The following is a 142,187-nucleotide window of genomic DNA, read 5'->3' on the forward strand; positions in this document are numbered from 1 at the left end:
TAAGGTGACAAAGAGCTTGGTGTGTGCAAGCAACCAGGGGAGGGAATGGGAGTGGAGTGAGTGAGAGGATGAGGCAGAGAAATGATGATAGCAACTGAGCTCAGGGAGGAGAGCAGGGGCTTGTTAGGTTAGGTAGAGTGTGGTATAAAGTTTAGATTTTAAGCTAAGGGCAATGAGAACTCACCGGTGTCAGTAAAAATAATTGCCAAACTTTATTCAATATTTCTCAATGTAATTTTGCAAGGGGAAAATGAGAGAAGAGGCTGTTCCAAACCCATGTATAGTCAGGAAATGAAAGGATCTGGGGGAAAAAAGATTATCATCATGTCTTACTCATGACCCAAACCCTGACATGTTCCATCAAGTCAGCTCACCCACGAATAGAAGCCCAAGCCGTCAAACTTGGCTTGTTCCCACCCCACCCAACCTCACCCCCCTCAGGCATCCTAAGATACCATCTCCTTGAAGCCTCCCTCACCAGCCCGCCCAGCACCTGGACCCAGAACCCCCACCCATATTTCAGACACAGCCCTGCCATTACTTCAACAGAGAGATCACAGCCTACATGGGGACCACCAGCCTCAGATGACACCCCGATTTCTCAACTTGATCCATCTCAGCCAAACCACCGGAGACTGTGGCTGATATCAAAAATTCAAGTCTAGAAAAACTGTCTTGTCATGGAATATGGGTTCGATGTGGTGAGATGGGTCGTTGTTCTGAGTGAATGTGATGTCTTGATGCCTACCCATCCATACAACAAAATTTTTAAGTGCCTGCTGTGGGACGGAATCCCCAGCTCTCCACAGTCCCCACCACTCTCAGAGAGCCTCTGAATCTCCTCTTTCCTCTTTGAAAATAATACGTAGTTCATGGAGAGGTATTTTGAGACTACTATCCCATCTCTCATCAGACTTTCCATTTATTTATTTTCATCAGTACAGACTTCTGATTCCATGGGTTACAATCCATTGCTGTTATTATTTATTTGGGCGCCCAATGTATCCCAGACTCAGCCTGTGATGGTCCTTTTCAGCTGGCTTCTGTCTCCCTACCATTCTTTAAACATTTCCTTACTTTCTGACACAAGATATTCCAGGCTCTTCTTGTACTTTTTGACTGCTTTGATTCTTAATTGCAGCATGTGATATCTGTGTTGCAGTGTTTGGGGTTCTCACTAGTTGGGGTGTGTGGGCTAAGACTCCCTGCAGCATGTAGGATCTTAGTTCCCCAATCAGGGGTCGAACCCAAGTTCCCTGCATTGCAAGGTGGATTCTTAACCATTGGACCACCAGGGATGTCCACACACACACACACACACACACTTATATCTATATTTGTTTCCATGGTTTTCTATTGATGTTGAAAAGCATGAGTTCACCCTAATAGATCCAAGTCCAACCTAACTCCACAGGGTTAATGCTAGTCTTTCCATGTTGGTAACCTCCTCTCTGACAGTGAGAAACCTAGTATTTTCAGTGTGTTCACTTAATTGACCAACCCCCACCCCATAGATCATGATTTCTTATTGTTGATGCTGCCCTCTACCCAACAAGGATACCCTCTACACCCTACTCAATCTCTGACACCCCATGTGTGCGTGCTAAGTAGCCTTAGTCATGTCCAATTCTTTGTGACTCTATGGACTGTAGCCTGCCAGACTCCTCTGTCCATGAGGTTTTCCAGGCAAGAATACTGGAGTGGGTTGCCATGCCCTCCTCAGGGAGATTTCCTGGCCCAGGGATCAAATCAAATTTGCATCTCCTGCATTGACAGCTGGGCTCCTTACCACTAGTGTCACCTGGGAGGCTGCCTGACCCCCCATGCCAAGCTGCTTTTCCATTAGGATGCCCTCCTCACTCACACAAGCTCTGGCCCCTATCATGGGGCCACTCTCACACCATATGGACACTCTTCTTATCCCACTGGGCTATGACACCCCTCTGTGGACCAGCATGTATCTTATCCCCCTCCCTCTACAGCTCACATTGATGTTGCTGGGACCCCCTTGTTTAGACTACCCTGGATTCTCTATTATGGCACATGCATGGGCTTAGTTGCCCAGCATGTGGCATCTTAGTTCCCAGACCAGAGATCAAACCCATCTCCCCTGCATTACAAAATGGATTCTTAACCACAGGTCCAGCAGGGAAGTTCCTGATCAAACTGTTATCAAATATAATGGAAGTGGGAGGAGGGGGCTTCCCAGGGGGTTCAGTGGTAAGGAATCCACCTGCCATGGACAGAGGAGCCTGGCGGCTACAGTTGATGGGGTCACAATGAGTCTGACACAACTTAGCATGATGGAAGGGAAGGGCATGGGCGGGAAGGGGAGGGAGAAGAGGGGATGGGAAGCGCGGGGAGGAGCCACATGAACGTTAGCAGCTGGGGCCATCAGCTATGGACCATCAACCCCCACTGTAGCTTACTATAGTGGGGCAAACGTCACACATTCAGTACATATGTATTGGGTATTACTCTGAAACAAAGAGGACAGAGGATGGAGTCAACAATAAATAAGGTTTTGTGTGGGAGATACTTCCAGACACAGAGGAGCCACCTCATCTTTTTGAACTGTTGGGCCATCACACTTGCTCCATCAGCTACGAACCTGCTCTCAAATTGATTTGCAGGACCAGCTTGGCCAGTGGAGTTAATTCTAGTGCTAGGCATTGACTCAGTGGGAGTGAGGTGTTCATCCTACCAAGTTTCATCGTTTTCCTGAACCGACTCCACCTGTGTTAATAGCTTCTTTCCAAACCAAATTGTCAAATCTGGGTGACTCAGACGGTCCCTTCTCAACAGTGTTTGTTGGGATGGATAAAGAAGACCAAGGTCATGTTCTTTTGGACATTTCACCCTGGAAATCAGCTTCCCAAGGCTGATTTGGTCATAATATGGTCATAATAATAGTAACAGATGACATTTATTGAGGGCTTCCCTGGTGGCTCAGCAGTAAAGAATCTGCTTGTCAATGCAGGAGATGTGGCTTTGATCCTCAGGTCAGGAAGATCCCCTGGAGAAGGGAGTGGAAATCCCGGAAAGAGGAGCCTGGCAGTTTATAGTCCATGAGGTCGCAAAAGAGTCGGACACGACGTAGTGACCAAACAACCACACCAACGTTTATTGAGCACTTACTATGTTTTGAGCCACTTCATAGCTGTATGGCCATGGGCCATACTTCTGTATAAGTTTCCAGTGGCTGCTGTAACAAATGACCACAAACTTGCCAGTTTCAAACAACTGAAATTTATTCTCCCAGTCTGGAGGCCAGAAGTCTGAAATCTGTATCTCCGGGCCAAAGTCAAGGTGTCAGCAGTGCTGCACATGCTGGGAGGGCCCTAGAGGAGAATTTGTCCCTTGTCTCTTCTGGCTTCTGATGGCTCCAGATGTCCCAGACTGCGGCTGCATAACCCTGGCCTCTGCCTCCGTCTTCACATGGTCTTCTCCTCTGTGTACATGAAGTCTCTCTCCGTCTCTTCTTCCTTTTCTTTTTTTTGGCTGCACGATGCAGTTTGTGGGCTCTTCCCAGACCAGGGATCGAACCTGTGCCCCCTGCAGTGGAAACACAAGAGTCCTAACCACTGCACCCCTAGGGAAGTCCCCTGTTTCTCTCTTATAAGGAGGGCACTTGTGATGGCATTTAGGGTTCATCAGATAATCCAAGATGATTTCTCCATCTCAACCCTTAATCACATCCGCAAAGACCCCTTTTCCAAATCAGGTCACACTGACAGGCTCCGGGGATAGCACCTGATCTTTCTGAGGGCCGTTCCTCAGCTGGCCACACTTCCCCTCTCTAAGCCTCAGTTTATCGCACCTGTAAAATGAGGATAGTAATCATGGTAATGGCCTCTCAGGGCTGATGTGGGGTTTAACAGGTTAATGGAAACCTGGCGGCAGGGGTGAGGGGTGGGGGGTGCCCTGGCAGGCAGGCAGCCCTCGATGAATGGTGTGGTTATTACGAATCGATTTCTTGAGTTATTTCTACCCAGGACTGGCAATTCTGGGGGTAATTGATTCCAGTGATGTCACTTCCCCAACTGCCAGGTTTTCAGCAGGATTAAACGTGCCAAATTGGCTTTGTTGAGCCAACTCCTCTGGGTGTGAAGAGCCGCCATGCCAACCCGCCTTGCAGTTTCGCGGAGCCCGTCTGCCGCTTCTCCCTAATTAACGCAAAGGCAACGCTCGCCAGCAGGCCCGCTTGCTGCCATCCCAGGAAAACAGTGCCACAGACAACAGCTAAATATTTGAACATTTTTTGTTTCAGTTGCTGCATGAAAATAGTATTTTGGGCATTTAAACAGCACAGAGTAAAGGGAGAAATTCTGCTTCATTTTCTACCCATGGGGCAGCCTTGGGGAAAAAATGCTGTGAGGGAACCCAATCAGGTCACTGACCTAAAACAGTGTCACAACAAACTACCATTGCTACTGGTAGCTCTACCACTTCTAGCTGTGTGACCCTGGGCAAAGAACCTCTCTGAGTCTCAGTTTCCACATCTGTAACATGGGTATCCTAAGAGCCCCTCCTTCAACATAGTGGGAAGATTCAAGGAGATGGCACCTAAGGATTTAAGGAATCACCTGGGACACAGGCTGGCGCTTAGCCTAAGTCACTTGGGGGTGCTGCAGGTGAGACTGTTGATGATTCTAGAAATGCCTTGCCCAGCTCTCAGTACTTCTGGGTGGGAGCAGAGTGAAAGCAGCCAGGTCCACCTCTCGGGGGTCTCCTGGATCCGGTCCTGACTCTGTTGTTGACAGGTTTCTAGACTCTATTTCCCTCTGTGTGTCTCAGTTTCCCCACAGAGCAGATGGGTCTGGAACAAGTATTTCAAAAGCCCTTTCTAGGGGGAGAGGGACAAGTCAGAAGGCTGGGATTGACATGTGCACACTCCTACACACAGAAAACAGATAACTATTAAGAACCTATTGAGACTTCCCTGGTGGTCTCGTGGTTGAGAATCTGCCTTGCAATGCAGGGGATGTGAGTTCAATCCCTGGTCAGGGAACTAAGATCCCACGTGCCTTGGAACAACTAAGCCCACACGCCACAACTACAGAGCCCATGAGCCACAACTTAGAGTCCATGTGCGGCAATGAAAGGTCCCACGTGAGGCAACGAAGATGTGACTAAGACCTGATGCTGCCAAATAAATAAATAAAACAAAGAACCTACTGTATAGCACAGGGAACTCTCTTCCATACTCTGTAATGGCCTATGTGGGAATAGAATCTAAAAGAAGAGTGAGTATATGTATACATATAACTGGTTCGCTCTGCTGTACACTTGGAACTAACATGACACTGTAAATCAACAACACTCCAATAAAACTTTAAACAATAAAATAAATGAACTAACCTGAAGCCATTAAAAAAAAAAAGCCCCTTCTGCCTTCTGGTCCCACTAGTGGCTCCGGGGGTGTGCCCCTCACTCTTGCTGCCCCAGGTAGCTGGCTTGGCTGCAGGACCCAGGCCAGTAATGTGAGTTCCTCACTGTGCCAAAAAGGGTGGAGTGGAGGTGCAGCTCAGGGGACAGGAAGAAGGCTCCTGAAACTCATCCGAAGAATCTGGGAACATCCCAGGTGCTTGCTCAACATAGATCGCACTGATTTTTTAGAAACCGGTCCTGCACACTGCCCAGGTTGTGTGGCAAACCTCTCCGGCAGAGGTGTGGCCCTCCAGCCCATGTCCCCACACTCCTGACTATGAGGATGTAGCACCCCACGGGCCACAGTTTCATTCACCCACTCTCAAGGTATTTATTAAGTACCCACTGTATACCAAGCAACACAGCAGAGGCTGGGACACACACCAGCATCCAGACAGCCAGGTCCCTGGCTCTCATGAACTTTGCAGTCCACTGCAGGCAGGATGTTACTCTTTAAAATCATTTATTGAGCACTGGAATGTATGGAGGAAAAATCCAATGTGTTCTGAGGCTAGGTGACCTGACCGGGTTAGAGGGGTTGTGGGGAGGACCTCTCACAGGAAGGGGCGTTTACACCAAGACCTGAAGGATGAGAGAGTCAGAATGGGAAAGAGCCTTCTAGGCAGGGGGAGCAGCACAGCAGAAATAGTGCCGTGAGACTCAAACAAAAAGATGGCTAGCGTGCCGGGCAACGTCGGCCAGGGCCCAGACCGTGCCAGGCTCAGTGGCTTGCTCACAGTGTGGCTTCACGTGGAGGGACATGGGGAGCCAGGGAGGGCTCAAGTTCAAGCAGAAAAGGGAGCTGCCCCGACACCAGCCACCAGTCACCTTGTAGTTAGGAACGGGAGGCTCTCTGCCATCCGGGGATGGCTAGTGGGTGCCCATGTCTGGGAAAGGCATGGAAAACACAGGGCTGGCTCCATGCCCCATCTCTGTGGACTGTGCCCAGATCTGATGATGGCTCAGCAGGATGGAACCAGTGTAAGCTTTGGGGTGGGGACCTGGCACACATCATACGGCCAGCCATGCTGTATGTTTCCCCATCTGAAAAATGGAGTTGTGATAACCCATAATTCCTAGAGACACTAAGTGTCAAGCAGGTGCCAACCGAGTCTCCTCTTCTTTGCTGCCTCCATGCACTAACGCCGCCAGCGGCTCTCACTAGAGACACTGGCTCTGCCGCTGATCTCATCTGGGTACGACCTCCCCATCTCTGGGCCTTGGTTCCCCTAGAGAGGAAGGGATTTGGATGGGTGAGCCCCGCCTCGCAGGGCCAGGTGGTTCTCCAGCTCTGGTGACGTCAGATCCAGCAGGGGGACTTGTCAAGAGACAAGTCTTCTTGGGCTTCACCTCCCCCAAGGGAGCAGGGGGAGAACCCCTGACATCCCTTCCCCAGTGGTTCGCATGGTCCAAGAATTACACTTTGATTCTAAAAGCAAGAGATGCACACATCACCTGTTTTCCAGAAAGGGCGCTGTGTGCTCGTGGTGGCGCCTGTCTTTAGAAATTCCGCCGTGGGAAGGGAACCAGCCCGAGTGATGAAACAGCAGAGTTCAAGCAACCACACTAATCCAGGCCCCTGCCTCACTGCCACCGAGCGGCATTCTTTCGGAATTCTCTCTGTGCACGTGGGATGCAGCTGACTGCCAACCTGCCCGGGGAAAGGAGTGTTTGAATAGTTATTTTGTTTTCTCGCGCTTTCTCTTGCCAGTGACACCCTGGCTATGGAAACATACCCACAGTGTGATGTCTGAGCTGCAGAGTGATAATGATAATGATGATTTGTATTCCCATGACCTGATTTTTTACATTAAATAGTTGAAACAGAAAAAAAAAAATTGAAAAAAATTCAAAGTAAATTTAAAAATCCTACTTTGAGATGGTTGTACATTGTGAATATACTTAATATCACTGGACACTTAAAAATGGTTAAAGTGGTCATTTTTGTCTCTTTTATGTGTATTTTACCCCCAAACCCATGTCATATGTCTGTCCTTTGGGTGTATGAAATGTTCATAAGATGTTATTAATAATTACAGGGGAAATTGGTGTGAAATATAAGGAAACTCTCTGTTCTTGCTTTGGAAACTTTCTGTAAATCTAAATCTATTCTGAAATTAAAAGTTTAAAAAAATATCAGATGTCCAGGCCCCGGTCCTGACCAATGCAATCAGAATCTCTGTCTCGGGGATCAAGCATCTGGATTTATCAGAAAGCTCTCCTAGCAATTCAGAATGTCAGGGTTGGACGACTCATGCATGGAAAGCACCTCTTAAGTGTAAAGCATGGGGGAAGTGCAATATGTTATGATCAACCAACCAAAGTTTTGATTTTTTAAGATTTTTTTTTTTCTGAGGTGGACCATTTTTAAAGTCTTTATTGAATGTGTTACAATATTGCTTCTATTGTTTTGGTTCTGGATTTTTGGCTGAGAGGCATGTGAAATCTTAGCTTCCCTACCAGGGATCAAACTAGTATCCTCTGCGCTGGTAGGCGAAGTCTTCACCACCAGACTTCCAGGCAAGTCGCCCAATGCTTTATTTTTAATAAAATTACACAAATAACAGTGACCAATGTAAAATTAAAAACCCAGAGAGAAAAATTAAAATCACCCCTAATCCTGGCCCCTATTGACAACCACTGTTTCGGATGAAAAAGTCCTTTTACACCTTTTTCTCATGGATAATACCTACCTCTATTATTATTCCTGTTGTTATTGTTATTAAAACACAAAACCGGACTTCCGAGAGGCAGCCTTGTAGCCCCAGAGTCTTTGAGCTTCCCTATCTACAAGACATCCTTGTCTTCAGGGAGGGCGGGGAGGCCAGCTTAGGTATGAAGAGAGAACCCAGGGTGGTTGGTGAAACGCTGTGAAAACCCAGCCTAGATAAATGTGCCTCGGCAGCGCCACCTGCTGTTTATGTAAGGGCATTGCATGGCCTCCAGCATGGTCCCCAGCATGGTCCCCGTTCAGCTAATAGGGAAGCCGCTCCGGTGTTACCATGCCACTCCCATTCCTGTTTTCTCATCTCTTGCCAGAATACCTCCAAACAAGCCCAAGAACAGCACCAAGAAACAGTGCACTGGCCCAGGGCCTGTGCATGCGGTGTCCATCTTGATGGCTACCTGCCAGGGTTACCCCTCTGTGGGCCATAGTCATCAACCTGTCACAAAATATTTAATATTCCTGAGCACTTTATATGGCTAAACTGGTCCACATCTACTGGCCTCTTTTAAGAGTTATATCTGTAAACCACACAGTTCTGGAAAAGCAGACTGAAAAGAGGTTCACAAGCTCTGGAAGTTGGATGTAAATCCTGGCTCTCATGGTGCCGGCAAGAGATTTGCTTGACCTCTCAGAGTCTCAGTTTCCTTATCTGCAGAACGAGGGCAGGAACCTCACCTGCTGGAGGGAAGCTTACACAAGAAAATACATCTGAAAGCATTTGGCACATGGTAGGTATTCAAACAATGTTAGTTCCTTTTTGTTTTTCTTTTTGCTTTCTTTCAACACCATCTTTCCCTTTTTCTCTTGGAGGAAAATTAGGGGCTCAAAGTTGGGGGGAATCTACTCATTCATTCTCGATGAATATTTGTTAAATGACTACGCTGTGCTGGGCGCTAGAACCATAGCAGGGAAGGTAATGATCCCTAACCTTGTGGAGCGGCAGAGCAAGTCCAGGCCCTGGAATCAGACAGAGCTGGGTTCAAGGCTGGGCTTACCACCTACAAGCTGTGGTTCCTCAGACAAATTCCACAACCTACAAGCTTCTCCTGTCCCAGAAGAAAGGCCAGAGGCTATGGCCTGGGGCCTCAGGCTTCCAGGACAAGGTCAGTTAAGCCCTAGGCCCTTGATCCCAGTAGTTGAGCTTGTTTGGTCCTTTAAGGCCATTATACAGATGAGGCAACTAAAGCCCAGAGAGTGGAAGGCCCTTGCCAAGAGGTGCAAAACCAGGACCTGAAGGCTCATCTCCCACAGCACAATTCACACATTTCTGAAGTTCCTATCACACTCAAAGAGGCCCATCAACAACTATTTATTAATCAGGCTCTTTTGCTGTGTGGGCGGCTCTGGCCTAGGTTTAGGGTGACTTGCATAGGCTACGGAGGTGTCACAGCCTTCCCGGTAATAATAGGCTCCTTTTTCAATTACTTGAACATTCTTATTTCACGGATGAGGACACGGAGGCTCAGAGTGATGAAGTGACCTGTCCAAGACCACACGACTGTTGTGGTGGACGCTGCAACAGGGGTCACTCTGCTCAACCAGACATTATACTTCATCCAGGAAAAACAGAGAAGTGAATAAAAGAAGGAAGTGGAGCAGGGGTGGGGGGGCTTCCCTGGTGGTCTGGTGGTTAAGTGTCCATCTTGCAATGCAGAGGACCCAAGTTTGATCCCTGGTTGGGGAACTAGGTTCCTACATGTGGCAGAGCAACTAAGCCTACAAGCTACAACTAGAAAATGGGAGTGCCGGCGACTAAGACACCAGGCAGCCAAATAAATAAAATAAAAAATAAAAAGGAGGAAAGGGTGAAGGGAAGAATAAATGAAGACAAAAGTGGGAAAATGAAAAGAGCATGAGTAAAAGAGTTAATACTTTTGTTCTTCATTTATTTTTTCATTTATTTTTGTCACACTGCAGAGCTTGTGGGATCTTAGTTCCCCAACCAGGGATTGGGGAACTGGGATTGAACCCAGTTCCTGGGTTGAATCCCCAGCTGGGATTGAACCCAGGCTCTCGGCAGTGACAGGGATTGGGGAACTGGGATTGAACCCAGTTCCTGGTTGAATCCCCAGCCTGGGATTGAACCCAGGCTCTCGGCAGTGACAGCGGGGAGTCTTAACCACTGGACTGCCGGGGAATTTCCAATCTTTTAATTTTATTTTTTAAGAGAATAGTTGGTACATAAAATGATACACGTAGCATGTGAGTTACAAAACATACTAACAGAAGGAACACCCTTGAACCCACCACCATCCTAAGACAATAGAAAGTTGCCAATAGCTCGAACCTACTTACACCAGCGGTTCTTCGAGCTGGCGGCACGTTGAACACACCTGGGGGGCTTAGACAGCCACTGATTCCCTCGGAGTGCTCCATGGGGTTTGTCTGGAGTCCGGTTTGGGCATCTGGATTTTTCAGAACTCTCCAGATGATTCTCTTGGGAACCCAAGTTTGAGGGCGACTGGCTTATAATTCTCTTCCCTATTATACCCCTCTGATTTTCCCCGACGCTTACCTGCCTCCCTCAGGTAGCCACCATCCTGAATTTGGTGTAGTGAATGGATTCTTTTCCTTAGACGAGCGATGTCCGCGATTGAGCTCCCGCCCACCACGAGGGGGCACCACAGAAAAACACAGACTTCTTTTCTCTCTATGCACGCCGAGTAATCGCGATGCAGGAGGCTTGGCCCTCGCGGCGCTCCATCGCCGGCCCGTTGCCTCGGCAACGAGCGGGGAAAAGGCCGGCGTAAGTGCAGCGCTGTCCGAGAGGGTCGCCGTGGGCCGGCAGGGAATAGTTGGGGCTTGCGGGACCTTGGGCCGGGGCAGTCTTGGGAAACTCCGGCGCGCAGAGAAACGTGAGTCGGGGGTTTAGGCTCGGTCGGGGGCCGGCGTTGGGGTCGGAACCCTCAGAGCTCTGCGGCAGTTGGCTCCGCGCGGCGGGAAGCGCGCCCGCCGTTCCGGGACGCGATCGCGGGCGCCCGGGGCTTCGGCTTCCAGTCCTCACTCGGCTCCCCGCGCGGCCTCGGTCCGACCCTTTCTTCTATAACCGTTTTTGTTGTATGTGGCTGAGAGAGGGATGCGACTTGTTCAGAGAGCCTCCCAGCTTGTTGATGGTTCATCTGGGGCCGGAATCTTCACTTTCCTCAATCCTCGTGCAAAGATTTATCCGCAGGCGGCCTATGGGGCAAAGAAAAATGTTTGTCAGGCCTGCCACAGTCTGAAGACAGATCTTGACCTGGCAGCCTCAGGCTAAGCTTGATTCATAAACGCAGATGATTTTCCTCCCGGTTCGGAGGACTCTGAGTTTGTTTATTTGCCAGAAGCTCCTTGAGCACTGTCACAGCCAGGCACTGTGTAGACCCTGCACCTGGGGCAGCTTTTGGACCGGGAGTGGTTGAGGGGAGGTGTCGGAGAGACTGGTTCTGCTTTCGAGTCTCCGGCCGTGTCCCCAGATCGCCCCCTTGACCCGTGCAAATTGATTCTTCCCTCTGGGTAGTAGTTTCCCCATCTGTAGGAGGAGGGATCTCCCTCCATGCTCATCCAGAACATTACCAGGTGTGACACCTGGAGATGGCAACCCACTCCAGTATCCTTGCCTGGAGAATACCATGGACAGAGGAGCCTGGTGGGCTACATCCATGGGGTTGCAAAGAGTGGGACACGAGTTTCATTTCAGCAAGCGACTTTGATTTCACCTCACAGCCAGGGCATGTTGGTCCCAACAGGTACTGTCTTGCAGTTTACAGAGCTTGGGCCTCATCCCAGCCTAACATGAATTAGACTCCCAGCTCTTGTTTAAATTTCCTCTGCTTCCTTGCTTTGTGATCTTCAGCAAGTCATTTTACCTCTTTGAACTTGTTTCCTCAGCTGCCAAAAAAACAGGGCGATAGTAACAATGAAAAAGGTCATATAAGTCAAGGGCTTGGCCCACATCCATATGCCTTCAGTTATCCTCTCTGTTACCTTAGGCAGAGCACAGAAACCCCCCGTGTGCTAGTCCAGTGTCTAGTCCAGTGTCGTCAGGACTGGCTCCCTGCCTCTGCACTGCCCTTAATGATGTCAGGCTCACAGCTGGGTGCAGTCCAGGCTTCTTCAGCTAGATGATTTGCGGTCCTGGTAGCAAGTCATTTTTAAAATGCTGATGCCTGGGAGCCTGCACTGAGATTTTTTTTTACTTAATTGGTCTGCCTTAGGGCCCAGGCGATTCCAGTGTGCAGCCCAGGGGTGAGGACCGGGCCTCAAAGGGATGAGGGGCTGCAGCAGGCTCCTGTTCTTAGTGCCGCTAAGAACATGTTCTCCTCAGATGGCACTCCCCACGCTGCCCTCCTCCTGGTGCAGCCGGCGACTCCCAGATCAGCAGGCTGCCCGACAGCGCCGCCGGGAGCAGGAGGCACATCTTCGGCAGCAGTGGGACCAGAACAGCCGCTACTTCCAGGTGTCCGACATCTGCAGCTCCAAACAGGCAGAGTGGAGCTCCAGGGCCTCCTACCAGCGGAGGTAACTGTGCGGTGAGCACCTTCCCTTAGGGCTGGAGGGCCTCCTGCTGCCAGGAGATGTGACTGACTCAAGGACCTGGGGGAGGGTGGCTGGCCGGCATGGATACTCTCATGGAAATGTGATGATTTCCATGGATACTCGCATGGTGATGTCTTTCCAACTGGAAACGGAAAAAAAGGTTATCAGTGAAGTAACACATTTGACTGAAGAAGATAAGATGATGAGACATGTATGTAGAATCCGGAAGTCCCCTGGTAGCCCCATTTCCCCAGGAGAGAACCACCGTGAACTGTCTGGTCCATAGCCTCCTGTACATTTCTTCATCTGTGTTTGTGTGTAAATATAGATACAAGCATACAACCATTTTTATAGAGAGAGATACATACGAAACGACGGAAGTTAAAAGCATGGGCTTTGGAGTCAGACAGACCTAGATAGCAATTCTGACTATGGGCTTTGGAGTCGGACAGATCTAGATAGCAATTCTGACTGTGTCACTTGCTGTATGAATGAGCCTCAGTTTCCTCATCAGTGAAGTAGGGCTCAAACAGAACCTACTTTATAGGATTTATGTCATGACTACTATAAAAACCATCCAGGTTATGTAGTACATGGTAACTACTCAGATAATATTAGCATGTGCATATATATGCCTCTCATACATTTTCTTTCAAGAACAAGATTCTGTTGTGCATAGTGGTTCTATTACCTGGTCTGTTCACTTTGGCTGGAGGACACCTTCCCAGGTCACCACGTTCTGTGTGCCTTAGCCTCTGTCACCCACACAGCCAGCCATGCAGCCCCCGTGCAGCTGGAAGCACTCCTGGCTGATGGTGGCCCCTCTCGCCCAGCATGCATGCCTACCAGCGGGAGAAGATGAAGGAGGAGGGCAGGAAACGTCTGGAGGCCCGACGGCAGAGACTCAGGCAGCTTCTGGTGGAGGAGCAGGACTTGCTGGCCAGGCAACTGGAGGAGCTGAGGCTGAGCATGAACTTGAGGGAAGGGAGAATCCGGGAGCAGCACGGGAACCTGAAGGCAGCCCGAGAGGAGCAAAGGAAGCTGGTAACTTTGCGTAGCTCTTTAGGAGGCTGTGAAGCCCAAGTCCCCAGCCTGTCAGTGAGGCCATGAGGTGTCCCCCTCAGGGGCTATGAGATGGCAGTTCACTGCAGAGCCAGCTGGGAAAAGTGCTGACTCTGAGTCGTTCTTCGTGTGTATTTTCCAGGAGTCATCTTTAGTCTCTTGGGCTCCTTAAATCATTATATCTGAGTCCTTTTTCTTTATTCTAGTTCTCTGGTCCCATGAAAGGCTGGGACTGGTGTATTTTAACTTAACTTCCAAAGTAGTCATGTGTAGTGGTGGTCTCCAAGCTCTGTTTTTAAGCCTGCTGTATATTTTGAAGTAGATCTTTAGCATCTAGGACCCATCTGTAGCATCAGATTTTGGCCCCCTTTTATCACCATTATAAGAGTCACTTGTGGGAACTCCCTGGTGGTCCAGTGGTTTAGGGCTCCACACTCACTGCTGAGTGCCCAGGTTCAATCCCTGATCGCGAACTAAGATTGGCGTAGCCAAAAAAATGAATCATTCGTCAGCACCTGATTGTGTCTGTTGAGAGCCAGACAGTTCCTGAGGCCCGAGGGAGGTCTGAAGGGCAGGAGTGGTGCTGGCTGCCTGTGGAAGAGCTCTTAGGCTCAGCTGACTTCACTGTGGGTTACCTGAAACGTGGATGGATTGCAAAAGCGACGTCAGTCTCCCCTCTTTGTGTTTTCTTGGCAGATTGCTGAACGACTTTTGTATGAACACTGGAAAAAGAACAACCCCAAACTTCGAGAGGTGAACACCAAAGAGATCCTCCCATTGGTTTGCCTAAGTAGATGAAATCACGTTGCTCGCCTTGTTTTTAAATTTGCATCTTGTGCTGGGATGAAAAAGACATCACTCCAGCTGCTTTGGAAAGAGGCTCCACACAGAAGATCTGGTTCATTTGGTTATTTAACATCTACAAGAGGCTGCAAGAGGTTGGGACATCTGATAGGAAGGGGGAAACCCAACAGTGGAGGCTGGGTAGGCAGATGGGGCCACCTGGGACAGCCTTGGGTGGCCTTCCCCTGGAGTCACCTGGGAGCTCCTGCGAGATTCTCAGCAGAGGTGCACTGGGTCCCTGGCTGCATTTTGGGGAGCAGCAGCAGTGTCGAGGGGGTGGGAAGGGGTGATGTCAATTGAGGGGTTGCGGCTGCAGCCCAGGTGAATGATGGTCAGAACTGGAGTGGCAGGAGAAAGGGGACAGATCCACAAGACTTTGGGGCAAGGAGAGAAGGGTGCACTGTGGCTGGGGTGACATCATTCAGCAGAGATTGGTCTACAGGGAGAGAATCCCGTGACAGAAATCATTAATTTAGTTCAGTTTACAATTTGTGTATACATTTGTATTTAGTCTCTAAGTCGTGTCCGACTCTTTGCGACCCCGTGGACTGTAGCCCATCAGGTTCCTCTGTCTGTGGGATTTCCCAGCAAGAATACTGAAGTGGGTTGCCATTCCCTTCTCCAGGAGGGTCTTCCTGATCCAAGGATCATACCTGGGTGTCCTGCATTGGCAGGCAGATTCTTTACCCTCTGAGCAACTTATTTGGTGGTGTTAATTTATGTGCACGTAACTATATTTAGAAGTTGCCAGTCATAATAGAGTATCTGGCTGCTCTGGTATGCCATGTGGTTACCACTAAACCTCTCCTCGGCCACTTGTAGATTTCAGTGGATCCTCCAAAGTCAGGTACTCAGTTGTTTATTCAGAACATTCAAGTTAGTTGCAAATGTTTATGTTTGTAAGTTGAGAAAAATTTAAAATTTGTATAAACAATTTTCCAAACAAAAGCCTTTGGACATTGTTACGATTCATTTTCTGATCCAAAAGATTCTTTAAACCCAGATCTCTTATTAATAATCCCAAATTTGTTGCATCCATCGATACAGGTGGTGTGTGTTTTCACAGCTGCTCCTTTGCAGAGGGAGGTTTGGGGAGCCAGGCAAAAAGTTGAGTCTGCTCCTCACCCAGGTCTTGCTGCCCTGGGGCCTCACAGGGTTTAGACCCACCACAGTAGCCTTTGAGATTGGATTTCCATTTCAGTGTCAGCTCAGCTCCAAGGGGACTGGGAGAAAAGTTTTTGATACTTTGTTCCAGTTCTTGAGATGGCTTAGAATTGCCTGGTCCTTTGGTTTTCTTACTGACTTGCATTTAGACTATGTATGTTGGGGTCACCATGCACTTCCTTGTAAGACACCTGGTCACATTCCAGGCCACGGTACAGGGCTCAGCAGTGAACATCCATCCTGTGAACCACTGAGGAAGTTTATATTTTTTGCCTTCTCATCCTCAGATCGAATCGGACCTTCACAAGAGGCATGTGATAAATGCTTGGGAAACGCAGAAAGAGGAAAAAAAACAGGTGTGCTATGTGTTGGGAGACTCTCTCCAAGTCTTTGAATTTGTTTCTTTTCCATCTCAATGACTCCAGGCCAGGAATAGACCTTTGCTCAGTTTACTTAACACCTGTTAAAACGGAGTGTTTGTTGCTCTTGCACAGAAAAGAATCCCAGGTGATCACTCTCGGGGCAGAATAAGACCAGGTGTCCAGGGCTGGGCGATGGTAGATGCAGTACGCATCCTTAAAGGTTGTTCTGTTGCCAGTACCCTCTTTGGACATAATTTACATCATAAACTCTCAACCTGGGTTGACAGCAGCACCTCTGGTGATGGAAGTCCACACTTCGTGGCCCCATCGCTTTGCCTCTGGGTTCATTTTGGAAAGTGCTTTGTGGACTTGTGAAAGGGAAGGAACCCGGTGTCCTGAGCCCCTCCTCTGTGCTGGGCACTGTGCTCCCAGCCTCGTCTCTGAGAGCAGCACCACGCCCATGGTTCCCACCGTGAGAGCTGAGCCCAGGCCTCACGGCCGATAAGTGCATAGCCTGCTCAGGTGTAGATGTGTCAGAGTGAAGAACGGGCCCTGTGGCCTGATGACCAGTGGTGAGGTCTTCGCTGGCTCCGTGTTACAGACACTGACCCCCACGTTCCTTTGGCTCCATGCAGCAAGAAGCCGCTGAAGAGGAAAAGGAAAAACGATTTGAAAATGAGTATGAAACGGCCCGCCGGGAAGCGCTGGAACGGATGAAAGCGGAAGAGGAGAGGAGGCAGCTGGAGAGTAAGCTGCAGGCAGAGGTGCTGCGCCAGCAGATGGAGGAGCTGAAGGCGAAGGAGATGGAGGTGAGGGCGTGCCCCGGCCACCAGGGCCTCCTCACTCGCAGCCTCTCATTGTGAGGAAACAGGCATTTTAGAAGCTGCTCCATACGGAGATGGCATCCGGGAGGTGGTTCTAAGAAGGGGAGCCAAGCTGGTTTCTCCTGACGTGCGGTCTCACCAGTGGTTCTTCCACACTCACGCTGTGTGCTGGATTCTTGAACGCTAACCCTCAGGGGATCACACCTGTCCCCGCAGATGTGGCTAGAGGCCTGCTGTCTGAGGGCCTCTGAGAACCCGGAGTTCAGTGTGTGCTTGGTAGACCTGACTTAGTCTGATGAGCCAGCCCACAGTTCTCCCTGGCTAGTAGTTTTGGGGTCTTGGGACAAACCATGAGGATCTTTGGTCCAGGAGGCTGTTCCAAGAATCCTGTGCCCAGCAACTCTGAGGGGAGCAGCCCTCCTCCCCCAGGCCTCAGTGATTCGAGAACTGGGTCCTTTGTGCCTGAGCACTAGACTGGCTGCTGGGAATACAGCTAGGGGCTGTGTCAGGTTGGGGAGACAGAGGTTAAGTTGCAGTAAGCGTGGGCAGTGCAGGGTCATGTGGGGCAGGGTTTCATTCTTGTCGGCGGGGTTGGGAAAGACCCAGCCGGGATGACTGAGTAAGCTGGGCCAAAGGACTTAGTGCCTTGGAAGTGGGAGGGGATCCCGGGTACCAGGTGGCCAGGCCGCCCTTGTTGCATCGTGTCTGTTAGAAAGGGAGATGAGGGATGACGAGCCTAACTGGGTTTGCTGTCCGGTAACCACAGGCCACCAAACTGAAGAAGGAGCAGGAGAATCTGTTGAAGCAGCGCTGGGAGCTGGAGAGGCTGGAGGAGGAGAGGAGGCAGATGGCAGCCTTGCGGCAGAAGGCGGAACTGGGGTACGTGTGGGAAGGCCCCCACCCCTCGCCTGCCCATCCCAGGCCAGCGAGCCTCTCACTTTCTCAGGCTTGCCCTGGTAACCCTGAAAGCAGAAGGGATACAATCTGTAGAAAGTAACAGTCTAACCTCTGCAGAATTCTTTATGATCATAAGCACTAAAGGCAACCCATATCTTGTCATTTCTAGACGCTTCCTGAGACATCAGTATAATGTGAAGCTCAATAGACGCACACAGCAGATCCAAGAGGAACTGGTAAGTCTGAAGTGGCAGTCTGGTGTTGCTTGTACTTTATTTTGAAAAACATGTTTTTTGTTGCTTAGTAACAGGTGCGTTCTCATGAGAAAACACCAAGGGTCATCCCCTCTTGACCAGCAGCCCTCGCAATCCCTGCCCCTCCCCAGAGGTGTCTGGGTATACATCTTTCTGGATATACAGTTGACCCCTGAACCACATGGGGTTAGGGGCACTGACCCCCATGGAAATGAAAACCTGTGTACTGTTATTTCTGCCTCAAAAACAAAGGAACTGATAGGAACTGATAAATGACTCACTGAAGGGCAGGAAGCTAAGACAGTTTGGATAGAATCAGGACTCAAACCCCAGTTCTTTTGAGTCTGCATACTGTAATCTCTAGTCAGACACTTCTCCCCCACTTAGTTAATATAAAGATCTGTAAAGGGAACTCCACTCAGTACTCTGTAATTACCTATATGGGAAAAGATTTTAAAAAGGAATGGATATATTCCATTATAACTGAATCACCTGGCTGTATACATGAAACTAACACAATATGGTAAATCAACTATATTCCAAGATAAAATTAAAATATTAAAGATCTATAAAATAAAAATATGATTACTATCCTTATTGACAAAAAACTGTGGTTAGTGGACTCGCCCAGTTCAAACCCATGTTGTTCAGGGGTGAGCCATACACATTCAGGGAAGTGGTGGGTTTGAGGCTTCTTGGTTTCGTTTTTGAATGTACTTGATGTGGCATTGCTCAACCCAGTACCTAACAGTACACCTCAGACCTCAAGACCAGTGTTCTTAAACTGAGCTTGCCCTTTCTGGCTAGCTGTTCAGTGTTTCTGGCAAGTATTTAGACGGGCTCCCTCGCTGAGATGGGACAGGAGAGATCGCTCATCCTGGTGGCTGTCCTCTTATGGAACAGCTGCAGGAAGCATTTTGAGCATTTCTGTAGCTTATATCCTCTGCAGTGGAACTGCTTGAAGTTGTGTTCTAGAAAGCTGGGCTGCCAGGTGTGTCCGAGGGCAAGGATGTGCGTGTGGTGCAGAGGGTCTCTCCCGATGGTGGGCAGAGAAAAGCTCCTGGGCGTTGGTGGCCTCTAAAGTGGCCCTGAGCAATCACTTCCCAGAAGACCTGTGATCAGGGAGGGAGGCTGTTACTTGTGGTAACTGTGCTTCCTCGTCTGTCCTCTAAGGAGGCGGACAAGCGCATCCTGCAGGCGCTGTTAGAGGAGGAGGACGAGAACCAGCGTGTGCACCAGGCCCGGCGGGAGCAGGCCCTGGCCGACGTGGCCTGGATGAAGCGGGTCATTGAGGAGCAGCTGGAGCTGGAGAGGGCGCGGGAGGCGGAGCTGCAGATGCTGCTGAGGTGAGAGGTGGCATCCTCAGGTCCCCTTGTGCCGCGGTCCCCACAGGTCAGCAGGTTACCATGAGGGTCGTCTGCTGCTGTTGAAACGCCCGTCCTTGTTCCTCTGTCCATCGTTCGTGAGGAGCACACCTTTGCTAATGGACCTAGCTTGTGGGTGTTTCCCTCGGGTTATGTAAGGTGGAAACCCCTGGGGTTTAAAGTAAGGATCTGTTCATCTGAAATCTTAGAAATTTGAAAGGAAATTGTTATAAATTATGGAGACATTTTTGAATGCATCTTAGGCCTATATAAATGAGTCTTGATCCTAAAACTTCATCTGGTGGAGTGAAGTAATGGAATAACAGTTAACACTTATTGAGCACTTACTGTGTGCCAGATACAGTGCTAAGTGCATTATAGTCCTCCTCCTGTTTAAACCTGACATCCAGGCTGGTGGGCCACAGACAGTCAAGGCCACTCACCTGCCTGGACCACGGTGAGCTAGAGTGACCGCAGGAACACGGCAGCAGAGCTCAGGCACTGGCGTGCCCCTCCTCCTCTCCATTCCCAGTGGTTTCATTCACTTCTGTGTTTAAATGTCCCAGGGGCATGTCATCACCAGTGCTTTTTGTAAGGAGAGGGAGTGTTAAAAAAGAGAATTTAAAAAGTACTTATGACAGTAGTATTTTCTGTGAAGTTACCGTTACCTGTAATCCACTGAAGTTTACCTGGAGGTTGACCCCGCAGAAAGTATGCGTTACCTGGCTCCCTGGAGCCTTGATTGTTCTTTGGTTCTCTTCTGCCACTGGCGGTGGTAAGGAGCCCGCTGTCATCCGCTCTGTGTCTCCCTAGGGAAGAGGCCAAGGAAGTGTGGGAAAAGAGAGAGGCAGAGTGGGCCCGCGAGAGGAGTGCTCGAGACCGGCTGATGAGCGAGGTAATCCCGGGAGGGGTGCAGCTCGGCCGGGCAGGTGTCTGGGGTTGGTGACCATGTGTTGACCCTGCCAAATGCTCAGGGAACAGAGTCCCCTCAGGTTATTTTGTTGTCTTTTATGTCATCATAAAAGTAATATGTTTCCCAGAAAAAAACTTCAGTACAGAAAAGTAAAACCAAAAAGTCACCTAGACCCGTCATCTCCACAGCCACTATTTATTTCCTTCTATGCTTCTGTTTCTATGCATAACATTTTTCCTATGTATTACTTACTATACTGAGCTATTTGTCATTTTAATATGTATCTTTGTAAGTATCATTGTGATGACATATATCACGTGGGTAGACTACACTTTGTTTTTCTGTTCCTTTTGTGGGTCCATTTTTTTCTAATTGGAGCCTTTTAAGAAACACTGCGATGAACACCTGGTGCAGAAACCTTTTTCATATTTAGGAATTTTTTCTTGGGGTGCAACACCAGAAGCAGACTAAAGAACATGACTGTTTCATTTGTCATTTAGAAGTAGTCTGTTATAAGACACACCCCAATTCAAAGGAAATCTTTTGGGGAAGAAAGCCTTTATTCTCCATGTATTGAAAGTCATCTACAGTAGTTTAAAATGGATCTTGCATTCTGTGCATGCCAGCATGCTACATTTCAGAACCTGTGGGAACGTGGGTCCCAGCTGGTGCTCTTTTAGGAATACCAGATATTCTCCAGCATCTTTTGACTTTTTTCCCTCCCAATTAAAACATCCCTCCTTGTTGTGGCCACTTGTCCTGTCCAGAGAGCCTGACTGTCCAGAACTGCAGGTGGTTCCCGAGACTGGACCGTGTTCTGGACGAATCCTCCAGAATCAAGCACAGCAGGTTTCTGTTGCTCTGAGCAGTGAATTCACAGCCACAGGGTTGGCGGGATGACCCCGACTCTACCTCTGGCTGCCTGCGTGGCTTGTGGCTCTTGCTTTTCTGGCACTCGCTGATAAGGAGTGAGCGTCGTCTTGTGGCTGTGCGTCTGTGGGGACGGAGCTCCAGCCCTGCCTGCCCGTCTTGCTGGTGCTTGGCTGTCTCCACACGCACAGGCCACGTGCACCTTGTGTGTGATGGGGGCGTGTGGGAAATACAGCCAGTTGTCTGGGCTGACCCTGCAGCAGGCTTGCCTGGTGCATGTGGGCCTGAGGCCGAGGATTAGGCTGGTGGCTGTGTAGCTGCAGCTGCAGAGTGGTCCACGGTTGGTGGATCACTTTTGAGGCATCTGTTAAAGTCTAACTAAAACCTCCCCTCTTACTTTCTGCTGAGGATAGGTTCTGACAGGAAGACAACAACAGATCCAGGAAAAGATTGAACAAAACCGACGGGCGCAGGAGGAATCCCTGAGACACAGAGAGCAACTTATTCAAGATCTTGAGGAGGCAAGAGAGTTAGCTCGTCGTGAGAAAGAGGAGAGTGAGGAACTGAAATCGGCCAGGAAACAGGAGCTGGAAGCACAGGTGGGGCTGAGCCCTGGGACAAGCGCAAGGGCAGCAGGCCCTGTTGGGGTTGCTGTGCCATCAAGGCACAGGGCTCAGGGGCCCTTGACTTACTTCCACAGCCTGGCCTGGACTTTGTCTAGGAAGCCCACAATCAGGAGCTCAGAGCATCCATTTTTGTTTCCCACTGGAACCTTGACCCTTCTGGTTGTAGGCTCTGGGTCCTCCATCTCCTAGGAAAGCTATGCTTACTGTTCCTGCCCCTCACCTCTTTCCTGGTTGCCTCTGCAAGCACTTGGCTCTCTGGCCCCAAGTCTCTTTTATTCAATTCAGTACCTAATAGTTAACACAAAAGAATCTTCCAAACACGTGGCCACATCCAGAGTGTTTCACAAGGTACATACGACCACACACATAACCTCTCCAGGTCCATGAGTGTCCTTCCCACGAGAGCACTGGTGCTCAGCACTGATGCTCCAGTGAGGGGACCCCAGGCTGTCCCTCGAGATAGGAGGCAGGGTCCTGCCCGTGGCCCATCCAGGGTGACTTTCCTCTTGGTGCCCAGGTGGCAGAGCGGCAGCTGCAGGCATGGGAGGCAGACCAGCAGGAGAAGGAGGAGGAAGAGGAGGCGAGGCGGGAAGAACAGCTCACGGCCGCCCTGCTGCAGCAGGAGGCGAAGATGATGGCCAAGCAGGGCTATCGGCCCAAGGTAGGGAGCCGCTCAGTCGGCCCTGCCCTCCTGGTCCCCCGTTCATAGCCCCAGGCACAGGGCCACTTCCCAGCACCTTGGACTCTTCCTTGCTCCTCTTCTCGTGTGTTTCCTTTCCTTTCCTGACTGGTAGGGAGCCTGGACACAGGGTCTGTTCGATCCTCTGTTGGGCCTCAAATAGACCTTGCAGCAACTTTGCTCTGGCTCCTGCCGCTGCAGCCTGATGACTGAGGTCCCGACTGGTCTGCTGGTGCCTGGCGACCCTGTCTGGGACAAAGAGCAATCTGGGAAGAGGTTTGGGGCGGCTGGTGAGGGGGGAAGGTGCAGTGGGACTGGGTCCTAGCTGTCCGGACAGCAGTGCCCAGCTGAGCGGGGTGACCGGGACCTGGGTCCCTTCCTCTCCTGCCCTCAGCACTGTGGTCACCCCCTCCCTGTCGTCTGGTCCTCCTTCCTTCTTTGTCTCCCCAAGTAGTTGAGTGACCCCTGGTGCAGGACCTCAGGGGAGCACAGAGAAGCGAAGGCCATCACCCGTGCTTTGGAGGAGCTGATGAGTAAAGCACCAGGGAAGTGAGCAAGGGCTCAGCAGGCATGTCGCCACTGTCCCTCCTTGGCCAGGGCCACCCTGGCCACCCTGGCACTAACATTCTGCCAGACAGAGGCCGGCTCCTCTGGTCAGAGACTCTGGGAAGCTGATGGAGCAGAGCAGGTCCCACACCTTCTGCAGAATGTCAGTGTCCTAGCCAGCCGGGGCTCTCGAGTGCAAGGAACAGCATTTTCTAAACTTCCTCCACCGTGGATCAGTGCGTGTCTCAGATCAGGGACTCACAGGGCCACGTGAAGTGTTATTTAGGGCTGGTACTTAAAAAAAAATCAGAGTGCCTCATTTATGGCTTAGGGTCAAAGACTTTTTAGCTGTAAGTGAAAACAGCCATTTATAAAACGGTGCTTTTAGCTGTTTCTTGAGATTAATTTCTAATGCTCCAGCGACTGCTGACTTAATCAGTCTTGTGTTTTCTCTTTCTTCTCAGCCTTATGGACATCCCAGAATCGCTTGGAACTGACTTCGTTGGTACAGAGAGTGAGGATGGTGAGGTCTCTGGTATTCCGCCGCCAGACCGTTGTACAGGCTCTGTTCCAGTGTTCGGGTCACTGTAAAATAGTTCCATGAATGTTCAGGTCCACGATTAAATGGAGTGAGGGTCTGGCTGGGCTTTAAGCTGTGATGGCTATACAGGAGGCCCTTTTCTGCCTTTTTTATCTCAGAAAGGGACTTCATAGTCACACGTTGACAGTGCTCTCACAGTCTTGTGATATGTTGATAAATAATGTTAGATTCTAAATCGGTGCTAGGACTTACAAGTTGTCTTCCATGACGGGCTACGGGTTTCCTGTTGTCTCACCCCTAATTGTCAACCTCCAGTGAGGACTCTTAATTACAGATAGGAGACAAGTTTTTCAGTTTTTAAAATTGCCATTTAAATTTGTTCTATTGAAAACAAACTTGTGGGTCTTGGTCTAGTTTATTATTTTCAGGGTTTATTAATTTAGTGGTCCCAAAACGATTTTGTCTTGTTTTCTGGAAGAAAAGAACTATGAACCCCGAGACAGTCTGGGGGCGTCCATGGATGCTTTCTGAAAAGGTGGTGAGAAATGAGTCTTTCCTAGTTTTAGAAGCATTTTGGTAGAATTTGCATAGAGCATTGTTGGGGGTGATGGGTGACCCCAACATGTATGTAACTGAGCCTCAAAAGGTCACCTGGCTGGCTAACGTTTTGGCAGGACACCTTGGGCCTCTAGTGTCTTGGATAGGGCTCAGCCATGTGCAGCCTTTTGAGATTTATGTCCCCAGAGGAAGGGGCACTGAACCTGAAGAAACTAGATCAGACTCAACTGCAGATCAGCCAGAAATGTCTCTTCTCACTGTTCTATCAATGTGACATAGTCCTAGATTAATCTCTATAAATAGCTATAAGTTCCTTGCAGCAATAATCATATTTTTATGACTTGTAATTTTTTTTCATATTTTTCCTCTGAGGTTTGTTTTCATTATATTGTGCTCAAGATTCCATATCTCAGTAAATTACAACTAATTACAGGGCTCTGTTCCAGGTTATTAAAAACCAGAGTTTATTAAAAATCCCGAGTCTCAGGGTGGCACTGCCTTTCATTTCTATTGTGCCATAAAAACAAACTGAGCTGCGAACTACATCCTTAGTCTGGTTTTCATTTTCTCGTCTTAAATCCCTTTTGACTGTGACCCCGAGCACTGCTTTCATTATGCATGCTCATGTTTGCATTCCTCCTCTCAGATGTTCATGTGAAATAAAGTCCTGGTTGATGGCGCTGCTCCCAAGCTTTTGTCACTGTTGCTTTTAGTAACTGCTGCAAAGTGGGTTGTATAGAATAAGTTTTACTGATTCAATCCACATCTCTAACAGGTTTGGATGTTTTCACTTTCTTGTGTCAGTGGTATTGTCTCTGTTCTCATTTCCACTGGAACCTCTTCTAAGTAAAACTGCAGGGAATCACTAGCAGTCATACATTGTCCAAGCTCCGGGATAGAATTCAAAATGGACAGAATGCCTGGTAAATAGGCACTCATGTATTTACTGAGTATTTTTTATTTCCTTGAGTTTTTTGTTTGTGAATCCTGGCAGCAGTCTTATTAGCATTCAAGTTCATTATAGGGGATTCCCTGGCAGTCCAGTGGTTGGGACTCGGCAGTCTCTGTTACACTAGTTCTCTACCCTGATATATTTAAATGATTCCTCTCTGAACTGGGCCTCAGTCTTTGTTTCCAGATTTAGAGCATCCACTGTCTTAACTATTTCTGGTGTAGCACGTACTCTTAGCTCGTAATTATTGATCGTGTATATTGGTTTTATTATTTTAAGCAACTTTTCATACTTACTGTAAAATTAATGATTTGTAAATCATTCTACAGCAGATTCTCCTGCAAGGTTCAAGTTGTTTAGAACAGATGGTGTTGAAGCCACTACTCACATGTTCTGTATGTGAATGATTTTCACTCTTTTTGCTCACTCAGCACATATATCCTCTCTAGGGAGGATGTGCTGCTAGGCCTGGGGAAGTTACAAAGCTGAACAAGAACAGGGACAGGAATCAAACAAGTGCATGGGTGAGCAGATGTCCCTGGCAGGCACAGAGCCAGCTGTAACTCATGGGGCTGAAGGAACCATTTGTGCAATAAATATATTCAGTGCATCCGTATTTCCTTATGGGTATATTAATATTTATGTTTTTAAAAATCTGCTTTTGGTGTCACTGGGTCTTCATTGCTGCGTCCAGGTTTCTTCTAATTGTGGCAAGCAGGGTCTACGCCCTAGTTGCGGCTCACAGGCTCTGAGAGAGCGTAGGCTCAGTAGCTGTGGCCCACGGTCTCAGCTGTCCCCCATGTGTGATCTTCCCAGACCAGGGATTGGACCTGTGTCCCCTGCACTGCCAGACAATTCTAAACCACTGGGCCACCAGGGAAGTCCCATAATGAATTTCTTTTTTTTTCACAATCTGGGTTTTTAGGTAGTTTTCAGTCTTCATAAAATACAGAGCATCATCATAATGCCTTCAAACACATTAGCATTAGCAGTGCTTGCTGACCGTGATGAAATTTGGCCATGAAGCCACATGGAATTATTTTATTTTAGGGAGTCTGACACCATCGTGTCTTCATTTTAGAGGGTTATTTACTTTCTGACTTAATGTTACGATTACTCAAAAGTGCTAAAAGGTAGAAAAAAACTTTCTTCAAAGGATACAAGCATGTAATTAAAAAATTTTTTTTATTAAGACTTTATACCTTAAGTATTTCATTTTGTGGTGCTAATGTAAATGGTATTATTTATTCATTCTCATTTGGCTTCCAGTTTTTTTCTTTTAAAAACTGGGTTTCTGTGAACATCCTGACACATAATTTCATGTGCATGCATTTAGGATCATCTCTAGCTAGACAGCTGGAAGACCTCTCTCTCAGCTTTCCGTGATGATGACGTGAAAGTCTCATGCTGTGATGCTCTCCTTGCAGTGCCGTAGTGGTTTCTTTCTCTCCCTCACTTTATTTTGGTTATTAGCTGATTTAAAAGGCTGCAGTTCCCTTTGTTCATTTTTTTGCCCCTAAATACCCAGTCCTCCGTTTCTGTACACACTGTGTAGAGAACACTGCCCTGAACATTGAGACAGCTGAGCTGGGTAGTGTCCTCCACTCAAGAGATCAGAACCTGACTTGAACAGCAGTTTCCACATGTCTCAATTTGAAACCAACAGAAGAGAAGAGAAATACTTATGGCAAAAAAACAAGGAATTGGAAACAAAACACAAGCTCAGCCACCCAGGTGTTCAACATTCCTTTAAAGCCCCCAGCACCCACGGTGGGCAGAGACCAGCATCCCTGCCTTCCCGCCCTGATGCTCCCAGACCAGAGGATTGCCTTGGGGCCTGCCCCCCACCTCACCTCTGTCCAGGGTGCAACCATCCCTCACCCTCTCCTGCTTCCAGAAGGTCTGCCGTCCACTATGTTCCTGCAGCCCACATCCTGGAGGCTCCTCTGGACAGTGAGAACCTGTGGCTGAACACAGGCCCTGACCTGCACCACCGCCACCACCAATTGGGCTGTTTCCTCGTCTGCAAAATGGGAGGTCGTTTCCATTGTGACTGTAGGAAATTGCACTTAGCCAGGGACTGCCCACAATAAGCACCTATATATAGGTAATTATGTAGGTAATTCAGCCCCTCAGAAAGGAAGGGGGCTGGGGAGGGTAGGGAAATATTGAAAGAGGTCCTGGGAGGGGAGGGCTAGGAGAGGGAAGCAGATAGCAAGGTGTGGGGCAAGAGGGGGCTAACATCTACTCTTAGGCCATAGCAGGGGCTATGTGTATGTGTGTGCAAATTGCAAGACCAAGTTAGATTTCAAAACTTATCCTGTCTGTAATGCATTGTGGGCTGCTGAGGAAAGCAGGGCCTGGGAGAGAGACGGTCCTTCCAGTTGGTCCTTACAGGAAAAAGGTGAGAGGAGGCTAGGCCGAGTGGGAGGGAATTAATTACCTGGGTTTCTGAAAGGCAGAGGTAGAGAGCTGGCGGGCGGCAGGACACAGGCAATGCTACAAGGACTGGGGAGGAAGAGAGAGGCCTGAGAGGGGACAGACAGAAGGGGGAAGACGAATCCCAAGAAGGGAAGGTGTGGGAAGGGGTGAGGGGGGAAGAGGAGTTTCGGGGAGCAGCTGCACTGGGGTGGGAGATGGGCTGAGAATTCTGGGGAGTGTGGTCAGGAAAACTGCTTGTGAGTAAGGGCCTAGGAGCGGGGGCGGGAGGATGAAGCCCAGCTTCCCCAGACCTCCCCTTGTCCGCAGCGCCCCCTCCGCCAGGGAGCTGCTGTGTGGTGAGCTGCCACATGACCCCAGAAAGCTGTGGAGTCCGTGCCATCTCGATGGCTCTGGCCACGGAGACAGCTCCTGGACAGCCTCTCGGCGCGTCACCCTCAGATGGCCCCCGACCTGTCCCTGTGGTGAGGCCAGTGGCCTCTGTGTAGCCCCATGGCTGGCAGAGCGCTGCCCATGGTGCTTGGGAGCCAGTGGACAGTCCTTTCAGTCAGTTATTTCATAGACGCTGCGGGAGTCCTGGCACCTGGGGCTCAAGGGTAAGACACAACTTCTTGGCAAAAGAAGACTGTGCCCCGGTTACTCAGGAGAGGTGACGGCACCTGTGCTTGGCTGGCTTTCGCTGAATTTTAAAAATCTAACGTGAGGAGTAAAGGCCTCACTATCAGATACCTGGAAGTGACCCCATGATGCAGTACCTCTTGTAAGAAAGCTGTCTGCTGAGAACAGAGGACAAGGCCATTGACAGAGCTCCCAGGGTGGAAGCACCTGCAGTACTGCCTCCCACGGAAGACGGGTTTCCATGGGGACAACTTCCTCAGAACTTTGACCGAGTATCTGGAAACATCAGCTAATTGATGGCAGACACGGTACCCCAAGGACACTTACATAGCCTGTTTATTGCATAACTAGCAGGCACAAATTCCAAAACGATTTTACAACGCTTACAGGGTTGAACAATAATTACAGGGATACAAATGTACAACGAACAGGAAAAATAAGTACAGAATCATGGGTGACATGGATAGAAGACACTGGGATAAAAGGCATTTCATTTTTCCTATGCAGCATTTTCTTTTGGAAAATCAAGGTGACCTTCAACCAGGACAAGGAAAGAAGGAAGACCCTCTGCATGGGGAGCTCAGGGCGGCTGTGGGGGACAGACCCGAGCTGGGCTCGCTCGGGTTCTGCAGCTGAAATCGCTGGGGGAGTCGGAGGACAGCTCCTGAGTTGTGCGTTTCCAGTTCCCATCCGTGAAATGCTGTGTTTAGTCTTTGGGTCCGAGTCGTTGTTCTTTGGCAAATAAGAACTATTTGTGTTCCGAAGCAGAGGAGGACTTCAGCGGGAGGCGCTCAGGTGGAGCTGCCTCCCGGTCGCTTTCCTACCTGTGTCCTCCCAGCTCCTTAGGGCATCTGAGGGGGCAGGGATTTGAGAATCAAGGGAAAGAGGATGACATGACAGAGCTCAGACGTCAGTGTAAGGCCCGGGAACCCCTGTGCAAAAGGTGGTGAACGGCTGCTGAGACGAGGTGAGAATGTCCACAGGCCCTGTGGGTCTCCGACCCTGGCCTCAAGGAAACACGCAGCGGGCTGGAGGAGAAGGGTCCCCCTCAGCCCTCCTGTCGCTGGGTGTCACTCCACCTGGGAGCGTCCCTTCCCAAGTGCTGGCACTGTGGGTCAGCAGGGCGAACTCCTGTGGTGTGCTCACGGCTGTGCATGCTTTGCTGGTCCCCATGTTCCTTGACTTTCTCCAGGGGCACAAAATGACATCCCCCACTCCAGGTCCTGAGTGTGCCCGTGAAGATGCTGCTTTACCCACTGCAGCAACTCATCATCCAGAAGGCTGTCCTCCCGACAGAGGCGGCCAAGGGCACCGACCCAAGGCTGCGCCGGGCCTTGCCCAAGGAGCCTGTGTTGGCCGGGAAGAAGAGCAGGTGTTGGCCGGGAAGAAGAGCAGGTGCTCGCCAGGAAGAGGAGGGACAGCCTGTCCGTGCAGCGTGCAGAGATGGTTCTCAGACGGTGCGTGAAGTGGAGGTAGAAGACCTCCTTTGAGAAGACGCCCCTCAGCATCTGACAAGAGCGTGGCACTTAGGTTTGTGCAGACAAATCTTGGAGACGTGGACCCTTTCCCCACGCTACTCAGCAGAGCAAAAGCCGGCGAAAGCACCCAGCACAGTGACTTAGTAACCAAATACCATCACCGTACTCCTTCTGACAGCATTCAGTCAGGCTACAAAGGTGTTTGTGATTCAAACAGTTCTGTGAAAATACAGGCTTACCGAGCATGTTTTGGGGCAACTGTGATGATTTTGACTTTTCCATGTGTGTGAACGAGCGCTACGGGACAGAACAGATGGCGAAACAAGGACCAACAGCAACTTTAACAGAGGGTGCGGCAGCCCCACAAAAGGTGATGAGGCTCAGAGGCTAAACCCCGGGAGGCCAGGGAAGCCAGGCCTCGCGATCCACAGCAGAGCCAGGAACCAGCAGCCTCCAGGCCGCAGCGTGCCCACACGCGTGCTGTGAACACGTTTAGACGAGTCACCGACGATTACAGATGGAGAGATGGCACAGAAACACCTGATGTCTTCTGACAAGTCAAAAGCTTCAGCAACTCCAGGCCCGTTTTATTTACACGGCAGCCTGAGTGGAGCTGGGCAGCTGCTGTCCCCACTGACATGCCGTGGGCTCCTTGCTGTCCCTCCCTGGCACCTGGCTCGCTTCATTCATTGTCACTACTGCCTGGCCCCGCTGGTTGAGGTCAGGGTCTGAGCCACGCCCATACAAAACAGTGGCCACGAGCAGGAAGGAATACACTTTAAGCTTCCAGAACGACCCAGCTCTTCTTAGAAGGCAACCTCAGGGCATCCCAGACCTTACACCTGCAGGCTTTTGTAGCCTTGGGATAGCGCACGGTCACCTAGAGCGCTCTGCAGGGAATTCCTGAAATGTGATGTCTGATGCTGAAGTACCAGCGAGGAGGCGCCAGAGGAGAAGCGAATCCCGGTGACTGTACGCATCTTACCTTACCTGAAGTCCTTAAAGGTGGTGAGACGTGCGGGGCTGGTCGTGTGAGAAGGCTTTAAGCGGCTAAAGGAGTGAGGGGAGTAGGCCATTTCTCTCGTCACAGTTTACGGCAGTGCTATCTGAAGGGTGGGACGAAATTAGCTATGGCTCGTGGGGCTGGGGGTCCTCAGCCTGTACGTGACAACGTGGCCAAGGCACACAGGACACGGAGGGCGAGTGCTTATCGCTATGGGGACTTAGGGGTGACAGTAAAACAGAAACGGACAGAAGACAAGACAGAAAAATTAGCTGAGAGAACACCAAGTGTGGCAGGACGGGTAAACGGAGCACTTCATTGTTCCCTCCCGAGAGAGACTGCTACGCTAGTTTTAGAAAGCGGCAAAGTCCTTTCTCTACACGCCTGCTTGGAGATACCCCAAACTTAAAGAGGTTCTGCAGTAGAGCCTGGAAAACTTGCTTATTGCACAATGCTTGACAGGGATCAGACAACTCTCTCCAGAGAATGTTTCACTAAGAACCTCACTTATAGTTTTAGCCACAGGCAAGGAGTCTGAAGGGATGGAGAAGGTCTAACAAACTTTAAACAACAAAGCTCTGCTTTCGGGTGTCTATGATCGTTAACTCAACGGTCACGGACAGCACAACAGAACGTCAGAAGGTAAACTGGCAGACAGGCACAAAATAAGGCAAGTGGGTTAAATTAATAGTTGAAAATTTGTTAGAAAACATGCAAAAATAATACTGAGTTTTCTTTTTAAAAAGTTTTAAACTTTCATTAAATGTTTGTATCTGCAAAAATCGCAAGAGTTCCATGTCTAAAGTGGAAACCGGACTTGGAAAAGCTTAGAAAACAGAAGGGCCAGCCCTGCCGTTCAGTTGTTGTTCTCTTTGGTGGTGATGGTGACCAGCTGCTTGGCGGCCTTGGCGATGTCGTAGGCACACTGGATGACCTGCTGCGTGACCAGCTGGATGTCCGTGGGCGGGCCCGGGTCCCCCGGGAGGGTCTTCTTGCATTCTGACTGCAGTCGGTAGGCACTGGACGTCAGTAAGCGGAGGGAGGTCCTCACCATGTCGGACTTGGGTTTCTAAACAGAAAAACAGGCGTTCGCCATGGACTGCAGGGCGGACACCTCCGAGAACAGGGACTAGCATTCCTCGGAAGACAACTCAAACTATTCCGCAGTTGTGTCCTGCATGTTTTTACTGGGGATGTGTGAAAGACCACAAGTTTGGCAACCCGCAGTGTAGGGGATTCTGGGGGCTCTGACTCAAAGTTCAGAGTGCACGCAGTATATTTAGCAGTATGCATTTACTAGTGCTATTCTGAAGCAGCATTCGAAAAATTATTTACACAGGTGAAATATTCCAGATAAAGTTTTTTTTCTATTAATGCTTTGCCTTGCAGCATTTGGCTCATACATTCTTGTCTTATTAAACCCAAACCAATAGCTCTATATGGCTGTTTGCATATTTAAAACTCTCTGTGCTACAAAAAAAGATGAATATAATGTAAAGGTCATCAAGAAATTTCTTGGAGCTCATTGAAAAGAATCCAAACCAAGTTAGCAGGGAGTGACTTACTTTGGGGAATAACGCTGCCATTTCTGTAACAGCCACATGTATCCTCTCTGAGCAGGGAATATAACTGCAAGAATATTGAAAAGGTTATTCAAAGACAGCAAAAATAATTCAGAGACAGAGAACACTCCCGTAATAAAGGGGCTGAGGCCACAGCCAGCCTGCTGTGGATCCCACACCAACACAAGGCACTCGGGGATAAAGCCGGGGCCCCCATCCTTCAAAGTTGATTCCATTATATAAAACCAGCCTCCAGGTATGAATGCAGGCGACGTACATAACAGCCTGGTGGAACCACAGAACACTGAGATCACAACATACACTGAATGGATTTGTACATCTTGAAAAAAAAAAAAACTTCCCAGATTGTACCAAGCACCATATTGCGATCTTTGAAGCCAGGAAACAGCCCCAGGACACACATTTATATTCTTGACAACCATCAAAGAAAGAAACATAACGTAAGCATGTTTTTTTGGTCATTTGCAATACGAGCGGGGCACTTCCGAGCTGGGTGAGATGGGAAGTGAAGCGTGTTGCTCGGCAGTGGGAGAGCGCCAGGGGAGGGGTTTACCATGTTATCGAGGGACCCTAACAGACCATACATGGGAAGGTGGGAAACGTTTTGCTTCATGTAATAAGGGAATAAAGGGGCCTGCTGTCCAGGCCGCGGTGCTGAGCAGAGGTACTGCACATCTATAGCGTGTGAGGCAGGAGGGGCATGTGACGAACAGGATGTCCCGGGGAAGGAGAGATGAACAGTTATATGATTGTCATGGAAGGAGGCTGAGAAATCGTGTAGGTTCCTCTTTTTCTCTGAGGCTCCTCCAGCCATCCACCCATGAAGACTAATTCTGCTCTGGTAATAAACACTGCCCGCTCCCCTCCTGGTGAGGGGGAAATGACGCCACTGGGAGAAGTCTGAGCTGTACAGCAAAACGAAAAGGGTGGAAAATGGGGAGGTGAACGTGACGCTGCCAGGGACACAGAGACTGCAAGAGACACCGGCCCATCTTTCTGTGGAAGGGAGCACAGAGGAAAAAGGAGGGCAGTGCTGTGCTCCTCAAACAACTTCTGTTTGTGCAAAGGCATAAAGAGAACTTCTTCACGGAAGCACTAAACTTTGCTGTCGGTTAGTCGCTGAGTTGCTTCTGACTCTTGCGACCCTATGGACTGTAAGCCCGCCAGGCTCCTCCGTCCATGGGATTCACCAGGCAAGAACACTGGAGTGGGCTGCCATTTCCTCCTCCAGGGGATCTTCCCAACCCAGGGATCGAACTCACATCTGGATTCTTTACCACTGGGCCACCTGGGAAGGCCAAATTTTGCTGACCTACTGAAAAAAATGAGGTTTTCCTGGATTTTGATCAAATTCTGCTGCTTTCACAAATTCAGTGGGATGATGTTAAACGTGTCTGGAGCAGGCCGGCCGCCACCTGAAACTAGGGTCAACTCTCAACTGCTAATAACCTACCCAAGAGGAGAGGGGCGGGTGATAACAGGGGCCGGGCCCTTCTCTGCAGCTGCAAAGAACTCTGCGGGATGCCGTTCTGCCCAGACTGAGCAGGTTTTTCTTTCAGGAGCAGAGAATGATTTGGGGTGATGATTAGACCCACTTTTATTTGTAAACCACTTGCTTCCTAGACGTGCACATGCACATGTGAGGGAGCTGGGTAAGAAATCAGGTTCATTTCAGGAAATCTATGGCACACACTCCTCCCCAGCTAGGCAGAGCGGCCGGGAGAATCTGTTGCCAGTTTTGAGGCAGCTTCTTTCACCTCAAGAACTAGGAATGTCACCACCCCAAAGATGCTGTAATTCTATCTCTAGATGCAGTTTTATTCTGAGCATTTCGTGAGAAAATGAAAGATTAAAAATACCATATAAAACAGGTGAGACGAATGGAGAGAGTAGCATGGAAGCATATACACTACCATATATAAAACAGATAGCCAGTGGAAATTTGCTGTAGGACTCAGGGAACTCAAACGGGGCTCTGTGACCCCCTGGAGGGATGGTAAAGAGTGGGAGGTGGGAGGAAGGTTCAAGAAGGAGGAGACATATACATCTAAAGCTAATTCATGTTCATGTGTGGCAGAAAGGAAACCGATATTGTAAAGCAATTATCCTTAAATTAAAAATAAATTTTTTAAAAAGAAAAAAAAGTACCGTAGAAAACAAACAAAAAACCCCCAAATTTACATATTTGTTTTTAAATGTCTTAAGTAAACCTGAAACTTCCGACCTTCTGATGTCAGCATGTTAAAACCCAGTCCCGTCTGTAACCAGAGCGGCAGCATCTCTCCCAGAGCGCCAGGCGGGATTCTCAAGCCCCCTTACCTGTCATGTTTATTTTCTTGGGCTGCCCTTAGGAGCTCCTGTATGTTTTTGGTGATCTGCTCTGTCTTCCGGATGACGTCTTCGGTGCTGGGGAGGATGGGGCTAGGGGCCACATGGGGCTCTGCCGTGTCTGGGCCTGAGCTGTCACTCTGCCACACCGAGCTCCTCTGCCTTCCTTTCCTGCTTGACCTGTGAGCGTTAAAGAAGTGGTTAAACGTGACAGGTGCTGATGGGCGGTCTCTCTGCTTCTAGGAGCCGCGGTGTGTGCATCTGCTGGAGGCACGAGCGGGCTGCTACTGTGGTTTCCTTTATCCTGTCTGGCAGGAGACTCGGGGTAAGGCTCGTTGAGCAGCAGCAGCCACTGCTCACGAGGAGGCGGCTTCATTCTACCATGAGGCTGAATGGGATGGCCCTCATAGGAAGGCTAATGATGGGGAAAGGGAGGGGGCAAACAGAATGGGGAGCGTGTGTGGTTATCAAGTCATTTGAATCAAGGCAATTCTTGGGACAGAGATGCAGGGTATAACCTAACATTGACTTGAAGTGAAGGACTGACTTTAAGCATAATACAGAGACTCAGAGATGAGTCTAACCTGCTGGTAAAAGGAAAAAGGGCCCCTGGGACAATCAGGTGAGATGAGAAAAGGTGTGAACTGTGAACTTATGTCTCGGTATCTGAGGACCTTAAGGGTCTGAGAACAGAGAAGCAGGTGGAGGTGGTAAAGGGCGTGACCAAGCTGTTAGGTTTCTGGTTAAAGAGCCCAGCCCCGAGGCCTTCTTCCTGCACAAGTACCCCATGTCATCCAGGTCCCTGTCGTTGGGAGTGTTGTCGTAGTCACTCTCAGGTGTGCTATTCTGCTTCTCCAGCCGGGATGCCTACAAGAGGAAACGTGATCCCATTAGCTGAGAGCACCAGATGCTTCCTGAGTGCCCTCCCAGGAATCCTTACCTGTCAGGCCACATGGCCTTCATGCCCTAGACTTCATCTGGGACAGGGGCCAATGCTCTATTAAAAATTTAGTAACAGGGAATTCCCTGGTGGTTCAGTGGTTAGGACTTGGTGTTTTCACTGCCCAGGGCCTGGGTTTGATCCCTGGTTGGGGAATTATGACCCCACAAGCTATGTTCAAGGCCAAAAAAAAAAGTTTTAATTAAAAAAAAATTTTTTAGTAACTGATGAACAGTGGATCCAGAAATGCTTTCTTTCCTATTCTACCCCATCTTCATCTTCACTCCTTAGCTGCTCTGCACCCAGATCCCTGATACAAATTAACAGAGACACGCAAGGCAACACTCACGTTTAGCTAAGAAGTATGGAGTTTAACCATAATATAAAGAGACCCATTTAAGAAGCAAACATGCCATATCATAGATTGGATTGTCAGTGCTGGGAGCTGCTTGCAGATTAGCTGGTCTAATACCAGATGGGAAAAGAAAGGGCCAAAAGAGCCGGGGGTCACCCCTAAGGCCAAAAAGTCAGCAGAAAACCTGGACCAAAACCTGGAGCCTCCGTCTCCTGCTGCCTGCGATGCCCCAGCTCGGGGTTCTGAGATCCACCACTGCTCTCAATCTGGCCCTCCAAGAACCACCCTTAGAGACGGCTTCTGTGAGCCACAAGAGGAAGCCAGACATCACTCATTCATTGCCACACATTGTTTGTGGGCCAAAATGGATCAAGCCGGTGTGACAACTGGTTTCCAAACATTTTCATCAGTCTCCCCAAACATCTATCCCTTAAAACATAAAGATACAGCGTAAAATAAAAGGGATGCAGGAACCCTTGAACTGTTTTGAGCAATGGCAGCACCACTAAGTACAGGGCCTTCAGGGTGGGGTGGGGGAGTACTACATTTAGAGGGGACCACATTCCTTTGAAGGGAACTGTGTTAGTTCTGGAGTATTTAATACAGAGGATTTCCTCTCATTATTTATCCACAGTGCTTGAGAATTTCTTCATTTGAATAGAAATCTGTGGAAGCCGATTTAAAACCTAGGTTGATTACCAATTGCAAAAGACAAACATGAGCTATTTCTAGTTCTATACCCTGAATTTAATCCAAGTGAATCAAAACATGTGACTAAGGAATTTTATTGCAGCTGTAGTAAGAGATAGCTGCAAATTCAGAATTTCTTCATGTGTAAATTCAGAGCCCTGTTTTAAACACATGGAGTCCCTGTAGCTTCACTCATAAGAATGGTTCCCTTAGACTAAGTCAGTTAAGAAAGCCTCCCTAAAGTTTAATTATTTGGTCCTTACTGATCATGCTGCTTGGCCTTCTGAAGGCCTATGTGAGCAGGCAGGCAGGCAGCCCCTATTCTGCTTCTCTAGAAGCAGAATACTATTAGGACTTGGTGCTTTCACTGCCCAGGGCCTGGGTTTGTTCCCTGGTTGGGGAATTATGACCTCACAAGCTATGGGTAAGGCCAAAAAAAGTTTTTTTAATTAAGAAAAAATTTTTAGTAACTGGTAAACAGTGGATCCAGAAATGGTTTATTTCCTTCTCTATCAGAATATGTGTTGCCTGCTAGCCTCTCTCTGATCTCTCCCAGGTAGAACGCTCTTTCTGTGTGTGCGCTGAGGTCTTTCGCGTCTCCCTTAGATGCTCTATTTGGTTCCAGCCACTTAACACAAGACACTTGCGATGGGCTTCTAAAGAGTCTGTGCTTGAGTTCATCTGGCAAGTGATTGAAAGTGTTGGCTGGCAGCTGCACAGACAGTCCGCAGAGCTAAGTTCTGTAAAAACTACAACATTCAAGATCCCGCTGTTTCGATCTCCTACCAGCAAGCAGCGCTGCTTCACTTACTGCCTCTGATCTGGCTTCATGAGCCAATCAGTGAGTTAGTGGCTACTGGCTGTCTAGATGAAAGACCAAAGCAGGCACTATATCCCAGGAAGGGAACAGTGAAACCAGGCTCTTCCAGAGATATTTCAAAAAAACAAAACAAAACCAAGACAAAACAAAACCAAAAAACAAACAAACTCCTCTTACCTTTCACAGTGCATGTTTGAATAATCTTTAAATTCCTTTTCCTTTAGTTTTTATATATACATACACACAAAGATGACTGTGTGCTTCCGTGTGTGTACACATATATAGAGCATAAAATAGAATGTGAAACACTTGCATTTAAATAAGGATTGAGAAATTTGTCCAGAGTAGTTCCAGTGAAAAAGCTAGAAAACAGAATTAAGCCCAGAAAAATCCCATCTATTTACAATGGATCTTTTTGCCTTCCTTGATGTAAATTTGACAATTACAAATCAAATGTATCACCCATGATCAAAAGTACCAAGTTTAATTGAAGCATGTTACAAGAGTAATGACTCATCTATCTGATTAAAGTACTCAGGAAATGCTTCTTGAATACAGATAACAATGTACAGCAATAACCACCCAGGAAATCGGTTACTTACATTAAATCCTTCATTGTTGTCAACAAAAGCATATTTTGGGCTTTCAAATTAATCAGTGTTAATTTTAAGGAGATTACTGTCAACATGCGGAACTCAGGTCTATTAGTTAAAAGTGCTGCTCTCTTAAAGCTGTTAATAGAAAAGTTACCTTATAGTTGGTGCTGGTTCAGTTTATTTAAGAGAGTGGTAGCTTTCTCTGAATACAGATGTGCCAATAAAAACCTAAACTCATGACGCAGCTGTCAGGAGCAACTGGGATCACCAGTGTAAATGACGTGTATAAATCACTGTCTCAGCAAGCAGTCCTGGCAATAATTCTCAAAACTACCAAAAATTTAAAAAAAAACACAAACTTTCACAGCGGACAAAAAGGTTTACCTGACTCTTAGCAACATTTCAAGAAAGATATCATTTCTGTTTAGCTGCCCCGGGATGGAACCTGGGTCTCCTACATTGCAGGTAGAGTCTTTAGCACTCAGCCACCAGGAAAGTCCTTAAGTGAAATACTCTAGTAAAACCAGTGCAGTTCGACCTCAGAACTGCTCAGAGGATAGCAGCATACACACGCCAAGAGGCTTCCTTTCAATAGGTTACCTCAAACATGCAGAAAAGAGCCCCTGAAGGGCCACAATGAGCTGTGAGGCACTGGGAAATCCCTCCTGAGTGGGAAAGAAGATTCTCCGTAGTTCCAGCCAAACGCGGAGGGAATAGACAAAGGCCTGTGCAAATCCCCCCTGGTCTGTAAAGGTGGTCCCTCACCCACAGCCTCCCTCCCTCCTTTCACTTTAGGGACACCATCCTTCCAGTAAAAGGCGCGAGAGCCAGGACCTGAACACAGGTTTTCAAAGCCTGTGCTCTTCTATGACTTTCCCAGTTTGCTGTCATGTACTCTTCATGCATCAAGGCATTTTTTAAACTGACAGGGCCTTTGGGAGCAGGGGTGTCACCTAACTTCCTAGGACTCTTTAATTGACTTTCTGAAAGGCAGGGTGTGGATGAAGTGCTTAATACTTGCTGCCTGGCTACTCTAAAGGGAGCTTACCTGAATCACATGCTGTTACTGGGAATGTAAATTATACACTGGCAAGTTGGACTTGACCAACTAAGAGTGAACAGCTTTGTACTAACAGCTACCTACACCTCCAATCCGGATGTGGAATGCAGGGACTGCAAAACCTGGGTCTGTCAAGTCAGGTGCTGACATAACACGTCAAGACGTTGAAAAAAAAAAAAAAGAAACACGGTGACTCAGCGTTTCTGTTAGTCCTAATAACACTCTCAACAAAATTGCACAGATTTGCCATATTATGTTTAACCAGCAGCCAGCTAATTTTCTGATTATTTAAAAAGACAGAACGTTCAGAATCAACGTTACAGGGCGAACTGTGGACTGTGTTAAATGTCACGTGAGACTGAGCGATGTGGAGTGAGCTAGAGGGAGGCCCTCTCCCGCAGACATGAGTGCGGGTGTGCGTGCGAGGCCTCATGCAGGACAGAAGGTGGTTAGTGGAGGAGGGAGGGCCAGGAGAAGCACCAAGCGCCCAGGAGCAAGGCCCCTCCTCCAGAGAGCAGACCATTCAGTGTACTTAACCCTTCGGGTGCTCTCGTCCCTCGACCAGGACAGTGTTGAGGGGAAGGAAGGCAGAGATGAAGAGGAGGTCACAAACGCACTCCTCCCGATCTGGAAGGGGAAAAAGAGACACACTCGGGAAAACACAAAACAAGCATGAAACCCCACCACCCACCCTGGCTTCACCTGGGTTCCCAGTTAAAAGACTCCTAAGGAGCAACTCACTACATGGGATCAGTGCTGAAACGCCCACGCTAGCCAACGACAGATCCCCAGAGATGTTTAATCCCTCAGTGAAATAAATGCCTCTCGGAAATTACTTGGAATCTGTAAGGCTACTTTTCCATGAGGGAAAAGACAGTACCTAGCATAATCTGTCAATTGTGCCAATGGTTTCTTTTTTTTTTTTTTTAATAGTCTTAAACAAGTATTTGTTTTTTAATCACGACAGATGATATGAAATGAAAATCTATACAAATGATTTAAAGTTGGTTTATGTATATCAGATACAGTACAGATATGGAACTTTTAAAATAAGACATTTTTACATTTTAAATGTTTTTAAAATCAAAAAGTACACTGTGAAAATGAACAAAGTGGCTTTTCCTAAATTTTGTTCTCAGTTATACAAAAATAAGATTCTTAGTTCAATGGCATTCCCATTACACCAAATGTGTTGAATCAATTGTTTTAGAATGTTTAGCCCAAACAACTTTAAAAGCTGAAGCAGCAGATTCCCAATTACAATATAACAACACTGTAATTTTATCACACTAAACCTTGACAAAATTGAATAGGGTATAATTTCCAAGGCCATATTCTTTACTATTGACTCTGAGAACTTTTTTGGAAATTCCTATAAAAGTGGACTGAAGAGCAACTGACGTTCAAAAAGAAAGTATTACTCTCTGAAAAAATAAAATCACGTAGGTTCAAAATGCAGACAACATTTTGTCAAAACATAGGTTTTTAAAATAAATTAATCCAAAAGATATAAAATTTGAAAACCTCACAACACAATACTTCTTCCATGGGAAAAGCAAGAGTGTTAGCAGCCTGTTACAGAATACCATCTTTGGAACATAAAGCAGGTAAAGTTGATACAGGAGTTTTTACATCTCGTTCTCATGAAATGAAAAAACAACACTTTTTCCCCACAAGGGAGGAGGAGGAGGCAGCAGCTAAGCCGGCACACTGACCACAGGTGCAGGGCTGCCGAGGCCCACAGGCTTCCGACCAGGCCTGCACCCCCAGGCCACAGACGCCGCCCGCTCCACTCGGAGAAGTGGAGAAGGCACTCTGAATTCCAAGGGCTCTGCTGCATAAGTGGGCATGTGCCCGCCTACCTGGAAGAAGATGGTACTTTCTTCCAGTGGTAACCTTTATAAATTTTTGGTTTTGGATATGGGGAAGGAAGTTCATAACCAAAAAAGTTCCAACAGTGGCCACCCGGGAAATATACTATGGATATGGGGCAGAAAAAGGGGGAGAGAGGGCCGAGCAAGAGCCAGAATCCCCAGAGCTGCTGGGACACCTTCGGCCACGGGCCCTGACGGCTTGTGGGAACACCACAAGCACCTGTCGACATCCTAATACAGCAAACACAAGGACGGTTCTCGTAGCCCAATTTGGCAAAGCGGAGACTGGGGATCTGCAAGCTGAGAAGAGGGAAGGCAGGGGTCAGGCTGGACAGAGAGTAAAGAGTGGAAGCGCTGGTGGTGGTACTTACGTGCGCCGGGAAAGGCTGGAGTCTCGTCCTGCTCTCTTCGGGATGGTTCACTTCTCCCATTGGGAGATAGGGTTTCTGACCCGATCCTGTCTCGTACATGGACATGGGCCTACTGCCCCGGGCAGACGGACGTCGCTTTAAGGAAGAGTGGTTGGAAGTGTCTGTGTACTCAGAACCAGTTTGCACCTGATATATATTGGTTGTGGCCTGTTTCCTGAGGTTCGAATTTTCACTCTGGAGTGTTTGAAGCTGAAAGACATGTTTGGCAGTGGGACTGTGTTTTTCTATAGCAAGCAGAAAAAGCAAACACCAAGTAAACGCATACGACTACCAGCTTTAACAATAACAACAGTAACAGCTTGCTGAGCTGAAAGTCAAAGGCAACCACAAACACAAACTCTTTCTTCTAGAATGAGTGAAATGCAATCAACTCACTTAATCACTTAAGCAAATGAAATCAATTCTGACTGTGGAAAAGTTGCAGTTTGGACTTTTTAAAAGCAAAATATCTCAAGGCTTAAAGACTGGTCATGGTGGCCCTGGAAAATGTCTGCAGGCAGGCTGTTTCTAAGGCTATTTCAAGCAAGAGCTTGAGATCATTAAGACATCACTTAGGTAAGGCTGTTTCAAGCAAGAGCTTGAGATCATTAAGACATCACTTTGGTAACCTGCTTTTCAGATGAGCCCCTGAGCAATTTAGAAATGCCAAAAATGTCAGCAGACACCATGGAAGCAGCACAAAGATAACTTAGAGTTCTTTGCAAAGCAAGAAAGACAGTGAAATCCAGTTTACGGAAAAAAAAAAAAAATCAGATGAGCTATTGCTGCCCAAAAAGCCAACAGGAAAAATTAAGATCAACAAGTTTTTATTATATAATATATTCTTTGAAATTCCAAACAACTGAGTATTTTTTTTTTTCCTTAAAGAGAGGGAACCGGATCATGGTAAATTTGCTCTATAAACATATCATGAAGAGAACCGGAGGCCTACTGAACTATCAACATCTTCATCTGAACGCTCCACTGGCGCGCGCCGCCCTCTGGTGATCAGTCATCTTTCAGCCAGGGCCGGAAGACCTGGCCTCGCTCTCCTTTGGCTCTGTCACCCAGAAATGCGACCGTGATGGTGTCAGCTTTAAACACGCTAAGCTGCCTGGCACCACCCCATTTTAGTTAGAGGCTGGCACCTGGAGGCCCTGAATGCTCTTCCCATTGCTCACATGCAGGCTGCTTCATGGTGCTGGATGAATTAGAGTTACAGGGATCGGCAAGGAATTGGGTTCCTCTTTAGCCATCTGGCATGTTAGACACAAGTAACTGAGTCCAGGCTGTACAACGTCCTTCCCCTCTGGTGCTCCTCCATCCTCCAGGGCATTTTATAAGCTGGGTGTGGTATGAGTTCAGCTGTCTACTCCTTGAGAGAAAGCAAAAATCTGACCAAATTCCCCACCGGGGCCAAGGCTCAAGTCCACAAGCAACTGTGTCTGCACCAGAAGATCATTACTTTTTTCCAATAGCCAACCCATTCAGTGTTAGGAGTTACTTTCAATTTCTATTTAGAAAGCACCGCTCTGTGACAAATACACCAATAGTGGCTGCTCCTCTTCGTTAATTAGCATCTTTTCCAAGCAACTGTTAAATGTGAAAGATCAGACACAAATCATGCTACTTTGTTGACTACTGTATTAAAAAACTTTACCTGAATTTGAAATAAAATCAATGTTTCTTCACTGAATAAACGAGTTCCATATACTTTATATCAGTAGTGCCAAACGCCTGTGAAAGTCTGACTTACTGACTTTGCCACAGAAATACCCTTGTTTTCTATTTTCTCGAAGCATGACCCTTGAGAAATGAGAGGATGCTTCTACACCTGTGCTTCAGGCCATAACTTGTATCTGCAACTCCCTTTCCAAGGATAGAATGGCTGCAAAGTAATAAGCACCTACTGAAAAGTGCTACATTCCAGGAGACAGACAGGCATAACGTGCCTGTCAAAACTACTTACTAGGGAACCCATGTTCTAAAGTGAAATAAATGGTCGAGGGCCAGACAGTGAGGAACATAACTGACACACGGCCCTCAGTGAAGGACGGGGGGATCTGGTCATGTGCTTATCTATGTGGAAACCTCCTAGAAGACTTTAGACAAGGTCTTGAAATCTGAAACTTTATCTTCACACTTTTCACTCTAGAACATCCAGTCTGGATCTCACCTGAATGTGCGAGATCTCAGCTGGTCTCAACTTTAAAAAGTTTTAGTACTCTGAATTTAGCGAGATGTCCTTGGATAAACCTGAATGATGCTTATCTTAATAAGAACCAGGCCATACTTTTTCTGTTTGGAAGGAGTACAACAGGAAATGAAAAGTTACAGATAACAGTTTCAGAAATCAAGAGCATTTTCTAAGAATCAAGGAGATAATCCACGAATGATGACAAATAATTCCACTCAACATTTCTTAAAGAAGCTCGAGACATTTGCTTTCAGAGATTCGAAGTTATCTCTGGTGATTTCTACAAATACTAAAAGGAGCATAACAGAATAAAAATGGTAATGCTTAGCAGACTGATTTGCAGTGGCAAAGTCAGCTTGTTTCAGAAAATGTCACCCCAAATCCATGTTTTAGTTCAACTAATGAGACAAACTATAATTCACTAAACAAAAGACATTTCAGAGAAGAGAGAAGTGCAAGCCCTGTACATTATGGCAAAAGGGCACTTGGTCTGTCTTGTTCATGGCTGCACACCAGCCTTAGACAGGGCCAGGGTGGCAGAGAACAAATGTCTGATTAAAATCTGATTGATCTTCAGGTATTCTTATCCCCTTCTATTACAGGTATTGAAGCCATCTATGTCAAAATGTCTCCAAAAAATGATCTAGACTCAAAAAGAGTCCTGGACCAAGCCCCAGGTGAGGGTGCACTGCCGTGTCCTTTCCTGACAAGCAGAGGCACACGGGCCCCTTAGTTCTTCAGCCTTCCCTCAGGAAGCACCGCTGAAAAGGGCCCAGCCACAAACAAGGTGCGCTGTGTCCTCTGGTGGTGGTAACGATTCTGAAGCATTACTCTTCAAGTGACAGTAGGAAGATGCAGATACATACTTTGTTTTGTTTCTGGTTAAGGGAAGCGTGCGTGCATCTCGTTTTGTAGAGCACTGAATGGTGGGAGCAGTGCCGACAAAGTCTAGGGCAGAATTTAGAATTTTTCTACTTCCTCCTCTTAGCATTCTTATAAAGAATGACACACATAATCCTCTCTTAAACATTTTCTTTGCTACCGTCAGCCACACGCTTTTTAGAGATCAATATATTCATGTATTTCTGACTCTCTCAAAAGGTGGCAAACAAGCAAATGCTGAGCAAATGGGATTGTCTCTCACCAGCATACAGTTCTCGCTTGTACACATGAAAGGTTTTCTTATACTGAGTATCTATTCTGCGACTCTGAGGACATCATAAATTAGTGGTAGGAGCTGGCGAACAGCGCAGTGGGACTGTGAGACTAGGCTGCCAGGCCGGGGGTGGGTAACAATAAACAAGAGTGAACAGGGACAGCAGCCCGTGTGTGGCATGGGGTGGGCTCTGAAATGCTGGTGAACACACACCCTGTTCCGGGCTTTCGTCTGCTCTGTCTCATGGTGTGATTAAAATAAGCAGTAAACAGTAAGAATCACATCCATGGAGCTGTGTCTAGCTTCCCAGGAAACACAGGATCCTTGCAAGGGTTTCTACAACTGATATGAACACTTACTTAATAGGTTATGATGTTCTCCTACCTGGGAAACTTAAACTGGATTTATATCTAATCAAAGCTACTTCGTTGAAAATATCCATAATACATACTGCTTCCAAAGAGACAGCTTGGCCCAGAGATTTTCAGGTCTGTTTTTCTTCCCTCTGATCACAAGCATCATGCCTGGGATTCTTCCTTATATACTATGGGGTTAAAGAGCAACCATCCTGGCATTTATTGACATGTTACCTTTTTCTGCATAATTCTCAGCTCGTCACTCAAGTTGTTATTCACCTTCATTAGCTGTTGTATCTTGGCCTCAGAAGCCACTAGAGCGTTTTTGACCTCCAAAAATTCCTGCACAGTGACTGGTCCATCTGATAAATCTGAATCTAGGCTCTAAAAATAAATTGGGGAAAACGTTCACAATCTGAGACGATGATAACATTCAAGACTAACAGCTCAAGAATTTCAAATTCTGACTGTGCCAGCTGGATCGCAAAGTTAATCAAACCAAATCAAGGCTTCTGAGAGGAATACAAAAATAAAACAGAAAGGTAGGGCTCCTATAATAGATGAAAAATTTTCAAGTCAGTATTTTCTGGCAATCAGACAGTGGGGCCACAAATCTACTCTAACATTGACTCTGTATACCTATCTCATCTGCCTTTCTCTTGTTTATTTTTCTTTTTGATTCATTATTTCACTCATTCTGACAGATTTTTACTAAGCACCAGGCAGTGTTCTAGGGGCTTAGGTTACATAAGAAAAGAAAATAGAAAAAGTTTCCTGCTTCCATGGTGTTTACATCCCAACTGAGTGAGAGAGGGAAAAAATAATAATAACTACATAGTATAGGGGAATGTGATAAGTGCTATGGAGGAGGAGTGAGGGGCTGGGGAGCTGAAAGACGGGTGGGGGTGGGTGCATTTTAACTAGACAGCTGGGTCGGGGGACATGAACAACAGCCTGCAGGAGGGGAGGTCACTAGTCTGGTGGACGTCTGGAGGACAGCGTTCCAGCCTGCGGTAGGACTCAGCTAGAGGGCGTGGGTATGCAAGGCCCAGAGGAGGGGGAGGCCGGCCAGTGCAGGGACCCTGTCGTGCAGGGTCCAGTCATGACCCGCCTTCATTCGACTGAACCCAGCACTTCTGGGGAGACTGGCAGAGACGTTTCAGATGGGACGGCTGACTCTTGCTGTCCCCTCCATGTTCCCTGCATCTGCCGGTGGCACCACTGACCCGCACAGCTGTTTAAGCTGGAAAACTCCGGACACAACTCGGGTAAATCTACCTTCCCACTTCCAGTGTCTAACTTGTCACCAAGCCCTGACTTTCCTGTCTTCCTGTTTGTCCATTCTCAAGTGTTGGCTGAGCCCCTGTGGGCCAGGTCTGGGATATTCAGCGGTAGGCGGGCCAGCCAGGCCCCTGCTGCCCTGGCCTTGGGCTCACCCTCTGTTACAGTGACTTTTTTTTTCCATCCAGACCCTCCCAGCTGAAGAGGCCCTGAGGTGAGCTGTGTCAGCTCTTGTTTGGACCTTGTCGGCACCTCCCTGCCTGGGTTCCTTTCCTCCGCTCCTGACCCACCAGAACGGTCCTCCCCAAACAGAGGACCCAACAAGGTGGACATGGTCTTCCTGCCCTGCCTAAAAGCTTCCTGGGCTCTGCGCTGCCAGCCGAGGTCTCGGCTCTTCAGTCTGGGGTCACATTCCTGCACGGTGTGACCCCTGCCCTCTGCCACAGCTCAGACTCCCTCTCCTTTCAGGCCGCCTCTCCACGTGACCAGACATCCCCCAGGTGCCCGTCTCACCTCCGCTCAGTCTGACCCCTCCCCGCCTCTCCACGTGCCCACGTCCTGGGCCTTCCAGCCTCCCTTGACACTCCCCGTCAGCGACAGGCTGTGTCTGCGTGGGCAGACAGGCTGTGGCCTGCCCCCACGCCTCCGCTCCTGTCTGTATTTATGACCCTCAAACCGCGGTTCCCTCTCCTTTTGGTGAGGACGGCCTCACAGAGGAAAGAGACCAGGCATCATTTAGGAGAGTATTATCCAGAGAAGTTTGGGTAACTACCCAACAAAAGTAAACATTTGTTGAAAGAATAAAACCCACCCGTCTCTCCTCACAGGTTTTATAAAGTCAATACTGCAGCCGGGCTGTGAGTCAGCAACTGACTCAGGGGCGAGGGACCCCCTATTTTAAAACTATTTACCTTGTTGACCTTTGCTTGGGCCAAACTAGTAGAAAACCCAACTTTACCTCCAGAGCACCTTTCCCAGGCCTAGCCCTCAAATGCTTTACAAATCAGGCAAATTTTTAGGAGGAAAGATCTGAAAAAGAACATAAGCTCACTTTCTGTGTGCAATGCACCACCTTACCTTTTGCCTGTGGGCCTTGCTTGCAGTGGCTTCCGGATCCGTGTCTTCGTCTGACGCCACACTGTCGTAGTCTGGCTGGTCATTGTCCTGACTCTCAACACTGTGCTGGTTACTAATTGTTTTCAGTATCAGTTCCACATTGTCTGTCAACAGAAGCAAATAACTTTACTTCAGGCTTGAAAAGAACTTCTTTTTTCCTAAAAGAAAAATGAGCCATTTAAAAGCCTGGAAGAAAAATGACAGAAATAGCAAGGTTCTATTCACCCCAAAAAGGGATAACAGAGCACGTTATCAACTAGACAGAGTCTACGGAAAACTAGAGAGAGAGAGTAAAGCAACCATCTGAGATGCCTGCCAAAATGGGCACAAATTAGATGGCTAGGGAAGAACTGCTCATGTAAGGTGGCTGCTGCTGCTGCCGCTAAGTCACGTCACTCGTGTCTGACTCTGTGCGACCCCGTAGACGGCAGCCCACCAATCCCCGTCCCTGGGATTCTCCAGGCAAGAACACCGGAGTGGGTTGCCATTTCCTTCTCCAATGCATGAAAGTGAAAAGTGAAAGGGAAGTCGCTCAGTAGCGTCCGACTCTTCGCGACCCCATGGATTGCAGCCTACCAGGCTCCTCCATCCATGGGAGTTTCCAGGCAAGAGTACTGGAGTGGGTCGCCAGTGCCTTCTCCACATGTAAGGTGGCAGGTTCCCAAATTTGTAATCATTCAAGGAAACAGTATAGCTCGAAATCATGAAAATAAAGCTGTAACTAAGGTACGATTAACTGCAATTCAGTTACAATTGTAACTTTTTTACAAGATAATGTCAAGTCAAAACAGAAAGAAAACTGCTAAAGTAAGCCTAAAAACTAGGAGATCATTGAAAAGGCATGTTGGCCTTTCCTTAACTGAACGCCAGTGAGAAAGAGAGAGAAAGAAAATGACCCACTGGACACACCCATGCAGACCAAGAGCATATGGTTACAGGGAAATAGTGATGGTTCTATCGGCTCTGACACATTATGAATGAAAGACTTCGCAAATTATCCAAGTTTCTCAGCTCTCTTTCAGGCAACTCAAGCAAACCTCGAATTTCCAATACTGTTTATGAACATTTTGAAGGATAATATCTGGGTGATAAATTATGTTTACTCAAAGGGAATTTTAGTTTTCAAAATGAATATGTAAAATATACATACCATCAGATTACAGAAGTAGTAAGGACTCAATATACAAGGAAAGTTATGACCAACCTAGATAGCATATTGAAAAGCAAAGACATTACTTTGCTAACAAAGGTCCGTCTAGTCAAGGCTATGGTTTTTCCAGTGGTCATGTATGGATGCGAGAGTTGGACTGTGAAGAAAGCTGAGTGCTGAAGAATGGATGCTTTTGAACTGTGGTATTGGAGAAGACTCTTGAGAGTCCCTTGGACTGTAAGGAGATCTAATCAGTCCATTCTAAAGGAGATCAGCCCCGGGTGTTCTTTGGAAGGAATGATGCTAAAGCTGAAACTCCAGTACTTTGGCCACCTCATGTGAAGAGTTGACTCATTGGAAAAGACTCTGATACTGGGAGGGATTGGGGGCAGGAGGAGAAGGGGACAACAGAGGATGAGATGGCTGGATGGCATCACCGACTCAATGGACGTGAGTTTGAGTGAACTCCGGGAGATGGTGATGGACAGGGAGGCCTGGCGTGCTGCGATTCATGGGGTTGCAAAGAGTCGGACACGACTGAGCGACTGAACTGAACTGAATGATAAGAGTAGTCATTCATAGCTATTGATACATGTCGTTCTATTTTCTGCCAGTCTTTTTCCCAAGCATATACAAATACATACAGATTTTACTATTTGTAGCAGTCATGGTCTATAAAGTTGCTGTGAAGAACAAATCAGCAAATACTGAACCACTGTTCTGAGTGGAAATACAGTAAGGTTCCTGCAAATGTTTGGTCACATTTTTGTCAACTGATAAATACATAACCTTGTTTCACATGCGTTTCTATTTAAAGACATCTTGAATATATATCATTGATCCATCAACATTGAACTCATGGTTAACAGCCCTGTAACTCAGGCCTGAACAAAGCTAATCTAACACATGTATTTTCTGTAAGGCATGTCACCGCCTTTGTGTGCTCAGGAATGCTATACAGCTCTTCAGCACTGTACTTGGGGACCACTTTAAACAGTGAAATTATCAAAAAATGTGAAAACTGTAGCACTAAATAAGTATCAAAAAGGCTACTTGCTTACAGTATAAGAGCTGAAATAAAAGGAAGAGTGTGGCCTTGCTCAGTCTCACATGGGAACATGTGTTTTGGGTGACTCAAATTTTTTACCACACTGTACAGATCCACAGATTACCATCAAAGTGGTGTAAGATTTTAAGGTAATAACTTTTAATTTATTTATCTTTTTGCTGCCCTATGCAACTTGCAGAATCTTAGTTCCCCAACCAAGGATTGAACCTGCACCCTTGGCAGTTAAAGCCCAGAGTTCTAACCACTGGGATGCCAGGGAATTCTCAAGGTAATACATTTTAATGAATAGGTGAACTGGCAAATATGAGATCCAGGAGTAATGGGGATAAATGGCATCTTTATATTCATTTGTACATATGCATGTACATAAATGTTTTCCTTACAAAACTAGGATGATACTAAACCTTCTTCAAAAAATTAATTATTTTATATTATATCATTACATAGTCCCTGAAAAACAGTGTGCCCTATTCAAATATGAAACTAACCATTGCTCTATTGTTTCCAGTGTAATATGTATCATACATATAATATCTCTAATTCTCCTCAATTAACACCTACAGATGGACCCACCAAGTCAAAGGAAGTTATACATTTTAAGGCTTCAAATTTATGAGTGGACCCTTATCACTGCACCTTCACCAAAATTTAATCGAGTTTCTTAGAACTTGTTTATGTCTGGTTGAGTCAGTAAAATCAAGAAGGACAAACTGCTGTCAGTTAATGATTACTATCTTTGGGGGTAAGATGTTGACTGAAAAACTGAATTCTTATTGAATGTATTTTTCCGGTTCACATTTTTTAAATTTTAAAATGAAAACAACAAAAATACAGTATCAGGGCTGGGGAGGAAGTGTGTTCTCAAGCACCGAGACAGGACCCTGAGCTACTGAACAAGACTTGAAGGGCACCTTGGAAATATGTGCGAGGTGCTCTCTTCCCAACTTTAAACACCAAAAATTCTCAGTGCAGATATCCTTTAACAAGATCTAAGTCATACCTGAATTAATTTCAGAATGCAACTTTATAAGGAAGGCAGGTGACTGAGGGGTAAAAACTCATATATAAGATAAATGTGAATCACAGTTAATAATGTTGAGATATTCAACCAGGACTCAGAGAGAGAAACTTGTCATCACAACATAGTACCAATAAAACTTAACAGGGCTTTACGCTGTGGTATCGATGACTGCTTTAATTATTTTTATAACTTTAACACGTGTGTGAAGTTCAGAAGGCCAAAGAAGCAAACATTTAGAGGTCTCAAACAGTTACCTTTTGAACTAGAGAGAGGGCTGCCTTGCTGTCTCCTCTTGGCGTCACTGAGAATGTCGATAACCAGAGTGGCAAACTCATGGGCGTTAAACCGAGCTAGTTTCTGTCTGCCCTGAGGGTGAGAAAATAATTGGAAATATTCCCAGATATAAAAATACATACATGTTCACATAAAATTAGTCAGACTACTGTTAGAGTTCAGCAAAGGCCTTCCAGCATGCTCAAAGTACCATCAATCACAGCCATAACTCAATCAAACTTTGTTTCTGTGTATAGTTTAAAACCATTTACATAATAGAATGATGTAACATTTCTCACAAGGCATATTTCTTTTTGTGAACTGAAACGAAATGGTTCTACTTAATGCTTTATCAATTCTGTTTTGAAATAGGCCTACTAGTTAAAAATCAACTTGAAGGGATAGATTTTTAAATTTCAAGACAGTTTAGATGCTGGGACTCTATCACTATATATAAACATTAATCAATAAAAATGAAAAGAATTTCATCATTTATTCAACTTCTCTCCTTTTGATGGATGCTTAGGCTTGGTTTCTGTGCTTTATCATTACATACAATGCTTCAATGAAAGTATGCATAAAGCTTTGTACTTTTATTTTATTAGGACATATTCCCAAATAAGGTATTTGGATGGAAGTTATTTGGTATCCTGGGTGAAAGGATGCAGTTAATTTTGAGACCTCTGTAACCAGTTAACAAACTGCCTTTCTGCAGTCTGTAGCAATTTAAACTCTTATCTGTAGCATAAGAATGCCACATCCTTACCAGTGTGGAGTCTCCTTTATCATATACTTTATTAATTTGATGGATGAAACACTCATTAATGACTTCAGGCTGCTTTCTTTGATTACTAATGAGGTGAAATATTTCTTTAAAAGGTGTTTGAAAGCCATTTGTAATTCTTCTGTGAACTGTCTTATGTTCTTTCTCAGTCACTTATTAACTTCTGTTGCTTTTCTTATCAATTTGTGATGTGTGTGTTGGTACATAAAGGATATTACCATTTTAATCAGTCAAAAACATTTTAAATACCTGTCCTGGGAAAATAAAATACCACAATATCAGTCATTCCTCAAAGATCACTACTAGTGTGTTTTTGGACTCGGCCACTTGCCTGGTTCCGTGTCGATGAGTACTCGGGATTGACTGGAAGGAAGGGGACGACGGTTGTCTCGGTCACCAGGGTGCTGTGGTTCTGCGTGGCAAGCCAGACTAGCCAGAGGAAAGAGCCAGAGATAGAATCTCATCACCACAGGCGCTGCTGCTCCTCTGAGAGCCGCAGCTCCCGCGTTACTAGGGAGACTTGGGGTAGTGCACTCCAAAGCCAACATACACAAGAGTCAAAGTCGACACACGTGTTATCAGGACAGCAGGAGTTGGGCAAGGAGAAACACTGAGGCTGGCAGCTTGCTGCTGCCTATGGTAACAGAGCTTAGTAAACAGAGCCACATGTTAAGTCACCTGCATCAGTCTCTCGCCTGTCAACTTCATCGTACACATCCATGGCAAGTTCTTCAAACAAATGATTACTTAGCTGAAATCAAAAACATATCAGGACACAAGGGACAAGGATTAACACTAGGAGAATGAGTGAGGACTGTGACTTATTCACCCTTCTACCTCCAACGTCTTATCCAAAGCCAGCACTAACTTAGCAAATACCCAGCGTTAAACAGACAATAGCATTTCCAAAATGGTACAGATCCTCTAAAAACACTTGCCACCCGCTGCAGCCTCCCTCCAGACATGCAGATAAGAGATGCACAAGGCAGCTAAAGTGCGAATCTCAAAGACAAGAGTCCATTCTCCACTCGTCGCATGACATCACCTTGAAGTCTCTTCTGCTCTTTCTGGAAAATGTTTGCCAGTGCCCCCCACCCCCATTGTAAGGGATCTTAAACCCTTGGTAGGATAAAGAAGTCAAAACATGCCATCTCAAGAGGATAAAACGTGCCCTGCAGGAAAATACCACCCAGACCTCTGGGTTAAGTCTCTCTGCTGTCTTCCTCAGTACGTTGCTGCTGCTACTGCTAAGTCGCTTCAGTGTCCGACTCTGTGCGACCCCATAGACGGCGGCCCACCAGGCTCCCCCGTCCCTGGGATTCTCCAGGCAAGAACGCTGGAGTGGGTTGCCATTTCCTTCTCCATCCTCAGTAGGTAGGGGTCCTCCAAACCCCCAAAGAACTACCTGAGCATCCCCTACCAAGGACAGCCTGTCTAATCAGTACACCGTGTAGCGTCCCAGCAAAACAGTCTCCACGGCCTGGGGCGCCCGCTTGGCAGCAGCCAGGTCTTCCTCAAACCAATGGAGACTAAGCCCCCGCCAGGCTGGCCCCAGCTCTGCTTGTACTTCCTCCCTCATGAAACCCTGCTGCCCAGTGGATGTTACTTCCGGGGTGACCACTGCCCTGCTCTGTGAGGGCAGATGCTGAATTTGTTCCATTCTCTACTATTCCCTTCATCCCCACACAGGCCCCAGCACTGAGATGGGACTCTAAATATCCATTCATTCACTGACCAGAAGGTACTTCCCGCAGAATTTAAACCTGGCTGTGCACACCTCCGGAGAAGGCAATGGCACCCCACTCCAGTACTCTTGCCTGGAAAATCCCATGGATGGAGGAGCCTCTGGGCTTTAGTCCATGGGGTCGCTAAGAGTCGGACACGACTGAGCAACTTCACTTTCACTTTTCACTTTCATGCATTGGAGAAGGAAATGGCAACCCACTCCAGTGTTCTTGCCTGGAGAATCCCAGGGACGGGGGAGCCTGGTGGGCTGCCGTCTGTGGGGCCGCACAGAGTCGGACACGACTGAAGTGACTTAGCAGCAGCCGTGCACACCTCATTGGGACTTGTTAAAATGGTTACAGTACATTGTTAGGTGACACAGGCAGAATAAACAATTCTGTAATTATGCTTCAGTTAAAAAAGACAGGCATCTGAAACCAGAATAAGAAAAATATACCAAAATACTGAGCCTGAATTTATTAAGAATATAGTAAATGAAAAAAAAAAAGAATATAGTAAATGAAGATGATTCCCTTTCTCTATTTTCCAGATTTTCTCTAGTGTGGTTACACTACATTTATAATTAAAAGTCAGCTCTGAGAGACTTTTGCTGGATAAGGTGATGAAGGATTGGGAAACTGAACTTGCATCATAAATACCCAGTGTGCTTCCTCCAAGGGGCTAAAAAGCTAATGTTATTATTACTAACAATCACTACAACAGCAATACTGCTGAGGGCTTGTACTGGAGGTGCCTTGCTAATATCATCATGATAGTAAATACTACAGCTCCCCGAAGACAGGAACTACAGTTATACCACTTTACAGAGAAGGATACCCAGGCACAGAAGTTAGCGTGCCTCAAGTCACAGAGCCAAGAAGTGAGGGACTGGAGATGCAAGTTTCTCTCAAAATGTTAAAATTTATGAATTCAAGGAATACATTAGTCGTCTTATATTTCTCCCAGCTGTTCACTACGGAGATACTGTAAGAGAAACACTAAACCGTCACTGATATGAGGAGGAGACCACAGGGTGTGGGGAGCTGACCCACCAAGCAGCTCTGCCTTGCAGCTCTGCTGGACCACCATCTTGCTTTCTAGGAGGGACATCGAGGCACGGAGCGGTGCGGAGCTCATCTGAGACTAGATCTGTACCTGAACAGTCTGACCCAGAGCCCAGGGTCTGGAGAGCTACACTCGACTTTGTCCCAGGTATTTATCTAGCGCCTCTAACATCTAGAGATATTACAGACCTAACCCCAACTTTCAGCCAAGCAAATGCAAAACAGCATAGTCAAGGGAGCTGGGGTTTTCTCTTTAATGTTTTTATTATTTAAAATAAAAACTGGCTTACATACTGTAAGTAATTAAAAGGAAACACAGAATATTCAATGCTGACTCCAAAGCTTATTATCTTAACTACAGGACCTCCTTAGTTTAAGAAAGGCAGTAAAAACACATACACACAGAACTGCAGATACAGAACACAGAGACACCAAACAAATTGCATAAAATACATTTATTGCATATTACAGGTAAATGCTAGTAATGAGAAATTCATTTTATGTATTATGTAGTACTTAGTACTATATGAAGTTCTAGTAAAGAGTTTTCTATAAAAATGAGGGTGAAGAGTAAGACATGAATTAGGAGAGCTGCGAATTCAGAGCTGAGCTCTAAGAATACTCCTACCTACATTGCAAATGTGGTCAGACTTCAGCCACTTGAATGATGAAAGGGAGGACAGCTGGGAAAAGAGGGTTCCAGAAAGAAGACCTGAAGGTGGCCTGAGAGGGTGCTAACCCTTAAAGAAATAGTTAAATGCGCCCTCCCACACCCACACACAGTGGGAACCAGAGGGGAAGAGGGGCCAGAACTGACAGTGAGAGCAGAATGATGCCCTTAGAAGGTATGACAAGAAGGATCCTGGTTCTGATCTTGAGAGTACAGAGAACAGCTAAGGTGGGTGAATCAGGTGCTTAGAATGGCTGGGGAGCGCCAGGTGAGGCTTCATTTGTGGGGACTTTACACAGAGATTGTGTTCCCAGAGGAGTAGATTTCTCAGGGGCCTGATTTAAGCTGAAATGGACAGGCTGGAAAGAAACACGCAGACTAATGTGAGCTTGTGACCTGAAGAACTGGGTAAACTCTGAGCACACAGCCGGGGCAGAACTGGCTATTAAAAGCCTACATTTTACAAAGCTCTGATGAATGGTGTAGAACATGCCTGACAGTGAGTGGGGGCTGGATCCCAAATGGCAGTGAGCTTTTTATCAGTCTCTAGCATCCTACGAGGCCATAGGAAGTCATCCCAAGGAGTGCCCCACTTACTAGTTTACATTGAGAGAAACTAGGGAACTCTCTTACAGGGAGAAACAACTTTCTAAAAGTCAAAGGCACAGTCCTCACTTTTAAAATAATACCCAGTATTTGAAGAAAGATGGCAGTATTTGAAGCAGAGCCAGTGAACTGGATGTACTAAACTTAGTACTTCCATTCTTCTTTACTGCAGACTTGATGGTTTGCTTCTGATTTAATGTCTGAGAGCATGAAACAAAGTAATCTGATGTACTAGGTAACAGGCTGAGAAAAGGTATTAGGACACATGGTTTTCCATAGGGGAGTTCACTAGGAAATAGAGATACTCACAGACTGAAGTTTCTTCTTAGCAGCTTTTGCCAATTCAGACAAATCCAGGCTGCTAAGAAAATGTACAACACTGATAAGCAAACAAATAAAACCATTTTCATGAGCTCTGTAAAAGGCTAAGGTAGCCAAGGGATCAAGATATTCATTACAGCTCATGGACAAGGTCAGAGGTCAAAATTCTTTAGCCCAATAGTCAGTGAGGAAACTGAACAGAACTTGGTAAGACTATCTCCTAAAAATACCACAATCATGCAAACATTTCTCATGGTAAAGAGAAAAATAACCACCTACTAACCAAAAGGCAAAAACTATGCCATGCTAGTCCCCAGGGTGTGTATGTGAGAAATCATAATTTTTAAAGTATTTTTTTTAACAGCACAATAGAAGAAAAATATAAAAGGGGCAGAATGTTAGAAACCAGAATGGCAAGATTACATATGGAATAGCAATTAATCTTTTCACAAACTCTTGACAGGATCTGTGCAAAGGTTATTAGCTATATAAGGGTTTAAAGTACATTTCTACAGCCATGATCTCATCTGACCTTATAGACCAGAGGTCAACAGATTATAATCCCCCTTTTTGTTTGAGCTAAGTATGGAATTTACATTTTTAGGTGGTTGGGGGAAAAAACACAACAGATGATACTTGGTAATATGTGGAAATTATATGAAATTCCAATTTTAGTATCCAGAAATAAAATTTCACTGGAACAGACACGCCTTTCATTTACAGGGTCCACGGATGCTTTCATTTACAACTGGCAGAGTAGCTGCGGCAGAGGGTGTGTGGCCCAAAAAGCCTGAAGTATTTACTATCTAGCCCTTAACAACAACAACCACAAAATTTGTTGATCCCTATTATAGACAGAGGATATATTCTCTAATAACACAGAAATATTCTGTGATAATTCTAGAGACACAATACTGTCACAGCTGGCTAGAACTACCACAGTATCACAGACTCTGATTTTCTTATTAGCAAATTTGTTACTTGCACTCTTTCAAACTTAAAATTTTATATGGTGGTTTACTTACAGCCGTCTTATTTCCAAAGTGCATAGCCATAAAAGAGAAAAATGTATGGGCTTTGTTAAACACAAAATATAATACATTTATACACTAAACAACCAAGGAAAATACTCGAGACAGATGTAATTGATTGGTATTTCAATGGCCTTACCTGTCCGCCATTTGAGGTATTATAAAGTGCTGTCCATTTTTGTGATCTGAAACAGAAACCAAGCCAGAGTCTCATTTGTATAAATACTAATAAGATCTGTAAAGGAATACCATTATTTTCTGAATTTATGTTTTGCTCCTCTCACAACACAGTTTTTGTTCCTCTCTCTCCTCTTTGCTCTCTTTGAGTATTTTGAATCAAAACATCTTTTGATTATTTGGATAATTTTTTAACATTCCATTTTAATTTATCTCTAGAGCTTCTGACCATATATGATTGTATAGTCTTTTTTCAACGCTAGAGATTATAATATGCAAAACTTGTTACAATCTACTAGAAATAATATTTTACCATTTTAAGAAAAGTGCAAAAACTTACCTTCATATTTCTTTTACCCTCTCCCCTTTCATGTTGTAACTATCAAATATATTACTGACACATGCTGAAAACCACACCATACAATACTATAACTTTTGCTTTAAACTGTCATACATACTTTTAAAAAACTTAAGAAGAAAACAGGCTATTGTATTTATCCATACTTATCATTTCTGTTGTTGTTCTTTCGTTCCTGAAGTTCCAAGATTCGCTTTGGTTTATCAACTCCCTTCCACCCAAAGAACTTCCTTTAGTATTTCTGTTAGAGCAACTAATTCTCTTTTTTTTTTCCATCTTAAAATGTCTTTTTTTAGGGGTACTCTTTCTACCCCCTTCTGATGTCTATGTCAGAAGCTTTCTCTATCTTCTTTATACTTTAATAAACTTAAAAAAAAAAAAAAGTCTTTTTTTTTTTTTTTCATTCCTGAAGGTTATTTTCATGGAAATAGAGTTCTTTCCTTTCAGCATTTAAAAAATATTGTTCTACTTCCTTTTCATCTCTATGGTTTCTGATGAGAAATCCACAGTCATACACATAATTGTTCTTTTATATAGTATCATTTTTTTTCCTTGGCTGCTTTCAAGGCATTTTCTTTCTTCGTATTTTAGCAGTTTGATTTTGATGTGTCTGAGTGATGACTGGAGTTCATCCTGTTTGGAGTTCTCTGAGCTTTTCAAATTGTGGTTTTATGTCTTTTACCAAATTTAGAGTTTTTACCCAATATTTCTTCCGATATTTTTTCTGCACCACATTCTTTCTTCTCTCTTTCTGAGAGTCTGATGATACTAATGTTCTGGTTTTGTCCCGTAGGTCCCTAAAGCTCTGCTAAGCCTCCTTTTCCTCCCACTCTTCTTTCTCTCTGTTGCTTAAACTGGATTATTTCTAGTGATCTATTTTCAATTCGCTGACTTTTTTCTTTGTCATCTCCATCCTAACTAAACCCATCCAGTGGGTTTTAAAATTTTAGTTATAGTATTTTTTAGTTCTAACATTCTGTCCTTTTCTATATCTTCTGTTTCTCTGCTGAGACTTTATTCAATTTGCTTCAATAATGTTCACACTTATTTCTTAAAGCATATTACTATCTGCTTTAAAATTTTTATCTGATAATTCTAACCTCAGAGTCACTGAGGGTTGGCATCTGTTAATAACTACCTTTTCCTATGCAAGTCTTTGGGATTTTCCTGTTTCTTTACATGTCAAGTAATTATGGATGGTATCCCAGATATTTTACATAGTACATTGTGGAGACTCTTGTGAGTCTTCCTTGAATTCTGTGGTGAATGTTAGTATTTTGTTTTAGCAGGCACCTGACCAGGCAGATCCTGCCTCTTGGGCCAAGTGGTGAGAGAGACTAAAGATAAAACAAAAGCCGTCAGGGTTCCCCTCAGGCTCTTGGTCAGAGATTTAGGCACCTGTGCTTGCTATTACTGAAGCCACAGGATTACTAGTGGGGAAAGGAAGAGAAAAGTCCTGTGGGAACTCCCTGATTCTCCGTCCTGTCAGCCCCATTTCCTGCTCCTCAGACCACACAGAGAAGGCTTCTTTGCACCTGCTGTGCAGTTCCAGGTTTGGGGCTGTCCTGGAGGCCGTATCAGAAGTAAAATCAAGGGGACACTCACCACCAGCTTGATGTCACTGTGAGTTCCCTAACCTGCCTGCTGGAGTCCTTAGATAGCTCTCCATGCATTTTTGGCCCAGGGTTTTTATTGTGTTCAGAAGGAGAGACAGGGTGAAGTGTGCTTACTCCATCTCACCAGGAACTGGAATCACACCAGGGGCTCTTAACTCTGTTGTACAACCAGGGTGGAGAACCACTGGTTATGTGATTATACACGTATGTGGATATGCTATATCAGGAGTTGGCAAAATTTTTCTGCAAAGGACCAGACTAAATATTTTAGGCTTTGTGGCCATACGGTCTCTGTTGTAATTACTCAACCTACTCAGTTCTGCAGCTGTAGTGTGAAAGCAGTCACAGACAATACAAAAATGAGTGGGCATGGCTATCTTACAATAAAACTTTATTTTTAAAAATCAACGTAATAGGCTTATCTGGCCTGCAGACCAAGGTTTGCTGACCCTAGTTCTACCTCATGAACAAAGCAGGTTAATGGTAAAGTTCACTTTTTCCCTTTTCCCCATTCCTTAGCTAGCAGAATTCTGCAAACAACTATAGAGGTTAAGGCTTTGCTCTTCCATGCTGACTCTCATTAACCACAAGAACTGTGGTGCCGCATTCAGGCTGGGTTCAATGATGCTCTCTGATTCCTGAAACGGCCATACTGTACAGCAATCATTTTAAAAACTAAAATGTCAAGCTGTGACCGATGTTATGTATTTCACATATAGCAAAAAATGCCATGGTCATCATTTCACACAAAAATCCTTATTTGCGGTTTTCTCAAGGATACGTTAGAGCACAGACCATAAACAGCAGTGTCCCGACTTGCTCTTCCAGGGACTGCCTGGCTGCAGCTGTGGAGAGGCTGCTCTCCTTTCACTCACCTGGTTTCCTGCCGCAGAGATAGAAGGCTAGTCTGTCAGTCAGCTCGTACTGTATTTCTACAAGGCGCTCTGCCAGCTCGTGGTGCCCTCCTTGCCTACAACAGAAAACAAAGTGCCGTTTATACTACTCACTGGCCATGGGTGCTAGAAGAGAAAAGTACAGAGACACCCCTGAGATACCTGAGGAGTTAATCAAAAGTGACTTTTCAGAATAATCAACCTTTTTGTGTGAGGTAAACTGTCAAGGTCGACTCTGACTCCCACTCTTGTAAAACTGCTTTCAAAATCTCAACTACCCCCTTTCTCTGATTAATTTGTGAAACAGGGGTCTCCCCTGGTGGTCCAAGGGTTAAGAACCCACCTGCCAATGCAGGAGACATAAGAGATGCTGGTTCCATCCCTGGTTCGGGAAGATCCCCTGGAGAAGGGCATGGCAACCCACTCTAGTATTCTTGCCTGGTGAATACCATGGACAGAGGAGCCTGGAAGCCTATAGTCCATGGCGTCGCAGAGTCAGACATGACTGAAGTGACTTAGCACGCACACATATAAACGACGGCGTGTTAGACCTGATGAAACACTGCACTCTTCAACACCTGAGCTCTTATTCCCAGACACACTGCTCTATCCAGTCAGGACCCCTGCTGTGCCGTATGTGCCCGGTCCACCCCTCCCTTCAGAACTTGACCCACATCCTTCTTCTCGTCTGAAATACCTTAGCTCCTCTTCACACACCCAAATCCAATCCATTCTTCAAAGACCAACTAAAGACATGACTTAATGATCTGGGCCACAGTGAAGAAATACTATGTATGTATCCACTATGGTAATGAGTTCTACATTATCTTGCCTCATTTAACTCTTACACGCATTTATGAATCCTCTCCTCCATGAGAGAGTAAAGTCTAGGGGGGCAGAGTTTTGTCATTTCACTTGTCATTTTCAGGTTGTCAACTGTCATTTTACCCTGTGCAGAGCATCGTTCTTTGCAGTTAATCAAGTTAATTTGGAAAAAGAAGGAAAGATGATCCATCTTCTGTCATTTAAATGATATTAAAGACTAATCTACGGATTTACTTTTTTATTTTCCACTACTTCACAGCCAAAATTTTCAAACGAAGAAAAATTTAAAGAATTTTATAGGGAGCCCCGAGATGTCCACTACCTAAATTCTGCAATTAATATTTTACTATACTTGTTGAACCACATATCTATCCATACAGGGGCTTCCCAGGCAGCGCCAGTGGTAAAGAATCTGCCTGCCAATGCAGGAAACGTACGTTCAATTCCTGGGTCAGGAAGATCCCCTGGATAAGGAAATGGCAATCTACTCCAGGATTTTTGCCTGGAAAATTCCATGGAGAGAGGAGTCTGGTGGGCTGCAGTCTGCCGAGTTGCAAAGAGTCAGACACGACTGAGCACACATGCACATCCATACAGATTTGTTTCTAAGTTCAAGCAATGACTAAAAGTATTCAAAAAAAACTGAGGAGTGGGTTCTGCAACTCTTTATACTTGATGTGGATTCCAACTATGGCTCAAATACCACTATGTTACAAAGGATAAAAAAAAATGAAAGATTGGAAGCTAAAGCACAGTGGTTAATGGTTCTACCTTCCCCAACTTTGACTGGCTGTAAGATTATACGCACTTGAAATATCTTCATCTGCAAAATAACAGAATTCATATCTTTGAAGGAGCTAAATGCTACCCATGCACAATTTAGCCACTTTTAACAATGAAAAGTGGCTAAATGATTAACAATGAATCATACACAAGGTAAATAATCCCAAACAGAGAAAGGTAAAAGAGTTGAGTCTCTCACCTGGCATAGTCGACAGGAGTTTTCCCACTGGAGTCCTGGGTGCCTGGGTCTGCTCCGTATACTGCCAACAATTCTGCCTGTAGAATCTGCCCTGCTTTGGAGGCCACATGGAGGGGGGTGTTTCCTTTCTCCTAAGAATCATTAATACAAAATACACAAAAAGAAACAAATTAAATAACCCAAAGGCTAAGCAAATGCAACCCATTTAGTTTCAACTTAATATCTGAACCAATTTGGGCTTTCTTACAGGGTGAAAAAAGTTGGCTTGTGCTCCTAAAGATAACAGCCTCAAACAGGTTTCAAGATTCCCTGTTCTCACACTTGAATGGAGTTGCTGAAAAATACATAAACAAGAAAAGAATGTTTGTTAAAAGTGTAAAGAATGAGGGAGCAAAGCAGCTGGCAGACCACTGCAATCTACATTATCGCAGCACTACATCATCTTTATCTTGCTTAGCAAGGTGAATGAAGCCGTCTCTCCCGTGCTGGTAACAGCTACCCCTGGGCTCTAAGGCAGAGTCAGGCCTACGTTACTGATAAGGGAACTAGGGCTGGGAAGGCTGATGTGCCCAAAGGCATGATCTGTCTAAGTGGCACAACCAGTCTCTGAGTGCGAGGGAGTGTGAGGAGGGGTTAAGCATGGCTCTAAAGTCTGACAGACCTGAATTTCAAACCATATACCCCTCAAGCTGTATGAACTTGAGAAAGTGTTTAAAGCAACCTGAACCTGTTTCCTTATCTCTAAAATGGTGATAAAAATGCCACCTATTCACGGGCAACTATAAGAGACCGATGATACAACAGAGCACAGAGCCTGGTACACAGGAAATGTCCAAAGAAAACAGCTGCTATTATTACTGCTGTTGTTATTAGCTGTTAATACTGAACCTAGAGCTTTAGAGCTTCAGATCCTAGACTGTATAAATCACAGGATTCCGCCTTATATCACACCCTCTCCACAACACTAGTCTTGGCCTTGTGCACAATGATTTAATGAAGTCTTTCGGGGTGGAAACAGGCCTGTGGCATATCAAATCATATAGCACTGAGGTAAAGCCCTTATACATTCAGAGGATAATCTGCCTTCCTTCAACTCCTCCTTCAACCCTAGAATTGTCCAAACTGCAAGCATCCTTACCACAGGATTGAAGAAAGCTACTCTAACATCTGCATCCAGATCTTGTTTTCCTAATTAATTCTATTTTTAAAAATTGTGGCTTAAAAACACAATGAATGGAAGTAACAATCACATCCACCTTCAGGCAAAGTTTAAAATTCTGAACTGTGAGTGCCTTGAGCATCTGCCAAAAGCAGCGCTTTGAAAATTAAGATATGTGTTTTTGTGGCATATCTTAAAAACATGCAAAGGCCCACATAAAGAAAGCCATCAACTCATCTTGTGAGTTTGATAAACCATCCCATGGACTACGGCTCTGAGTGACGCCCTACTTCCTGAAGATCTCACTCAGCATGCAACCCAGAAACCTGCACAAGTCCCACAGACCTTGTAGTCCCTCCTAGAAACAAACTCTGACATGGCTCCTATTTCAAAGCTCCGCAAACAAAAACTTACAGAAATACGACTCTAGAACCAGACCTAGAAAACACAAATAGTTTCCTGGATACTTATTTTTTCCTTTGTCCCACTAGTATACCTCCACTAATATGAATGGTTGCCATTTGAATTAAGATGAGAGAAGAAACCAACTGCAAAAAAAGCTGTTACTAATTATTTCATATACAGAAAGGAGTTTTCTTTTCTTTCTAAGTGTCTTTTTTTCCCCCAAACAGGACAATGTGCTGTTTCATCCGGTAATTTCAGGATTCTGAAAGGTGTGACCCACCTTACTGAGATCTTTGGCGGTCACACTGTCGTCATCCCGGCAGGGCAAGCGGTGGACGAACGCTAACATCTGATACTTGGCTCTGATGAATTCTGCTTTATTAGGACTGGTTTGAGAACAAAAAAAAGAAAACAGTTCACTTGCAGCTCAGATACAACATTTCCCATTCTTCAGACTGTAAAGAGAAGAGGAAGTGACCCACATCCCCCACTCAAGAATAAAAGGAACAATACTGAAGTAAGCTTTGGCAGTGTGTTAAGACCTGAAGTCTGAAAACGTACATTAGTCATTATAATGGCCAGGACTGCGGAATACCTGCTTTTTATAGTATCTTTCTTCTCTGTGTAATTTTCTGAAGTGACCTAGCAACCTTGGGAGGAAGCAGCTTTTTGTCCCATCTTTTAAGAATCCAGATGTCTGGTCTGACTGCCTGTTGGTTGAGCACCTAAGCGCAAACCCAGTGACATCGACAGCCACCAAGCCTTAGTCTTAAGCTGGAGAAACCAGACTTGTGCTGGGTAGCCATGCGGAAGAGATGGTCCCATGCCTGGCTTCATTCTGCATTCCTAAAGGCAAAGAGTTCAACGCACAACTGGGTGACCATCTCCTGCGCTGCCCCTGTGGAGGCTGGTCCAAGACAGCTGCGCTCCTTTCAGTGGGCCCCAGGGGTTAAGAAGAAATAAGAGTATTTATAAACATTCCACTCACTGTACTTTATCCTGTGGATTAGCTTTGCGTCTTCCACTCATAATAGAGGTGGGGTCCAGTAACGAATGCTCCCATATAGAATTAGCACCATTATTATACAAGGTTTCAACCATCTAAAATCAAGCAGTATAAAATCGAATTTTAATTTCTTTCTACAAACATTCCATGGAAATCAATGACTGAACTGGTTCCACTACAAACACTAGCATGACTAGGAGATCACACACTTCATTATTTTCTGTTTTAGAATGAGAAAGAAGCAGCTACATGCAGGATTCAGATTTGACCAGGAGGATAGCTACATACTTCAATGGGTTTGATTACATTTTCTAATACACGATGAAGAAAGAGCACTCTGACACTTTAGGACAGCACTGCCCAAGCCTGAGCATCCAAATACTATTTTTCAAGATTCTTAATCTTTTTCTTTAAATCCACTTACCTTCTAAAACTTTCACTAGCAATTATAATTTGATACCCTAGTTACAGTTTTATGCAACCATTGAAATAAATATTTGAGTATTACCTACATCTACCTTTGATCAGTGGTAAAGAATCTCCCTGCCAACACAGGAGATGTGGGTTCAGGAAAATCCCCTGAAAAAGGAAATGGCAACCCACTCCAGTATTTTTGCCGAGAAAAAAGCCTATGGACAGAGGAGCCTGCGGGTCTCTAAAGAGGTGGACCCGACTGGACGACTGAGCACGAGCATCAGCCTCGAGTGCCGCTAGTAGTCCACGCGTCACTCTGGGGACTGCTGCTCTAGGGCCAAGTCTGGCATTTTAAACTACTCATCTCTGGACTTTATTCATATCCTATAATATAGGATACGACATAATATCTGTACTCTGTATAATCTGACAGCAGTAAACACCCATTTTGACATGGGAATGAGCTGTTAGAAACTTCTGAGCAGAAGTTATTAATAATAATAAACCATTTTCATTTCAGAGCATGCCTCCTGACAAGGCCTCGTCTGATTTTTACAACACTGCAGATACTGTCAGATCAGAGATCTAAACTCACCCTTTTGGGACAGGCTGTGCAGCTGCCACAGATTTAGTAAAATATGTACTCAAGACAAATGAAGGCAAAAACACATGCCAAAGTCTGAGTTCCAACAGAACTCAGAGAATGTGTACCCCAAAATAGAAGTACCCGCTGACATGCTAATGGACCCCCAAATAAAACTAAGTTAGGCGTTCAATCAAAACAGAACTTGATTGTCTCTAACAAGTTACAAGAACTTTAAGAGAACTTAAATCAGATGTGTCAGAAACTTCAGAGGACTCCTATCAAAGCAGGAAACTTCATGAAAAGTTTCTAAGGCAGTTGCTTTCAAGAACATTCATCGTGGTAAGCGGAAAAGACAGATTGTTTAAAAACAATTTCTGGCAATAGTCTAGAAAGTCGGCAGTAAAACATTAGGAAGAAATTTTAATGACTATCTGTCTACCTATAGTCGAGCTTTTCCAGATTTTTACTAGGAGAAAAATAATCTTAAATATAGCACTGATAAGCATGGCACCTCTACTCAATTAGGATTCAAACATTTTTGTAAGGTTTAAGAAGTGTAATTTCAGTTGCTAAAACAGTAACTCCTAAAAACTTAAACTTCTTGAGGAGAATTCTTATTCTTTACCTGAAGCAATGTCGGAGGCCATGGTGTGTGTTTAAGATGCCTCACTTGAGAGATATGGCGTCCCAGACTCCGATGGACACTGCAGCACTCATCGCATATAAACGTTCCCCTATTTACGGATGCCCAGGAAGGATCTGGAAAGAAGAGTGAGATCAGTGGCAAGGATACCAGGTGGTTGCTATTCTGCCAGGTGGCAAAAGATGACCAAGGTTTGGTGTTTCAGAAAAACAAGACATTTCTGTTGTGTTGGTATGCTAGTCAACATGTTAAGCTGGGGAGCCTGTCTGATGATACCACCCATCTTGACTAGGGGTACAATGCTAATAGAGATGGAAAACATGGATTGAAGCCCTGAGTGATCACTTACCTGCTTTCTGGTCCAGGACCACAATCTGTAGCCCTAGTAAGATCTACTATCTCGGATATGTGCTCCTTCATTAAATGTAAGAGAAGCAAATTGAGCGGGTTCACCTGAATCATTCTGACTCCATTCCCACAAATGGCAGGACAACAAAACTGCCCATGAACAATCCACACAGAATTATGTGAAGTGAATGGTGAAAAGAGAGCTACCCTAATACCGCTGCACATCGACACGCCTCTGGGCTTAGCAGAAAGCTACAAGCGACACAATTATAAAACAGCTCAGCCGCAGTGGCTCTGAAAACAGACTGGGAAACCCTGGCCTCCTCCACTAGGAAACGTGCTAGGATATCCGTTAGCTGTCTTAAATAAACTGTTGAGTCCGATCTCACCACGGACCTGAAAGAACAGAAGCTGTAAAAACATCGGCCTCACAGAAAAAAAGACGCAAAATACAAATGAGCAATATTTCTGACGTGCGCATGATACTTTTTTCCCTGTGAAGTCTGACAAAGCCTCATCAGACACCCTCTGAAACAAGGAAAAACGCACACTTAGTAAGCAGTAAGAATAACTCACGCTGGGAAAGTAAACTAAATATTTAGAAACTCAAAACACAGACAGACCTTCTACATTTCATCAGATTCACACAAGGGGTGACAATAGGTGCCGCTCAAGCTGCTTGGCTTGAGGGTTATATTTAAAAATTCTTCAATGTCCACAAAAATCTCTAAAATGCATGTACACCATCCTTACCATTTCTAACAGTTTATTCAAACCCCTTCCAACCATATAATGAAAAGTTATGGGATTTCAATCAAAGACAAACTGGGAGTCAGAGAGTGTGGTGGTTAAGAGGGCTGGCTTTGGAGACAAGCAGTCCAGGGTTTGAACCCCAACTCTGCCACTTCTTGCGCAAGGATCTTAGGCAAGTTATTTCTTTGAGGGTACTCATCATGGATCAAATAGAAGAACAACACATCTCAGGGCGGTGAGGATATAAAAGAGTAAGTGAAGCTCTTTGCATATAGTAAGTACTCAGTAATGTGAGCTGTTATAACTTTTCCCAATTATTTTGTAAGTACCACTCAAGTATTTTCAAGAGCTCACTGCAATCCATGGCCACTAGGAGAAGGAAATGGCAACCCACTCCAGTGTTCTTGCCCGGAGAATCCCAGGGACGGGGGAGCCTGGTGGGCTGCCCTCTATGGGGTCGCACAGAGTCAGACACGACTGAAGCGACTTAGCAGCAGCAGAGAAAGTCTTTGATTGCTAATATTCGAAATATTGAATGTGCCACATGAACACTATCTTACTACACTGAAAAACCTCATGGAGTTTTCAGGTAGTTGAACTCAGAATAGGATATGAACTAGATTCATTAAAAAAAAAAAAAAAAAGGTAAACCAGGACCTCCCTGGCGATCCAGTGGTTAAGACTCTGCACTTCCACTGCAGGGTGCACGTGTTCAACACTTGGTCAGGAAACTAAGATCCTGCATGCCATGCAGCACGGCAAAAAATGACTTAAAAAAAATAAAGGTACACTATTGACTATGATTTGATCACAGTTAATCAAACATTTTGGAGCTCCAGCTTTAGTATCAGTCCTTCCAGTGAATATTCAGGGTTGATTACCTTTAGGACTGACTGGTTAGGGAAATCAATCCTTGAATATTCATTTCGAGGATCGAGGATCAATGCTGAAGCTCCAAAACAGTTGATTAACTATCATCAAATCTTAGTAATTAGTTTACCTATCTTTTAAAAAAAAATTTTTTTTTTTTTTGCCATGTTGCAAAGCATTGGAATTCCAACTCATTGGAAAAGACCCTGATGCTGGGAAAGATTGAGGGCCAGAGGAGAAGAGGGCAACAGAGGACAGAGGACGAGATGGTTAGACGGCGTCACCAACTCAATGGACACACATTTGAGCCAGCTTTGGGAGACAGTGAAGGACAGGGAAGTCTGGCATGCTGCAGTCAATGGGACTGCAAAGAGTTGGACACAATTTAGGGACTGAACAGCAACAATTACAAGTTTGCCATGAAACAAAAACTCAAACAAAATTCTTCAGTGAAGAACAACTATGTCAGTACTACTAAAGCACTCTAAAAAAAAAAGACTGGAAACATCAAGATGAAAGATCCCTGCAAAGATACATAACAACTTGGCTTTTTGCAGTGTGGTACTATGAATGACATACATACAGAAAGACTTTATTTTGAAGATCAGCCTTGGTTTTCACCTATTGTTCAGAGAATTTACAGTCCTCTTGGAAGAAATTAAATAGGGACAAGACAGGAAGGATTTAACACACACTAAGCAAAGCTCTCCACTGCAAGGCTCTCTACTAGTCATTTTAACATCATGAATCAGAATCACATGAAGAGAATATCAGAATGTTAATGACAGTAAAATCCAGTGAACCCCTTCCAATTTATGTGGACATTTTATGCTAGGGCTTCTTAACATGGGTTCTAGGAACACAACCAATGGGCTTCAGAAACATCTATTATCCCACTAAGAAATCTTAACAAATTCTGTGTGAAAGGTGAAGTGCACGTGTATTTTGTGGGGAGAAGGTCTTAGCATTCATCAGAATCTCACAGGGATCCTGAACCATAAAGGTTACTCTCTCACTAGGGCTTTGCAGAAAAGGCAGCACAAATTCCTAGCTGCTCAAGTTCAGAACATTTCAAGGTAGCCTAATTATATTCAAAACAGGAAGGAAGTGACTCAATTCTCTGTAGATTAGGCATACGAGACAACAACTAAAAAAGATACAATGGAAGAGAAAAATGTTCTCAAAGGCACAAAACGCCACAGAAGTGCAAGACAGTATTTAGTACAGAATTCAGCATGACAACAGAGATGCAATTTTCCTCTGCCCTGTGTACCATCCACTGAGAAGCAAAGAACATGCGCTTCAAGAGGAAGTTTGAATCTAGATTCATGTGAATCAAACATCACAGAAAGTTCAACCGAAAACAGGCAAGAAAAGAAGGAAGTGGAGCAAATAACATTTTTAGAGAATACAATGGAGTTTGTATGACAAGCTAACTTAGTTTCTACAACACCTCTTTAAACTCCTCCACCCGGTCTCCCTATCTTCAAAAGAAAGTGGTAACCCCACTTACATTATACAGTCCGTGAAATAACCACATAAGGTTTGAGTTATCATAGTCCTTTTAAAATCGGTCTGCACCTCCATATGACAAGATGAAGTTTAAAACAGAGTGGTGCTCGATGACTTCGTTAAGATTGTTTATTGGATACTATTGTGCCAAAGAAGCCATCTTACCTTTTGAATTACTTCAAATTCAAAGGAGATAAATCCAAGCACTGAAAACAGCACAGAGCACTGTCAACCGGGCTCCAACCGCTAAGACAGATCTCAACTCTAAATCTGATTAAACATGGGAGGGATGGTTTCCGCCCTTCAGTGTTCCCATATGCCTAAACTGCCTGAATACCCAAATGATTATAGTTGACAATGATTTGGTGTGTTTATTTTGTAGGCAGTAATTAATGTATAATTTAGAAATTCAACTACAGCTTTAAGAGGCTGTGAAGGTTCTGTACACAATACAAAAAACAGGAAAAATAAAAACAACAACCCCAAAAACCACCTTAGATGAGACAATCCTAAGCATATTCATTGAAACTGTTCTACCCCTGAGCACCGTACTCTCAATCATCCTCACTCGAAAAATGAGGAAATCAAGACTCGGCCAAATGAAGTCACCAGCCCAAGGTCACCCAGAGGCAAAATCTAGTTTGAACTCGGCCGGTTCGGATCTCAGAACTTGAGACAAGCATTGCTCCCTCAAGCGATGGTCGGCATTTGCAAGACCCCGTCATCCGGGAGACTGTCCGCCGCGGAGTGGCAGTCGGGATGTTAGAGAAGCGGGGCAAAACTCATCCTTGGGGGTCCTCTGGCGAGCCTCAGTGGAAGGAAGCGGCGAGCGTCGCCCACTCCGGACAGGGCCTCCCCCCAACACCGGGGCGGGGGTCTGGGGGGCTGTGGGGAGGGGGGATGACACCTGCAGCCTCTGGGGGCCGCAGCCGGGAGGACGCTCGCAGTTGATTTCTCTTATTGGCCTCCTCGTGGATTGCCCAAGCCCCTTCCTGTTGGGAAAGCGGCCACGACCCCGCCGCCTCTACGCCCGGCCTGGGACAGAGGGGACGAGAAAGAAGAGAGGGACGGGAGTGACGGGAGGGCGGCGGCCCCCTACCCGCCGGGCTCTGACAGGCCCAGGACGGGTCCCGCCCCACGGCCGCCCAGGCGCCTACTCGTCGCGACCCGGGGCATAGGGTGCAGAGCTCTACTGCCCGAACCCTCCCGGCCCGAGGGGGCGGCCCCGGGGCAGGGGTCCTGGCCAGGAGAGCTGAGGGGAGCGGGCCCGGCCGGTGCGACTCACCCGGCCCGCTGCAGTCAGCGCACACCTCGCTGCTCCGGAGCCGCTTCGACATGGCTCCCGCCTCCCACCTGCCGGGAACCTGGGGCCCCGGGACAGTGAAGGCGGCGGCGGCGGCTGCGCTTCCGCTCTAACGGGTCCCCGCAGCGGCGCTGGCGGCGGCCGCCTCTCCCCTCAGCGCCTCACAGCCGCGGCGCAGCACGCACGCGCGGGGAGGTGCCCTTCGGCGACGGGCAGGTCACGTGACCGGAAAGGGCACGCTTCCTTGTCGCCATTTTGAGTGAGGGCAGGTGTCTCCTCTCCTGTTTCTAAACCTCTTTAATTTGGGGGGGGTCTCCCTCTCTGGAAGAGATTCACTTCCTCCCAGTGCTGATTAATGTCAAGGGAAGCAGCATAATGTAGTGACCAAAGGTATGCAGCCACAGCCTTCTTGAGGCAATCATTCGTCAAGTCATTTAGCATAACTTTGGCCACGTTCACTTATTTATTCGTTCCTTTATTCAACAAATATTTATTGACCAGGGCTTCCTTGGTAGCTCAGCTGGTAAAGAATTCGCCTGCAATGCAGGAGACCCCGTTTCAGTTCCTAGGTCGGGAAGATCCCCTGGAGAAGGGATAGGCTACCCACTCCAGTATTCTTGGGCTTCCTTGGGTGGCTCAGACGGTGAAGAATCCGCCAGCAATGCTGAAGACCTGGGTTTGATCCCTGGGGTTGGGAAGATCCATTAGAGGAGGGTATGGCAACCCACTCCAGTACTGTTGCCAGGAGAATCCCCATGGACAGAGGAGGCTGGCGGGGCTACAGTCCTTGGAGTCGCAGAGTCAGATAGGACTGAGTGGCTAAGCACACATAGATAATACTGAAATTATCAGGGATGCACACTTATTGACCATGTACTATGTTCCACACACTGTTCTGGGCACTGGAGAAGGAGCAGTGAGCCAAGAAGACGAAATTTTCTGTATTTATGGAGTTACATTCAACTGTACTAGATCTACAATAAAATAAGTAGGAATATATTAGATGTTTCCCTATGCTGCAGTTTTAATCTTATCTGGAAAGTGGAGGTAGTCTGTCTACCTCAAGCCCATGATTCACGTTTGTATAGCTTGTTACCTAAAAATGATTTTTACATTTTTAAAGGGGTGTTAAGAGGAAAAAAAGAGGGAGAGGACGAAGAATATTCAGCAAAACCCTTACATGACATGCAAAAGCGAAATATTTACTAAGGACAAATGGAGTAACTTACAGAAGCATATAGTGTGCCTGCCCCATAGTAAGCACTCAATAATAGTTGTTCCTCTTACTGGAATTAAATACTGCTATTATTTCCTAATCACAACTTTTTTTTTTCCTTTGAGGGTGAGAATAGATAACCTAATTTACAGGACTACATAAACACAATGAAATGAATTTAATCAGTCTGAAATCGAGCAGAGATGTGGTCCTAATGCTAATGAACATTGTATGTATTACATATGTGTAAGCACAACTATGATCCCCATTTGGCAAATATTCCATGGCTATTGTGGGCCAGAAACTGTCTTGATCTCCAGGTACTCGGGTGAGCAGCCATTGTGGAGTTTTTTCACTAATAAATAAAGAGAAATGTTCAATAAATACGGAAAGATGACGAGGCAGAGGATTAAAATGCCCAAGACTTCTGAAAGGATAGGAAGTCCTGGAAGGGGTCTCAGGAGCACTGGTCTTTGGTTCATCTCTCCATTTTTATAAATGTGTGGTGTGGGCATAACCACATAAACCCCACACATTCCACAATTAGAGCCTCTGGGTTCCATCCTGATGCTCCTGCATCCTGTTCTGGTTCACAGACTCACAAATCTTCTGGCCTCAACATGTGTGGAGAAAGGATTAGGCCAGGATTCTTGAACAGCTGTTGTTGCAGGCGTCTGAAAAGCTGATGTCCACAAGCAGAGAAGGCAGAGAGTATGCTTTCAGGATGCATCAAATAACTTTGCCCGGCTATGTGGTCTAGTTGTGGACAGCTGTGCAGAAAGCTCAGGCTGGCGAGCAGCCGTGAGTTGACTTGGTTCTTCATTGAATCAAGGAACTATAGTGTCTTAGGGTGAAACCCAAAGAATGAACTTAAGTTTGGCTGACTGTGGTCAAGTGTAAGTATTATCTATTAGTCCTTTCGGCCATAACCCCAAATTAAAAAAAATAAAGGACACTCGTATGTGGAATAAACCAGCAACTTAGGTAACTTTGAATCATAACCCAGTTTGGAGTTGAGGCAGAACAGTGCTTCTCAAAGTAGGGGGGGTGGGGGTATGAATTTTTCTCCTCCAGGGTACATTTGGAGACATTTTGGCAGGAGTGTTACTGACATCTAGTGGGTAGAAACTGCGGGGATTCTGCCCAACATCCCCACATAAAGTTGTGTTTTTTTTTCATTTCTTTTTTTTTAATTTAATTTTATTTTTTAACTTTACAATATTGTATTGGTTTTGCCATATATCAAAATGAATCCGCCACAGGTATACATGTGTTCCCCATCCTGAACCCTCCTCCCTCCTCCCTCCCCATACCATCCCTCTGGGTCGTCCCAGTGCACCAGCCCCAAGCATCCAGTATCGTGCATCGAACCTGGACTGGTGACTCGTTTCATATATGATATTATACATGTTTCAGTGCCATTCTCCCAAATCATCCCACCCTCCCACAAAAAGTTTTATGTGGTTCCTGTCTTGCTTTCCAATTTGGATTCCTTTTATTTCTCTTTCTTCTGATTGTTGTGCCTAGAACTTCCAAAACTATGTTGAATAAAAGTGATGCAAGTGGGCATCCTTGCTCCTGATCTTAGAGGAAATGCTTTCAGCTTTTCACCCTTCAGTATGATGTTAGCTGTGGGTTTGTCTTATAGGGTCTTTATTATGTTGCACAACATTCCCTCAGTATGTAGCATTCTACAATGGTATTCTGCTACTGCTAAGTCACTTCAGTCGTGTCCGACTCTGTGTGACCCCACAGACGACAGCCCACCAGGCTCTCCTGCCCCTGGGATTCTCCAGGCAAGAACACTGGAGTGGGTTGCCATTTCCTTCTCCAATGCATGAAAGTGAAAAAGTGAAAGTGAAGTCGCTCAGTCGTGTAGGACTCTTAGCAACCCCATGGACTTCAGCCCACCAGGCTCCTCCATCCATGGGATTTTCCAGGCGAGAGGGCTGGAGTGGGGTGCCATTGCCTTCTCCAATGGTACTCTATTCAGTCATAAAAAAAAGAGAGTGAAAATTCGCCATTTGCAGCAACAAGGATGGACTTTTGAGGGCGTTATACTAAGTGAAGTAAGATAGAGGAAGACAAATACAGTATGACATCACTTACATGTGGAATCTAAAAATGACAACAAAGTTATAAACACAACAAAAACGAAGCAGATTCACAGATACAGAGAACAAACTAGTCCTTACCAGTGGAGAGAGGGGTAATGTAAGTGTGGGGGAGTGGGAGGCACAAACCATTGGGTGTAACATAACTCAAGGTGTATTGTACAATACCAGGAATATAACCAATATTTGGTAAAAACTGTAAATGGAAAGCAACTTTTAAAAACTGTATAAAAAATAAAAATAAATCCAAAGTAAAAAATAAAAGAATTAGAGTTACCAGAACAGCAAAAACAAATATATCAAATTTATGTGGTTCAAAATGTGCTTAAGTTGAGAAGCTCTGAGCTAGAACCATCCTCTCATGGGGCAACTACTTAACGCCACTTCTCCAAGAGTTTATGATGCCTACTTGAAAACTGGTTCGTGTTGCCCACTTCCAAAATGGCTCCTGACCAATCGTGGCAGGATCTCCCCAGGTCCAAACAGGCTGCAAGAGAGTCAGGAACTAGAATGGTTTGGTCCAGGAGCCTATTGTCACCCCCCTCTGACCGCAGAGCCGATGGAAGAGGCCCAGTTGTGGACCGAACCATATGAGGGACCTGGGGCAGGAGTAAAGGGGATGATAAAGGCTAGATCGAGTTTTTCAGGTCGAGATCCTAGGCTAAGCAAGAGAGTTTCATTTCTGTTTTCAGTACGATGCTCTGATTCCCGGTATGGGATTGGAGGTGGGTGAGGTTGAGCGGAACCCGGCCCGGGTGGCTAGCCTCGCCTACCCCCCCGCCGCGGCGCGCGGTGGTCCGCTCCCCGCACTTCCCTGTTTGGGGCAGTTCGGCCCGCAGAAGTCGGTTTGCGAGCTGTCAGCGCGGGCGGGAGCGCCGCGGGGCGCGGGGTGGGCGCGGCCGACCCCCGTCCCCGACCCGGCCCACGATCCCCGACCTCCCGCGCGTGCCCTGCCCCCGGCCCGCTAGGCCGGCCGGCCGCGTACCGCGCCCCCTCGCCCGCTCGCCTGGTTCTCTTCGCTCGCCGGCCGGCCGGCGGGCGGGCGCCGGAGACCCCCACCGGGGGCTGAGGCTTGGCAAGCGGGCGGTGAGGGCCCGGCTGCGGCCTCCCTCGCCATGTCCTCGCCCCGCGACGCTAGCGGCGACTTCCCCTTGCACCTCCTGGTCTGGAACAACGACTACCGGCAGCTGGAGAAGGAGCTGCGGGACCAGGTGAGGGGGCGAGGCGAGGGTCTTACCCCGGCTAGAGGAGCCGGGGAGTCGGGGATCGTATCGCCTCCCTGAGCCCATCTCCAGCCCTCTGGGGAAGGGGACGGGGCACCGCCGTCCCCTTCCGCTCAGCAATCGAGGGACAATAATAATAACAGCAGGATGTGTACTGAGTATTTAATGTGTGCCAGGCCGAAGGTTTTATATACATTCTCCCTCTTAACCTTTCCAGCAGCCCTAGGAGGTAGGTACTATCCTTTCATTTTACAGAGAAGGAAACTAAAGACGCTCAGAGATTATGTCTCTTACACAAGGTCGCTTACCTAATAAACACCAAATCGAGATTGTAACTCTGGCCAACTGGCTCCAGCGTGCACCGTCTTAACCAATTATTCTTGCCTTTCTCCAAAATGTGTGAGCAACACACACCTCTCACCCCACCCATTCTTTTTGTCAGGAAGGGCTTGGGCTTGGTTGGGTTTGGAGCCCAGGTTCTAACTCGCCCTGTGACCTTGGGCAAGGCATTTTCCCTGTCTTGGCCCACGTCCTCTTCTTTGTGGAATGAGGGTGTTGATACCCATGTGGGCAAATTCTGTACTTGACTGTTACCAATAGGTCTGGGGTGATGCCCAGGAAAAGCTCCCCAGGGAGGCTGATAAACACCAAAGTTTGAGAATTGCTGGTGCACAGCATCCTTAAAATCACTTCCTGTTCTAAAGTGCTTTGATTCTTTTTTTATTTATATTCCCAGCTTTATAAGCAGTGGTTCTCAGTTGGAAGTGATTTCCTCCCTCATCCCACACATCTGGTAATTAATAGAGACGTTTTTGTTTGTTACACGCGGGGAGTGGGTGTTACTGGAATCTAATGGGTAGAGGCCACAGAGGCTGCTCAGTATCCTAGAAGACACACATGTGTAAGACATCCCCCTCCCCAGTTAAGATTTGTCTTTCCCGAAATGTCAGTAACATCCTTTTTGAGAAACCCTGTCTTCAAAGCAGCACAGTGATTCTGGGAGGTATTGGTACACTCAAGTTAAAAACCGACATACTTAGCAGTTACGATGTGTATGTGTGTGTTTTAGTCCCTCAGTCGTGTCCAGTTCTTTGCGACCTCATGGACTGTAGCCCGCCAGACTCCTCTGTCCATGGAATTCTCCAGGCAAGAACACTGGAGCGGGTGGCTATTCCTTTCTCCAGGGGATCTTCCCAACCCAGGGATCGAACCTGAATCTCCTGCGTTGCAAGCAGATTCTTTAAGTCTGAGCCACCAGGGAAGCACCTCGTGTAATTGTTCGGGTTGACTTCATTTTATCTAGTGTATTAAAGTTCTGGTTTTTGGATGGCTCAGATTTGATGCGCTAATTGTCAAGAAATTCTAGAGGAAAGAGGGCATTGGTTTTCTTCTGATTTGCAAAAATTGAGCAAGGTCGGCATTCCCCACCCCACCCCCCCTCCGACACCCTCACCTGATGAACAGTTACTGCTAAGTGTGTTCTTCCTTTTTGGCTGTGTTGGCCCTTCACTGCTGCCCGGGCTTTTCACTAGTTGTGAGTGGGGCCTACTCATTGCGGTGGCTTCTCTTTTTGTAGAGCGCTGGCTCTAGGCAAGTGGGCTTCAGCAGTTGCGGCTCAAGTGGGCTCACTTTTTGCAGCTCCTGGGCTGTAGAGCATAGGCTAAGTAGTTGTGGAGCCCAGGCTTACTTGCTTCGCGGCATGTGGGATATTCCCTGATTAGGGATCGAACACATGTCTCCTGCACTGGCAAGCGGATCCTTTACCACTGAGCCACCAGGGAAGCCCTAAATGTGTTCTTGTACTCTGCCATCTTTCTTTAAGTCTGTTGAGCACCCAGTGGAAGTCAAAAGTTGCCCTTTTTTCTTTTAAATTCTCTGTCCACACAGAATAAACTTTTGTCGTAAGAGTCCTTGTTCCTAATTAGATCATGCCCCCAGAGTAAATGATTCAACAGTTAGGCATCACAGTGTACCTGATGATTCAATTCCCTTTCTCTTACTAGACGTAGATCAGAGGGAACCCGCTATCGTTTTTTTCTCGGCTGTAAGTCTCACCTTAGACACTTTAAAAATGACCAGACAGTCTTTGTTTTTAGGCCTGCTGTGTTTTGCCTCTGTAATTCCTCAGTATCGGAGCCTCACAGCTTCTTGTGAAATATTGAGATAAAGTACAAGGAAAGTCACAAAACTAAAATCCTATCTGATAGAGTGGTTCACCATCGTCATTGAACCACACACATGTTCAATACCAATTTCAGAAAACAGCAGGCTTTCTGTTCATGGGAGGTGAGGAAAAGAGTTAAAACGAAGCACCGTCTTTCTTTATAGAAAAACTCAGTCGATAATAACAGTCTTGATTTGTAATCTGAAATGTGGCATGGTTGAATTATTTCTTTTTCCTGCAACTTGTGATAGAAATGTTCATCAAAAGTTCTCTGTGCCTCTTACCTTGAAAAACATTAAGGACACAGGTGATTAGCGAATTCTAATTTTGCAGCAAGGTAGTCCTGGGATACATTGATCCTTAGTGCCTTTGAGTGTCAAGGAGATCAAGAAAGAATATGCATCTTTGCTACTTATTTGTTTTTGACTTTGTTATCTGTTATAACTGTAGATCATGTCACAAGATTCTGTTTTCTCTGGGGGAGAGATAGTTGAAGTGTATTCAGAAAAAACATCTTGACTGTGGAAGTTGGACTGTCATGACCACGCAGTCCAATTGCAATCCTGAAACTTTGGCCATTGAAGGGGTGGAGATGGGGCTGGCCTCACGGGTGTGCAGTCTCGGCAGTTGCCCAGGGCCCTGTCCTCAGAAATGGCTCATGCTTGGTTCAGTGCTCTGTTGTCATCATCTGGGAAGTCTTACTATTTTCTTTTGAAGAAGGGGCCTTGCATGTTGATTTTAATCTGGGTCCTGTGAATTATGCAACTGCTTCAGGATCAAAAACTTGATTATTGATACCATTACAACACAAGGCAGGGAATATTTTGTTGCTTTGATACTTATTGAGATCCTCTGTTAATTATGAAATAGCTATCTACTCCCCTGCCTTGGAGGCAGTTAGGTTAATGGCCAGTACTAATACTAGTTAAGTTGTGAGCTTGGGTGCTTAATTTACCCTTAACAAATCAGTTCATGAGCTGTCAAAATGCGGAGCATTAACACTAAACGCTTACTATTTTGCCAGGCACTGTGCTGAAATGTTTTTGTTGTTTTTGGTTTGTTTTAACTTTTTCTTTTATATGGAGTATAGCTGATTAACAATGTTGTGATAGTTTCAGGTGGACAGTAAAGGGACTCAGCCATACATATACATGTGTCCATTCTCCCCCAGACTTGTCTCCCATCCCAGCTGCCACATAACATTGAGCAGAGTTCCCTGTGTTATACTGTAGGTAAAAAATGCATATACTTACATACATACATACATATATATATATATATATTTTTTTTTTTTTTTTTTTTTTTGCCACACTGCACTGCATGTGGAATCTTAGTTCCCCTACCAGGGATCAAACCTACCTGCACACTCTGCATTGGAAGCATGGAGTCTTAACCACTGGGCTGCCACGGAAGTCCCTTAAAATGTTTTATGTGCAGTTTTAGATGTAATTCTCACATCAGTCCCCAGGGGTTAGTGCTTGTGTGATTCCCATTTTACAGATGAGGAAACAGAGATGGAGAGGTTCAGTCACCTGCTTACCAAGTCGTCAAACTAAGATGTCAATCCTGAGGAAGTCACTCTCACAGAATAAGAATCCTGTATTCTTAACCCTCCTGCTTTCCTTCTTTTGGTAAAAGTGCCTCCATTTCAGGATTCTGGAGAAAGAGGAAGGGAAAAGATCAGAAGGTGCGGGCCCAGGGTACCTGGAAGCAATACATTTACCATAGCTGCTGCTGTTAATATCATCATCATCCTGGGAATGTGGCTCCTTTTATGTATGTTCCAATTTTTCTACAAGGAACCCGTATTGGCTGCATAATTAAAAACAAAAAATTTCCATCACCCCAGCAGTAAAGCCAGCTGTTTCACTTAAGGCTTTGTTTGCCAGTACTTTTCTGCAGTCCGTTCTTCATTCTTTCCATCCCACGAGTGAGACATGAAGCTGGCACACTGGTAGCTGTAAGAATTTTTATTTTGTTCTAGGAACAGCAGCACAGAAAGAATCAAGTTTATCCAGATGAAGAAGAATAAGCACATGTTTCTGAATGTGTGTGAGTCAGCCCCACCATGTCTTGTTCATTTAGCCGAAGTTCACTGCTTGTTTAACTTTGCCAGAGATGAGATTGTTTCAAGCTTTCAGCGTTTACTCAGCCGAGGCACTTTATTAAGTGCCTCTTAACCCATCAGCTCTACTGTCTTTAATATTCAGTGGGGCCTTAAAGTTGGTCGGTGCAGTTGAAATGATTTGTGTTCTGGTTATGTCATTTGTCACTTAGCCAGAGAGGTCTGTTAAACATCTTTCAGCCTTCCTGCCGATGCTGGGAGAATGAATGAAAATTTAAGGGGACAGATGCAAAGGACAGTCTGTGCACCTTAGCAGAGGAGGGAAAGCCCTGTGGGATCAAGTGAGGTAGAGGGTGGCAGCTGAGGCCTGACTCCAGGGCCAGCCCTCAGTTAGGGAGCCAGCAGTGAAAGCACAAAATCTGGGCCAAAGAGGACGTTCTAGGCAGCGGCAGTGCTCAGAGCCTGATCGGGAACCACCCGGGGATTCTCATCGCAGCCCAGGGCAAGGCTGGGTGAGGCCACCGGGCACTCATTCCAGCCAGTCCCTGTTGGCTGGAGGCCCACCCTGAGCCAGAGCCTTGGATCCAAGGGAAAGAGCCTGGAGCCTGCTCTCAGGTGCTCCTCCTCAGCCCCTGGGCTCAGTTGCACCTTTGCAACCAGGCACGTATTTATACCTCCCCGGACTTGGGGTGGGAGAACCAGCTCAGGCCCCGGCTGGCCACAGAGGACGAGGGCCATCTGAGCACGCACAGGACTCTCTCAAGCAAAGGGAGGGCCAGTTAGCAGCCTCTTGCCTGAGGCCTTCCCCCCAGGAGGTACCTGTGATAGTTTCCAAAGTTCTGACTGTGCACCACTCAGAATGGGTCCCCCGAGGCTAGTTAGGGACCCGGAAGTGGACCCAGCTGTCAGACACAGCAGCCCGCACTCAGCTGCAGAACAGTAGGCTACCAAAGAGGGCTTGGATAAGAAGAGTCGGTGGGCTTAAAAATTAGCACATAAGGAGACATGGAGAAATCGCACGCCTTTTCTTCTTTGGGAGGGCACTGTGATCATTAAGAGAGTGGGCAGTTTTAATTTGGTGCAGCTCATCATTGGAGAAACTTAAAGGAAAAACTTAAATGATCAGCTATGACAGTGAATTCCAGTGAAATTCTGAGCTCTTGCTAACTCAACTCATGTCATTAGTTTAGGACCCTCAGCTCCCCTATTAGCTGTAAGGAAATTGGAACAAATCCCTTTTAGGGAGAAAGCGACAGCTTATGTGAAGCAATGTAGTGTAGGAGTATAATCATAAGAGCTGACTCTTCTAAGAGCTTGCCATGAGGTTTACCCTAGTAAGACTTTTGTAAGATAGGTGGGTTTTTTTTGTTTGTTTGTTCTTACTGTTCCCGTTTTACAAGCGCGCATACTGAAGCTCAAGAGGAGTTAAGCAACTCGTCAAAGAGCATATAGATCGTAGATTAGACTTAAGTGTTGCATAAAACACATACATAGGTTGATTTTTAAACATCTTTATTGAGATTCAATTCCCTTATGCAATTCACCCATTAACGTGTATTATTCAGTTTTTAGTGTATTCCCTGAGTTGTGCGACTGTCACCACAGTCACATTCCAAAACATTTTCATCACCCCCGAAAGAAACCCCACACCCATTAGCTGTCATTCCCTATTTCCCCCCAACCCTTCAGCCCCAGGCAACATTAAGCAGCTTGATACCTCTATAGATTTGCTTCTTCTGGACATTTCTTATAAATGGAATCATACAATACGTGGCCTTTTGTGTGTGGCTTCTTTAACCTAACATGATGTTTTCAGTGTTCATCCATGTCATGGGAGGTGTTAATACTTCATTCCTTTTAATGGCTGAATAGTACTCCCATGTGTGTGTGTGTGTGTGTGTGTGTGTGTGTGTATGCTATATTTTGTTTATTCCTTAGCCAGCTGATGGACATTTGGGCTATTATGAATAATCCTGCTCTGCTTATCTGTGTATAGGTTTTTGTGTGACTGTATGTTTTTATTTTTCTTGGGTAAACACCTATAAGAGGACTTGCTGGGTCTTATATTAATAGTAATTCTGTGTTTAACTTTTTGAGGAACTGCCAAATGTTTTTTCAGTTTGACTGCACCATTTTACATTCCCATCAGCAATGTATAATGGTTCTAGTTTTTCCACATCCTTGTCAACACTTGTTATTGTCCTTTTGATTGTAGCCATCCTAATGGATGTGAAGTATTATCTCATTGTGGCTTTGATTTGCATTTCCCTAAGCTTCCCTGGTAGCTCAGCTGGTAAAGAATCTGCCTGCAATGCAGGAGACCCCGGTTCCATTCCTGGGTCAGGAAAATCCCCTAGAGGAGGGATAGGTTACCCACTCCAGTATTCTTGGGCTTCCCTGGTGGCTCAGATGGTAAAGAATCCGCCTTCAATGCAGAAGACTTGGGTTTGATTCCTGGTTCGGAAAGATCCCTTGTTGGAGGGCATGCAACCTACTCCAGTATTCTTACCCAGAGAATCCCTATGGACAGAGCGGCTTACAGATCATGGGGTTGCAAAGAGTCTGGCGTGACTGAGCAAGTCAGCGCAGCACAGCACAGTGATTAGTTATTTGAGCGTCTTCCATGTGCTGTTGGCCATTGGCGTATCTTCTTTGAAGAAGTGTCTATTTAAATCCCTTGCCCGTTTAAAAACCGGATCATTTGTCTTTTTATTCATGAATAGAGTTCTTCATGTATTCCAGATGTGCACGTGCTAAGTTGCCTCAGGTGTGTCCGACTGTTTGCGACCTCATGGACTGTAACCCTCCAGGCTCCTCTGTTCATGGGATTCTCCAGGCAAGAATACTGGAGTAGGTTGCCATGCCCTCCTTCAGGGGATCTTCCCGACCCAGGGATTAAACGCGCATCTTTTGTGTCTCCTGCACTGGCAGACGAGTTCTTTACCACTAGGGCCACCTGGGAAGCTCCCATATTCTAAATACTAGCCCATTAATAGGTACATGACTTACAAACATTTTCTCCCTGTCTTTGTCTTTTTACTTTCTTTATACCGTTTGAAGTATAACAGTTTTCAGTTTAGATGGAGTATAATTTACCTATATTTTCTTTTGTTTCTTATGCTTTTGATGTTGTATCTTAGGAAATTTTGCTTAACACAAGGTCACACAAATATAATTGTATGTTTTCCTCTAAGAGTTTTATTGTTTTATTTCTTACATTCAGGTTTATGATCAACTTTGAGCTAACGTTTGCATTTAGTATATATAATTCTTCATTCTTTTTTTGCATGTTGATATCTAGTTGTTCAAGCACATTTGTGGAAAAGATTATTCTTTCCCCATTGAATTATTTTGGCACCCTTGTTGAAAATCAATTGACCATAGATGTATAAGTTTATTTCTGGACTCTAAATTGTATTCCACTGATTTATATGTCTACCCTTTTGCCAGTATCACAGTCTTGATTGCTGTAGCTTTGTGTAGTAAGTTTTGAAATTGGGAAGTGTGGTTTCTCAAATTTTACTCTTCTTTTCAAGATGATTTTGGCTATTCTGGGTCCCTTGAATTTCCTTAAGAATTTTAGTATCACCTGGTTCATTTCTGCAAGAAATAAGCTGGAATTTTGATGGAGATTGCATTGACTCTGTAGCTCAGTTTAGGGAGTTTTGACATGTTAAAATATTAAGTCTTCTGAACCATGAACGTGGGATGTTTCCATTTTTTAGATCTTTATTTCTTTCAACAGTGCTTTATAGTTTTCAGAGTATAAGGTTTATACTTCTTTTGTTACTTATTTATAAATGTTTTATTATTTTCAATGTCACTATAAATGGAATTTTTTATTTTACTTTTGAGTTGTTACAAGTGTATAAGTATACAACTGATTTTTCTACATTGCTGTTGTAGCCTACAACTTGAACTCATTAGTTCTAATATTTTTTAAGTGGATTTCCCAGGATTTCCTATATGTGAGATCATGTTGTCTATGAATAGAAATAGTTTTACATTTTCCTCAGATGCCTTTTATTTCTTTTTCTTGCCTTATAGTCTTGATTAGAACCTCTAGTACAATGTTTAATAGATATGATGAAGAGAACATTCCTGTCTTATTTCTTATCTTGGGGGAAAGCATCCATTCTTTCACCGTTAAGTATGATGTTAGCTGTGGGTTTTTCATAGATAGATGATGTTTGAGGAAGTTCCCTTCATTCCTAGTTTGTTGAATGTTTTGGGTTTTTTTTAATCATGAAGGGTGTAGGATTTTGTGAAATGCTTTTTCTGCCTCATCTTAGTCCATTTGGGCTGCAGTAACAAAATATCACGAAGTGGACAGTTTATGAACAATAGAAACCTATATAGTCTTGGCGCCTGGCAGTCCACGACCATGGTGCCAGCGGGTTTGTGTGGTGTCTGGTGAGGGCTTTCCTCCTGGTTCATAGCAAGTGAATCCTCACAGTGTCCTCACTTGGTGGAAGAGGTTTCACAAGCTCTCTGGAGCCTGTTTTCTAAAGACACTCATTCCATTCATGAGGGCTCCACTCTCATGATCTAAGTACTTCCCAAAGGCCCCACTTCCTAATACCATCATCTTTGGAGGTTAGGATGTCAACATACGAATTTTGGGTGGACACTTCACATTCAGACCACAGCGTGCATTTATTGAGATGGTCATATGTTTGTTTGTTTTTTCTATCAATATGATGTGTCACGTTAATTGATTATTGGATGTTAAGCCACCCTTGCATTTGTGGGATAAACTCACTCGGTCATGGTGTACAATAACCCTTTTCATATATTATTGAATTTATTTTGCTAAAATATTGTTGAGGATTTTTGTATCTATAGTCATAAGAGATACTGTCTGTGGTTGTCTTTCTTGTGTGATTTGTTTGTCATCAGCATAATACTGAGCTTATAAAATGAGTTGGGAGGTTTTCTTCCTTCTTCTGTTTTTGGGTTTGTGAAGAATTGGAATTAATTTGTTGAACGTTTGGTAGAATTCACCAGTGAAGCCCTTCTGGGTCTGAGGTTTTTTTCCCCTGGGAAATTTTAAAATTACCGAGTCAATCTTTTTACTTGTTATAAATTTTTTCTGGTTTTTTTCCTAAGTGAGTTTTGCTAGCTTGTGGCTGCCTAAGAATACGTGCCTTTCATCTAAGTTCTCATTTGTTGGCATACAGTTGTTCATAGCATTCATTTATAATACTTCTCATTTCTGTAGAGTTGATAGTCATATCCCCTATATCATTCCTGATTTTGGTAACTTGAATCTTCTCTTTTTTTTCTTTTGGTTCTTCTAGCCAAAAGTTTGTCAATTTTGTTGATATTTTCCAAGAGCCAACTTTTGGTTTTGTTGATATTTCTCTGTTGATTTTCTATCTTTTTCCCCCCACCAGTTTCCACTCTAATCGTTATTCACCCATTGTTTTAAATCACACTTTCATTATAATATATCATTTTCCCTCCCTTATCTCCTTTCAGATGAGGAGGGGCATAGGAGGCCCTGCACAGTTATAATTATCTATGCAAAGTGTACAGCTATGGGACTCAGACATACAGTTGCCCCACCGCTGCCCTGTGGTCAAAAATAGAAAAAAGTTAACTTAATATATTTGAATTTGATTGTATACATCATATCTAGTGACCCAGAAACTTGAGCCTTACTTCTTAGTCCCAGGTGTTGGCTTTGTTCTAGGGTGTGAATTAACGACTGAAATGACTTAGCAGCAGCAGCAGCAGCAGTTTCCCCTTTTGCCTGGTAAATATTGTTAAGCATCTCCTGTGTCTGGCAGCGTGCTAACCCTAGCACCTTTCATGTAGTACATAAAACTTGTTGAGTAAGAAAGCATCATCTATAACAGACGTGAAAGATAAGAATGAATTTGCTAAGTCTTTCTTTCCTGCTAAACTTCAGCTAAGTTAATAGTTTTAAGTCACATTACTTAAAAGAAAAAAAAGAACAATGATTTAATGCACATTAGAGACTAAGGTGGCAGAAGCTAAGAAATATAAGATTCAGATCCCGCCCTTTGGAATTCTCAAGTGAGATAAACAGGCCATCCCTTTGGAAAAGTCAGGGAATCCCAGGAGGTGGTGTGGGTCCTATTCTAGGAGACGTGATGGCCTTTTAGCACCTGAGAGAACACCGGGCCTGGAGTTGGTCCAGGAGGACACGTGTTCACTTAGCAGAATGTCTTCAGCCACTTCTGTTTTTCTTCGATACCAGTCTGTCTTCACTTCACAATGGCCGCGATACAATTAGCAAAACAGGCAGGTCAGGTAGCTGTTGGATAGTGGCTATTTACCCACAGTCCTGCTTACCTTCCTCTCCTGTGGCTGACAGTGGCTTGTCCTGGATCTCTCTGGAGGCTGCCCCACAACTAGCATCACACATCAACATAAAGCACATTTTCTAAGCAAGCAGTCTCATGATTTGGGGCTGTGGTGGGTCTTCATTGCTGCACACAGGCTCTTTTTTCTAGTAGTGGGGGCTACTCTTCATTGAGATGTGCAGGCTTCTTATTTCTGTGGCCTCTCTTATTGGGGAGCAAGGGCTCAGAGTCGTGGTCCATGTGTTCAGTAGTTGTGGCTCACAGGCTTAGTTGTTCCGTGGCACGTGGGATCTTCTGGACTAGGGATCGAACCCGTGTCCCGTGCACTGGCAAGCAGATTCCCAACCGCTGGACCACCAGGGGAGTCCCCTTAAAGGTTTTTATTTTCCAACAGCCCCATGGAAGTTTCTTGTATCCTTGGAAGAACATTCAGAGCTGTCTCTGGAAGGCAGCACTGACCCGTTCAGACGGAGCCCTGGACCCCAGTGCAGGTGCCGGAGGGAGGGCCAGAGTAGGAGTGAAGAGTAGAAGCCAAATGGATGTCTATCTGCGTCCTCATGCGTGCCTGGCGGACCACGCTCACTGTATGTGGGACCCACGGATGCTGCCACTTCGGGGCACTTGGAGCTCAACAAACAATAACGAGAGTGGTGTTTTGGTGGGAATCCAGCTAGAGAACGTACTTTTATTCTGACCCAAATTATCTTCTGTACTTTCAGTTTTGATTAAAGTCCTTGCACTTCCTGTTCTGGACTTGAGTGCTGAGATGTGCTGGAGAAATCCCCCACGTTCCACACCACAGGGTGGCTGTGTTTCCATGCAAGCCCTTAGCCTTATTTAGACTTAATTTGAGCGCTGTTGTGCTTTGGGTTGTGTTTGATGATCGGAGGCCTGTAGCTGGTGTTTGTTTATGAGGCTCTTAACTTTATAGAAAAAGGAACTCAGTAACCGTCACCTTTATTTATAGCCCCCAGAGTCACATTATTTCAGTTTGTGCCCATGTGTAAGCATTTGTTTTTCCCATGTACTGCTGTCTTGAGTGTGCAAATACTATTTTTAATTTCTGTACTTACTATTAACCTCTGAAACTCCTTTCCACGTTTTTGTGTCCAGTTATATATATCCAGTTACATAAATGCCAGTGTTTATTTACAGAACGTGGAGGCCCTGGATCCTCGAGGTCGCACCCTGTTGCATCTTGCTGTTTCTTTGGGACACTTGGAATCTGCCAGAGTCCTGCTCCGACATAAAGCAGATGTGACAAAGGAAAACCGTGAGGGTTGGACAGGCAAGTGTACTTGCGAAATAACGTAAAGCCTTCCATTTTGTTTTCTCTCTCTGAATAAAGGGTAGCCTCAGTCCTCATTGTCTTCAGAGTCATCTTTATCTTGAGCTCTGTCTCTCTTGGGACTCGGGGCCGGGGAAGGAGCTGAGAGCCTCGGAGGCCACTGGCTTGTCTGCAGCACAATGGTCCCAATTGTGTCCTGGGTCAGGCGCCCAGGGTAGGGGGTGACTCTTCATCCAGAAAGCAGCTCTCAGTGCACCAGACACGAAGGCGAGCACCCGGTTTCCCCTGAGGAGCGTGGCGGTAACTCCAGCAAATCCATCATGATGGACAATCAGAAAGAAATGATAGGCAGTTTGAATCACCATGTGAAGAAGGAGTAGGCGGCGGGCTCTCACTGGGTGTCTGACTAGTCCTTTTTCTGCCTTGCTTGTTTGAAATGGCTGACGGTAAGGCTGGGAAGGACTCAGGAAAAGCCAACACAAAGGCGCTTTCTCACTTGCAGAGAGCCAGTCTGCAGTTCCTGGGGGACCGTATTCATCCATACCTAAAATCTAGGACCACCAGCCATGGATGTGTGGACGTGACTGCCGCTGTGTGTAGCACAGCCATCCTGGAGGACCTCACCGCAGAGGTACTTGAATTGACAGGAAATGCGTCAGAAGACTTGAAGGTAAAGTGTATTACGTCTTGTCACTTGCAACTTGCTATTCGTGGAGATGAAGAATTGGACTCTCTGATCAAGGCTACAGTTGCTGGTGGTGATGTGAGTCCACACATCCACAAATCTCTGGGAAGAGAGGACACAGAAGACTGTCTAAAAGAAGCCTGGATTCCTTATTATCTCAGGACTCTAAATACCCCTACAGCTATCCAGTGTTGGTGATTCCAGTGGACCATATCTCTGGGAATAAGACAGATTTGCCTTTTTTGTAATTCTGTTTGAGCAAGTTGGAAGCTTAATTAACTTTCCAACAAGCCAAATTTCTGCATTCAAGTCTTAACCATGTTTAAGTGTTACTGTGGCTTCAAAGAAGCTATTGATTCTGAAGTAGTGGGTTTTGATTGAGTTGACTGTTTTTGAAAAACTGTTTGGATTTTAATTGTGATGTAGAAATTATAGTAACAAACATTTGGTTTGGCACAGACATTTTTTCTGTACCAAAAGAAAAAGTGTGGTGGATAAGCTAAATAAAGGTCATATCTCACCACCCCACCCCCCACCGGCCAAAAAAAAAAAAATTATAGCTGAAAATAGTATCCTTTTCCAGTGAAATCCTGGCACTTCACTTGTTTTGAGACTCTTGAGACTCCCTTGGACTTTGAGGAGATCAAACCAGTCAGTCCTAAAGGAAATCAACCCTGAATATTCATTGGAAGGACTGATGCTGAAGCTCCAATACTTTGGCCACCTGATCGAAAAGCCAACTCATTTGGGAAAACTCTGATGCTGGGAAAGATTGAGGGCAGAAGGAGAAGAGATGGCAGAAGATGAGATAGTTGATAGCATCACCGACTCAATGGACATGAATTTGAGCAAACTCCAGGAGACACTGAAGGACAGAGGAGCCTGGAGTGCTGCAGTCCATGGGATTGTGAAGAGTCAGACACAACGTAGCAACGAAACAACAACACTTGTTCTGCAAGCTCTCCTACTACTGGTCCAAGTAATTGGGGGTTGACTGAGCAAGAATACACACAGCCTGCCTGCCCATCTCCACAGCTGTGTGATCACACAGTGAAAGCCAGCTCTGAAGACACCGTCAGGATTTGAGTCAGTAGTAAGAGACAGGGGGAAGAGAATAATGGCAGGTTTGCTCAAGAGGCTGAAAGTGCTCTGTTCTCTGCTCAGTCAGGTAGGGGTTAAAGTAAGTAGTCATGGTTGTGAACATTGGGTGGGGCTGGAGCCTCTGTCCCGCTTTAAAAAAATTGTTGGCCTTCAATCCAGAGAGATACTTTTCAAGCTGGCTTTGGAATTTGTGAGTAAGTATGAGAATACAGGGTGATCAGATTACATCTTTTTGCCTTCCAGTTTTGCACGAGGCTGTGAGCACCGGTGACCCCGAGATGGTGTACACGGTCCTTCAGCATCGGGACTTCCACAACACGTCCATGGCCCTCGAGGGAGTTCCGGAGCTGCTCCAGAAAATTCTCGAGGTAGCCATAAAAACTGCCCGCGCCATCCGTGGAGTTGAATGCTGACACAGCAGCCACAGACAGTTTGACATCCTTGTGCACCCTCCCAAACAGTTTGAAGGATTGTGAAAACGATGTATTGAATACCAAATAGCGTGATTCCTTGCTTTTGCGATCTGTTAAATGTATGATGTCTTTCACAAACTATGTTTCCAGGTCACTAGACTGACTCTTTTAAGTGCTATTTAAAAGTTAGAACTAAAGACAAATGGACATCAGGCAATTAATTTGTCTAGCTGCCTGTTTTCTTAATAGTAGCATCCTGAGCTTGGGTCATCTTGGGGAAATTATAATGAACTTCATTACTGTCTGGGGATTTTCAGGGCCTGTTGAGGCTCAGAAGTCTTTGTGCAACTCTCCTTGACACCTCTGTCACTTCTAGCCATTAGTATTTTGTGACTTCTAATCCATTGCCTGAACTTAGAGTTATTAGCTTTGGGGCAGTTTATCTGTCTTGTGAGTAAAAGGGTATGGGCTCTGTAACACTTGGAGAAGTTTCTTAAAAGATTTTACTTCTAGGCTCTCAAGTTTGTTTTGTTTGTTTGCTTTAATATTTATTTATTCGACCTCGCCGGGTCTTAGTTGCAGCACGTGGGCTCTTCGACCTGGCACGCACGCGTTTTAGTTACAGCATGGAAACTCTTAGTTGCAGCATGTGGGATCTAGTTCCCTGACCTGGGATCAAACCCCCAGCCTCCCGCATTGAGAGTGTGGAGTCTTAGTCACTAGACCATCAGGGAAGTCCCCCTTGGATTGTTTGGGATGATAGTTACCATTCTTCAGATAGCCTTTGTCACTTGCCGTAGCTGTCTTATTGGTCAGTCATGTGCAGTATTCCTGAGGCAGCCAGCGGTTCAGTTTTCACATCATTTATTCTCAGTTGAAGCACAGAAGTGAGCTCCCCCAAGTACTTCCAAAGATACTTGCTAGATAAATCAGCTTCCCACACTTCTTGAGAAAAATTAACAGCTCTGTTGAGAAAAGGAATAACTTTGCTGTGAGACAATCTGAGCATTCTTCTTAAAAAAATATTAACACTTAAGCTAAATCCTGCCTAAGACATTGATTTTCCACATACTGCACAGAAACCATCCGTGAAATATAAGTTGTTGTATCCACTGATTTTAAAATACATGTGTGTTTGAGTGCACAGAGATCACATAGATTGGTTTTCTTGTCTAACTCACTGTAGGAGGAACTAAAAACATCATCTGTCCATTTGACAAAGCAGAAAATGACTTATTTTACCTAGAGTCACCCCCCCCCCATTTTAAAATTCCATGTAGAAGACTTTTTTCACCTGTGTTGATCCATAGCCATGAACTGCCCTGAATTATACCCTGTGTTGGAGGTTACAGACAGCCCACATATGACCTGGTGCTCCTTGGCACCAGAGGCCATGCCTAACAGCCTTTCAACGGTGTCTCCTCACTGCATGTCCATGTTTCTTTTCCATTGTCCCTTGGAATGACTTTACCCATCTTTGGAATCTGGAATTTCTAGCTTTTGTCTTTTTGGGTTTCTTAAGTAGCTCTCCCAGAACCTTCTATAGGAATTCATGGTGGGTCAGAAAATGATTCTAAACAGGCTTGCTGTGGTGGTGTGAAACCTCAAAAAGCCAAATTCTAGAAGTTTAAGAAGAAAATGAGGGGCAAAAGTCTGAAGGAAAATAACTTCCTGGGGACAGTGATGTCTCACACCCTCCTGGTTTCAGAGTGGTCTGATAAACACCCCACCCTTCCCAGCACACAGAGCCTTTTGCAGTCAAGCTCCCTGTAGGACAGGTGGGGTCCACACTCCTTCTCCTTGCTTAGACCAGCCTGTGACCCTCACTGCTAGGAACCCAACTGAACCCTTAAATCAGATTTGACTTTTATCTCCCTCCAACCTTGTCGCCTGCAGTTAACTTTATTAACTGTCTAGACGTATTTTATAGTGAGATAAAATAACAGCCTGAATATAAAAATAGGCATTTAGTCTGATGGGTTTGCAATTTATGTTTCTTCTTATTTTCTCTGTTCTTTCTCCCTCTGCCTTTTGAACAACCCTATCAGCCCTTACTGTGTGTGTTTCGCTAATGGTACCAAGGGTAATTTATTTTCTTTTATTTTTTAAATTAATTTTTATTGGAGTATAGTCAAATTTACAATGTTGTGTTAGTTTCTGATAGCAGGAGTGATTTCTTTTAAACCTTTGTCCTTCAGGCTCCGGATTTTTACGTGCAGATGAAATGGGAATTCACCAGCTGGGGTGAGTGGCTGTGAGCTTGAAATTCATTTAGCTTGAATATAGGCTTATTTTTCTTTTATGGAAGTTATATATTTATTTTTTAAATCTAGGAAAGGCATACATGAGAGTGACAGTCGCCCACAGTCCTACTTAAGCACAGGTGCTTACTGTTGTAGGTGTGTTCCTTCGAATCGTATCCCACACGCATGGGACTTTTTTCCCAAGCATTCGTCAATAGAATATATAGACAATTTTGTCTCCTCCTTTTGTTACCTGTGGCTGACATTTATCCATATTATTCGTTTTTTAAAATGTCACTTTAAAGGGGCTAAAGTCTTTAGTAAGTAGATTTATCATAATTCAGTTACTCATTTCCTTATGTAGTTCAATGTGATTCTTTTAAACTTGTTTTTCTAAGGAAGAAGATGAGATGAACATTGGAATAGCTCATTTTTTAACAAAATGGATGCATTGCTCCAAAATCTTATGTAAGGCAAATTGACTGACAGTAATTTTCCTAGATGTTCTACTTTTGTGTCTTGTAGATCAGTTAATGACAGCTTCCAGCTCCCAGAGCCTCAGCAATTTTCACTTCCAGACTTCCCTTTCAGGCATGAAGTCATATTTGCCATGAAACATTTAAACGAACTAAAAAGTATATGAAGGAAGAGAACTTGAGAGTCTTCTATACATCTGAGTTCTTTTTAATGAAAATAATAACCCTGAGCCCAAGTTTTGATAAAGCATCATGTTTTAGACATCTGATCTTGTGACTTGTGGGAACGACAGGATAGTGGGTTGAGGCCAGATGGACACTCACTAGCCCTGCTGGCGGCCAATAAGAGGGGTTCATCTGGGGCTGAGAACACACTTGCGAATCTGATTTAGCGTTTTCTCTGGGCAGGGCATAGATCTGCAGTTTTATAAACGGCTCTAGAACTGAAAGTCCATTCTCATTCTTTAAGAATGACTTCTTGTATCATAAGCATGGGATCCAGGCCCAGTTCTGTATGACCATTGGCATCTCACCTCTCCTGTCCTTTCAGTAAAGTCAGGGTCCTGATTTGCGGGGCCTGACTGTTCTGCCGGGCCCTCAGGCTTTTCTCAGTAGTGCACATCTCTTCTCCAGTGCCCTTGGTTTCCCGAATATGCCCGAATGACGTCTGTCGCATTTGGAAAAGCGGTGCCAAACTGCGTGTGGATATCACGCTGCTGGGCTTTGAGAACATGAGCTGGATAAGAGGGAGGCGGAGTTTCATCTTTAAAGGAGAAGGTGAGTGGTTTCCCTTGTAGTCGTCACTGCTGTTGCTAAGTTTAGAGTGATTTTTCACCATCGAAACGTGTTCGTGTGTGTGCGTGTGTGTGTGTGTGTGTGTGTGAAAGATGATGCAGTTCAATATACGAAGCTTCTTTGGTTTCACATCTTCCTTGCACTGTGCTTAGTTACGCCCTTGTTTCCGTTAACAGACAACTGGGCAGAGTTGATGGAAGTCAACCACGATGACAAAGTGGTCACCACTGAACACTTTGACCTTTCCCAGGAAATGGAACGGCTCACTCTGGACCTGATGAAACCTAAAAGCAGGGAGGTTGAGAGGCGGCTCACAAGCCCTGTCATTAACACCAGCCTTGATACTAAAAACATTGCTTTTGAAAGGTACGGATTTAAGTTCTGCATTTTCATGTCTAATCCCATTACTGCCATCTTTATAGCATGTATACATTAATTGGAAACTATGGGTGGATTAGAATTTTTTTTCTACTATGGAATAAGAAACACTAGTGGGCTTTAAAGTTGATCTCTGCTCCAACCAAATGGAAACCACAGCTGACATCCTCCACCATATGGCATTTTTATCACACGTTGGTGAAGTCTTGGAGAAACGTCTTCATATTCTTTTATGGGCCCTTTTCTAACGGATTTTACCTGAATTTTATCTTTGTGTTTGGCAGTCCACAAGACTCCTCTTGTCCCAAACCATGGAGCTTGAGTTTCTGAGGCAGAAGCAATCCAGTATCGAATGTGGTTGGTTATTAGTCAGATTCACACTTGGCATACAGTTCAATGTGGTTCTACCCCTTGCCCGCCCTCTGCTTCTCCATGAGGCCTAACGGTTTTGAGCAAGTCTGGAGGGTTTCAGTTTGATTCCAGACTTTATCTGGAGCAACCTCTGGGGAGGTCTCTGCCGTGGTTAAGCCAGGTGAGAATGGGTGTCTTCCCCAGGGGCGGCTCCAAGACAGGGAGGGCTTTGTGAGGGGGACAGAGGCTGTCACAGCTATTAGTTAGGCTAAGAGTTTATTCCATAGATCACACTGAACCCAGGGAGTCTACATGAGCCCTGAGTGTTTGCCTAGGATGTCACATCCCGCTCCCTGTAGACCAAAGCCGCATCATCTGAGCTGACACAGACAGCGTTCTCCTGGACTCAGGCTGTCTTCTCTCTTAATGAGTATATGAACTGTTCTTTTTCTTTTCATCTTTCTTTCCAGTAGAAAATTTATTACTAAAACCAGGAGTCTTCTGTGTAGTCAGACGTAAGACTTAAGTGCCCCTTCCCCCTAATTTAGACCAAGCTGTGGAATTAAGGTGTTTGTTTGGTAGCAGAAGAGAGAACGTCAGGTATCTGCTGCCTTGGGTGCAATACCCCTGAGGCAGGGTCAGTGCCCTTTCGTCAGCCTCTGGGCACCGGTCTCACCAGGTGACAGCCGCTGTCTTCCTGGGACAGCAAGCTTTAGGGACTGACCATACCTGGAAGGGTCTTGGGAAGACATCTCCAGGCTTGAGCACCTGCCTGTGCAGGGCGGGAGGGCCCGCCTGCTCAGGGCTCTGCTCTGAAAGCTGGAAGACGGGAGAGCGAGGGCTGGAGGAACCTGGCGCCGCTGGCGGAGCTGCTCCTTCTGCGGCTTTGAGCCAGCAGCTTCATCTCCGGGTTTCTGTTTCGTCAGCTGAAAGGAGAAAAAGAATGAATCTTGAGCTGAAATCTCAGATGTCGTGAGAAGAGCCAGTGTTCCCTCTAGTTCAGCAGCAGAATTGCAGGGTTATTGTTTGGTCTGAAGTGTCGTTTACAGAGAGGTGATGGTTACTGGCTGTTACCCAGCAGGTAGATGGGCAATGACCGCACCTTCCGTTCGTACTGAGTTGCATTTTGTATTCCTGTGGCCTCGGGGTTTTCAGATAGTTCAGGCTAACCCTCCTTTTGCAACTGATAGGGAGTTGCTGAAAGAGAATTTTCTGGAAAGCAGCTGCTGTTTTGGTGGGGCTCAGAATGAAATATGTACTCAGTGAGTTTCTTGTGCTTCGAGCAAGGACTTGAGCCCCTCACGAGGGTGAGGTTTGCTGGTAGAAATAGAAAAAGTGTGCTTGCCCACTTCTTACCCAAGTGAGGTGTGAGCAAGCATTCAGCGGATTAAATTTAGCAGATGAGGGTCTGATATATTCGGATAGTCTTTTTCTTCCCTTTCTTTCTTCTCATCTGTCACTTGAGCTCGATGTTGGCAAACATGTACTTTTCCCGTGTTCAAGTTTGGCCTGTGGGTATAGACCCTCTGTTTGCAGTCTGGATTTTTCTCTCATCTGAAAGGTTCCTGCCCTGCCCACCTTGAGGCAGCCTCCGAGCCCAGCACCAGCTCAATGGCCTTTGGGGTGCTGTCTCCCTCAGGAGACAGGCAGAGGGAAAATGGCCGAAGAGGAGGCTGGGTTTCCTCCTGTCATTTTCAGAGCCTCTACACATACAGTTGATCAAGAAGTTAAAACCAGAATCTTGGTTTTAAAACAGGATGTAGATGTTGAGTTGAGGACCTAAGCTGTCAGAGAGTGGACATGGGGAAGGCGATGGAGCAGCCGGGATGGCGGATGGGGCGGAGGTGGGTGAATGAGGAGCCTAGCGGTTCCCAGGGAGAAAATGTGGTTCTGATTTCTCAGCATCCACAAAGGATGCCGTGGAGCAGACTGGGTCATCCTTTGGTCCCGCAGAAGACCAGGTGCCAAAACCCTGTGATTTCTTGTGCCAGGATATCGAGTTCTTACTGAGAGACAGGAACTGAGGATCGATTGGTTCCCCCAAAGGAAGATCTGGATTTTCATTGATCACTGACAAAAAGGGGCCTTGGCTTTATGGATCAGTCAGGTGTGGTCCCTAAATGTGTTTCTGGAATGTGAATTGGAGACAGCTAGCCTGCAGGGTCATCCCTTTAGGAGCCCTCTCTTTCCTTGAGTGGGTCACATTGCACTCAGTTCAGTTCAGTTGCTTAGTCATGTTCGACTCTTTGCGACCCCATGGACTGCAGCATGCCGGGCTTCCCTGTCCATCACTAACTCCCGGAGCTTACTCAAACTCATGTCCATTGAGTCGGTGATACCATCCAACCATCTCATCCTCTGTTGTGCCCTTCTCCTCCTGCCTTCAATCTTTCCCAGCATCAGGGTCTTTTCCATTGAGACAGTTCTTCACATCAGGTGGCCAAAGTATTGGAGTTTCAGCTTCAGCATCAGTCCTTCCAATGAATATTCAGGATTGATTTCCTTTAGGATTGACTGGTTTGATCTCCTTGCTGTCCAAGGGACTCTCAAGAGTCTTCTCCAACATCACAGTTCAAAAGCATCAATTCTTCAGCAGCTCAGCTTTATGGTTCAACTCACATCCATACATAACTATTGGAAAACCATACCTTTGACTAGACAGACCTTTGTTGGCAAAGTAATGTCTCTGCTTTTTAATATGCTGTCTAGGTTTGTCATAACTTCTCTTCCAAGGAGCAAGTGTCTGTTAATTTCATGGCTGCAGTCACCATCTGCAGTGATTTTGGAGCCCAAGAAAAGAAAGTCTGTCACTGTTTCCATTGTTTCCCCATCTATTTGCTGTGAAATGATGGGACCAGATGCCATGATCTTAGTTTTTGAATACTGAGTTTTAAACCAGCTTTTTCACTCTCCTCTTTTACTTTCATCAGGAGGCTTTTTAGTCCCTCTTCACTTTCTGCCATAAGGATGGTGTCATCTGCATATCTGAGGCTATTGATATTTCTCCCTGCAATCTTGATTCCAGCTTGTGCTTCATCCAGCCCACCATGTCGCATGATATACTCTGCATTTTAGTTAAACAAACAGGGTGACAGTATACAGCCTTGACATACTCCTTTCCTGATTTGGAACCAGTCTGTTGTTCCATGTCCAGTTCTAACTGTTGTTTCTTGACCTACATACAGATTTCTCAGGAGGCAGGTCAGGTGGTCAGCTATTCCCATCTCTTTAAGAATTTTCCACAGTTTGTTATGATCCACACTGTCAGAGGCTTAGTCAATAAAGCAGAAGTAGATGTTTATCTGGAACTCTCTTGCTTTTTCTGTGATCCAACGGATGTTGGCAATTTGATTCCTTTGCCTTTTCCAAATCCAGCTTGAACATTTGGAAGTTCTCAGTTCACATACTGTTGGAGCCTCACTTGGAGAATTTTGAGCATTACTTTGCTAGCATGTGAGATGAGTGCAATTGTGCAGTAGTTTGAGCATTCTTTGGCATTGTGTTTCTTTGGGATTGGGATGAAACTGACCTTTTGCAGTCCTGTGGCCACTGCTGAGTTTTCCAGATTTGCTGGCATATTGAGTGCAGCACTTTCACAGCATCATCTTTTAGGATTTGAAATAGCTCAACTGGAATTCTGTCACCTCCACTAGCTTTGTTTGTAGTGATGCTTCCATGAGGCCCACTTGACTTCACATTCCAGGATGTCTGGCTCTAGGTGAGTGATCACACCTTCGTGGTTATCTGGGTCATGAAGATCTTTTTTGTACAGTTCTTCTGTGTATTCTTGCCATCTCTTCTTAATACCTTCTGCTTCTGTTAGGTCCATACCATTTCTGTCCTTTATTGTGCCCATCTTTGCATGAAATGTTCCCTTGGTATCTCTAATTTTCTTGAAGAGATCTCTAGTCTTTCCCATTCTGCTGTTTTCCTCTATTTTTTTGCATTGATCACTGAGGAAGGCTTTCTTATCTCTCCTTGCTATTCTTTGGAACTCTGCATTTAGATGGGTATATCTTTTCCTTTTCTCCTTTGCCTTTCACTTCTCTTCTTTTCTCAGCAATTTGTAAGTCCTCCTCAGACAACCATTTTGCCTTCTTGCATTTCTTTTTCTTAGGGATGGTCTTGATCATTGCCTCCTGTACAATATCAAGAACCTCCATAGTTCTTCAGGCATTCTGTCTATCAGATCTAATCCCTTGAATCTATTTGTCAGTTCTACTGTATAATTGTAAGCGATTTGATTTAGGTCATACCTGAATGGTCTAGTGGTTTTCCCTACTTTCTTCAGTGTAAGTCTGAATTTTACATTAAGGAGTTTCATGATCTGAGCCACAGTCAGCTCCCAGTCTTGTTTTTGCTGACTGATGTTGCACTAATGGTGGATAATGAATAGGAAAACTAAGGCTCTGGCCCCTCCTTTCTGTGATGGACTATAATAAACACCTGAAACTCCTTCTTCCCAGCCTGGACTAATTTCTTTGACCAGATCTCATCAGAAGAAAAGCAGACTGTTTGGAAAAACAGGGTGCAGGTCACCCCCTCCCTGCCACCTGTGTGTGCCCCGTGTCACCCAGGGTCGGGGTAGAAGGCAGGCTCAAGTGCAGCCGTCGCAAGGAGCTGGGATGTGATATCCTAGACAAAGGGGCCATCTGGGCAGGGCTCCCCGGGGCTTGGGAGCGTTTCCCAGAGTGAGCTGCCTTGAAAACGATCCACAGCTTCTTGGCTGCTTTTGGTTCCTAAATGTGTTTTTTTCCAGGCATATATTGAGTGGAGTAACGAGGGGTTCAGGCACTTAACCAAGGCTGCAGCTGCTGCCGAAGTGCTGACTGCTTTAAAGCAGCTCCAATGGAGCTGGACTCAAGGGCTAGGCTAAAAAACCACTTGAGACATGGTTCCCACCACTGCTTGCACCAAACCGGACACAGAGTGTGCCTCCCAAGCCTTTTTACTGGTGCTCACAACTTCTGCACACAGCTCCCCACAGCCATGAGTTCCCGCCCCACCCGCTTTCTCCTTCCTGAGGAGCAGGATGGCCTGTGCCTCACGGATCTAAGAATTCCTAGGCTGAGATAATGCTGCTCAACGGGCTGCAGCTGCCGACCCTGTCGGTGCCCGTGGTCCGGATGACCTAGGAAAGGCTCCCCACCTAGTGGTGAGCCCTTGGATGCTGGTCGTCGCGCTCAGTCCTCTGAGACAGCTGTCCCATGAGTGTCACCACCTTTGTCGCCTCTGCTGGCAGCTTTTGTCACGAAGCCAAGAGGGGAGGCTTTCTCTGCCAAGGGGGCTAGGCAAATTGATGAATAACTGCGGGAGGGGGTGCGGGGGGCTGTTTGAGCCATCTGTCATTAGCAACATCCTTCCGTGGACAGAGGGACCCTAATTTCCAAGTGTCCTTCGCTCACTTAAGCTGGGGGAAGAAAACCTGTAAAGGCTGCAGGGATGAATCTGAATGGCATATTGTACATGTGGAAATTTGTGGTGTTCACTTTTTATCAGAACTAAATCCGGATTCTGGGGCTGGAGGACAGATAAAGCAGAAGTTGTTAATGGTTACGAAGCAAAGGTAAAAGGACACTCTTAAAATAAGATTTCATACAGCTCTTTAGCTTCTATGCAAATGAGGGGTCTGTTCAGACTTTGTCATGCATCTGTGCTGAGGAGGTGCTCTGGGAAATAAGTTCTGTCTAGCGTGTCTCTTCCTTGGATTTGTATCTTATTTGACTTGCAGAAGGTGAACTAGCACATCCCAAGGAGGTCTCTAGTTAGGCCAAAGAGAAACTGCTGTAGAGAAATGAGTCCCAGTATCAGTTGTCCTGGTGAGAGTGACAATTTTTTTCTTTAAAAACAAAAGGAAAAGAAAGGACTAGACTTAACATGCTTGTTCATTTTTTTTTTCTTTTTTAATCACCTGAGTAGGTTTAAAAAATATATATGGCAAAATGGCTTTTAGGAGTCTCCCAATATTCTTAGTCAACCTCATTGTAAACCAGTAGGCTCCCAGCCCACTCACATGACGTCAGTGAATTTAGAACACAGCTGTCAGAGTGGAGACGACAGTTGCTCGAGTCATCTGGCATTTTGTCAACTGGGAAGCTGTCTCTTGGCCTCCCACTAGGCCTGCAGTACAGTGGGGGTTGATGGCTCACAGCCACGCTGCCAGGAGCGGCAGGGTCCTCTGGTGACCTCTGAGTGCGCAAGGAAGGCTTACGTCACACTCAGCGAGATGCACTTAGAAGTGCTGCGTGTGTTCCTTGAATCTTTGAACACTGGGAATCCAGTGTTAGGCATCCTCAGTTAATTCTCTGTGAACCATAACATTTGACTTTTCAGACCCAGTGTTCCTTAGTCAACCTTGAAAACAAGAGCGTTGACCCTGGCAGTTAAAATAATTTGGGGTCAATAAACAGAATACCTTTTAAGCAGTGGCTTGCTGGTTTTCTCTTAATCTTACTGGTGTGGAGAACCTTGTGTTCCTTCCATTTTCCTTCTGCCCCAGCAGATGGCTGTCCAGGTCAGTCCTGGTATAAGATTACCAAAAATCAGTCCAGGGACACGACACAGGTTCAGTTCCCTTAGGAGAAGTTCAGCTGGGAGGTCTACACTGCAGGCCCCTCTTTGAGAGGGTTTGGCAACACGAAGGGCAAGTAGGCAGGGGCAGCCTGTCCCTGTCAACTCCTCAGGGGTAATGAAAGATGTCAGGGATGCAGAGTAACTACTGAGACACTTCTAAGTTGGTAGCTGTTGTATTTTCTCTGAAGAGTCCTAATGAATGTTTAACCATTTCTCATTTTTATTTTGCTGGATTTTTTTTTTTTTTGGCTTTGTTTTGTTTTGGCTTCAGCATTCTTGCTCTTGCTATTGCTTCTCTGTTGAATTTTGATTCCCCATGTCACTGTTTCCTTTTGCACACACCTCTCAAGGTTTACACGGTGAACAATGTCAGTGTGATCACCAAAATACGGACAGAACATCTGACCGAGGAAGAAAAAAAGAGATATAAAGGTAATCTCTTCCCTTCTCCCTGCCCCCACCCCACCCCATTTCTAGCCTACAGCACACCTTCGTCGGCTCTGTTAAACTCGGGGGCCAATGTGATGGGGTCATGCCATGTGAATTTCCTCCTTATAAATTTCTCCCTCGTCTGACTCACTCCTGGTGGCACTTCCCTGTAGTTGGCATCAGCTGTAATTAAAGCCATTCACAAGGCCTTGCTGATGTTTTATGAAGAACAGTTGTTGAAGTCAAGTCGAAAAAGTAGATAAAGATATTGAAGAGTATTTATCACTGAAGTGAGTTAGTGCAAAGCATCATGGTGGGAGATTCAGACAGGACCTGGGCTCTGAACCAAAACGTGGCCAGCATGTGGCCGCCTTATCTCAGCTCGCTGAGGCCGGTGGGGCCTTGTGAGGTTACTTACCCACTCTGCCACGGTCACCTCCGCTACCAGACCTGCCTTAAGAGTCATTGCGAGGATGAGATGAGTTGCTGCACGTTGGAGACCAGGGCCTGCAGCACGTGGTAAGCATGCAGTCGCTGTTAACTCCCTCGTCCACTACTATTCCCTTCAGTCCACTTTGACAGAGGAGGAAGCCAAGGCCTCAGTCACACAAGAGGTGACCCACAGGTACAGTTGGAATCAGATCCGGCTCATTCCTAAATCTAAACTCTTTGTAGTAATTCTGATTGAATTCTTAAAACTCTGTCCATCGAGCTTAGAGACCTTAATAAAAGTGTCATAGAAATACTCACTCAATCGTATCTGACTCTCTGCAACCCCATGAACTATTGCCCCACCAGGCTCCTCTGTCTGTGGTATTTCCCAGGCAAGAATACTGGAGTAGGTTGCCATTTCCTCCTCCAGGGGATCTTTCTGACCCAGAGATCGAACCCAGGTCTCCTGCATTGGCAGGTCAATTCTTTACCACTGAGCGACCTGGGAAGCCCCCAGAAAGAATGCTAGCTGATGGTTATTAGAGATGATTTTATTGGCCTGTTCATGGATGGATTTCCTAATGCATGATGGAGAAACGTGAAGGTAGAACGGGAATCTTTTTCTATAATCATAAGTAAAGTCAAATAAACTTTCCCCCCTCTGTAGCCGACAGGAACCCACTGGAATCGCTGCTCGGGACTGTGGAACACCAGTTTGGTGCTCAAGGGGTAAGTCAAAGCGTGATTTCCAGCATGGTTTAACAGGAGATGACTTTTCTGTGCTTCTGGTGGAATTTCCTGCATCCTGAGCAGGCCACTTTATTTGAAAAAGCTTAAGAGCACTCCCCAGCTAGAATTGGAGATGTTCTTTTGGAAGAGAATCAGATGAGCAAGTCTTGGAAAAGAGATTTTTAGATGCAGATAGTGATCATAGGAATCAGGTGCTTTCTCTCGCATCTGTTTTAAACTAGGACCTCTCTATAAAAATGGGACTGGAAAGAAAAAAAAGGATTCGGGACTTTATATTTTAATAGAGCACCTTAACAAACATTTTCTGACTCAGTCCTCACAATAACTGTGTGAAATTTGCTGCCGCGGATGTCACTGAGGGTCTGAAAAATGAAGTGACCTTTCCAGTGTCACAGGCTAGAGAAGGACAGAGCTGGAACCTGATCTTCAAATCTTCAAATCTCATGAACTGTAGCCCACCAGGCTCCTCCATCCATGGGATTTTCAGGCAAGAATACTGGAGTGGGTTGCCATTTCCTTCTCCAGGGGATCTTCCTGACCCAGGGATTGAACCCTGGGTTCAGTCTGAAGATATGCTTTCAGATATTTCTGTCTATATCTCTTTTCTTTTTCCTTTCTCTAATCAGGAGGTAAAAAGGCAGAGGAGATTGGAGAAACGATTTGAAATGGAGAAATCCTTTAGGCTTGGCCATGTAGTTTGGTCATAGGTTTGTAGGTGTTCTGTGCAGTAACTTAATTAAAAAAAAAAAAGTTAATGACCAGAACTTCCTGCTCTGTAGCTGGTTAACACAGCCACCTCAGAGGCTGGGTGCCATAGACCTCCACTTGCCAGCAGCATTGGCATTTCTGACTCCCCTGAGTTCTGGCTCGGCAGGACCTCACGACAGAGTGCGCCACGGCCCACAACCCCACAGCCATCACGCCTGACGAGTACTTCAACGAAGAGTTCGATCTGAAAGACAGGGACATCGGAAGGCCGAAGGAGCTGACGATTAGGACGCAAAAGTAAGACGGACTCAGCGGTCATTTTCAACTTACAGATTCTTATTTGTTTGAGAAGTTGTGCTGTTTCCCATGTCGTGGTTCTTCTTCCAGCCCCTCCCTTGAAAAATAATTTCAAATTACTGGGATTTCCCTGGCAGTCCCTTTGGTTAATAAGACTTCTTGCCCTGCTACTTCAGGAGCACAAGTTCCCCTGGTTGGGCAATTGAGATCACGCATTCTGAGTGACTCCCCCAAAAAATTAAAATCACTTTATCTGATGAAAGGCGACAGTAAATTTCCCATCTTATTATTAGCCCTTCTCCAAATAGAATATAGACTGGATATAAGAATTCCTTTTTTGTTTTTAACTGCCGACAAGCCTCAACTGATCAAATGAAATGGTTTCCCCTAGCTACCAATACTCCCTGCTTGCTATCGATTAAGGCTTGTGGCACAGGTCGTTTGCCCCCAGTTGCCCTGATTTCGGGGTGATGCAAGTTCTTTGTGGCTCTCATCCCTTCCCAGCTCTGATGCAGGGGATGTGAGATAACTGGGGAGACTGGGGCATAGGGAAGCGGGTGTTGTCTAGGCTACTGCAGAGAAATCACGCAGTCTCCCCATCTCGGGGACCCGGCCTCAGTTGGTCTCATCTTACCCAATCCGGCAGGTTTAAAGCAACGCTGTGGATGTGTGAGGAGTTCCCGCTGTCCCTGGTAGAGCAGGTGGTCCCCATCATTGACCTGATGGCCCGCACCAGCGCTCATTTTGCCCGGCTGAGAGACTTCATCAAACTGGAATTCCCGCCCGGATTTCCCGTCAAAATAGGTACCATTCAGTCAAGCAGAGGAGCACCCGACAAGGGACTTAATGGAAGAGGGCAGACTTGTCCTCGAGTTCAATGTGATTTACAGAAGTGTCCTGGTTCTTAGTTCATTTTGCACATCAAAATTAGGAATTTCCCCCAGCCATCAGTGCTGCTTACAGATGATGCTGACAGATGACAAAGGCATAAAAAGGGGACACATGCCTTGTTTTAAGATCAAACTTTACTGAAGTGAAACTTCAAATTAGACTTACTATTTGAAGAAGACAGTTGACACTAAGATCCTCTGATCATTAATATGTTTTAGGGCTTGAATTAGTGCACATGACACCACATATAATACATAATTGCTTGTGAAGAATTTACCTTTTGGATAGTTGTATATTCATAACACTTGAAACCTGGCTCGATCACTTCCTGTGATCTAGAAGAAGTCACTTAACCTCTCTTTAATCTCAGTCTTCCTATATGAATATTGGGAAAGGGTTGTTTTGATTAAATGAAATCATACTTATAGAAAGTACTTAGCATGGTACCAGCATAGTAAGTGCTCAGTAAGTGGTGGCTGTTATTCTTCTGGATAAAGTTTATTTATAAAAGCTTTTATTTTGTTAGAAATTCCCTTGTTTCATGTCTTAAATGCACGGATTACATTTGGAAATGTTAATGGCTGTAGCACTGCTGAAGAAACTGTATCTCAACATGTGGAAGGGACCCAGCCTGATTCAGGTAAAAAAAAAAGTTGGATTTTGTGGTTTAAAAAAAAATTCATACATTTAATCATTATACTGATTATTCGGTTTGAAATTAGAGTATCTTATGAAGTTGATTTCTGTCCTGAATGAAAGAAAATTTTAGATTTAGTTTCAATTAAGTAAAACAAAAATTTTGTAGGAATGTATGAATATGACGCCTCTTGAATTAAAAAGACAGCCTATCTTAAAAAACAGCTTTACTGAGGTGTGACATGTAATCATATCCTCCCATTTTAAATGTGACAGTTCATTGCGTTTTGACAAATGTATACAAACCCATGTAACCATCACCACAGGCAAGATACAGAACATTTCCATTAACTCCCCCTAATTTCCTCAGGCTCCTTTGCCATCAGTCCCATTCAGATGTTGGATGCTGTTGTAAATGGATTTATTTTTTAGTTTTATCTTCCTGTTTACTCACTTATACTGAAACTTAATTGGGTTTTTTTCAGTTTCTTTTTTATTATGGTACAATAGTATTCTGTGTCTTAGGCTAGTTGAAGGATATGCAGGCCTTTGTTTTTATTAATATCACTTTTGAGTTTACAGGTGTATTATATACTCTTTTATATGTTTACTATTTTTCATAATAATAAAACATAAAGACATTGGTGTGATTGTGTGTATATCTACAAACAGACATCACATTCCTCAGAGGACACACAAGTAAACACTGGTTACCTCTGGCATTTGGAAATAGCAGACAGGGTGTAGGGAGAGAGATCTTCACTTTTAATTTTGCAGTCTTGTATTTTTTTTTTTTTTTTTGGTGATTATGCATTATATTACTAAAAAAAAAGTCAAGGCAAAAAGGAAAAAAAAAAAACAAACAGTATTCTGGTACTTTTCCCTGTCGAGGTTATTCTTCTTCGAAATCTCTCTCACCTAACAGCAAATCTTGATATTAATCATTTTAATTTAAAAAATTTTTATAAAAGTTGAAGTGGAAATTTATTCTGCTTACTCAGGCACTGGACTGTTACCTTCTGTGTTGCAGCTTCCCCTCTCACAAACTTCGAGGTTGATCAGTCTGTGTTTGAAATCCCTGAGTCTTACCACGTTCAAGACAATGGCAGAAACGTGCATCTGCAGGACGAAGATTATGAGATAATGCAGTTTGCCATCCAGCAGAGCTTACTGGAGTCCAGCCGAAGCCAGGTACATGTATCAGAACCAATGGCAGGGCTGGGAAGGTTTTACCCTCCCGTTTGGCCCCAGTCTTTGGTTCTAAATGACAAGTTTGGCATATATGTGGTATTTACCTAGGTTATATTTTATGTCCCTGGTCTTTTATGAACGCTTCTTATATAAGACCACATGCGTAGCCCCAGTCAGCATCATTTACAGGATGTTCCCTGCCAGACTTGGTGACTTCCTGCTCTACAAGAGTGGGGTCTGCTTCTGCCTTTTGGTGTGGTCCTAGGCTCCTGCTATCCACTGCTTTCCTCACATCATTCATCCAGCAGATGTTTGCACAGTGCCTGCTTTGTGCCAGGTGCTGGGAGGTTCTGTGGTGAAGCAGCCCCAGTGCCTGCCTTCACGGAGCCACTAAGCTTTGAGAACGGTGCCCACACTCCAGTGTCCTCCCAGCCTAGGTTTTTCACATTCTTGCTTTTTCTGGAGGCTCAGAGCTCGGTAGCATGAGCCCCCCCTGCCATGGACCCATTCTTAGAGCCATTTTGTTTTCTGAGGCTGCTGGGCCAAGGGCCAGACCCCAGTGCTGGCATGTTCCCGAGAGGCTTCCCTCCCCTCACCCTCACCGTCAATCCAGCGTGCTTTTCCTTTCCCCATTCTAAGTGAGCTTATTTCTGCCCAACAGCTACATCAACCTTGACCATACACTTTGAAAAGAGGAGTAGCCAAAGATGACCAATAATGAGTTACATATTCTGGTCTTGCTCTGTTCATTTAAACTTTGCCTAAGGTTGAGTAGTTTTTAATAGATTGGTTTGATATCAAGTAAGGGAAACTGGGAGCTGTCAGTCAGGGTAGCGGACCCTGTACTACCTGATGTTTGGGTGTTACTTTAGAAATAATCCCAGTCCCTGTTAGTTTTTCCACCCAGCACCGATGATAATGGACTTGAAATACTGTTAACTTTGTTCTTGCTGCTTTCATTTTGTTGTCAGTACAACACTTTATTCCTTCTAAGGGGTATTCACGTGCATCCGTTTGTCTTTCCTAGGAGCTTTCAGGACCAGCTTCTAATGGAGGGATCAACCAGGCACATGCCTATGATGCCCAGTATGAGAGGTGATTGACATGACTCTTGATTAACCTGAGGTTGGTACAGGTGCCTAGGACACGCAGCAGCAGGCCTGGTGGGAGAGACTTGATAAAATGTTGGCTCTCCTGCTTCCTTTGTGGCAGTTCCTCATTGAATTAGCTCTAAGCTCACGGTGGCTGAGCTTCCAGGAACTGGTGATAGAATTGCTGACCAGTTCCTCTACCAGTGTCACGGGCAGAAAGGCACCTCGTTAATGTTTTCTGATCTTCTGCGAAGAATGTAATATGATCACAGAAGGGCTAAGTTGCCCTTAGTGGGAAGTTTATACAATTTCCCCCACTGGGGATCAAAGCTACGCCCTTGGCAATGAAACCTTGGAGTCCTAACCACCGGACCACTGGAGAGTTGCCAGATTATCCGTTTGAGGAGGAGTTAACCTGGAAAGACTCATTTTATGGAGCATCTTCCTATAGTCTGGGCACATATGAGAACCTGTTGAAGAAGTTGGGATTTGCTTTAAAATAGATCCGAGTTCAATTCTTAGCCCTGCCCTTAGAGGCTGGGTAATTTCGGGCAGGTGTGTACCAGCACCCAGCACCTGCACCCCTAGTTAGGTGAGATTGATGGCCTCATGCATACTGAGCGGACAAGAAGCGCCTGGCACGGCGGGCACTGGGTCCCGGGCTAAGAAGCATGGGTGTTGCTGGCCCGCGCGGGTGACTGTTTCTTCCCCTCTGTGCTTGTAACGCAGGGCCATCCAGGAGAGCCTCCTCAGCAGCTCCGAAGGTCTGGGCTCTGGCACCTCCAGTGAGACCAGCCGCTTTGACAGTGACCTGCAGCTGGCCATGGAGCTCTCCGCCAAAGAGCTGGAGGAGCGCGAGCTGCGGCTGCGCGAGGAGGAGGCGGAGCTGCAGCAAGTCCTCCAGTTGTCACTTACTGAGAAATAGGCCCACCTGCCTCCCGCCTCCTGTCTGCGCTCCCGCCGAGGGACTGCGCCTGCGCGGGACTGCATCTCACACGGGTGCAGCAGAAGGCAGCTGTCCCCTGCTTTCTGCAGAGGTGCAGAGCCGGGGCTCCTCCGGGCCCACCCGCCACGCTCCCCTGTGAAGGGGCTGGGGTCCCGCCGCCCCTGCGCTCCAGGCATCAGGGGAGGAGAGCATCGTCACTTTCCATTAGCTCTGTTGGCTTGCAGGTCACGTTTTTTACTTACCAGCTTTAGATACAAACCCAGTCCCTCCTCCCACTGCCCCTCCCCCCAGGTTTGTAGATTAATTTTTATCAAGGAGTGATGATGAGTTCTTGCAGAGTCGGGTGCTTTTATAGAAGAGAGGAGCAGCCTTTGCAGAGTGTGGTGTATGAGGACCTAGGAGACACTTCTTTACAGTTCACCAAAGAAATGGATCACCTGTGCCGATCTGCTCTTTAATTTTTACCTTTGTACAGGGTTTCCAGGGCACCCTCACTGTTCCTAAGCCACCCCCACCTTATTCCAACCCTCCCACCCCAGCTGAAGAGGAGATAAGTACAGGATCTATTTTAGATTTAGGGTTAACTATTTGCATCAAATTAAGATACACAGATGACAACGGAAGTTGCCTTAGCCTTAAAAATTACTGATAGTTTCAAACCACCTCACTCCTCTTCTTGTCGAGGAGGGGCCTGATTTGAATTTGTAAAGGCAGTTCCTTTGAGAGCAGGATCCTCCAGGCTAAACCCAAGGCAGCTAATTCTGACCCTGAAGGAGCAGCTAGGACAGCCCGAGGCTTGTTCTTGAAGTGGGCAGGCTGGCCAAAGGATCACCAAAGCAGGGGTGTGTTCCATGCCTTCTCTGGTGAGAGGTCTCCACTCAGAGGCCTGGGAAGACCCCACCACGTGCCCTGGGCACACTGAGAGGAAGGGGTGGGCTTGAAATGAGCAAGGGAGCTACAGACAGAACTCAGTGGCTCTGTACTCAAAAGGGAAAATGGTGAATCCACCTTGCTTTTTAGAGTTCAAATCAACATCTTTCTGGATAAATATATTTTTTAACAGAATCTTTTTATTATTTTTAAAAGAGATAAAAACGACTGCTCCCATCCGTAGCAATACAAGGTTATACATTTTAACCAGATTTTCTCAGGCCCTTTTTGGGATACCTTTAGTAGTTAACTATTTTGTCTAACCGTCCTGTAAATAACCATCGCACAACATAAGAGGACCCTGGGGAATGCGGCCGAGGGCACCATCACTCCAGCCCGGCCCATGGATTCATTCCCACAGGCTGCACTGAAGTCCCCCAGTTAACAACATGCTCCTCTGTTCTGCGTCCGTTACCTACCTGTTGTGCTGCTTTGGGGGTGGGAAGGGAAACCGAAGCCCCTGTTCCAGTAAACGGCCGTGTGTACAGTTAACTGTTGCCAGCAAAACGTGCCCGGTCACAAAGAACTGGACTTGTGATTCCATGTGACCATCTGCCTTCCTCTTCATGGTCTGACCAAAATTCCTTCTCCGCACACAAGGCCAGTATATGCAGCATCACACCTGTCTCACACACAGCCTGGCGTTTTGTTTACTTAGCCTTCACCTCCAGCAAAGACGCGTCTTGGGAATGGCTGCATTTAGGCCATGTGTTTACTCACCGAGGTGAACAGAGGTAATTTCTGTGTTCGCATTCCATTGTTCTGCTTTCCACGTCTTTGACTTTCTCCCTAGGAAGTCAGTTAAAAAGGGACTGAGCCTTGTATCACCATCACAGCGTTTTCCATATATGTGTTCACTCTCAAAATACAAATAAAGACAGCTTCCTTAGAGGGTGCTCGTACAATACTCTGAATGCTTTAGAGGCTTTTTTTTTCTCTCTCCACATTTTTGTAGTCCCCTCCTGTTGTGTGTGTTATTGGAATATTAGAACGCCTCCCAGTCCTCAGTCGTGTGTGACTAAGGTTTCCTCACAAACGCAGATGACCTCAAAGAAGATACGTTGCACTATGGCAATTTCAAATGGCTGTGGTGCCCTGAATGATGGAGTTGGCCTTCCCAGGTGGCGCTAGTGGTAAAGAAGCCGTCTGCCAGTGCCATGACTGATGGAGTTTTTAAAGTCCAAGCTAGACCCATGTCCAGATCTCTGTTTGTTTCCGAGGCAAACCATGCAATAGCACAGTAATCCAAGTCTATGCTCCGACCAGTAATGCTGAAGAAGCTGAAATTGAACGGTTCTATGAAAACCTACAAGACCGTCTAGAACTAACACCCCAAAAAAATGTCCTTTTCATTATACAGGACCGGAATGCAAAAGTAGGAAGTCAAGAAACACCTGGAGTACAGGCAAATTTGGCCTCGGAGTACAGAATAAAGCAGGGAAAAGGCTAACAGAGTTTTGCCAAGAGAACGCACTGGTCATAGTAAACACCGGATTCCAACAACACAAGAGAAGACTCTACACATGGACATCACAGACAGTCAACACCGAAATCAGATTGATTATACTCTTTGCAGCCAAAGATGGAGAAGCTCTATACAGTTGGCAAAAAACAAGACCAGGAGCTGACTGGCTCAGATCATGAACTCCTTATGGCCAAATTCAGACTTAAATTGAAGAAAGTAGGGAAAACCATTAGACCATTCAGGTATAACCTAAATCAAATCCTTGTGATTATGTAGTTGAAGTGACAAATAGATTCAAAGGATTAGACCTGACAGAGTGCCTGAAGAACTATGGACAGAGCTTTGTGACATTATACGGGAGGCAGTGATCAAGACCATCCTCAAGGAAAAAAAAATACAAAAAGGCAAAATGGTGTCTGAGGAGGCTTTACAGATAGCTGTGAAAAGAATAGAAGCAAAAGGCAAAGGAGAAAAAGAAAGATATACCCATCTGAGAGCAGAGTTCCAAAGAATAGCAAGGAGAGATAAGAAAGCCTTCCTCAGTAATCAATGCAAAGAAATAGAGGAAAACAATAGAAAGGGAAATACTAGAGATCTCTTCAAGAAAATTAGAGATACCAAGGGAACAATTTATGCAAAGATGGGCACAATAAAGGACAAAAATGGTATGGACCTAACAGAAGCAGAAGATATTAAGAGGTGGCAAGAATACACAGAAGAACTGTACACAAAAGATCTTCATGACCCAGATAACCACAATGGTGTGATCACTCACCTAGAGCCGGATATCCTGGAATGCGAAGTCAAGTGGGCCTCAGGAAGCATCACTACGAACAAAGCTAGTGGAGGTGATGGAATTCCAGTTGAGCTATTTCACATCCTGAAATGATGCTGTGAAAGTGCTGCACTCAATATGCCAGCAATTTTGGAAAACTCAGCAGTGGCCACAGGACTGGAAAAGGTCAGTTTTCATTCTAATCCCAAATAAAGGCAATGCCAAAGAACGCTCAAACTACTACACAACTGCACTCATCTCACATGCTAGCAAAGTAATGCTCAAAATTCTCCAAGCCAGGCTTCAACAGTATGTGAACCGTGAACTTCCAGATGTTCAAACTGGATTTAGAAAAAGCAAAGGAACCAGAGATCAAATTGCCAACATCCATTGGATCATCGAAAAAGCAAGAGAGTTCCAAAGAAACATCTACTTCTGCTTTATTAACTACGTCAAAGCCTTTGACGGTGGATCATAACAAACTGTGGAAAATTCTTAAAGAGATGGGAATACCAGACCATCCTACCTGCCTCCTGAGAAATCTGTATGCAGGTCAAGAAGCAACAGTTAGAACTGGACATGGAACAAAAGACTGGTTCCAAATCAGGAAAGGAGTACGTTAAGGCTGTACATTGTCACCCTGCTTATTTAACTTATATGCAGAGTACATCATGAGAAACGCTAGACTAGAAGAAGCACAAGCTGGAATCAAGATTGCCGGGAGAAATTTCAATAACCTCAGATACGCAGATGACACCACACTTATGGCAGAAAGTGAAGAGGAACTAAAGAGCCTCTTGAAAGTGAAAGAGAAGAGTGAAAAAGTTGGCTTAAAACTCAACATTCAGAAAACTAAGATCATGGCATCTGGTCCTAACACTTCATGGCAAATAGATGGGGAAACAATGGAAACAGTGACAGACTTTCTTTTCTTGGGCTCCAAAATCACTGCAGATGGTGACTGCAGCCATGAAATTAAAAGATGCTTGCTCCTTGGAAGAAAAGTTATGACCAATCTAGACAGCATATTAAAAAGCAGTGATATTACTTTACCAACAAAGGTCCATCTAGTCAAGGCTATGGTTTTTCCAGTCAGTAGTCATGTGTGGATGTGAGTGTTGGACTATAAAGAAAGCTGAGTGCCAAGGAATTGATGCTTTTGAATCGTGGTGCTGGAGAATACTCTTTGAGAGTCCCTTGGACAGCAAGGAGATCCAACCAGTTCATCCTAAAGGAAATCAGTCTTGAATATTCATTGGAAGGACTGATGCTGATGCTGAAACTCCAGTACTTTGGCCACCTGATGCGAAGAACTGATTCCTTGGAAAAGACCCTGATGCTGGGAAAGATTGAAGGTGGGAGAAGGGGATGACAGAAGATGAGATAGTTGGATAGCATCACCGACTCGGTAGACATGAGTTTGAGTAAGCTCCGGGAGTTGGTGTTGGACAGGGAGGCCTCACGTGCTGCAATCCACGGGGTCTCAGAGTTAGACACAACTGAGCAACTGAACTGAACTGAGACCCATGTCTAGAAATGAGTGTGGATTTACGATTGAGATCCTGCAAGGGAAAAATGTGTGATCCACTAAGACGACTCCAAGCCCCTGTAATCTCAAGCAACAACCTGCAAACTTCTTACTCTCAACTTTAGAGGATGTTAAGGTCAGTGTTTGCTAAAATAACCCATTTTTGTGTATATTAGTCTCATGTGTTTGCTGGGGGGCGTGGCAAGTAACCTGAGTAGAGTTCAGCTTAGGGAACCTAGGGTTTGACCCCTGTCCCCTGCACCCCTGAAGCGGAAGGCCAGGAGAATAATTCCACTTGAAAACAGCATCTGGGCATAGAAGCTTTCAGTTTATTTCTCTCTTGCTTCCAGAATTGATACTTTCTTTCACCTTTACTACTCTCTCTCATACTGAACAGATGGTAACAGGGGGATGAACACACAGGCTGGGTTTTCCATGTGTATGTAGAATGACTATGGCCAGTTTGTTTCAGAAAACCAAACATGATTGGTTTACTTGGCTGGCGATTACAGGGCAAAAGGCCGGGCACAAGGTTTATGGGTCTGATAAGTTTTTACTCTTTCCTTTTAAAATGCTAAAAATGGCAATAAGTGTTTAGGCAGATAACACAACAGGGCATCCCAGATGAGGCAAGGATGTGGGCTCCTGTGATGTGACTGTCCCTGCCCCTCAGAATCCCCACCACTCCGCCCTCCAGTCACAGGCCAGCGGTGGTGATCCCACTTCCGTTTGTGTTAGTTTTCACATCACCTGATCCTCACTAGAATAAAGAAGGATAAAGTGTGTATATCACTGGTTTATAGATAAGAAAACTGAGGCTCTAAGAGAAGTTAAGCCTGTTTGTAACTGGAGCCGGAACAGGAATCCAGGTCTTCTGGCCCCTGGCCCAGCTTGAGAGATTACTTAGGGCTCAGTTTTCTGAGTAGCTTAGAGCTCTACTTCACAGTGCCTCCTTAAGAGATTAAATCAGATTCCAACACACACACACACCTGCATTTTAAATGCTTGTGAAATAATGACTAGGATAAAACATCACATAAGATGTTACTTTAGTTTTAATGGACATTTTGCACAGAAGCACAGAACAGTGGACATGTCAGCGGCTCAGTCCAGGGTTACACACAAAATCGTTAGGTCAGTTACAGTATCCCACTTCAGTTATTTCACATTTAGTTCAGGTTGTTTAAAAAAAAAAAAAAAAAATCAGTGCTGTGCTAGAATGGAGCACAAAACAAGATAAGCATTTTAATTTAGTAAGATAAGCCTAGCACCCTTAAAATAAATACTGTTAAGAATGAAAGTATCATTTCCACGGGGGGATGTTCCAGTTCACCAACAGTGCAAATGAATAGCAGCATTTTCAAAGCTGAAATTAAATTGTGTAAACACACAAATACGTGCCCCTTGGCCTTGACAGTGAATGCACACATATGCCGCGCCCCACGCCCTGCCCACCCAGGGCAGAAAAGAGCGCCTGTGAGAATCAGAAAAGCTGCCCTGACTTCCAGGCCACAGGCTGGAAAGACTTAACTGCAGGACAAGGAAGTCAACGTGTTTGAGATGGGCCAATTGCTATACTTCCGGCCGCCCCCAGAGCCTCCCAGCCCAAGAGTGTCCATGGTCACAGGCCTACCTGGCAACCCCAACTTCAGTGGAGGCATCTGAGCACAGAGCTCTATGCAGCATGAGGAGTGGGGTGGAGGGGGGTGGGTACCACCTACGTTCCCTACAGTGGACACTGCTTTGCAAACAGGGCATCGAGGCCACCTCTGGATAATTAAAATCATTTGTTATTCTTATCCCATTGTGACCAAATGATTCTTAAGTAGGGAATGTCAACAGGTCAAGTCTTCCTTCTCTTAACAGTTTCAAACATACATTTTCCTATCCAGGGTGGTTTTTTCACCACTCATAAAGTTATGTTTTCTTTCTCGTGAGCACTCCATCTTTACGCTGAACCCTGGAACTTCAGGTCTTACTCTTAACAAGCACAGCCAGATATAAGAAGAAACACTGAGAAGCAGACTCAGTGGCCCAATGCTTGCCTTCCAGCATTAGGATAAGACAATGGCTAGATGTTTTTTCTAAATTGTTCAGAATTTACCAACTGTCCAGACCAAAGATCATTTCCAAGCAGTGAAGTTCTGATTCCAGCTTCTCCACTGACCCGCATGCAACACAACTTATTCCGTTCCCAGATGCTCACGGAAGGACTTGCTTGCTCAGCTGTCACCGGCGCCGAATGGGCTTGTAGACGCAGAATGCCATGAGGATCACGGTCACCAGCAGGAGGCTGAAGATGGTTCCCATCAACACTGCAAAAGGAAAACAGGTTACCGCCCAAGGGCAGCTCAAGTTCTCCAAGTCGTCTGCTGACAGCCATGTGCCCAATGCCACTCGGTACCAGGCACCATGCCGGGTGTTGGGAAACCAGCCACGACAGACCTCTCTGGGGCTGTCTCTGTGCACGTGGGGAGAGAATGTAGCTTTACGTGCTGCGAGGAAAACAGGAATGTGAGGGTGATGGGGGAGGGGTGGTGGAGGAAGCCAGTGAGGAGGAAACACACAAGCTGGGGCCTTAATGGAAGAGGTGTGAAGACCTGCAGGCAGAGGATCCACAAATGAAAGCCCCTTAGGCCAGAACAAGCCAGAAAGCCAAGGAACAGGAAGGAGGCCAAAGTGGCCAGGAGGAAGGAGCGAGGGAAGAAAGGCAGCTGGGCAGGAAGCGAGCAGCCAGCTCACGCAGGGCGGTGCAGACTAGGAAGCTTAAAGAGTGGATTATGGGACTTTCCTGATAGCTCAATTGGTAAAGAATCCGCCTGCAATGCAGGAGACACCGGTTCGATTCCTGGGTCAGGAAGATACCCTGGAGAAGGAATAGGCTACCCACTCCAGTATTCTGGCCTGGAGAATCCCATGGACTGTACAGTCTGTGGGGTTGCAAAGAGTCAGACAGGACTGAGCGACTTTCACTTCACTTATGGGCAAAGAGGGACATGATCTGATTTAGTTAGAAAAAAGATCCCTCTGGCTGCTGCGTGGAGAACCATCCCATTACAGGGATACAAGAACAGAAGCAGGCAGCCCAGCTCTGTTTTTACAGCCATTCATAAAGATTGGAGAGTCAATAAGAATGACGTGTTTCAGTCTCTTGGGGCATCTTGACAAGGGCTTTCTGGTCAAAGAAGCAATGAAACAACTTCATAAATCTGTTAGGTTTCCGACAGTGAATTTCACATCAAAATTTTCTAGGTTGCTTAGGTGAGGAATGGAACCTGTTGTTACCCGCCCCGCCCCCTCCACCAGTGCAAGACTAGATATAAGGGCGTGGGGTTTAACCTAACTAGCAACCTGCCAGAAGTGGTGTGCAGCCCTTTTGTGTGTCTGTCCCAGAAACCTTGGAGGGAGCCCAAATGAAGTTACCTTAATAAGTAAATGTACGTGTATGTGTTGGTAAGTAACCTGGGTTCTACCTGGGGCCTAACCATGCTTGGTCTCCAGACTGATAACTTACTGTTCCTCTGAAAAAAAACAATAAGATTTGACCAAAGTTTTATTTAAATGAGTAATTTAGGGTATCTTATCTACCCCACCCACACACTCACTGAACCGAGCTATTATTTAAAAACTGGCTGTATAGAGAGATCACCTTTCACTGGAGAGGGAGGGAGGGAGGATGAAGAAGGTGACAAAGACGGTGGGTCAAAACTGCAAGAGGCCAGAGGGAAGTTTAAGGGTCTCTGTTAAACAAAACCTATCTCAAAATAGGCCTCATTACCTAAACACCTGCCCTCATTTTCAAAGTTCTGAATGCCATGAGTTTCTAACGCTCTGTCTATAATTGGACCTAAAGTTGTCTTATTCCATTTAAACCAATGTCCCCCACCCCTCCCAACCTATTTTTGAAAAGGCTCTAAACAAAACCAAACCTCCTAGCAGGAATGCAGGGGACTAGAATTGGAGAATGTAAGTCTTCTTTAAAAAAGAAAAAAGAAGAGCTTAAACCCCAAGTTGTCAGGTGCACAATAATCTGTTGGGATAGCTAACCTTTGGGGCCTGGATACACCTGCCACTCTTCATTTCCCAGGACCTGGGAGAACTTTAAGACCACTTGGTGGTGGCATTGTTTAGTCGCTAAGTCGTGTCTGACTCTTCTGTGACGCCATGGACTGTAGCCCGCCAGGTTCATCTTTCCATGGCATTTCCCAGGGAAGAATACTGGGGTGGGTTGGCATTTCCATCCCAAGGGGATCTTCCTGACCCAGGGATCGAACCCATGTCTCTTGCATTAGCAGGTGGATTCTTTACCACTGAGCCACCTGGGAAGCCCTTAAGGCTACTTAGGGCCTTCCTTATGGTCACTTCCCCTTTTCAAGCCTCGTTTCTACCCTGTAACATGGGGCAAATGAAACCCATCTCACAAGAGTGAGTTTCTTGAGGGCTAAAGATGAATGTCATTTAAACAGCAAATTTCCAGTGAAATGTTTTTGTACTGTTTTGGAACTATTCTAATACTGCTCTTTTTTTGTTTGTTTGTTTTTTAGCTTGAGTTAACACTGTCACATGGAATCTATTGTTTTAAATATAATATTAAAAGTGGCCAACATATTCTAAAAGATTTCTAAAATCTTAGCCTTGAAAGGCTCTCAAAGGACATCTGGTCCAGCTTTCCACTGAATGTGAACGTTTTTTCTACAATATCCCTGGCAGTTCCAACTCTTATTTGGAATACTTATGTGTATTTGTTTATCAACCAACCAAAATACTAGAAAATTTAAAAGCACCTCCACATCATGATTTTTTTTTTTACTGTCAACTGTGTCTTACTCAAATAAACTGCATTTTAGATCTCAAAAATTTTTTCCTATTTTCTATGAAAAGCACTTAACACAGTGCCGGACAGATAATAAGCACATGATAAATGAGAGCCGTTATTATCACCAAGACAGGCAACACAGCACAGCAGTCAAGAACACATGGTTTGGGGTTTAGACTGTCTGGGTTCCCATCTACACTTACAGGCTACGTGACTTTACAGAAGTTACACAATCTCTGTTTCCTCTTCTGTAAAAATGGAGATAAAAATTCCCACTGCATAGATCTGTCCAGGGGAGTGTTTCTCAAACAATCTGTGGTAAAGGACTAGTTTTTGTAACTTGTCTGTCCCAGTGCCACTACCTAGCCCTACTGTGCATGACTCACTAGCAGCTCCCACTACCTAGAAAGCATTCCCATTTAGAGACCTAGAAGTGCTTTTGAGTTGCTTGGATGTTGCAACAATGTCACACTGTCAGATTTCTAAATAATCTCAAGTGCTCTAAGACATCTCTTTGCAGATAACAAACAGTCTGCAGACTTCACAGGGCTCTGCCACCACTCCTTGAATAGTACTGTTCTACACAACAGCAGTGGATTCTCAACCATGGGGATTCTGCCTCCAGTGGACATTAGGCAAGTGTCAGGAGACATTTTGATTCTCTGAACAGGGAGTGGGGTGTCCTCCTGGCATCTAGTTGGTAAAGGCTGGGGATGCTGCTAAATATCTCAGAGTGCTCAGATAGTGTGTGCTCAGAAGAGTATGTCCACCCCCACCCCCCCACTGCCCTTGCCCCTCAAACAGAATCATCTGGTCCAACATGTCAGCAGCACCCAGGATGAGAAATCCTGTTCTAAAGTATTAAGCAGGATGATGTATGGAAACCATGGAGCAAGTACAAGGTACTCGGGTACAAAGTAAGTGGTCGATACATGACAATGAACTCATGGAGAGTCAAGGTAATCCAGAAACAGTACCACGTGGCAGCACTGTAAATATACAGACCTACCAATGAAGTTCAGCACAAAAGACTTTTTAAAGTTTGCCAAGCTTTGAGCTCCAGGGCCCCTTCCAGAGTCACGTACTTCTATATGTATATATGTGTGTGTGCATTTTGATGACATCCTCCCAAAAGGATGTTTCAAGCTCCAGAAAACTAAGGTTCTCCTACTGGCCTCCACCACTTCCTTTATTTATTTTTGAAACTCCTGCCCTTTGCAGTGGAAGAGCAGAGTTTTAATTACTGGACTGCCAGGGAAGTCTGTCCACCTGGCTGGCTGTGTAACCTTGGGCAAATAACTTCACCTCTTTGAGTTTCACTTTCCTTATGTGTAAACCTTACCTTTCTCCTTAAGTTACTGTGAGGCTCAAATAAAATCATGTATATAACGTGCCTAGTACAACACGGTACATAGGAAATGCTCAACAAATGCCAATGATCATTATGGACTAAGACTACTAATCCTGTTAGGAAAGCAGAGGGGGTGAGGTATATTATGCGCCGTGTTGCCTAGCTCGGGCGCACATAGTCACGGAGGAAGGGGACCCAGAGTGTGACCTGGGTTATCCAGGGCATTCACGCAACCTGCACCTATCAAGCCCACAGTGGACCAAACCTTCCGCTGAGCCCCAGGCCTTCGGAGAGGGCTTGCACCAGCACCCGCTGCCCTCACACTGCCCCCCGCCCCCAGCCCCCCATCCACACCGCGCGTGCCAGGCTCCGGCTGCCCGGAGCGGCGAAAGCGCAGACCCGACCGCCGGTCAGCGGCCACTCACCCAGGTTCTGCCCACGCAGCACCGCATACGGCCGGCTCCGCTCTGGCGGCTCCACGGGTGTCGGGGCCTCCGCCTGTCCCAGCAGGAGGCTGCATAGTCCGAGGCAAAGCCACTGCCACACTGAACGCAGCATCTTCCCTGACAGTCAGTGGAAGGCTAGCCACTTCCGCCGGAAGCCCCGTCCCGTCTACTCCCGCCTACCACCGTCTATCGCACCGGGAGAGCGTCGTTGCCAGGGTAACTGTACTTCCTCGCCAGATTTCAGCCCTCAGTAAGGTTCCTCGGGGATCCACGTTCCTCCAGGACAAACGTTTCCACCCGGCCCAATTTTCAGAGGATCACCGTTCCGTCAAGGCAATGTCCACCTCCATTACAGTTCCGTCCTGACCAACGTTCCCCCTTCCTTTGAGTTCCAGGTGGGCCCCCTTGCATACAGGTTTCTTAGGTCCATTTTGGACCTCTGGAAGGTGTTTTACGAATCCCTGTATTTTCTTATTAAATCTTCACCATAGGCCTAAAAAAGAAAAGACACTATTCCTATTTTACAAATGCCACCTTCTCTGGGAGTTTTTACACTCCTGTATATATACTCCCTACTCTTTAACCTCTCTCATCCCCTCATAACCCCTTCCCATTTACCCTATCCATTTAACATACATTTTGTTATTTTGACTAAAAACGTGCACAATGTTACAGTTGTGAGTTAAGTTTTATTTGGGGGCAAAGTAAGGACTATAGCCAAGGAGACAGCCTCTTAGATAACTCTGAAGAACTACTCTGAAGTGGTAGTGGGAAAGTCGGTATAAATGTGATTGTTAGTGCAAGATCGTGTGTCCGAGGGCACAATGAGGCCAAACAAACCAAAACTTCAGAATGTGGAGCAGAGAAAGGTTTATTTAGTTTATTTATTTAAATTTAATTTAAATAAATTAATTAATTAATTTTATTTTATTAATTTAATTTATTTAATTTAGTTTATTTATTTATTTATTTAAATAGCCCTGCAGTGGTTTATAACCACTGCAGGGCTATTTAAGGAGACACATGTCTTATACCCTGAAAAGCCCCTCGCTACCCCCAAGGGGTTCAGCAAAGCATTTTTAAAAGCCATCTTGAGGTGGAGCGGGGGACAGGGGGGTGGCAGGGTATGTGATCAGCTCATGCACAGTTCTCTGATTGGCTGATAGTGAGGGAACAGGGTAGTGTTACAGGGGTTAATTTGATCAGTCCTTAGTCTCCAGGAGATCTGGGGCTATGTGCTCACGGTCATCAAGAAGTTAACATTTCCCATTTGGCAGGGGGTTTTCACATCCGTAAAACAAATGTGTGCAATTCTGAAAGTGTGCATCAAATGCTATTATCTAAGCACTTTCAGTTCACTTCAGTTCTCTCAGTTATGTCTGACTCTTTGCGACCCCATGAACCGCAGCATGCCAGGCCTCCCTGTCCATGAGCAACTCCCAGAGTTTACCCAAACTCATGTCCATTGAGTCGGTGATGCCATTCAACCATCTCATCCTCTGTCGTCCCCTTCTCCTCCTGCCTTCAATCTTTCCTAACATCAGGGCCTTTTCCAATGAGTCAGCTCTTCGCATCAGGTGGCCAAAATATTGGAGTTTCAGCTTCAACATCAGTCCTTCCAATGAACACCCAGGACTGATTTCCTTTAGGATGAACTGGTTGGATCTCCTTGTAGTCCAAGGGACTCCCAAGAGTATTCTCCAGCACCACGATTCAAAAGCATCAATTCTTCTGCACTCAGCTTTCTTTATAGTCCAACTCTCACATCCATACATGACTACTGGAAAAACAATAGCCTTGACTAGATGGACCTTTGTTGACAAAATAATGTCTCTGCTTTTTAATATGCTGTCTAAGTTGGTCGTAACTTTGCTTCTAAGGAGTAAGCGTCTTTTAATTTCATGGCTGCAATCACCATCTGCAGTGATTTTGGAGCCCCCCAAAATAAAGTAAACCACCATTTCCACTGATTCCCCATCTATTTCCCATGAAGTGATGGGACCAGATGCCATGATCTTCGTTTTCTAAATGTTGAGCTTTAAGCCAACTTTTTCACTCTCCTCTTTCACTTTCATCAAGGGTGCTTTAGTTCTTCTTCACTTTCTGCCATAAGGATGGTGTCATCTGCATATCTGAGGTTATTGATATTTCTCCTGGCAATCTTGATTCCAGCTTGTGCTTCTTCCAGCCCAGCATTTCTCATGATGTACTCTGCATATAAATTAAATAAGCAGGGTGACAATATATAGCCTTGATGTACTCCTTTTCCTATTTGGAACCAGTCTGTTGTTCCATGTCCAGTTCTAACTGTTGCTTCCTGACCTGCATATAGGTTTCTCAAGAGGCAGGTCAGGTGGTCTGGTATTCCCATCTCTTTTAGAATTTTCCGCAGTTTATTGTGATCCACACAGTCAAAGCCTTAGGAGCTAAAGCAGAGGATATGGGGAAGGCCTGTCCTGGGAAGGCCCCACAGGGTCCAGCTCAGTTATAAGTCTTTAATTAAGAGGGATCCGTGTGGTCAAGCACACATTTTGGCAGAGGTTTACTGCTAGTCAGAAGGAGCTGGTGTCTCTATTAATGATGTTAGTGCTTTTCTAGATTTAAGAAGATTCAAGGATTTGTATCCTAAAAAATATTTAACTGTCTGAAGACCAGATTTTCCCAGAGCACAAAGTGCCTCATTCCTGAGCTCTGCCCTGAACTCCTTTCAGGGTGTGTTGAAAGTCACTGACTGCAGTGGCTCATGAATTCACCCATGTAAACACAGAAGGCAAGTGACAATTTTTAGTTGGCTTTGAGTACCTGCCACCCTCCTAGGATGTAAGGTCTGTAGGGGTGGAGATTTGTCATTGCTCACTGTTGTCCCAGAGTCTGGAAGGGTAGCATATTATGTTCTAGGAATGTTGGCTGAATAAATGAGGAAACAGCTTAGTTAAGTGTTTGGCCCAGTGCTGCACAGAGTAAATGGCAGAGCTACACCTTGACTCAGGTATAGTTTGGAATCTTTTACTATTTGCTGAGAAGATGAAACTGAGAAATGGAATATTTCCTGGCATATAAGTAAACAAGGGTGTCACAGTCATGATTGACTACAGCCCTCCAGCATGAGTTTGTGAGCCCTAAGGGCACTGGGGGAGGGAGAAGAATACCTGAGATCTGACAGCTATTGAGCTGCAGCCATTCCTTATGGTAAACCCCCAGGGAGCCGGGGATGTGAGAAACACAGTATACTGGCCCAGGATAGCTGACAGGCAAATGAAAGGAATGATTTCCGTGATCCCAGACTCTCCCATCTTTCCATACATAGAAAAACACAGAATTCCTTAACTTGGGATATCTGGTTTTCTTTAATTAATAATAATCTCTTCATGTTTGGACTACCTGCCCTTTGTTGTAAAACTTCTATATAACCTGACTCCTTCCCTCACCTCCTCAGAGCAGTTCTCTCAGGATTACTTGAGATGCTGTCGCCGGGGCTTGAAGTCCTAAATATTCCCACTGAATGAAGCATAACTCTCAACTTTTAGGTTGTGGATATATTTTTTTTTTTCAGTTGACAAAACCAACACAGAAGAAAGGAGGTCTGCAATGACTGTAGAGATGAAAATGAAGCCGGATGACATTAGCATCTAGCTTCAGACAACTAGGCTAGACTTTGCAGTCAGTTAAGCTGATAAATTTCTTTCTTTTTAAAAAAAATTTTTATTTTCTGGTTGCACCATGGAATCTTAGTTCCATGACCAGGGATCGAACCCACACTTCCTGCTTTGGAAACACAATTTTAATCACTGGACTAGCAAGGAAGTCTTCTTTCTTTAATTTTTTTCCTTTCGTTTATTTGTTGAGTCAGGTGGCTGTGATTTTCACCCCAAAGAATCCCTACGTGGTAGACCTTCAAAAACCTGAGTTGAATAAGAAATATCTTATCCAACTATTTTTAGCAAAGGGTATGTCTGTTTCAGGTGTTGGCCTGTCCTTTCAGCTGAAGTGGGACCCAGCCAGCTTTACTCTCACCTCCGCCCTCTCCTGTCCTTAATTCATTTCAGCACATGTTGACCTGAAACAGGAAATCCACACATGACCTTCATGTTCTTTTAGACCTTTTTTTTTTTTTTTTTTTTCTTACTTGGGCACTTGGGATTATATTTTCAAAAAACCTCAGCAGAAGTTGAATGTCAAGGGACTTTCCTGGTGATCCAGTGGTTAAGACTCTGTGCTCCCAATGTAGGGGCCCAGGTGCAATCCCTGGCCAGGGAACTAAGATCCCACATGCCACTCAATGACGTTAAAAAAAAAAAGGTGGAGTGCCAAATAATGATGAGACTGGCTTCCAAGAAAGTTATATATCATATCTAAAGTACAGCTGCAAATGTATATTTTCACCTACATTTACTGCAGGGAAGCAGCTGTCTTCTGTACCATCTGTCCCTTTCTGTTGTTAATCAAGTTTGCATTTTTCATTTTTCTCAAACAGAAATATGTTTATACTCCTGTGTCCTGGGACAGGGTGAAATTTAGCTTCATCGACATTCTAATTTTAAAACCATCAACTTGACAAATTTTACTGTCCATCAGTTTGAGTACATCTACTTCAAGCACTTTGAAAATCACCTCTTTTTTTTTTGTTTGTTTGATGACGCTAGTCACAATTCTACTTGACAGAAGAATGTCCCTGGTGGGTTGGGGGTGGTCTGTATAAAAGAACCTTCTCTTTTGCATGCTGCTGCTAAGTCGATTCAGTTGTGTCTGACTCTGTGTGACCCCAGAGACGGCAGCCCACCAGGCTCCCCTGTCCCTGGGATCCTCCAGGCAAGAACACTGGAGTGGGTTGCTATTTCCTTCTCCAATGAAGGAAAGTGAAAAGTGAAAAGTGAAAGTGAAGTCACTCAGTCGTGTCCGACTCTTAGTGACCCCATGGACTGCAGCCCACCAGGCTCCTCTGTCCATGGGATTAGTGATCTTTAAAAGTTTGTGTTAAGACTCAGGAACTAACTCCTACAACTAGTAAACCATTTGGAACCTGTCACTAAACACTTACTTTCAGTCAACAGGAAACAAACCTTCTCCTCTTCCCCTACCTCCAGTACAACACTAATCTCCTCTCCCCCTATCTCCAGTACACCACGAAACACACTATGTTCCGCATCTACAGACTTGCCTAATCTGGGCATTTCATGCAAGTGGACTCATACAATATGTTTTTATTTATTTATCTTTGGACTAACTTCTCTCCCTTATATACATAAAGGAGACATGCTTATGTTCACCTGCAGGCCTGTACAAAATCATTCATTCCAGAATCATTCTGAGTAACCACCGTGGGAAACGACATGGGTTATAGTACGCAAGACTCAGAGGAGCTAAACTTATTTTGCTTATTTGTACCATGTTTTATACTGAGCCAGCAATTCAAAATAAACTCTTGCTCTCATAACAACCTCAATGAATTCAAATACTATTCAGACGTAATATTCAGCCAAACACAAAGGAGTTCAGACTTGTGTTTCCATTTATTTGATGTCAAAAGCAGAAAAATATAAAATACGGTGATCATAGTCAGAATGGTGGGTTTCTATTGGGGGGTTACTGACTGGAAAATGGTGAAAACCATCCTGTCTAAGTGTTTCAGAAGTTCTGTATATTGATTTAGATGTTGGCCATACACACGTTGAGGCTTCCATGATAGCTCAGTTGGTAAAAAATCTGCCTGCAATGCAGCAGACCCTGGTTCAATTCCTGGGTCAGGAAGATCCACTGGAGAAGGGATAGGCTACCCACTCCAGTATTCTTGGGCTTCCTTTGTGGCTCAGCTGGTAAAGAATCTGCCTGCAATTTGGGAGACCTGGGTTCAACCCCTAGGTTGGGAAGATTCCCTAGAGAAGGGAAAGGCTACCACCCAGTATTCTAGCCTAGGGAATTCCATGGATGATATAGTCCATGGGATCACAGAGTCAGACACGACTGAGAGACGTTCACTTTCACTTTTCATATACACATTTATATATACAAGAAGTCAAGTCGTATACTTAATATCTATGTACTCTATAATATGTAAAGCAATCATCAGATGAAAAACAAATGCCAAGAATATTTTTCTCACAAAGCAAACTTCTGGCCCTGGTGTTTCCCCCCTGAATACTTACAAATATTTAAGACAGAAATAATGCCAATCTCCAACACATTCCTCAAGAGAACAGATTTAGGGGGACTACCCCCACCCTGTTTTTATCAGTTTTGATACCATCTTCACAATAGACATTATAGGAAAAGGGCAATCACAGGCCAAACTCTTCTGGATGGTGATGCCAAAACCCAATACTAATCATTGGCAGTCTAGATTCAGAGTTTGAGTTGTTTGTTTGTTTTTCATTTTTTGGCTGCCAAATGTGGCCTCACCATGGATTGAACCTGTGCCCCCTGAAACTGGGAGCACAGAGTTTTAACCAGTGGATGGCCAGGGGCGTCCCATATTCAGAGATTTTTAGAAAGAAATTGGGATTTAATGGCAGGATTTCCATCAGGATCACTGGCTGTTTGGAGGATGCCTTGGGGAGTGGTGGTGCAGTGGTAAAGAATCCACCTTCCAATTCAGGACACGCAGGAGACACTGGTTTGATCTATGTGTCAGGAAGATCCCCTGGAGAAGGAAATGGCAACCCACTCCAGTATTCTTGCCTGGAGAGTCCCATGGACAGAGGAGCCTGTTGGGCTACAGTCCATGGGGTTGCAGAGTCAGGGACAACTGAACATGCATGCTTACGCTTACTTACTTGATTGGAGAGAAGGGACAAAGCCATTGGGATTAGTGAAATAAACATTTGGTGACAGAAGTTAGAAGGGCCTGGGTCATCCTCAGGGATAGTCCTGGGGTGAGGCCTCGAGGGTGGGGCTATGGATGGGTCCCTCTCAGAGGAGGAGATGGGAGTCTGTCCTCTGCTTCTACAAGGTCTAGGAATGGAGGAGAAACCTGCAGGGCCTGGATTCTGGTGAGAAAGGATGAACAGGGAGGGTGAGCCATCAGAGCCAGTGCAGGCCAGGGCCCGTCCTCAGCCTAGGCTGCTCAGACAGTGGCTTACATCAGTAGTCAGTGAGAGACTTCCCTGGTGTCTCAATAGCAAAGAATCCACCTGCCAATGCAGGAGGCAGGGGTTCGATCCCTGATCTGGGAATATACTACATGCCTTGGAGCAACTAAGCCCATTCACCACAAATACTGGGCCTGTGCACTAGAGCCCACATGTCACAACTACTGAAGCCCGCCTGCCCCAGAGCCTGCTCCACAGCAAGAGAAGCCACTGCAAGGAGGAGCCCCTCACCACAGCTGGAGGGGAGCCCCTGCTCTCCACAACTGGGGAAAAGCCCATGCAGCAGTGGAGACCCAGCACGGCCAAAAATAAATGAATAAATTAAAAAAAAATTTTAAGTCAGTAAGACATTGAGGGTCACAAACTTCATTAAATTCCCAGGGTACCAGCCTAGATGGCTACCTTCCCAATTAAATTTGTATGAACTCCTTGCTCATCCAAGGCTGGTCCATTGAAGGGAAGTTAAATCTTGGCAGAGCCATCATGTGACAGTTGGTTTGGAATGTCCTAAGTTCTGAGCCAGCTTAGGGGTCAAACAGACTGCTGGTTACGTGGGGTGGTCACCTGGTCATCGGGAAGGCTCAGCGTGAGACAGCTGACAGTGTGAAGACGCGGGGGAGGATGAACACATGGTTGTACTTCCCCTGGGCCTTCAGAGGGGCTTCCTTCGGAGAAATCTGTCATGTCTGGGGTCAGGGATTAAGTCCTAGAGGTGGGGGGCTGGGTCAGGGTTTGAGCCATTCTTTTGGCCCAAGACTTCCTCTGGGGTATCAACTCTCTCCTCGCAGAAACCCTGGGGCAGGATATTTTGAAAAAGAGGGGGAGAGGAGCCCTTGGTTCATGACTAGGGCATCATCGGGAAGTCTTAGGGATTCAGGGATCTCTGTCCTCAAGGAACCAACTACATTCCTGTCTCAGTTCCATCATGCATCGTATGACTCTGGACGAGGCACTTAAAATCGCTAAATTTCAATGCTGTGAACTAGCAACCCACACCAGTACTCTTGCCTGGGAAATCCCATAGACAGAACTGGCGGGCTACAGCCCACAGGGTCACAAAGAGTCAGACACAATGACTAAATAACAACAACACGATGTGGGCTACAGCCACTGCACTGTCCCCTCCACAGGGCTGACATAGGAGTCATGGGAAAGATTGAGATACATTCTCCACGAGCCGCAAAAGCACCCTTCCCATGTACAGGATGAAAAGAAAACATCCACCCTTCCCTGTCCTATAGCCATCCAAGTCCTCTTTCTGGAGGCAAGCCTACCCAGTTTCTAGCTTTTTCTTCTGCACAGTTATTGAGCAAGCACTTAAAGAGGACTTCTGAAGTACCCATTCTTAATTTTTCCTTGTATTTAACCATTTTAAGCCTCATACCACGATACTATAGGTTCTATTTAAGAACAGTGCAGAGAACTGTGGGGAGAGGTCAGTCCATCATCTTCCTAGGTTCATGCTGCTTCTAGAGGGATTTGAACCAGTGCCCATGTTCTCAGTTTATATTGTGCTGCCTTCCTATATTGCCTCATCTACATAAAGGTATCTGGTGGACCTCCTTGGTGGTCCAGTGGTTAAGACTCTGTGCTTTCAATGCAGGGGCGTGGGTTCGATCCCTGGTCAGGGAACTAAGATCCCACATGCCACATGGTGAGGCCAAAAGAAAAAATTAAAGGTATTTACCCACATAATCTCTCCCTTGAGTGTTTTAAGTGCACCCCAAACTGTAAGATCTTCTTAAAGCCTAACTTTGATTCAGGAGGCTCTGCTAGGCAGCTGGTCGGATAAGGGGATCAAAGGTTTAAAGTGTGAATAAGTTATCACTGACTTTCCTGTGCTCTTCTGCCAGCAAGATGCCAACAGCTCTCTTTGTTATGAATGCATTTCCTAGGATCTGGTCTGATGGAGACAAAAAGGAAACTTGCTCCTCAGTTAAGAAGATACACACCTCACCCCCAGCAGTGGGTCAGAAAAGTGGGCATCCTGCCACACCCCAGGGTGCACCCTACAAACCAGTCAATTGAAGGTACTTTGGAAATTCAGTCTTTAAATAGACTGTAGAATAATGATAGAAGTTTATTTAGTATACTGTGTGTAAGAGAAAACTATAAAAATATTAAGCCATATTCCTTTTTTTCCATGTATGAAAATTTAAATTTGCCAAGTTATTTGTGCCATGACCAGAAAAGTGAAGGTGTATTTACAACTCAGGTTTGTGTACATGTAATAGTCAACAATGTCTGGATATTCATGTTTTAATGTTAGCTGATGGCTGAATATAAGCACAAGTAGGTCTCTCCGTGAAACGGTGCAGTCAGGTTATTTTTTTTTTAATTAATGGATGTTAGTATTTAGGACAGGTTTTTTGGGGGAAGGGTTGTTTTATTTTTCATTTGGCTGTGCCAGCTCTTAGTTGCAGCGTGTGGGATCTAGTTCCCTGACCAGGGATCGAACCTGGACCCCCTGCATTGGGAGCGTGGAGTCTTAGCCACTGGACCACCAGGGAAGTCCAGTCGTGGTTAAACAGTAGGATATCAGTATTTTCAAAACTTCTATAATTGATTATATTTATGATGAAATGTTAGTCAAATGGATAAAATAGATGATTTTGTCTCGAATTCAATCCAGTGCCCTAATAAAAGTGTGCTTGTAATCACCTACAAAATTCTAAACAACAGATGATCAGTGTGGTAGCAGCCTATGTGAATTCACAGAGGCCGGCGTGGTTTTGACAGATGTTAAAAATAGAGCAGCGGGCACTTGCCTGGGAGTCCAGAGGTTGAGATTTCGCCTTCCAGTCCAGGAGGTGTGAGTTCCATCCCTGCTCTAGGAGCTAAGATCCCGCATGCCTGGCAGCCAAATAAAAACAAAATGTAAAACAAAAGCAATATTGTAACAAATTCAATAGGCTTCAAACAGACTTTAAAATCAGTCCACATTAAAAAAAAATATATAGCAATTTAGCTGGACTTCAAAATGGGCAGGATGAGTGATGGGACTCTGTCATTGAATCATAACATGGGAGTTTAGTACCATTTGTAGATTGAATATTTCACAATGATACAGGTTGCCTTCAGCTGAAAAGCCAAGGGCTCTGTCTCACTTCTTTTCTGCTCCTCTCCTTTGCCTTCCCTTGTCCACCAAGGCAGATGGCCCAGCAGCAGCTGAGTCATGCTTGTTTTACCCACCACATCCATGCAGCCTATCTCCTTGCCCAAGGCAACAAAACCTCACCGAGCAATTCCTGAGCAACACCACCAGTGACTGACAGTCACTCTGTGTCCCCACCCCCGCCTGCCAGACTCCCCTGAGGACCTTTTGGAGGAGCTCCCTCATGACAGAGCAGAGGAAGAAACCCTATCTAACGCCAAGGTAAGGTCGCTTGTCTTTGTCTGAGATGGATACGTTGCTTTGTTCGTTTATTTCATGTCAATTGAATTCACCTGTGAAAATCTGGATTATCAATGGTTTACACAGTTTCCGTGATGGGGAGAGTGCCCCTCACAGATCTCTAACCAACTGACAGCTGATACAAAGGGGTATTCAAGGACTTCCCTGGTGGTCCAGTGGTTAAGAAGCTGCCTTTCGATGCAGGGGCTGCAGGTTCAGTCCCTGACTGGGGAACTAAGATCCTACACGCCGCAGAGCAACTAAGCCTGTGTGCCACAACTGGAAAGTCCAGTGCACTGTGACAAAAGATCCCGAGTGCTCCAACTAAGACCCGATGCAGTCAAATACATATCAATAAAATAAAATAAAAAGAGGGCAATCAAAAATGGCAGCATCTGTCCTACTGGACAAGCATTTCCACCAGCAGGCATTTCTCCTCCTTGGACAAGGATTCTGTGATTGCCAACCAAAACGGAGTTAGGGACACATCCTCTAGGAAAAGCCAGTCAGTACCTTTTGGCATGAGTAGGTTTGGCCCCTTTTGCTTTTGGGTGCCCTTGAGTCAACTGCTGTTTCCCATTTGGTTTTCTAGATTCACCAAGAGAACAAAAGACATGTGCAGGTGAGGAAAGGAAATTCAAACTCCTAAAAAAAAAAAAAAAAAAACCTGGTCTTACCCTCATAGTATCTTCTTTTCTATTTGTATCTGCAGGTGGTCTCAAGAACCAATGAAAAGGGTATGTGTTTTAGAATTACTCAGTCAACGAGGAAAAGGGTGGTGGGGCTTTCTTGCTGGTCTTAGGTCTGGAAAGTTATCCTGTTTCTAGTTTCCTGCTGGGGATGAGGACTGGAGGTAGCTCTGCACCCCCTGGGAATAGCTGTGTTCTGTTGAGGGGGTGTGGATCTGCATACATGGGGCTTTAGAAGTGGGTGTGTGGGGAGGATCTATGTGAAGTGATTGTGAATGTGTGGGCAATGTGTACAGTTAAAAACACGTGTTTCCCAGGACTTCCCTGGTAATCCAGTGACTAAGACTCCGTGCTCCCAATGCAGTGAACCCAGGTTTGATCCCTGGCATGCCTCAACAAGACCCAGAGCAGCCAAATAAATAAATTTAAAAAAATACGTTTCCCCCGTAGATACGTCCCACTTACACATCACAATTGCCAGCATCACATTTCCCAAAAAGTGCCATCAGCCCTGAATACTTTATGTACATTATCTCGTTCAACCCTCCCCACTGTGCCTGGGCAATGACCCACTATCCCCACTTCTCAGAGAGAGAAACAGAGGCGCAGAGATGATTGACCCATGCTCAGGAGCTCCTATGTAGAAGAGCCAACATGTGAATTCAAGTGTGTGGCCAAGAAGCTAAACAGCTGACTTTCAGTTATCACTCAACCATGGGGTCATTTGTCTTAGGGCAAGACAGTCTGGGCATCAGTGTACAGAGGCCACAGACACCGCCCATCATCAGAAGGGGCCTCAGTGGTCCCAGAACCCAGAGCAACTATGAAAGTGAAAGTTGAGTTGTGTCTGACTCTTTGCAACCCCACGGACTGTAGCCTGCCAGGCTCCTCTGTCCATGGAATTCTTCAGGCAAGAATACTGGAGTGTTTTGCCATTCCCTTCTCCAGGGATCTTCCCAACCCAGGGATCGAATGAACCCGAGTCTCCCACACTGTGGGCAGATTACCGTCTGAGCCACCAGGGATGCCAGGGCAGCTATAGGTACATTTAAAGCCGACTTTGGCATCGATGTGAGTGTGAATGCCCATCAGAAGCCACATGCTCCTGGTCAGTCCACAGAGTCTGAGACTCTGTGTAGACAATGCAGGTTGATATCTACCAGTGCTAGGGTCACTTCTCAGCCTCTGGCCCTAACCATATAAAAATCAGGGAGAGAGCTTCCGTGGTGACTTAGTGGTAAAGAATCCACCTGCCAATGCAGGGGACACGGGTTCCATCCCTGATCTGGAAAGGTCCCACACACCATGCGGCAGCTAAGCCTGTTCTCCACAACTACTGAGCCTGAGCTCTAGAGCCCTCAAGCCGCAACTGCTGAGCCCGTGTGCCTACAGTCTGCACTCTGCAACAAGAGAAGCCACTGCAATGAAAAACCCTCACACCAAAATTAGAGAGTAGCCCCTGCTCGCCACAGCTAGAGAGAAAGCCCTTGTGCAGTAATAAAGACCCATTGCAGCCAAAAGATAAATAAAATTTTTAAAAATTGTTAAGACTTGAGAGCTTCAGAAGATGGCGGAGGAGTAGGACAGAGAGAACACTTTCTCCCCCACAAATTCATCAAAAGAGCATTTAAACGTCTGAGTAAATTCCACAAAACAACTTCTGAATGCCGGCAGAGGGACATCAGGCACCCAGAAAAGCAATCCAACTCTTGAAAGGAGGTAGGAAAAAATATAAAAGACAAAAAAAGAAACAAAGAGGGAGGGACGGAGCTCCGTCCCGGAAGGGAAATAAAAAGAGAGAAGTTTCCAAACACCAGGAAACCTTCTCACTGCCGAATCTGTGCCGAGCTTTGGAAGCACAGAGGGCAACATAACAGGAAGAAAAAATAAATAAACAATTAAAACTCGAAGATTGCGAGTCCTACGGTAACTCCCCAGTGGAGAAGCAAGCGCAGGCGCCTGCAGGCGCCATTAACAAGCGGGGGCTGGGCAGGGAGGCGCAGCGCGGGCTGCATCGCTTAGAGTAAGAATCTGGCCTGAATACCCTGAGCACTATCTGAGCGAAATAATTTGGGCTAACAAACCAGACTGTGGGATATCTACTACGCGAAAAGCCAGCCCCAACCTAAGACCGCCAGCCAGCGCCGACGGAACAAAGAATTGAACAGAGATAGCGGCTGCAGACCTTCCTCCGGTGATAGGCAGCCAGAGCCGGAAGGGGCAATCGCAGCCCCAGAGAGACATTATCTATAAAACTGTAAGCAGGCTTCTTTGCTAACTAAAACTTCTTGGGGGTCTGGACGGTTAACATCTGCCTAAGAAGGTGCGCCGGTTTTGCGCCCAGATAACCGAGTGGCGGGGAGGCGATAAGTCGCAGCATTGGCGCTCGCCAAACACCTCATCACTTGAGCTGCTCGGACCTGGGAAGAGCACAATACTCAGGCCCAACTGAGTCTGCGCCTCTGAGGACTATCCGAGTGCCTGAACCTGAGCGGCTTGGACCTGGGACGTACATGCAACCCAGGGCCAGCCTCGGATTGTTCCCGGCGGAACAACCTAGAGCCCGAGCAGTGTGGGCAGGGAGGCTACACGCGCAGTGAGCGGGGGCAGACCCAGTGTGGCTGAGGCACTGCGAGCGCACGCTAGTGTTATTTGCTTGCAGCATCCCTACCTCCCTCCCCACAGCGCGACTGAACAAAGAGAAGAAATACAGTTCCACCCATCAGAACACTGACACAAGCTTCCCTAACCAGGAAACCTTGACAAGCCACCTGTACAAACCCACACACAGTGAGGAATAGCCACAATAAAGAGAACTCCACAAACTGCCAGAATACAGAAAGGACACCCCATACTCAGCAATTTAAACAAGATGAAGAGACAGAGGAATAGCCAGCAGATAAAGGAACAGGATAAATGCCCACCAAACCAAACAAAAGAGGAAGAGATAGGAATCTACCTGATAAAGAATTCGAATAATGATAGTGAAATTGATCCAAAATCTAGAAATTAAAATGGAATCACAGATAAATAGCTTGGAGACAAGGATTGAGAAGATGCAAGAAAGGTTTAACAAGGACCTAGAAGAAATAAAAAAGAGTCAATATACAATGAATAATGCAATAAATGAAATTAAAAAAACACTCTGGAGGCAACAAATAGTAGAATAACAGAGGCAGAAGATAGGATTAGTGAATTAGAAGATAGAATGGTAGAAATAAATGAATCAGAGAGAATAAAAGAAAAACGAATTAAAAGAAATGAGGACAATCTCAGAGACCTCCAGGACAATATTAAACGCTACAACATTGAATCATAGGGGTTCCAGAAGAAGAAGACAAAAAGAAAGACCATGAGAAAATACTTGAGCAGATAATAGTTGAAAACTTCCTAAACTGGGAAGGAAATAATCACCCAAGTCCAAGAAACCCAGAGAATGAAACACCCCAAGACACATATTACTCAAATTAACAAAGATCAAACACAAAGAACAAATATTAAAAGCAGCAGGGAAAAACAACAAATAACACACAAGGGAATTCCCATAAGGATAACAGCTGATCTTTCAATAGAAACTCTTCAAGCCAGGAGGGAATGGCAAGACATACTTAAAATGATGAAAGAAAATAACCTACAGCCCAGATTATTGTACCCAGCAAGGATTTCATTCAAGTATGAAGGAGAAATCAAAAGCTTCTCAGATAAGCAAAAGCTGAGAGAATTCTGCACCACCAAACCAGCTCTACAACAAATACTAAAGGATATTCTCTAGACAGGAAACACAAAAATGGTGTATAAATTTGAACCCCAAACAATAAAGTAAATGGCAACGGGATCATACTTATCAGTAATTACCTTAAACGTAAATGGGTTGAATGCCCCAACCAAAAGACAAAGACTGGCTGAATGGATACAAAAACAAGACCCCTACATATGTTGTCTACAGGAGACCCACCTCAAAACAGGGGACACATACAGACTGAAAGTGAAGGGCTGGAAAAAGATTTTCCATGCAAATAGGGACCAAAAGAAAGCAGGAGTAGCAATACTCATATCAGATAAAATAGACTTTAAAACAAAGGCTGTGAAAAGAGACAAAGAAGGTCACTACATAATGATCAAAGGATCAATCCAAGAAGAAGATATAACAATTATAAATATATATGCACCCAACACGGCAGCATCGCAGTATGTAAGACAAATGCTAACAAGTATGAAAGGAGAAATTAACAATAACACAATAATAGTGGGAGACTTTAATACCCCACTCACACCTATGGATAGATCAACTAAACAGAAAATTAATAAGGAAACACAAACTTTAAAGCGATACAATAGACCAGTTAGACCTAATTGATATCTATAGGACATTTCATCCCAAAACAATGAATTTCACCTTTTTCTCAAGCGCACATGGAACCTTCTCCAGGATAGATCACATCCTGGGCCATAAAGCTAGCCTGAGTAAATTCAAAAAATAGAAATCATTCCAAGCATCTTTTCTGACCACAATGCAGTAAGATTAGATCTCAATTACAGGAGAAAAACTATTAAAAATTCCAACGTATGGAGGCTGAACAACACGCTGCTGAATAACCAAGAAATCACAGAAGAAATCAAAAAAGAAATCAAAATTTGCATAGAAACGAATGAAAATGAAAACACAACAACCCAAAACCTGTGGGACACAGTAAAAGCAGTCCTAAGGGGAAAGTTCATAGCAATACAGGCACACCTCAAGAAACAAGAAAAAAGTCAAATAAATAACCTAACTCTACACCTCAAACAACTAGAAAAGGAAGAAATGAAGAACCCCAGGGTTAGTAGAAGGAAAGAAATCTTAAAAATTAGAGCAGAAATAAATGCAAAAGAAACAAAAGAGACCATAGCAAAAATCAACAAAGCCAAAAGCTGGTTCTTTGAAAGGATAAATAAAATTGACAAACCATTAGCCAGACTCATCAAGAAACAAAGGGAGAAAAATCAAATCAATAAAATTAGAAATGACAGTGGAGAGATCACAACAGACAATATAGAAATACAAAGGATCATAAGAGACTATTATCAACAATTATATGCCAATAAAATGGACAACGAGGAAGAAATGGACAAATTCTTAGAAAAGTACAACTTTCCAAAACTCGACCAGGAAGAAATAGAAAACCTTAACAGACCCATCACAAGCATGGAAATTGAAACTGTAATCAAAAATCTTCCAGCAAACAAAAGCCCAGGTCCAGACGGCTTCACAGCTGAATTCTACCAAAAATTTAGAGAAGAGCTAACACCTATCCTGCTCAAACTCTTCCAGAAAATTGCAGAGGAAGGTAAACTTCCAAACTCATTCTATGAGGCCACCATCACCCTAATACCAAAACCTGACAAAGATGCCAAAAAAAGAAAACTATAGGCCAATATCACTGATGAACATAGATGCAAAAATCCTAAACAAAATTCTAGCAATCAGAATCCAACAACACATTAAAAGATCATACACCATGACCAAGTGGGCTTTATCCCAGGGATGCAAGGATTCTTCAATATCCATAAATCAATCAATGTAATACACCACATTAACAAATTGAAAACAAAAACCATATGATTATCTCAATAGATGCAGAGAAAGCCTTTGACAAAATTCAACACCCATTTATGATAAAAACTCTCCAGAAAGCAGGAATAGAAGGAACATACCTCAACATAATAAAAGCTATATATGACAAACCCACAGCAAACATTATCCTCAATGGTGAAAAATTGAAAGCATTTCCTCTAAAGTCAGGAACAAAACAAGGGTGCCCACTTTCACCATTACTATTCAACATAGTTTTGGAAGTTTTGGCTACAGCAATCAGAGCAGAAAAAGAAATAAAAGGAATCCAAATTGGAAAAGAAGAAGTAAAACTCTCACTATTTGCAGATGACATGATCCTCTACATAGAAAACCCTAAAGACTCCACCAGAAAATTACTAGAACTAATCAATGATTATAGTAAAGTTGCAGGATATAAAATCAACACACAGAAATCCCTTGCATTCCTATACACTAATAATGAGAAAACAGAAAGAGAAATTAAGGAAACAATTCCATTCACCATTGCAACGAAGAGAATAAAATACTTAGGAATATATCTACCTAAAGAAACTAAAGACCTATATATAGAAAACTATAAAACACTGGTGAAAGAAATCAAAGAGGACACTAATAGATGGAGAAATATACCATGTTCATGGATTGGAAGAATCAATATAGTGAAAATGAGTATACTACCCAAAGCAATTTATAGATTCAATGCAATCCCTATCAAGCTACCAACAGTATTCTTCACAGAGCTAGAACAAATAATTTCACAATTTGTATGGAAATACAAAAAACCTCGAATAGCCAAAGCGATCTTGAGAAAGAAAAATGGAACTGGAGGAATCAACCTACCTGACTTCAGGCTCTACTACAAAGCCACAGTTATCAAGACAGTATGGTACTGGCACAAAGACAGAAATATAGATCAATGGAACAAAATAGAAAGCCCAGAGATAAATCCACGCACATATGGACACCTTATCTTTGACAAAGGAGGCAAGAATATACAGTGGATTAAAGACAATCTCTTTAACAAGTGGTGCTGGGAAATCTGGTCAACCACTTGTAAAAGAATGAAACTAGAACACTTTCTAACACCATATACAAAAATAAACTCAAAATGGATTAAAGATCTCAACATAAGACCAGAAACTATAAAACTCCTAGAGGAGAACATAGGCAAAACACTCTATGACATACATCACAGCAGGATCCTCTATGACCCACCTCCCAGAATATTGGAAATAAAAGCAAAAATAAACAAATGGGACCTAATTAAACTTAAAAGCTTCTGCACATCAAAGGAAACTATTAGCAAGGTGAAAAGACAGCCTTCAGAATGGGAGAAAATAATAGCAAATGAAGCAACCGACAAACAACTAATCTCAAAAATATACAAGCAACTCCTACAGCTCAACTCCAGAAAAATAAATGACCCAATCAAAAAATGGGCCAAAGATCTAAATAGACATTTCTCCAAAGAAGACATACAGATGGCTAACAAACACTTGAAAAGATGTTCAACATCACTCTTTATCAGAGAAATGCAAATCAAAACCACTATGAGGTACCATTTCACACCAGTCAGAATGGCTGCAATCCAAAAGTCTACAAATAATAAATGCTGGAGAGGGTGTGAGAAAAGGGAACCCTCTTACACTGTTGGTGGGAATGCAAATTAGTACAGCCACTATGGAGAACAGTGTGGAGATTCCTAAAAAACTGGAAATAGAACTGCCTTATGATCCAGCAATCCCACTGCTGGGCATACACACTGAGGAAACCAGAAGGGAAAGAGACACGTGTACCCCAATGTTCATCGCAGCACTGTTTATAATAGCCAGGACATGGAAGCAACCTAGATGTCCATCAGCAGATGAATGGATAGGAAAGCTGTGGTACATATACACAATGGAGTATTACTCAGCCATTAAAAAGAATACATTTGAATCAGTTCTAATGAGGTGGATGAAACTGGAGACTATTATACAGAGTGAAGTAAGCCAGAAGGAAAAACATAAATACAGTATACTAACGCATGTATATGGAATTTAGAAAGATGGTAACGATAACCCTGTGTGCGAGACAGCAAAAGAGACACTGATGTATAGAACAGTCTTATGGACTCTGTGGGAGAGGTGGGAAGATTTGGGAGAATGTCATTGAAACATGTGAAATGTCATGTATGAAACGAGATGCCAGTCCAGGTTCAGTGCACGATGCTGGATGCTTGGGGCTGGTGCGCTGGGAAGGCCCAGGGGATGGTATGGGGAGGTTGGGAGGAGGAGGGTTCAGGATGGGAGCATGTGATTTTTTTAAAAAAAAAAAAAAAAAATTGTTAAGACTTGTTTTTTAGAAAAAAAATCAGGGAGATATTTTAGTGTATTTAATAGTATTATGACCACAAGCTCTGCAACTCATGTGAGCTTCATCCCCCAGAACCGTGATAGATAAGAAACCCGGATTTGACTTTGTTGTTAGCCTAAACACCCTGCTTCTCATTTCTTTCCCATTCCTCTCCTTTGCCTTTCTTCGCCCACCAAGGAGGGTGGCCCCTAATTCTCAGTGCTTGCTTGTTAACTGATCGCGGCCACAGACTCTCGCCCGCGGTCCACATCGAGCAGACCTCTCTGAGTGATTCCTGAGCAGCGTCACCAAAGGCTGACAGTTGCTCTGTGTCTTTCCAGCTCCCCCCGAGGGCCTGGTGGAGGAGCTGCCCATGCACAGGGCAGAGGAAGAGAGCCCGTCTAACACCAAGGTAAGCTCAACCATCTTTTAATTCATTAATAAACTTAAAATTTGGCTGCACCGGGTCTTGGTTGCTGCGCACGGGCTCTCTCTAGCTGTGGCAAGCAGGGGCTACTCTTCACTGCGGTGTACAGGCTTTCCACGGCAGTGGCTCCTCTTGTTGCAGAACACAGGCTCTAGGGCGCACAGGCTCAGTAGCTGTGGCGCACGGGCTTAGTTGCTCCTGGGCATGTGGGATCTTCCCAGATCGGGGAGCAAATCCGCATCCCCTGTATTGGCAGGTGGATTCTTTACCACTGGACCACCAGGGAAGTCCAAGTTCACCCATCTTTGTCTGAGATGAGAGTGCTGCTTTTTTGGTTTCTTTCTTTCATTTCTAATTCATTTGAATTCACGTAGGAAAATTCGAGCGTGTTCATTAGAGGTGGGGTTTACAATTTCCTCAAAGGAGAACATTGAGTCTCTCACCTATGACCCGTGATTCCAGAAAAGAAAGGGAAGGTGTTAGTCGGTCAGTTATGTCTGACTCTTTTGCGACCCCATGGACTTTAGCCCACCAGGCTCCTCTGTCCGTGGAATTCTCCAGGCAAGAATACTGGAGCGGTTGGCCATTCTCTTCTCCAGGGGATCTTCCAAACTCAGGGATGGAATCCGGGTCTCCTGCACTGTGGGCAGATTCTTTACCGTCTGAGCCACCAGGGTGCCCTAGGCCATTCACACAGGCAGCATGGGTTTAGAGATCACGCAGGGACCTTTCCTCATCAGAAATGTTTCCTCAGTGGAGTAAGAATTTTGCAATGGGCGGACCAGTATGGACTTGAAAGATCCATGGTGCAGGAAAAGCTTGTCCCTTTTTCACCAGTGTTGTCTTCTACACTATCTTTTGGGACCTTTGACTGGACAGTTTTCCCACCTGTTTTTCTAAAGTCCCCTATAGGATCAAAGACCCATATTGACAGTGCACAGCATGATCTGATACCCATAGCTGTTTTCTCTTCTGTCATGGCAGGTGACCTCAGGGCTAACTGAAAATGGTACGTACCCTGGAATTACTCATTTGCTTCGTGGCGGGGCCCGGGGGCGGGGGATGCAGAGAATGCGGATAATGAAAAAGATGGGCTGTGTTGGCAGGCTTTCATCTGGATCAGATCAGATCAGATCAGTCGCTCAGTCATGTCCGACTCTTTGCAACCCCATGAATCGCACACCAGGCCTCCCTGTCCATTACCAACTCCTGGAGTTCACTCAGACTCACGTCCATCGAGTCAGTGATGCCATCCAGCCATCTCATCCTCTGTCGTCCCCTTCTCCTCCTGCCCCCAATCCCTCCCAGCATCAGAGTCTTTTCCAATGAGTCAACTCTTCGCATGAGGTGGCCAAAGTACTGGAGTTTCAGCTTTAGCATCATTCCTTCCAAAGAAATCCCAGGGCTGATCTCCTTCAGAATGGACTGGTTGGATCTCCTTGCAGTCCAAGGGACTCTCAAGAGTCTTCTCCAACACCACAGTTCAAAAGCATCAATTCTTCGGCGCTCAGCCTTCTTCACAGTCCAACTCTCACATCCATACATGACAACAGGAAAAACCATAGCCTTGACTAGACAGACCTTTGTTGGCAAAGTAATATCTCTGCTTTTGAATATGCTATCTAGGTTGGTCATAACTTTCCTTCCAAGGAGTGAGCGTCTTTTAATTTCATGGCTGCAGTCACCATCTGTAGTGATTTTGGAGCCCAGAAAATTAAACACTGTTTCCACTGTTTCCCCATCTATTTCCCATGAAGTGGTGGGACCGGATGCCATGATCTTCGTTTTCTGAATGTTGAGCTTTAAGCCAACTTTTTCACTCTCCTCTTTCACTTTCATCAAGAGGCTTTTGAGTTCCTCTTCACTTTCTGCCATAAGGGTGGTATCATCTGCATATCTGAGGTGATTGATATTTCTCCCGGCAATCTTGATTCCAGCTTGTGTTTCTTCCAGCCCAGCAGTTCTCATGATGTACTCTGCATATAAGTTAAATAAACAGGGTGACAATATACAGCCTTGACAAACTCCTTTTCCTATTTGGAACCAGTCTGTTGTTCCATGTCCAGTTCTAACTGTTGCTTCCTGACCTGCATACAAATTTCTCAAGAGGCAGATCAGGTGGTCTGGTATTCCCATCTCTTTCAGAATTTTCCACAGTTTATTATTATCCACACAGTCAAAGGCTTTGGCATAGTCAATAAAGCAGAAATAGATGTTTTCTGGAACTCTCTTGCTTTTTCGATGATCCAGCGGATGTTGGCAATTTGATCTCTGGTTTCTCTGCCTTTTCTAAAACCAGCTTGAACATCAGGAAGTTCACGGTTCACATATTGCTGAAGCCTGGCTTGGAGAATTTTGAGCATTACTTGACTAGCGTGTGAGATGAGTGCAATTGTGCGGTAGTTTGAGCATTCTTTGGCATTGCCTTTCTTTGGGATTGGAATGAAAACTGACCTTTTCCAGTCCTGTGGCCACTGCTGAGTTTTCCAAATTTGCTGGCATGTTGAGTGCAGCACTTTCACAGCATCATCTTTCAGGATTTGGAATAGCTCAACTGGAATTCCATTACCTCCACTAGCTTTGTTCATAGTGATGCTTTCTAAGGCCCACTTGACTTCACATTCCAGGATGTCTGGCTCTAGGTCAGTGATCACACCATCGTGATTATCTGGGTCATGAAGATCTTTTTTATACAGTTCTTCTGTGTATTCTTGCCATCCCTTCTTAATATCTTCCGCGTCTGTTAAGTCCATACCATTTCTGTCCTTTATCGAGCTCATCTTTGCATGAAATGTTCCTTTGGTATCTCGATTTTCTTGAAGAGATCCCTAGTCTTTCCCATTCTATTGTTTTCCTCTATTTCTTTGCATTGATCGCTGAAGAAGGCTTTCTTATCTCTTCTTGCTATTCTTTGGAACTCTGCATTCAGATGTATATATCTTTCCTTTTCTCCTTTGCTTTTCACTTCTCTTCTTTTCACAGTTATTTGTAAGGCCTCCCCAGACAGCCATTTTGCTTTTTTGCAATTCTTTTCTATGGGAATGGTCTTGATCCCTGTCTCCTGTACAATGTCATGAACCTCATTCTGCAGTTCATCAGGCACTCTATCTATCAGATCTAGGCCCTTAAATCTGTTTCTCACTTCCACTGTATAATCATAAGGGATTGGATTTAGGTCATACCTGAATGGTCTAGTGGTTTTCCCTACTTTCTTCAATTTAAGTCTGAATTTGGCAATAAGGAGTTCATGGTCTGAGCCACAGTCAGCTCCTGGTCTTGTTTTTGCTGTCTGTATAGAGCTTCTCCATCTTTGGTTGCAAAGAATATAATCAATCTGATTTTGGTGTTGACCATCTGGTGATGTCCATGTATAGAGTCTTCTCTTGTGTTGTTGCAAGAGGGTGTTTGTTATGACCAGTGCATTTTCTTGGCAAAACTCTTAGTCTTTGCCCTGCTTCATTCTGTATTCCAAGGCCAAATTTGCCTGTTACTCCAGGTGTTTCTTGACTTCCTACTTTTGCATTCCAGTCCCCTATAATGAAAAGGACATCTTTTTTGGGTGTTAGTTCTAAAA

At 45.2% G+C, this 142,187-nt stretch overlaps 4 protein-coding genes, 1 long non-coding RNA gene and 1 pseudogene across 14 annotated transcripts; 3 read left to right on the forward strand and 3 right to left on the reverse strand.

The window, feature by feature from the left end:
• Nucleotides 1–3,236: 3,236 nt before the first annotated feature.
• LOC138991431 (uncharacterized) lies at nucleotides 3,237–10,762 on the reverse strand. Of its 2 annotated transcripts, none has more exons than XR_011467376.1 (3): nucleotides 10,674–10,762; nucleotides 6,886–7,081; nucleotides 3,237–3,555 (listed from the first exon to the last, which is right to left on the reverse strand). It is a non-coding gene; the product is annotated as an uncharacterized lncRNA (long non-coding RNA). The 2 variants fall into 2 exon arrangements; XR_011467375.1 differs by lacking the exon at nucleotides 3,237–3,555 and adding an exon at nucleotides 5,278–6,659.
• Nucleotides 10,763–10,876: 114 nt separating this feature from the next.
• Nucleotides 10,877–26,315, forward strand: TCHP (trichoplein keratin filament binding). 2 transcript variants are annotated; one of them, XM_070386005.1, is made up of 14 exons: nucleotides 10,881–11,013; nucleotides 12,352–12,382; nucleotides 12,462–12,655; nucleotides 13,507–13,717; nucleotides 14,432–14,488; nucleotides 16,030–16,098; nucleotides 16,740–16,913; nucleotides 17,695–17,807; nucleotides 17,995–18,061; nucleotides 19,253–19,425; nucleotides 20,257–20,338; nucleotides 21,640–21,825; nucleotides 22,370–22,513; nucleotides 23,542–26,315. In XM_070386005.1, exons 3-14 carry the CDS (start codon nucleotides 12,462–12,464, stop codon nucleotides 23,572–23,574), a joined length of 1,503 nt encoding a protein of 500 aa, XP_070242106.1. In that variant the 5' UTR covers nucleotides 10,881–11,013; nucleotides 12,352–12,382; the 3' UTR covers nucleotides 23,575–26,315. The 2 variants fall into 2 exon arrangements, with proteins under 2 accessions (XP_005891557.1, XP_070242106.1); XM_005891495.3 differs by lacking the exon at nucleotides 12,352–12,382 and having other exon boundaries at nucleotides 10,877–11,013; nucleotides 23,542–26,314.
• Nucleotides 26,316–28,503: 2,188 nt separating this feature from the next.
• On the reverse strand, nucleotides 28,504–71,164 carry GIT2 (GIT ArfGAP 2). 8 transcript variants are annotated; one of them, XM_070385998.1, is made up of 20 exons: nucleotides 70,975–71,164; nucleotides 66,189–66,322; nucleotides 64,546–64,658; nucleotides 63,838–63,943; nucleotides 62,241–62,327; nucleotides 61,994–62,124; nucleotides 60,169–60,263; nucleotides 57,282–57,327; nucleotides 56,100–56,148; nucleotides 52,404–52,476; nucleotides 52,057–52,154; nucleotides 50,923–51,034; nucleotides 47,390–47,532; nucleotides 45,266–45,415; nucleotides 41,284–41,532; nucleotides 39,576–39,665; nucleotides 35,362–35,444; nucleotides 34,569–34,757; nucleotides 32,232–32,295; nucleotides 28,504–31,735 (listed from the first exon to the last, which is right to left on the reverse strand). In XM_070385998.1, the coding sequence occupies exons 1-20, from the start codon at nucleotides 71,024–71,026 to the stop codon at nucleotides 31,523–31,525; spliced, it is 2,277 nt and encodes a 758-aa protein (XP_070242099.1). In that variant the 5' UTR covers nucleotides 71,027–71,164; the 3' UTR covers nucleotides 28,504–31,522. The 8 variants fall into 8 exon arrangements, with proteins under 8 accessions (XP_070242099.1, XP_070242100.1, XP_070242098.1 ...); XM_070385999.1 differs by having other exon boundaries at nucleotides 45,311–45,415; nucleotides 56,100–56,151; XM_070385997.1 differs by having other exon boundaries at nucleotides 56,100–56,151.
• A 3,959-nt stretch (nucleotides 71,165–75,123) lies between these two features.
• Nucleotides 75,124–109,617, forward strand: ANKRD13A (ankyrin repeat domain 13A). The gene is made up of 15 exons (XM_005891493.2): nucleotides 75,124–75,533; nucleotides 87,262–87,394; nucleotides 89,424–89,548; nucleotides 91,792–91,837; nucleotides 92,946–93,089; nucleotides 93,284–93,473; nucleotides 99,336–99,402; nucleotides 100,760–100,841; nucleotides 101,938–101,999; nucleotides 102,895–103,025; nucleotides 103,672–103,829; nucleotides 104,443–104,556; nucleotides 105,583–105,743; nucleotides 106,771–106,838; nucleotides 107,564–109,617. The coding sequence occupies exons 1-15, from the start codon at nucleotides 75,438–75,440 to the stop codon at nucleotides 107,757–107,759; spliced, it is 1,773 nt and encodes a 590-aa protein (XP_005891555.1). The 5' UTR covers nucleotides 75,124–75,437; the 3' UTR covers nucleotides 107,760–109,617.
• Nucleotides 87,489–89,236, forward strand: LOC138991432 (histone H2A.Z pseudogene; annotated as a pseudogene).
• Nucleotides 109,618–114,144: 4,527 nt separating the features above from the next.
• On the reverse strand, nucleotides 114,145–119,382 carry C17H12orf76 (chromosome 17 C12orf76 homolog). The gene is made up of 2 exons (XM_070386007.1): nucleotides 119,071–119,382; nucleotides 114,145–114,793 (listed from the first exon to the last, which is right to left on the reverse strand). Exons 1-2 carry the CDS (start codon nucleotides 119,201–119,203, stop codon nucleotides 114,708–114,710), a joined length of 219 nt encoding a protein of 72 aa, XP_070242108.1. The 5' UTR covers nucleotides 119,204–119,382; the 3' UTR covers nucleotides 114,145–114,707.
• Nucleotides 119,383–142,187: the final 22,805 nt, after the last annotated feature.

Source organism: Bos mutus, chromosome 17 (genome assembly GCF_027580195.1).
Source record: "Bos mutus isolate GX-2022 chromosome 17, NWIPB_WYAK_1.1, whole genome shotgun sequence".
NCBI lineage: Eukaryota > Metazoa > Chordata > Mammalia > Artiodactyla > Bovidae > Bos > Bos mutus.

What these genes read in the sequence shown, in the direction of transcription:
- GIT2 (XM_070385997.1), bottom strand. Translation starts at nt 71,026, where the DNA reads ATGTCGAAGCGGCTCCGGAGCAGCGAGGTGTGCGCTGACTGCAGCGGG. An exon ending in CCCTCTCTCTAGTTCAAAAG is followed by an intron (nt 47,533 to 50,922) that starts GTAACTGTTTGA and finishes TTCTGTTGACAG; the next exon opens with ACAATGTGGAACTGATACTG. An exon ending in TCCAGCCTTTCCCGGCGCAC is followed by an intron (nt 39,666 to 41,283) that starts GTAAGTACCACC and finishes TTCCCCTTCCAG; the next exon opens with ATCGGGAGGAGTGCGTTTGT.
- TCHP (XM_005891495.3), top strand. Translation starts at nt 12,462, where the DNA reads ATGGCACTCCCCACGCTGCCCTCCTCCTGGTGCAGCCGGCGACTCCCA. An exon ending in ACAACCCCAAACTTCGAGAG is followed by an intron (nt 14,489 to 16,029) that starts GTGAACACCAAA and finishes TCTCATCCTCAG; the next exon opens with ATCGAATCGGACCTTCACAA. An exon ending in AGCAGATCCAAGAGGAACTG is followed by an intron (nt 18,062 to 19,252) that starts GTAAGTCTGAAG and finishes CTGTCCTCTAAG; the next exon opens with GAGGCGGACAAGCGCATCCT.
- C17H12orf76 (XM_070386007.1), bottom strand. Translation starts at nt 119,203, where the DNA reads ATGCTGCGTTCAGTGTGGCAGTGGCTTTGCCTCGGACTATGCAGCCTC. An exon ending in GCTGCGTGGGCAGAACCTGG is followed by an intron (nt 114,794 to 119,070) that starts GTGAGTGGCCGC and finishes TTCCTTTTGCAG; the next exon opens with TGTTGATGGGAACCATCTTC.
- ANKRD13A (XM_005891493.2), top strand. Translation starts at nt 75,438, where the DNA reads ATGTCCTCGCCCCGCGACGCTAGCGGCGACTTCCCCTTGCACCTCCTG. An exon ending in CGGATTTCCCGTCAAAATAG is followed by an intron (nt 103,830 to 104,442) that starts GTACCATTCAGT and finishes TTATTTTGTTAG; the next exon opens with AAATTCCCTTGTTTCATGTC. An exon ending in TGGAGTCCAGCCGAAGCCAG is followed by an intron (nt 105,744 to 106,770) that starts GTACATGTATCA and finishes TGTCTTTCCTAG; the next exon opens with GAGCTTTCAGGACCAGCTTC.